The sequence below is a fragment of the Achroia grisella genome, unplaced genomic scaffold, assembly GCF_030625045.1.
Source record: "Achroia grisella isolate CSIRO2021 unplaced genomic scaffold, CSIRO_AGI_Agris_v1 utg241, whole genome shotgun sequence".
Lineage (NCBI taxonomy): Eukaryota > Metazoa > Arthropoda > Insecta > Lepidoptera > Pyralidae > Achroia > Achroia grisella.
In genome coordinates this window covers 626,655-758,412 of record NW_026712734.1, presented here as the reverse complement: position 1 = coordinate 758,412, position 131,758 = coordinate 626,655, and the positions used below count along the sequence as shown (strand labels likewise).

Here is a 131,758-nt window from a genome sequence, read left to right as displayed (position 1 = left end):
TCATACCTAGATTATGTTGATATTCCTTATATACCGTTTTCATAAGAATTATAAAAAGCGCAGACGCTCGGAAACCTTTTTATTAACAACATAAATTACGCTCGTGGTCGCTTTCAACCGAGGAAAATTTTTCGTCGCGTATTATGATGTCATTTAACTAATATATGTAGCACATACATGAAACAATATTCTTTGATGATAGAACAAAAAATACCACACGGGTTTCATATTTTCAGGAAAGTAATAGTAAATTAAAATATTTTTATGGACAATAAACCATAGTAGTAGGTATAATCCAGCTAGAAATTTGCTAGGAATACTTGTCTTGTCTATTACCTACTTGACTAAATTATTTTACGTGAAGGAACACTACAAAAACGTATTTTCGGTTCATTGTTGTATGTATCTATCATACCATACATACTACACACGTACATTGCGGAAATCTGTGTTTTACAAAAACATATACCTACTTTACTGTTTATTAACACCTATAGATATATAGATATCATAATTCTTCTATCAAAATAACCGAACTAAAAATACGTCTCTAAATTTTATTATAGGCTGGTATACGTCGTCCTTACAAGGGTGAAGTGAAATTGGCGACTGATAAGGGTAGGAGGGGAAGATAGACGCTGGACGTAGGTTGACGTCGGTAAACGCAGTAACTGAGATGTTATCATGTTTACCGCTCTTTGCCGTCAACGTTATGGTTCAACGGGCGCCAATTTTAAATACGATTAGGGTCTCAAATCCTAACTCGCAAATATATGTAATATGTTAGCTATCAACACACTTACCTGCGTATTATACACGCCTCACCGCCAGCTAGTGCTATAAATTTATTTTCTACTATGTTCCTATCTGTGAAAATCAGTAAATTGCTTTTCTGATTAAATATTATATAGTATTCTGTTTGTATATAGCCTTAGTTTTCCGAATAAAATAAAAAAATAAGCCAAAATTAGAAAACTATAAAGTAGATAGTCAATATTTACTTCATACGAGAATTTGTAAAAGACTAAAAACCTGTCTTTTATGGAATGATTTTAGGATTGCCGCTAGGTTCGTCTGCTCTAATGCTTTTGTAGTTTGAGAATTAAATCAGGTTAGTAATTAACCACAATGATTTCCATGGAAAACCGCATGGTTTTGCTCCCGACCTGGTAGAGAGGCCCCAATGTTAGCAATATAGCAACATTGCTAACATTGGGATCTCTACCAGTAATTACTATCAATGATTTCCACCATATCTCTGTCTCATCTGATATTCATTCTTTACCAAGGGACCTCCATAATGAGTCGATTTAAAGAAAGATAAATTCACTGAGTAATTGCTGTAAATATAGTAGAAGAGAATAAAAATAATATAAATAATGTTTATTCAAATAATCTTAATATAAGCACATATATGCAAGTACAGGCACAGGTATAAGAACTTTTAAATAGTATTATTATTATTATTCCCATCAGTTATAGTTAATCTACATTCCGAAGAATGTAGATTCAGCACAAGAAACTTACATGACAATTTTAAGGTTTTGTGTGAATAAATTATGCTATTAGTTAATTCATTCAATAGAGGTGCATATAGGAATCGATTGCGATGCTATTGAGATTCTACAGTGCTGTAGGTACTATGTAAGTGTTCATACTCGTAAATTGCGGTCGCAGCGTACGTGAAGCCAACCGTATGGTTGATTGCCATCTTTGTTATTCAGTTCATCATCCACTACGCCTTTTTTAAGAAACCTTTCACACATGCGCATGAGTTCTTAAAAAAAGGCGTAGTAGTTTCTAGATTAGGCGAGTAACTACTCATTTTGTTACATCCATGGTGCTGTTCATACATATAGGTGGTGTTAAACATTATCCAGTAACATAAAAAATACTCTTTCCCGAGGCATGGAGATTTTATATCGCTCCCGTCATGTTATTAGACCATTAGTTAATAATATTTTATTAAACGAAATTCCTGATATATCTGTAAATTGTCTAGACTATATTAAATAGGTAAATGTCCCTGGTGAATATTCAAATGCGCGGCTAACCCAGTGCAATTTACTTATCGTCCGGCAGACACCGATTTAGATAGCACCGGCAATGCTTTGTTGCTGGAAATCAGGACACATCCCCGAGGATACGGGCTTGGGAAATCGGTGCTTACCGTGTCGAAAATATTTCCATTATTGAGTAACTTTTCTTGTCTTCCATCTTACTTGATTTTATATTTCTGTGCCATGTGCTGATTTGTATTGACACGGAATAATAACTTCATAACTTTTTTAAGATATTCTTATAACATATTGTAGGTACCGTAAATAAATCAGTAACTAACCGATGGTTACCGCATCCATCAGATAAACCAATTCCAATACCTGCATATAAATGCAATGCAATATTAGAGTAGTGTATTCAGTATCACGCAAAATAATAAAATCGTTATTTAACATAATTATTGCTAAGAAGCGGTAACTGTCACTTATAAGCAATTAGAAGGCAATACATAGGTGACAAAAATGTATATTTTTATTCGAATTCTTTGCTTTCTTATACGTAATATCTAAGCACTTAAACCCTGTAGTAGGCACCTACATAATATAATTTTAGTTCTGCATTATCCACATCCAAAGAATATTTTGCTAGTTTCAAATTTCACCCTATTCAGAATCAAATTTGAATGTGAAATTTGAATCTCACTTAAAATAGTTTAATAAAAAAAACTCCATGAATACACACATACATTATATTATTGTACCTAATTTGAGTGGTGAATAGCTGGTCGAATATCAAAATTGCGTCGGAGGCATCCGTAAAAGCAGTAAATTCTCATTACCGCTTGCCCTCTGCTCGCAGCGCCCCGAGCACCGTCAAACTATGCTAATTTAACATACGCCTCCCTCGACGACTGGACCATCTACATATCTACATGGCGAGGAAATAGGTGATATACCTAAGAACTCAACTTATTTTCGGTTAACTATTTTAACTAGAGTAGGTACTTGAAGGATCGAACTTTGCTCATCGTAGTTTTTTACTATAAAATTATGTAACTGGAATAGCAAAGAAAAAGGACCTCCTTACGAAAAGTGGAACCCATCGCTTATAGTACATTTACTGTTATTAAGGAGATTGGCCTACAGCTTGGAAAAGTTAGCATGGCAGCTAGACGCAAGTGCTATTTACGAGGAGACTAAATACTATGGTGATTAGTTCTATGTAAATTGGTCACAAATATCATCAGTACCAAGCTCGTTTTATGTGAATAAAAGAACATTATTAGGTACATCATCAATAAACATGAGTTTAGAGTTTCTGCATATTTTTAATAATTTAATAGCTCCAACGCTGGATATTTTAAATCACTCACCTTTAAGTCTAATCTATAAGATATCTCAGATTCAGATAAGAACATATTTAACCAGTAAACAGATCCGTAGATGGATCCGTTTTAATTGTGTTATTAAATAACTAATAAAGTTTAAAAGTAGATCTTAGTTTCTCGCCTTCCAATAAATAATAGATAAATTAAATGGCAGAGAGAGCGCAGCCAAATGAAATTAAAACTTTCCGGTGGGTTCCACCTAAATCACACCAAACTGATTTATATTTCACGCACCATCCGCCGGTATCGCTACCCGAGCGAAATTCAGCCATCTCTAACCTCAGTTCGTTAACTTCGTATGACTGTGTGCAATACGTAAATCTACCTGTAAGTAAATCTACCTGTTTAATAATTTGTAAACAACCATTTGTATATAATTGTGACTATATTAATGTATCTGGGATTGACATGACAAGAGATTTAAAAAATCTTCATTAAAAAAGTATTATCATTTTTGTTTTCACGACTCTGTAAATCTACGCCAAAAAAGTAGGTTATCTTAATTCAATAATAAAGAATCACGTGCGTGGAAAAAATATATAGAAATAATAAGTAGAATATTAATATTATGTACCTACCCACAAGTCTTTTCTCTAATTTCACGCAACTGCAAAAAGGATTTGTAATGAATAACCTTTACTTCCGCAACACTGTAACGGTATTAGATGGGGTAGTCAGAGTCTCAAAACATCTGATATCTTTATTTATATTTGGTCAACTAGCAACTACGTCAATTGTATAATAATAAAGACATTTATTCACCATTACATATGTAATTATATAATAGGTTTATCATTTTACGGAATTCATTAAACGATTTGTACCAAGAAGAATGTGATTAAAATGCAACATTACATTTCGAATCCTCATTTAATTGAATCTCAATGTAGTTTCGTAACATTTCAGTTGATTTTATGGCACTTTACTGTCTTAATAGAAGTCAACCGTCTTTGAATGTAAAGCTACAGACTACAAATACACAAAGCGTGTTTGTTCCTCACAAACTACATGTAGAACAGCGAGAATTAATTGAAGTTAGGTTTAACTTCCGTTCTTACTATTGGTATTACGAACTGATTTGGAAATAATCTATATACTGTTGCCTTTCTAGATTAAATTACCTAATTATTGGATACCTAGTATTATGTAATATTAGTGTCGTAATGTATATTAATATTTATTCTCTTTACGAACTGATTCCGTCTACATTCAGTGCTATACCTTGTAACACGCAACAGCAAAGAAGCACTTATGTCCAGATTTCTGAAGTTCTAGAATGCTTAATTAGTCCTTTGTATTGTATCATATGAGACCAATTTTATAAAAACTTAGGAAATCTTAAATAACATAGAAAAACATAGGCTAGACATAGTCTATAATAAATATCTTAATAGATACATGAAACAAAACCTTTGTACGCCAAAAAACAAAAATTGCACGGACGGAGGAGTATGAATTTCGGACACTTATAGTTTATACATATAGAGAGACAATGCATACACAATGCATTCTTTTTAAATATTTATAAAAATACATTAAATAAATTAAATAATTACAGATTACGATTATATTACACGACTGACAACAAAACGTCAATGTTAAACAATGTCAATATTGTATATGTATGTATGGTTGTAGTTAAACAGCGGTTAAGATCAAATATGCCTAAAAAATGAAAATGTCATACTATATATACATAACTTAATTGTACAACAAAAAACCTTAAAAAATGTAATATAATAGCTAAAATATTAAAATGACTCCCTTTAGGTAAGGTTCCGAAGATACTGGCTAGATTAATTCCTTGTCCGAGGTAGCTGCCAGCTCTTCGGTGTTCTGTATATTGTTAATTGTCAAATCAGCGAATCGAGATTAGTTTAATATACTATACATATATTATTAATACGTCTTTCTAAGCAAATCTTTGATAACAGAACTGTAATAATGTTTGATCATTAATAATTGTGGTCGAATTGCGATGACTACTAGCAATAATAATTTTATAAGGTTCCCAATAGGGTCTGGTCTAGTTCATTTTATTATCTTGACACATAAGTCTAATTTATGTGAAAATAAAATGCATTCTAAGGCAAGACACTTTTGCAGTTGCAATGTAGAGTCGACTCGAACCCATTTCGCTATTCTAATTTAACGTGGTAAGAGCACGACTCTTACCACAATTCTGTTTATAGGATTAATTTATTTTTGTACGACTTAGAACAGCTACTATGCAGCAAGATGAAAGCCCTCCCGATAGAATGTGGTTATCACTCTCTAAGTACCAGCAACAAGTCATCCATCCTCATACTCTCCTAGGACATCACATTTTAATTTTAATACGAAAACACCAAATATTAACCATTGAAACTGACTGACTTTGATTTTTAATCCTAAGGATTATGTAATGGTTATGTCCCATTAATATGTGTAGGTACCTCTTATATTAGAGTATAAATAATGCAATAGAATATAGACTGGATCTTATCTTTGTGTGGAATGGCTAATAAAGTTAAGATCATGTTATTTGGTTAATTTTCGCACTATTAGCCCAAAATATAATAATATCTACTATTAGCGCAAATGGTATCACTATTTCTGCGTTCAAATTGAACTTTTCTGTTGTATGAAATCGTGTAAATGTATATAACTATATAATATGTATTCTTTAATCTGTGGTATTATCATAGAATAATTATCACGTAGTTGTATCTACAATATTAGTTGTTCAAGATTTTGTAAAATCGATGCATTTATATTCGTGCTTTGGATTTTTTTACTCAGAATTCCTATCTGTGTGTAAAAGTGAATTAGTTTGGTTAGTTTATATTGGATGTTGACTATGGAAGCCGCCTAAATAGTTGTTGTGTATAGCTAATTGATGTGAATAGGAGAAATATATTAAAGTACAACACATAAAACGGCGTGACTAAACATATCACCGTCCAGAATATTGTTCATGGCATTTGTTATTTCAACGTGTTTGTGTAGTAGATATAATTTTTGTGAGTGGATAAAGCAATTCACGGAAAATCTGAAAGGTTTGAATATAAAGAGAAGGTTAAGTCACTTATGTAAATGGGAAAACTTTCCAGCTCTAACCCATACCCCTTGAGCTATAAGTAGTAGATATTATACTAAAGATTTGGGGTGATATTAGTGTGATTTATATGTAGATATCGAGAAAACTTTTTATTTGTGGTGGGTCAGGTCATTGGCCTCCCTAATTGGGTAGGTAATTGGCCTAAAATATGGTCGAGCGCAGTATGGCTGGCTTATCCGTCGTACTCATGAACGAGTACTGTTTGTAGAGACTGGTCTTCTCTAATCACTATGACTGATTTAATCTTATTTCGTTTCTTAAGCAGTTGATTATGTATATAATACTTAGACTAATGAATATAGTGCCAACTGATTCATAATATTCACACATTTCAAATAAAAAGGTTACGTTAAAAATTTTTTTGTTTATTTACATGTATATTAAAATACTTGCTTATTTATCTTGAGACAGCTTTCCGAATGAGCTGTAAAATGTAAAAACTAGTTATGACTATTTAAAAGTCCTTTGAGTTTACTTGATTAAAGCATTTTTTATTCTAATCTTTTGTGCCTTGCAATTCCCATACAGATATCTTCAATCACTGGCTATAATATCTATCTGCCTTTCCATGCGACAAATCTGCATAATAGGTACTTACTTGGAGATTTCACGAGACACCACCATACTTAAAATAATGTAATCTGTCGGTGAACTGAAATAGTCGATGAAACTACAACTAACTTGGTGGCACAATGATCCGGTTGACGATGGTTAGATTGCGTGAAACTATTAGATATGTGAAACACCGTTGGCTGATAATTATAATCCCTATGAAATAAGTACTTACTAGATATGGCATACGGTAGCTTTACAAGCTCTCTAGAGACTAATGTATAACTATCGTATATAGATAAGCCATAAGAATAAAATTACTTGGATAACAACAAATTAGTTTATGTTTATGTTATTTTCTGCAATTACAACACTGCTCTCTTTGTGTGGCTATTGAAAATAAAATTGAGAAAGTAACGTATAAGGTACGTCAGAATATCAAATATTAGGTACCTATTTAAATAATATCTAGTGCATGCGAATTACATTTAATAATAGGCTAAAGATAATACATCATTTTTCATTTCTATTTATTAATGAAAATCACATTAATACATCAATTTATTTTTAATCTAAAGTTCTATTTTCAAATTCTCATCGTATAATTTGTTTTATTTGCTTTCGTTCATCGGAAACAAACAGCGCCAGCTCGCTTATACAGCGGCCATTAGCGGTTCCGTAGCAGAGTCAATAAATCATTTCTCGGCATCTCTTGTCGATTCCATTCAATAGCGATTTATTCACGTTGGTAAGCTCTTCAAGTATGAGTAGGCAATAATATAATGGACCCACAAAAACTGCCAGTAATTTTCCCTTGTAGATGGAGATATTATCAGTTCTTTGTAGGTACAATTTGATTCTGTATTGACCTATATAGTTTAATTCATGACACTAGGACTTTAATAAACTAAATTTGGAATCAGAATCCTCTTACCTATGCTTACTGAGTACTAGGGTATTATTTGTCTTAATACCTAACCAGAAATTTTAGGGCCACCCACCTCTTTAACTAACATAGATCCAATACCAATTGTTACATTGTAAGATTGACCAGCAAAAATTAACTTCAATTAAGTGACTTTGGTGAATTCACTTTATTTCAATTGAATTCAAATGTATGAAAGAAGTTCTCTTTGTTCATCCACACAAAGAAACTTCTTTCCACTAGTGATGTATAGTGTCATCATCATCATCATCTGTAAAACAAAATACTTAAAAGGGTTAAAATAGAGCCATCAAAATTGTCGTGATACAATCTTTAACTCTCAAAACACCAAGCTCTTTTGTACATTATAAAAAAATCTGTAAATATAGGATCGATTGAATATATGTAATAGTCACGTAGACGTATGTCCGGTATACCGTGATCTGTGAAATACTGGAATTAACGATTGGACGTCCACCTGCATACCTAATTTGAATATTCATATCCATTACAGTTAACTTGTACCTCCGTATTGCTTTACATTCCCCTGGCGCGATAGTAATACAAGGTTTTCAGTCATTAAGATACATATTAGATGTCTATAGAATATGTAATATAATACCGTCTACTACCACCGTCTCCTTAGGTATACTAATTACTTAGTACTAAAAGAGGTAAAAAAATCAGGACTAGAAGCAAATTGATCGATAGAATGAAATGCTAATTGACCAATTAGGTAGAATGTAGTTAGAAGAACTGATCAGTAATTAATATTATTATTTATTAATTTAATATCCATTCAAGCTATTTTAATGCTCTTGTTGAGTTGTAAGGAAAGTTTATATGTATAATATTTGCACACCCATGCGAAGCCGGAGCGAGTAGCCAGTTACATAGAATAAAATAAAGTCGCTGCTGCTGTCTATCCCTATGTATGCTTAAATATATGAAACTACGTAACGAAGAAATTTTGAAGCGGTTTTTTTAATAGATAGCGATTCAAGAGGCAGGTTTATCTATATATCTAATACATATACATCCGCGCGAAGCCGGGTCGATAGAAATTACAACTTTAATAATTAGATTTGTTATTGTTTTCTATAACCTGTATTATGTAAAAACAACACTATAATAAAAAAAATAGAATAAACTCCAAAGACATAATTCAATTTTATTGAAAAATAAAACTGTTTACGGGAAATACTCTCCAAATGTAATTGTACAAATCCGTCCCGTTCTAAATGTAAATCGAAGCCCTCGTGGATTCCAGAACAATGGTTCTCTGTAATTATATTGTAAAGCAATTCACTCCCAACGCTCCACAATGTTGCAAAATTGAAAATCGGACTGTAATAAAGAGCCCTGAGTAATATTCGTTGGACACAAAGCATCATACAATTTACCAAAATGTTGAATAAATTATTTTATTAGGATGTTTTTACGCAGACCTCATGTTTAAAAATGTACCTACGTAGTTTCTATTTATTTTTTGAGTAGCTACCTTCTGTTTCCTATCGGACAATACAAATAACTACCTAACCTAATCTAACTGTATAAATAAACACACGAGGGCGTACTTCTCCTAAATAATATTAACAATCGCGTGTCTTGGAGAGTACTGGTACTGGCGTATCTTCGTATATGTTGAATCTCTCTGGATAATCTTACATGTTTCTGAGTTGCAAAATAAGAAGGGCATCAGACCAAAATTAAGGTACGTGAAGTGAAAATATTGACCGCTAATCTGATACATTTCCACATATCTTGTACTTTTTCCAACACCCGACTTGATCTGTAGTATGAAAATTATATACCAGCAAATATTTATAACGTAAATTAATATCTTGATGCTTTGTGTCCATGTTTAGGGAATAAACTAGAGGTATTTTTAAATTACAAGGTAACGAATAGCAGACTCTCTTTTTGTTTGTTAATATTTGTAAACAGTTCCTGCCCTTAGCTACAATTAACTACATTCAAGTAGTAAGAGAAAACGTTATAGATACTTAAATACATTAAATACGGTGAACTGGACAACTGGTTAGCATTATATGAATCCTGTTGGCCCATTAGTACCATTAAATTTGTGTTATCACAAGTGCCGTTTATCTGTCATCACGTTGATGGTTTATGTATATTTAATAATATGTAAGAGTGTTTATATAATAGCTCTATACTTATGTTGGGCGGTTCGTTCGAACGTTTGATTACTATTTTTTTTTCTTTTCATCCATTATTACAGAATTAAAACTTTATTTTCAAATACTTGTAGTCGTCTTCTTTTAGTTCTTCTGATTTAAACATATATTATACGAAATACAATTACTTTCAAGTGCTCTTCGTAGCAACTCACGGTGGGTCCACTGGAACTCAATTAATTGCTTCCAAGAGAATGCCAATCCACTAAGTTTATTTTAGTTGACGTATAGAATCGTGAGGACTAAGGCTCGATTATTGATACGGGTGATTGATGTACGACCTACACCCATCTATTTTCCACTCAACCTTACACCCAACCGAACCTCAGGGTGTAACGATACGGGTATTGTTAGCTAAAGAGTAATTTATTGTGCTTGCGTATTTTTAATGGAATAATTTATACTATTTTATTTTTAAAATATATAGGAAAAACTCTGTATGCATCCATATCCATATCCAGCAAGACGAATTTTAGTTTTTATTTTTCACCCTTTGATGTCCGCTGTTTTAAACTCAAAAATCAATCGTTTAGGTATATAATGTATATATTCGGATAGTCCAGTATTGTTTCGCGTTTTCTTTGTAAGGACAGAGCTGCTTACACCTTTGCGTGTTCTATATACACGCTGGCTTACATTAAAACAATATTTTCAACTAAAACAATCTCTAGTGTCACCAATCAATCACCAAATGATTTACAACTTTTATTTAGACACGATAATATATTGATATTTTCTAAAACTGTGAATTCTTATATGATATAGATCGTAATGCAGAAGTAGGAGTATCGACTAAAATGAAGTCTAAATGTTAAGACACAATTTTACATACTTTATATGTGTATATGTATATATATATAAATCCTTTTACACTTATGCAATGACAATATTTGTCAACAGTGAAAGTATCAGACATTATTTTAGTGATCCACTGAATTTTTATGCAAACTAAATGTCTATGACCATTGACTTCTTCAAAGCGAAAGGAGACACACGTTACGAAATCTTTGTAGAAATTGGTAATCCGCATAAAAACAACACGAGAGTGGTTTCACTAATTTCTTTATTTATCTTATAATACAAATAACGTTATGTACAGTATATAATAATACACTATTGTTACATTCTATTAACAGTAACTTTATGTTACGATTGTTTAGGACACAATAACATAATAATCATGAGTATGATATTGTTCCGAGTTATTTTATATCAAAATAACAGCTAAATTTCAATATTTATTGGAAGTGGAAAATCATGATGTGTGAAACAATATTTTATATTAAATTAATGTTTAATAAACAAGTCATAAAAGTGCACTAAGTACATAGGATATTTACAAGCAATTTCTCTAAGTAGGTATAAGTTAAAAATCTTACCGTAAATATTTGCTTGAACCCATAAATAACATATCATACTTAGTTGAATTAAGAAAATAGTAAACAAATTAAAATGTTTAATGGAGTAAACGACTGAAGTGTAAAGTAATATCTGTAACTAAAATAAATTTAAGATTCCACAATGTGACGTGAAGTATTAAAATCCTGAGAAACAATAACTTAAAAGAAATCAAGAATCATATGAAAAACAGTTCAGTGTTATTTATACTCTCGAACTACTTATATACAGGATTATTAAACAATCATTGGCACTATCTATATAAATTAATAGCAACATAACATTATTAGTTTGTATATATAGGTACTTTACGGCCAAGGTTTTGGTTTAAATAACAAATCATTCGTTGCTCGCATTTCTCATAATAAACTCGTATTTATTGCTAAATTTGTATTAACGTATATACACGGCACATAGTTTGTTAATTTAATACTAAAGCAAATATAACTCATGCATCAGTGCTTTTTAATATTTACACAAACTTATCTACAATAAAACAAGGTACGTGAAACGATATTAATTTTAGAAAATAGAAATATACATGAAGCAAGATAAATTCAATTTTAAATGAAAGGAAAGTAAATAAATTCTTAAGAATAAGAAGAGAATTTATATTCGTTGTGAGACATCCAAATTTATGGATTCTTTTATCAAAATATAAAATATGATTTATAATATGTTACAGTGACTAAAAACATTACGGTTGACGTATTCAATCGTAGCCATAAACATTTTATTAACAATATGAATAACGGTTTTACCATTTATTTTATGTAGTTTTTAAGAGTCTATTACATCGTTTATTAGTCTTCTTGCCTCTTGTATATTAAATATTTTCCAATTGTATTTAAATGAGAATTAATATTTCTTAGTACAACTAGGTACCGCTATAATCACTTCATTTTTAATCACTATTCACCTGGACACATAGTCCCAAGTTGTTCCACGAATCACAGGGTTTTTACCGTTAAACGATCAAACTTATACTAGTCAAGACTTAATTTGTTATAAGTGCGCCAGTATATCAATTTCGGAGGGGGGTTGTATGTGTGTTTCGTTGAGAGCTGGTGACCCTGACACTGTGACTATGACTGGCTGAGCATCTGTGTGGACGATGGTCACTAAATGTTCATCTGGGTCTTTCTCTTGTTCTGTAGGTTTCGGTAATGATTGTATGCTATCATCAACGTACTTGAGGTCGAGGGGAGAGAGAGAAGGTAGGGTGTTAGTGACGGCGGCAGGTGGATCAGCACGAGGGGCTCGGTAGGACGGCGGACCGCTGTATTCGGAGCCACACCAGGCAATTCCCGATGCTCCTCTGTGAACAATAGACAAATATTCTTAATTTTTTAATCTTTTTATGATATAGATGAGATTTAACAACTCAATAATCGTATAATGCTTTGAAGATCAGCCATCTGATCGAATTAGTAGGAAGTTTCAGTATTATTTTTCTATTTAACTTTGTGGAGGTATCTCTGATTTATTAGTAATTATTGTTAATGCATTGGCTTGCAATGTCTATAACTCTCTCGATTAACTTGCATTTCTTCATCTTATGTATTTTTAATCATGACGATTATAATAATATTAAAAAAAATTGGTTAAATTTATATAAGTATCTCTATAATGTCAATTTATTAGAAATATTCGGTTTTTTTTAACTATAAATTACCTGACTAGACTGGCTGCGTTTGATCTGTACGTAGGAGGCGGGGATATCGCCGGCGCACTTCTGTCTAAAAGAAGTAACCTGTAAATCATAACAATAATAAGATATATTACCATCGTTGAACGAAAACATATTATACAATAATTGTAGGGTGTGTAAATCATTGTATTTTTTCCCATTTATATCTTTTTTTTACTTATAGGTACAAGTATTTTTTTCATATAGGACATTTGTCAGCAACTCATTCACATACCTACATTTTTATTAGTATTTTGGAAATTTAATTTAATTAAAAAATCACTAGGCATTACATTGCCTATTTCGAATAAAGCGAACATTAAAATAAAATTTAGAACTTCCCTTATGTATTACCGCCCCTAACAAGTCCAGTTGGCCAGTTTTTAATGACAATGACCATCATCACCATAAGGTAGTTAGAACTTTTAATTGACATAAAGTTTTGCGTATCTGAACGTATCTGAGCTCGCAATCGATAAATAATTCTACCTATAATACGGCAGTATGTGTGTAGAACTTTCAAAATAATATTGATTCAATGTGTACGAGACATTTTACATAAATTTAATATTCAGTCTATAAATATTTTTATTTATAATTGGGATATCTATACAAATAATGACATACAGACACCATTGTTATTCCGAATGAGGTAGTCAGGGGCATTGGCAATTATCGACGTTACAGTAAACGCAACACTTGACATGACCACATTTTGCTGGGTATTGGTATATTTGAATCTAACGTGGCAGAGAGATTGCCGTCTCTCAGGTTAATTTTTGGTTTTGTTATCGGCATTTGCTTTACCTAAGAGTCAGTCAGAAGCTGACAAGCAATATTTTTTTTTGCATCGATCATATTCGATTTCACGACATTGTATGTGTAAGTTGAAGTAGTTAACCTCTAGGCTACAACGCACTATCTATATTAAATCATGGAGGAATAAATAATTTTAAAGAAAATCATACCTGAGCCTATACTCTTGCATAGATGCCTGATATGTAGGCGGAGGTGGTCTGTAATGAAATTCTGGGTACAACATTGCCGCATATGGATGGTGGGGTCTGGCATAACTGGGCGGTAGCCGCGGCACAAGACGGCGACATGAGGCTCTCCTCAACCCGAGCAACGCACACGGAGCGTCTCGAGCACCCAACCGCCACGCTAGACCGGCTGCTGTTACCAGTACCACACCTATACCTGAAAACATTTATATGTTTATTGTATTAAAATTGTAACAGCTAAATAGGTATATACCTATAAATTGCATTTACACATTTTAGAGGTAGCTGTTTGCTCTTCTGATTACGTAATAAAAATGCTCGCCTTCTTTTTTGTCACCTTATGTGCCCATCCGTCCTCGAGATAGAAATCTATCTTCACGTAAAATTTTATTAAGATCTGTATTCTGATCGTGAAAACATAGCAAACAGGTACATTTATGAATTTACAATATTCGTATGAATCTTTTGAAAAAAAAAAGTATAATCTAATTTCAATTCTATTGTCTACTGACTGCTTTAAAATAACATATACTTAAAAAAATATAATATTTTATACAGATACTCATTTAGATAAAAAGAAGTAAGTAACAAACTTGTTGTTTATTAGAAATTTTATAAATATTTTAATGAATATTTCTACCTAGGTATATCTAGATGAAAATATTTCGAAAATACATTCTATTATAATATAACATGAACTACCAGAATGTTCTAATCACACACAATATCGCTAATTAAATGATTAGAAGTTACTGGAAATTTCTTAACTTTCAAATTTAGGTCAGCATACAAAACCCACGCATTAAATCCTAATTTTCCATCTTTCTTGACGAAGCAAAATGTGGGTGGAACAACATTATAATGATCACTAAACATTGGAAACATTATGAGATGGCCTTATACATAGCAGGTTTCGATACATGAAGTTTTTTTATATAATTGAAATAGTAAACAATCTGACGGACCACACTACAGTCTAATGCGTCGCCATTCCGGGGTTTTAAAATGACATCCTGTACATTCACTGCCTTTTCCGAAAGAACCACTTCACGAAGACGATTTTTTTTAAATCTAGTCCGATTTGCTACCTATCAGCCACCACTGACGTGTACAAATTATATCCACGTCTTTAAAACTATAGATCGCTGTCTGTAACAACAACATTATTTGTCCCTAACGCTAATGAAAATCCAATTAATTCTGCTCCAAAACTCATTTGAAGTTTAATTGAAAACTTCGAGGGCGGACGCGACTTTGTGAATGATGTAATGAAATTTTGGACAGACTTGTTATTGTCATATGCATAGCGAATACCCAATGAGCTACCCCGCAGTTTCACGGTTAATTATGGCCATCTGTTACGTCCAACAAAGTCGTTTCGGCTGGATTTATGAATATTAGAACGTAGATATAATTCTTTTTTTAAAATCGCACCATTCAGACAATGGAAAACATGCTTAACTTTGTTTTATAGTGTTTATTAAGTCGTTATCTGATTTAATCAGGTAGAAAAAAAATGTTTAAGCATGAAATGAGTTATAAAGTGTTGTGATCAAAATACTTCTTTACTCCATTTGACATTCAGTGAACACCAAGCGAAAGCGATTAATGTTGCAAACGAATTTTAATATGTGTAAGTTGTAACTGCGTTTTTTTTAAATCCTAATTATAAGTGATAAACTTATTTAAAATAACCTTAATGAGGCTCCATAATCTTAATAAGTTACCAACTACCTAATTGTAACAAATAAAACTCGATAGGAATTGATTTTATACAGATTCAGGAATAGGCTCCATTATCAGACTAGTTTATTGTCACCACATTGCACTGTCATTTTGTGTTAGTAAAATAAATTAATTTGAGAAAGAAACGAATGATTACGTATCATTCGTTTGTTTCTCAAATTCATTTATAATATTTTTTTAGACGTAAAAGGTAATTAAGTTAAATAAAGCTTATAATTAGATATTAATAGTAACTAAGCAAAACATTTTCATATCCGTCAAAATAATATTTATCATAATTATGCTTTTGTTAAAGCTACAATAAACCGCAGGTAAGGCATCAAAAAACAACAACTACTAAATTATATTGTAGATACATCGTAAGTGTTCAATTACTACGCACATATTTCCGATGTTAGTCGATTCTAGTCGAAGAACAATAGGCAATAACTCACCTATCATAAGAAGTAATAATGTGAGAGGTGCTCTCGGGTGTGGTCTGAGGGCCCCGAGTACAGCACCAGCGGCGACCAGACATGCTCCAACGACTCCCAGAAAGAGCACACATAGCCTGAGGGGTGGTCGACCGCAGCATGACTTCGGGGCGTTCCCTTCGCCCTCCGAACATGCGTAGGCTGCCCCTCGACCCGATCTGTAACAAACGTGAATATTATAGTCGATAAAAATATGTATTCATTACAAAATTAAGAAGTAATATAAAGGTTCGGATTAAAGTATAGAGTATAAAATTCTGAAGGCTCCGTCGCAGCTTAATTATTCGTTTATTTAATTCCTTGCAAGAGAAATAAAAAAAAAACATATGAAATTTTAATCTCAAGTAGACGAGTATGAGAAGTATATTACTAGCAAAATGCATATATATATTTAGATATAAGACTACTGAAAATTAGGTCATTAGATTATAAAGTTAATTTAACCTGACTAAATCCTAAAAAAGGATCGAAAAGTGAACTCTATAATAATTTTACAATATTATAAAAATAACGTTATTATCTATAACGTTATTACTCTAAAGGGAACGTCTAACCCAATTCAGAATTAACGTCCTACACATCATAGACTAGTACCTATTTAAAATTTTTACGATGCTGCTTTCTTCGCAGTTTGGGTTTAGAAAAACATTTATGAAAGAAAGCAATCGAGTATAACGTTCTACTTGTAATAATGTGATACTTGGCGCAAGTGGGTCGCCTCGTTTACTTCCGCGGCGCTTTCGGCGTAAACCTAATAATCTAAAGCCACCGACGAGCTTATTCAAAACGCATCTACATATTTACGGCATTGCGTCAAGATTTCCGAAGAATATGGTGATTAAAATTATAATTTGTGTAAAATATTTAATTCAGAAGATTTAATCTATAATAAATATTCTAAACAGAAAGAGAGCTCATTTTGTTATAAGTTTGTAATTATTGTTGTGAGTTGTGATTTTTTTTAACTGTTTTACACAAATTCATTCATTGAACAAATATATACACACATGTGCGTTTATAATGTTAGTAAGGATAAAATATGTAAGATAGATTTAACATAACAAATTTCGGTCTGAATTTGCTTAGCTACTACCATAATTGGGTTGAATAGCCCAGCAATGCTCTAAATCGCAAACGACCATCTCATTGCATTATGCATGCCGCTAACGCAACCGTGTTTCCACATGATATGAAGCTTACTCTCTAAATCGTATTATGAGAATGACAATTCATCTGTTAGGGATAGCTTATTCACCTAGATTAAATTCAGTCTTTGATCAATCTCTGTAATATACAATATAATCACTATTATACATTACAGTTTTATATTTACAATATGGCTCTATATTTCTTCTGTTTTTTTTATGTAAATTATATTAATATAGGGAGGAGGGAGAGGCTTTTGTCAAACAGTGGACGTCTTCCGGACTGAAATGATGATATTAAGATAAACACAATTCATGATTTTATCTATTTTTAGTTATATTATAGAAAAAACCTTGTATTGAAAATAATTAATCATCCTATATTACTACCATTTAGAGAGTTAAATTTACAGACTAGTTAACAAAATTTTAGACTAATTAAAAAGATTAGTTTGTTGACGTATTGAGTTAAAAAAACTTTACATTCGAAAATTTTACTTTAGAAAGGTAAAGTAGACATAAGAAGTGTATCTTAACTATATTAATCTATATGTAATAGCTAATCTGCTTATGAATCTGAGATGTTTTTGAATTATTAGTAACAAAAAATTTGAAGTATTTTTGCTCATTAAATGTCAGCTGGACTCAGTTGCCGTGATGCATGTGGGGGACAACATCATATTACCTTGTTACCCGCATAGCTTCCCTGCTAATGCTGTTTCTGTGTTCACCCACATATGAACTCGTCTGCCTACTTTTTTATTTGCTAGCCGTCTGATGTAGCAGTTTTAATTAATTCTGCTTGGACGAGCTTTTTGTGACCATACTGTGTACACTGTAAGTTTTTCCTTTCTCTTCTGTAGTTAAATATCAACTAAGTTTTATTCAATCAACTTTCTAATTTTTATTTATAAAATAATGTTAAAAAACTCAAATCATATTATGTGTAATATTGGGAGCTAAAGGATTGTTAGTAGCCTTATTGCTAGCAATATCAGGTCGATCTCCACGCGGTCACATCTAATAACCATTACTTTCACTATATTATATTCACTAACTGACCAGACTTTATGCTCATTCTACTATCCTTAAATGATTCTCCGCCAGTGTACATTGTAATCGCAGGTGAGTACAATATTATATTATCACTCATTAACAAAATATATTTCATATTGTTTAAGTATGGAATGACTCGGCATACCTAAACAATATTTACACCGTACATTTTCCTACACGATAAGGGTTAGGTCATCCGACAGCTGGATTAACTAGCCAGTTTAGGACAATGTTTGAGTGACATGGGATGTGGTCTGTACGGTTTATAAATGTAGTACTTACATGGATACGTATTTTTTCTGCAGACTAACATAGGTCCTTGGCAACTTCTATAAACAAATTTTACATATTTCACAAGCCAAGGACCTTGGCTTATGAAATATGTAAAATTTGTTTTGGTCGTAAAAGATACAACCAAGTCGAAAACAATCAGTAGTTTTTGTTATTGAAACTGAGCAACTTTTCTTAAAAAGTAAACAAAATTTGAATTGAAAATACTTTTAAAACCGAAAAGAAACTGCATCTCAAAAATTACAGACAAAGTCATCGGTAATAGCTATTTTTGTAATGTTCGAAATAATTAGTTTATCTGGTATAGTTCATAACTTTATTTATTTATCTCCAAAGTTACAATAAAGCTAATTTATTACTGTGATTAATACTATTCAATAAATCGAAAATAATCGCTGATTTATACGCGCATGTACGTATCAACGGTAGGATATGTGCCTGAATGCACTCCAGTTTGTCGACCCCATATCAACTGACCCCCAAAGGAAGAGGGTTCTTATGATGTTAATAGCTAATGGTCGACATCACACACACGGCCATACAAAACGTACACGCTTTTATCTCTGTCACGCTCCACGATCTTTTTTAACCATTCATTTCGTACATTACCGTTTCAATGTAGGCAGTGAGGGATCTCTGAGAAATACACATTAGATAAGTCGTCATTACTATTCAACAGACGTGATTTAATCATAACGTGCCGTATTACAAAACTCCATGTTGTTTTTGAATAAAATAACAAAGATTATACTACATATATACCTACTGAAAATGTTTGTATAAAAACCCAAGGAATGAATTTTGGTAATTAGATTCTGTATTTATTATGCCACTGATTATAGATATTATTTATTAGTAGAAAAAATAAAAATAGTTTTTGCAATGATATTTTGAATATATTTTCTGACGTTAAAACGGGATTGTTTTAATATATATTTACTTAATCATAGAGCTGATTACTTTTAACTTTTACCACAAAAATCCCTGGGAAGAAAACAAAAAAATAAATCCATAAACACTAGCTCATCTACATATCATAAATTCAAGAACAATTATACATAGCATACATAAAACATTTTTTGAAGAAATCTGTCTAGCGATAGATAGCTTAACCTGTCATATATTTTCTGTTACAACTGGATAAGAACAAGTCTTGTAGCTTTTAATTCTCATCGTAAAAGTTTCGCTCTTCGTTTATAACAGCCGCGTATGATAGCCGTCAGAACGGACAGACATTTTGATAAATTATTGTAGGTAACAATAACGTTTCATCTGCTCGGTTCCGTAGTGCTTTTAATTTGACGAGTCATCGCCGACCTCGCTTCGGTTTTGAAGAAAAACACGATTTTCGTTTCTACTTCACTGGAGACCTTTCATGAAGTTTTTGTCATTGAATGGCTTATAAAGTTTATTAATAGAGAAATTAAAATTCGGTGTTTAGTGACGTTAAACCACATCTATTATCTTTTTATTGTTACAAATCATACAACTGTAGTGTAGTTGATATTACTATGTTAATCTTAAACATCACAGATGTATCCTTGACACAGATAAATTGTATGAAAAATTTTCAAAATCCGCTAATATAAAATTAATAGTATTTGTAACACCCGTTTTGAATCTCTAAATTGCTAGACAACACATTAAGCCATTTTTAATAGTTACTAAAATCCGTCCAACATTAGTTTAGTAATGTAGGACTATACGATAAGATACAAAAAGAATTTGGTTGTTGTATAAGAAAGAAAAGTAGAAAGTGTAATGAGCTGGCAACCAATTTATGTTACAAACTCGATAAAATAAAGGACTGCGATAACAATTTATCAATTTATATAGTAGAATAATAATTCTACTATTTAAATTGATAAATTGTTATTGTTGTAATAATAATGTTAATGTTTGTAATAACAAACGACACGTTGTGGCACCCGTATTTAATTTCGAATCATTTACGAAATTACCGGTATATACCTCAGAAATCACCCTGTTTCTGGATGAAAACGGTATGAAAATCCGTAAAAAAAAAAGATTATCGCGAGTGTATAAACAGACGTTCTTTTACATAATATGTATAGTTTAATACTTAACGATATCGAAGCAATAAAATGCAATGAAAGCTATACAACGTAAGCGATGCCATCTGGTCCGGCGATGGCGCGATAAGCTGTAGGGATGGGATGCTACGAGTCACACGTTATGCCTCGATAATGATGCGAGGCACGCGATATGAAGCTGTTTCCGCGACATTTAGTTTAATATTATTAGCACTTGTGCACATTCAAGCCCGATCACATACCGAATCGGATGCATTCTAGTATAGATAGTTAATTAATATGACGTTGGAATGTTTGATAATCAAGTCGGTATTTTTAAGTAGATCCGGTTAATTTTTTAAGAATTTAAATTGTAACTGATTGTATAAAGACACAAAATATGCATTATAGTTATTGATATAAATCTCGATATAAACTTAGATTTAAATCCTTCTGATATTCTGACTGTCCTTATGATATTCATATTATAAAAGAAGTGCAACACAGAAAATATAAATTGTTACGAAAAGAAGAAATATTTTATTTTATTCAATAACGTTCTTAATATGTGTAAGCAAACTACGAGTATAAAAACAAATCGTTAGAAAAAAATTAAAACGTCTATATACTATATAACATTTTATAATGACAACACTATAATACTACCACAGTAGTTCATGATTCTACCACAGTTCTATGTGTGTAATTACCAAACCAAATAAACAGTGTTAATGAGTATTTCGCATTAAATTAAAACCACAGAATACCTAATTGTCCTACGATTATACTCACGGAAGTTGTTTAATGTGAAGAGGGCCTTGTTTCTAATTTAGACCTTACACACTAAGTAGGGCGGATAACATAGATTAACATCGTCTTGTCGCCACCACAATATCATCTCTCGACCCACACCGAAGCTTTTACCCGAGTATCAACCGAGTACGCGCATATTAAACCCACATCACATCTTGAAAGCCTCCAAGCGTGAAATTTATGTCATTAATAAGAGTTAGGAGGGTTAATTAGCTGATTTATATGGGCCATATTGCGCACTCCGGCGCACGCGTTATTACGTCCCTACCATTGACAGTTTAATAGGACATCGGTGGGGTTGTCTTATAATAGTATAAGCCTATTTCATCAAATACAGGCACCGATATCACTATATTTGAGTATGTGTGGACGCATGTGTGTTACGAGGTCAGATAAGTGTACAAAAGCAAAGCAAATTAGTGTAGGAGTGGTATTGGTTTTTCCGTCAGGGATTATTAATTCAATAAAATGACAAGACTAATTTGCTACGTTCAGTAAAATGATTTATTTCAAAATACGCGTACATAATAAGGTATATAGACTGCATAATAAGATGAGAATTAGAGTCAGAGAAATTTAGCCTACATCGATATAGTTACTGTTTGTGATTTAGTATACAAAAAGAAAAAATACAGGCCTAAATACAGGGTATTACGAGTTTGGGTTTAAACTAATCCATACTAATATTATAAATTATGCCTGTCTAGTACCTTTTCACGATTTAACCATTGAACACATATTTTTGATTATGATAAATAAATAAAGTAGGGGATATGAATTTGTGTAGAGGAAGTCACGAGTAACAACTAGTTAATTTACTAAAGCTTATCTACGTAGGTGGACCTTCCTGTCCTTAAATTGCAATGTACATAGTTAATGTGAAGTAAGTGATGGCATATCGTTTTAGTCAGACAGCCAGGCTACGATCTAACATCCGGTCGTGTGTGGGCGCGGCTTTGGTGAACAGTTTGTAATAGAGTAATAATTATAATCACGTATGTACCTTGTCACAATGACAATTTATTGGCAATATATTTTGAGCTTCCTTTAATGTGAATGTGACAAAGTACTCAAGTGATTACACATACTCGCATATACACAACTCTTAAGCTTCAACAGTGTCTTAAGGTCTTCAACATGATATTTATATTTGCTAACAGGTATAGGAGACCTATTCTTGGCAGCAAATATAAACATCTTTGTCTTGAATAATGGAACCCAATAGAGCACTACAATCAGAGTGGTACAGTGAATTTCGTAAAAACTTAATTTCTGTAAACACATGTATTATATATAGGTATATATAAAAAATATGTATACGTATATATTGTAAATATTTCTATACTCGGTAAATGGAATTCAATTCTGGTATAGTATCAATTCAAAGCGAACATTACAAAGAGAGTATCGATTTTTGACGCTTAGGCATATTGGCTTTGATAACTCGTAATACGTGCACAACTCGTACTCGATTACACCCATATTCGATAAGTCCTTTGTGGGGGAGCCGGCAAACGTCAAACGGTTTAATTCCTCTTAAATATAATATCTACATCAAGCATTTAATATCGAGTATCTGATCGAATTTGGCTCGGAATCCAAAGTGCTTTTCATTAACATTTCTAGAAAGCTAAATGCCAATCAAACTTCCTTGATAGCACATGAAGGAACACGTTTGAATATTTTATCAAGCTTAAGTAATTTCATGCCTGCGATCTACAGAAATGTGAGGGAGGAAAATTGATGATACCAATCAGAAAGTTCAATTATGTATATATGTTTCCTTTTCTCAATATCACATATTTGTAAGAAAAACCTGTAAATATTAATATTTTAGAGCCCTGTCTACCTGGCTCATTACTCGAAACTACCGAAGTACCTTTTTTGTTCCATTACTCTTTACAAAAATGTTCAACATGCATATAAGTTAAAGTTAAAGAGCTAGTACGTTTTATAGAATTTCATAGAATAAAAGATCTTTTCTGTATAGATATCCTCTGTGAAATATTTGCGTGGGCTTTTTAATGTCTAATAATTCAAATCATTGCGTAAAAGCTTATAATTAATAATACATTTCTAGTTGGGAAGGTGTAAAACCAAGCGTATATAACTATTAAGTTATGTATGAACAATTTGCGTGAATTTAATATGTATATAACACTAAGCATACTTTAAATATTTGCTTTATCTACTAGATTTTAGTACCATTTTTATTTATTATTTTGCAACCTTGGTATCGATTTGATATGCTGACTTACCTTCCAATGGTCACTGGTACAAACATCATATCCATGAGTATGTGTGCTCTTATTAGTCTTTACTTGTTAGGTGTAGTTATGTGTTTACGTATAATTCTGTTATGTCGTTACTTGTAAGTATTTAGTCTGTTAGATCTTATAACCTTAGTTCCAAATTAAACAGAACCTGTACTTCTGTTTAATTTGGGACTAAATGGGATTGATATGTCCATGAGATTATTATTGTTATATACATAATATATTTTATTATGTATTCATCTATTTATAATTTAAGAGCTACGCTCTTAGTCGCTATTGGTGGTGCTCTTTTCACATCCCGCGATTCCACCGCCACGATTTCAACTTTTTCGTTAATCCATCTGATATACTGTTTGTTGATCGTCCCCTTCTCTCGTTTCTCCTTTTTAATAATAAGTACTAGCCCCAATGTATTAGCTCCAATTTCCCAATATTATCCACCGTCCATTTTGAAGCAGTATTTATAACTTGTCTCTTTTTGTAAACCCTATGTAGTACTTCTTCAATTCGCGCTTTATTTTATATTATTCTCAAAAAACACATTTCAAAGCTTTTCGTTTAATTATGATGTATAACTGATTTATTTAACATTAGTAGGCGTACTAACAGTAATAAACAGCGTGACATTGTGATTGTCAACCAGAGTTTCGCACGGTTGAGGCCTTCAATAATGAAGGGCGTTTTTTGTTCTGTACACGCATATGTTGTGTTGTATAAATATATATGTACGTTGTGTGTGTATATGTGTTGTATCGATACTCATTCATAGAACTAGGAAGAGGAAACAAAGATCACGAGTGCAGAGCAACGCACTTTAGTTCGCATGCATGTTCACATTATTAGTGATGTATGACGAGGTATTCACTTTGGTCACACAATTTATAGATGCTAATTAAACAAGCAGCTCTTATGATGATTTCATCGTGTTATTATTTGTAACAACGTTAAAGGAAAAAACTGAAGTATCATTTTTAAAATTATGATTATCCAAAGCAAGCAGCGTCTAATATAACAAATAATAAAATATAAAAGTCATATATTCAAGTCATTATTAGCAATATAAGAAAGATGTCGATACAAACAATTAAAAGTAAAGCGTTTATTGAATCCCTCAAGACTCATTATGTAAAGCTAAATAAAATTTGCAATTAACAAAGGTAGTCAGTCTATTTAAGTTATGATTGTAAAATATTATGTCCTATTATATCATATATAGCCTAATTATGCATGCAAAGTTTAAAATGAAAATTAATTCCAATAAGTCATTTAGTCAGTCGGTAATGTCTTTTGATATTAATATAACATAACTTAACATCAATATCATAATATACTTACAGTAACAGTGAATATACACTTAAAAGCATTATTCACCTGCTGTCGGTAATATAATAATTAAAGTTTTAATTTAGTTCAAATCATCTCGTTCATGATACGTTTAAAATGACTAAATAAATATTATGAATGTCAACAAACTATCTGTTAAAACTTCCGTGATCTCGATAAAAACTCAGCCGAGATTGAAGTTTAATTAAAACTGTTTGGTTAGAAATAAGCAGTTAAAAATTTCTACTGCAATATAGTACCTCCTAACGGTATTATAAAGTGTTCATATTACCATTAGGTTAAATTATATGTATTTGTAGTAGTTGTCGTGAATAGGTAGATTTGGTCATTCTCTAAATACGCTTAATATGCAATTGTCTAATTATTGTATAATAGAATTCAGTCTGCCGTATGACTAAAGTCATCCAATGATGAGTTTGGTCATCATCAGAATCAGAGTTCAATTTTCAAATTGAATAAATATTATTATGAAAAAAATATCACATTTAAGGAAAATATATATAATTACTCCATGCATAATCGTTTTTTGACTATTAAGGTCTCCAATAAAGTAACCAATAATGGACCTTAATTGTTGTCATCAAGAAAATAATAAAAAAATTTCTACACTCTATTCTTATATAACTTCATTTTTCATACTATTTCTCATTCTGTTATTAGCTCATACTTATACAAAACATTGGTATAAGTAGTTTTATACAAATGAAAGCTAAATATACTAATAAAGCTCAAATTGCTTTACACTGTGTAATAAATGTTAATTATTGTTTTAGCACTGATTTTCCGGAAATGGCTGGAACACCAATATATGTAGCTATAGAAGCAACAACGTCCGCTTATTTCAGCGTTTCTGAAGCAAATAAATATCAATAACAATATTTATACTCATGATCCGGGGAAATTAAATTAAATAAACTCAAGATATTGATATTCTCGACGAAGCATCCCCTTTCTGTGGGTCTGTAAATAAAATATAGGAAGAGTATAGGTATCAGTATTATTGGAACGTGATACGTACTGTGTACATGGGATGAAACCATAATTTTCGTTGTTTATCGAACTTAGACCTGATAATTCATAGAAAAAATCAGGCAGCAAGGGAAGCTCTCTTAAGCGCTGCAAATACTTTAAATTTTACATTAATATCTAATGGACGAAGTCCTGAACAACATTTTCAGTGTTACCACATATTGATGCAAACCAATGTACATAATGTATCAGTATTGCTATATATTTAATTAGATTATCACAGATAAAAAGCGATATAACTTTTGATTCGCGCTTCCATATTTTTTATTAGTACGGTAATTAGTATGAACATTACATATTATGAAATATCCACAAAATACATGGATTTTGGTAATTAGTGTTAATACCGGTCTCTCTAGGCCTATACTATATAAAAGCATAGGCTACATACTTTCCCAATACCAAATGACTGGAATAAAGCCTCAATTCTCTTGTTTATTGATGCGTATACCTATAATTTGTCCGGGAAACATCGGTCGTGTGGCGGTGTAATGACACGTCTATGACAATGTCACGTGAAAATCCCGTGAAAATAAATTGGGAGAGGCGATAAGCGCCCCTTTGACGAGCCTTGTCTTCGGATTAGGGCGTGAAAAATGATAGCCTACACAGTCGCTGAAGGGTGCCGTGCGTTTTGTAAAATGGGATAATAAGACCATGTGAAGGTAAATTTCAAAGTCCGCGTTGCTAAAATAAATGCAACCTATAATTACATATTGTATTTAGTATTGAAAATTAAGCAAAGAGGTTTAATCGCTTTTATTGTTACTTTATTCTAAATTCGGTTAAGAAAGTAAAATAATTAAACACAACCTTCCAGTAAGTACTTTGTAAAAAACATACCAAAAGTCTTAGTGCTATGTTATCTAAAATTATTTCTGTGTTGTATCGATAGGAATCCAATATTATATAGATATATATAGCACTGGTGAGAAAACATGTGACTTTACGTGTATACCTGAACTAAAATATACAACATTACCAATAGGAATTTTTTTACACTAGTCATCAATAATATACTAATATTTGAAATGTTGTGTTCACTCATATTCCCTATTACCCTCTCGGTAGGTAGATATATAACTTTGTTACATGTTTTTCTACAAACGACGGACAGTGAGCGATAGAACAACAATAAAACGTACGGAACGCACAGTATTGTGCATGATTTTTTATTTTGCTTTTTGCGTTCGCCCGAATGGCGAGCCTAAATAAAAATACAAAGCTTGCTAAATCACATCGTACCGTGAATTTCGGACGAAATCCCACATAACATTGACAATATAGAGGCCCGTGACGCATGTCAAAATTCGCAGTTTACTTGCTTTAGTTATTGTTCTGAACATGACGTTTTCAGTACATAGACGAAGTGGAACAAATTTCTCTACATTAAAATAGACGAGTACCCATAAATACTACTAATACTTTAAATTTACAGAATGTTTTATTAAGGTTTAATACCTTAACTTACTATAGGTACTATTAAATATATATAAATAAAGATATAATTAAAAGTAAAAAATTAGAAAGTAAAAAAATATTAAAAGTACTTAACCTAGTTACAGAACGTCAGAATGTTGACATGTGTCATAAGTATTAGGTAAATATTAACTACTACAAATATTTCAAATTAATTAAATAGAACAAATTTTATTTCACTAACTAGCGACACACTGCAGCTGTTACACAAAAATCCAGTGACAATTTGACTATTAACAAAGTTATATCGTAGACATGTGGATATCTAATATTACAATACATAGAAGTGGCCTAAAATAATATAGTGATATTTGTCAATATGTTAGAATCAGCCTAAATTAATAATAAAATGATCTTTGTAAATATGAAAAAAATGTTTAGGTTAATATATTATTTTAGATAAAATAAGATAATTCACATTGGAAATGAAAATATATATCTAGCTACGATTTCATAATTTCATTCAGTATCAGATACTTAAGTTTCTTTTGAAACAATTATTAGTCCACTCAAATCTAAAAATACTTAATTAATCGAGTCAATACCAATAGACATTAACAACTAAACTTTACCTCATACGAGTATGTTTACATCAAATAATAGTTACGTAAGATTGTGTTGATATTTGTCTACAATGTAATCAGATTTTGGTATTTAACATAAGAGACAGCGCTGCGCCATCTATAATAATCACTAATACGCCACGAAGTAAACAATCACATGTAAACATCCTGTGACTAATAGAACTGAAACTTGCACTACAACACTGAAGGAAGCCAGATGTGCTACTTTATCTATTGTTTACAAGATATTTTACACCAACACGGATGGTTCGAATTCATTGGTCAAACTAAGTAGAAAACTATGTGGGCCGGTTTAGGTTGGCCTATTGATCGATTGCCTCTGTCTTACCCTTGTCCTTGGATTTCGTTCAATTTTGTAATGGATACTTAATATATTCTGAGCTTAATACATACATAATTTATCAATAGATATTAGTGAATGGTAGCCATTGGCCTTTGTGTTTTGATCAAAGGGCGTTAGATCAAAAACTATCAAACGAAATTTCTGACTGTACTCAGTGCAGGGAAACACCGATAGAAAACCTAATTCTGAGAGACGATACACTGAACACTACAATGAATAATAATACTCACTAATATTTGCCATGTTGTGTTTACTCGTTACTAATATTTGACTTGCAGCACAAGCGACGATTAATAATCTAACTAACCCATCTCGATTTACAATCGCATCTAAATAACTGAAAAAGTTTAATATTTATGTAATGATGATGTTTATAATGTATATATAAGTTAATAAATATAATAATAATTCAATAAAACACTGGCATAAGTAAACAAAGTCTTAATTTTATTTCCGGTTAAACCAACGGCAAAGAAATGCAATCTGTACGGATGTTTCAAAATCCAGAAAAGATCTATAGTAACGAAACGATAACAATGAAAAATAGCGGAGAGGTAGGTAGGAACCCAAGAATCGTTATCCCTGTTACCTACGCGATAATATCTTGAATGTCACAAGGTTAAATTCGTGGCAAAAGGGCAGTCTGTCATTTATATTTTTAGTATAGTAGAATAAGAATGCGTAAATCTACGTTATTTTTATCGAAGTAGAACTCATACAAAGTTGTCTGATTGTTGTACCTAAAATTGTATCTCTACAAGCTCTGTTTCGACTGAAGTTTGAGATATGACTGGAAAGGAAGCACCATACTTTAGTCTTATTGGATGGCAATGCGTGGGTAGGTACTACAGGGGTACATGATGGCATGTACCAATGGTGTCGTTCATTTCATTTTCACTTTCGTACACCACTTAGTAGGTCCTCAACTTGTTGGTTGTTTCAAATTCATCAAAAATGAGGAAAACTATTATATTATCTATTTACTCATGAAATTGCAACTTCATGGCAATGTTGTTTATTGAAATCGTTAATAAACTGAATTATTTGAAATGACCAGAATTATTAGAATGTCTCTTATTATTAACTTTTATTATTAGCTTATACTTAGCTTAGCTTAGCTTAGCTTTACTTACCCACACCTAATTGAACTAAATCAGCCATACTTCATTATCATCTCAGCTCGAAGACGTCCACTGCTGGACAAAGCCATACTTATACGTACGTAACTAGATAATTTATTCTTACTTTCTGAATGAAGTAGTAATTATAAGTGTCAGTTATGTATATCGAATATTGATGAAGTATGTTGCTGAATTAATTGGTAATTGAGAATATTTATTAAGTAAATGCTGACTTAATACCACGCGCCGCTACAAAATTGTTTTCTAAATGTCTATGTAAATTAAATATTCAAAGTTCTGTTAACAAAAAGCCGACAAAGCTTCATTTCTTATAGGAAACTTTATACGGACAAAGTCTGATTCTTTATTCATTCATAGCGATTTCCATAGGAAACAGGGTGAAACGCATTTGAATTTCTTATGGGAAATATTCTCTATTGATACGAATATTTGTTTTCTGCTCAATTCAGCGCACTGAAATCACTGGGGATACATTTACAAGCAACTGTTTGGTTTACGAGTTCACCTTACTTTTAGTAAAACGTACCGATACAGAGAAATATTAAGGATTTTCTTTTTGTATATATTATTTTATAGATAATAAAGTGAACAAGATGAGACCTAGAAACACAACAGCAACTTTTTAAAACTAATATTATAAAAATAAATTATTTTATTTATTTTCATAATAATAGTTTTAAATTTTAAAATTAAATTGATCAAATACTTATTCTGTGAGTACTTGTTATTATTTAAAAACTTATTCACTCACTACGTATAACATTGTACCCAAATAACACACTCCATTCCACGCGGGCTGTCATAAAGTATAACTATTTGTAGGCAATTCAGAGAAAAAATAACTTTTAATAATAACGTATATTTTAGGTCATCCTAAATGTATTATCATTTAGGATGACCTAAATTATACGTTATTTATTATGATATGCACTAAATATATGCTCGTTATTAATAACTTTAATATTTCTGGCTAGCAGTGCCTTCTTTGCTCCAGGATAGATATTTTGTTTGGCGGTATATTTGTGCATTTGAATAAATATAATCCGGCGCGGCGTCCAGTTTTGGTATGAGAAATAATATTTTTATGCATATCCATTATTTTTGTGTCGTCTCATGCTCCCGATATAAGATTTGTTTTAGCAAAACAGAGTAAAATATTATATTATTTTACTAAGACGAATAATACAGCTGTACACGTGACTTCGTGGAATTTAACTTTATTTTTCTAGAATAAAAGTAGCCTAAGTTACTCCTTATTACATTAGCTACCTGCCAAAAAAAGTCTCGTCAAAATCAGTCCAGCCATTATAGTGATTAAGTGATTAGCCGGAACAAACAGACAGACAGACAAAAATTGTAATAATAATAAATTGGTGTATGTATCGTATTACTTATATTCATATGCATGTAGTAAAAAACGGTTATTTTAATATTACAAACAGATACTCCAATTTTATTTATATGTATGTATAGATAAATTAATATATAAGTTTCATATATTTTGATATATATATATTCACTAAACAAACAAAAATTCAAAAAACGATTTCAATCACGCCAAAATTAATATCGATTTAATGTAAATTACATAAAAATAACACTAAATCTCATTTGGAATTGGAGACGACATGGCGACATCACAACACGAATAAAGATTAAAAATTTGCCTTTTTTGAAGGCTGTTGATTAGTGTTACATTTGCGCTATTTGTTGATCGGTACCAACATTCATGCCGCTCAGGTAAAATATCTTTAGAGAGCTTTCCTTTCAAAATGTAGATGTGTCGTACCCCAGGGTTATCTATTCAGCTTTACAATTTGATGTTTTTGTTAACACACAGCTGCTTTAGAAGTAAAGCAGATGTCCCACGCACTTACAAAAACCCTAAACTGGCATGTATTGTTTACCCTCCCGCTATATGACGACCATTAATATTGTAAGGTGAAACTTTCAATTATTACATCACATCCCGTCTCATCTTTTTGATTTCTGTTATGAATATCCATTACCTATTCATACAGTTTTAAAAATAGGTATAATTCAACTGTAAGTTACAAGTATTATATATGTCAGACTACTACAGCACTATATAAACAATTAATAAATTCCAATCGCAATAAACAAAATTATTACATGAATAAAAAAAAAATTAAAATCATTACTAATAATAGTAAATGCGATAGTATGTGTCTCTGTCTCTTCCGCTGTTGCCTTTTCACCAGTAAAGAGTTCAACTAATGTGATTATAGCACATGAAGAAAACTTTTATCCTGAAGATGACTACATGTCATCTTTTTACTCAAAAATAAGAAATCTGAAAAGGACTGAAATAAGTCACAAGAGTGATATTTTTTTGTATTGTGATGATAAAATATGAAGTTATTATGTTATATGTAATTATATATGCTACCGAGACAACAATGGACTGTAGTATAAGGCCGAAGTCAAGTCAGTTAGGCTATCAATAAGCGAATTCACTAACTATTTATTTTTAATTATTAACTATTACTTAGAATTTTTTTTCATTTTATCAGTATTACAAATTATAAATATATAACAACTTTGATGAGTTACCTATAGAATAAAATATATAACTTAACAAATCTCACAGCAAACCGTTGGATAAGACAATAAATCCATTTGAATCTCGAATTTCGACGTCTTCGAATTTCTCACCTGAAACGAATTTATTTGAGAAAACATCGCCCCAAGTAATTTCAGCAGAGCGAACGTTGGGCGTCGTCGACCTGTCCGGATATTCGTGGCTCTCAATTCAATTTGGCATAACGCTTGGGGTGATGAAAAATTTCCCTTTCAAATTATGAAGTTGATACCGTTGTCACGTGCCTCATCAATTTAATTACGTTGACATTTATATATTTTATTGTCTTTATAATTTATAATTCTAGTGGTATAATGTATAGAGTTGTTCATTAATTCATAACTTTTATATATTTATATATTACATACTTTATCACCCGCGCGACTGGGTTTGCTTCACACTTATCATTATATATCGCCCAATTAATATAATATAATATTTTTTTAAATTATGGGCTATATGTTATTATGATGTATAAGCTATGTTTCTATAAAGTTTCATCAAAATCCGTTCAGTAGTTTTTGCGTGTAAAAGTAACAAACATCCATCCATAGTCACAAACTTTCTCTTTTATAATGTTAGTAAGATAACGTACGATGATTGGTTTCAAAATGTGTTGTTAAATACGTTTGTTGTTCTCAAACCGTACCGCTCTATGATCACAATAGTTTAGGGACTCACATCATATTAATAATATTCCCACTGATCCTTAATTAACAGAGTTGCACACAATCTTTGACAGATTAAATGCTGAATCGTAGACTGTGTGAATGGGTACAGAAATTGCAAACCTCCAAAGCTTCGATGACGAGATTAATTGTCACGACTCAATTCAATAATCATTGTATCAAACGATCTTGATTACAGCACGAAAGTGTGATTTATAGGGTAGTTTTGGAGTGTAGTCTCCATTATAAGATGAATTTTTAAATATTGTATATATATAATTATATCTCGTTTATATTGTAAGATACTTTATACATACAAAAGCGTTAGTGTGGTCAATTTTACTTACTACTATGAAATAATTCATAACTAAATATCTATGTCGTATCTAGATAAGATATTACAATAAACGTATCTGACTATATAATCTGATACAAATCTATATCAGTTAGAACGGCCTCTTTTTAGAACTCCATTTAAAATACGAGCTTCGAGTGGAGAGCCTGAACAAAACGAAAACGGCGAACTGGGGATTATCGGTATGCTATTAATCATCCACTGGGTATCGACGTCTCGTGCGGCTTCGATCCTGTTATAGCGGGGATTACACGCCTATATCCATCTTCTAATTATTTTCAGAATTACTCCGATATTTTGTTTTGTAAAGAAAATACGACAGCACGGATATTTACGCCTTTTTTGTAGGGTATTACGGCATTTTTTTTTTAGTTCTCTTTTGTAGAACCTTGTAGAATTCTTTAGAATATTTTCTTACTAATACTTTTTATAATATAAATTATGTTTTTTTTTATTATTAGGATTAATTACTAAATTAACTATAGATTATAAATATGCATATGTAGTAGTAGCAGCTTTGTCCGCCCAATGATCCTATTATCCAAGTTCTAATATAATTATATTCGTGTAACCTGGGCTGTATTATAATTTATTTTCATAAAAATTTTATTTTTTAGCGGTCTTCAAAAAAGTCCACCTTTTTCTATTTCTGTTTATTCATTTTCACAAATTTTATACTTATTTTGATATTAAATAGACTTTGCTATGATGTTTATCCCACAATGTAGTTGTCGTTAACAATTGTCAATGTCGTTATGACTGAAGTAGTTATTTTAACATTTATAATTTTTATTATAATGTAAGTAAGACTATATTACTTAACCATGCAATAGCCATTTATAAGATGATATAAATTTCTTTGTGATAACGTTATGACATCATTACGAAGAACGTAAGAACATGCACACGCGGTTAAGAAGAATTAATTACTAATATACATACATAAGCAGTTGGTCATTAAACTGAACATTAAAAGTTATGTAGCACTCGGAACAAAACAAAACTCATATAAAAGTGGGCTGCCATTAGCCTCTATTATGGTTGTCACTTTAACTACGAATAAGTATTGCTAATTATTTTCATGTACTTCGTATATTTTTTACTTATCTCTGTATTTCTTTCTTCTTTCATTATTAATTAAGTAGATCAAATGGTTAAGGTATTGATAAAGACGAAACATAATGATTCTTTCTTCAAAATAAAACTGTCTGCGTATTTAAAAAATGACACTTTGTGAAAGGGCTTAATATTTGTTTTTTGTACTCTGTATTACCACGGTAAATACAAGTAATACTATACACTAAATTACCACTACTTAAATATCTGGTATTTTAAAAAAACTGCAATATAACACTCTAAACTTAATTAATACGTTATTAAGCAATAGATTACATTATAATTTCGTCTGCTGTTTTGAAATACACGACAGTAAACAACCGTCGTCGTCTTTTAATAAAATTAAAAAATACATTCAGCCATTTAGTCCTTTAAAAAACTAGATATATGTATGTACTTTGACATTTATACTATTAGAATACTAATAAGTATGGAGTATTACTAATTGAACATAAAATTTAACTATCGCAAGTAGACAACCCTTAAACAGTGGTAACAAGCCGCGACACTTCCATGGCTCCATTAGGAAACCAACGCGTTAGATTTAGAATGGTGGTAAATGGTACATGAATTTCACACTCATCCGAGCTTTGTGGTGACTTATATGTAGTTTTCTCTTAATTTGGATACAAGTGTAAGCTATTATATATTTTTTACAAAATATATAATATATTATCTAGAATATTTATAAAAAAGAACTAATACTTACTTCTTGTCTTAGATTAAAAAATTGCGAAATTGGCCATGTTAAAAATTATGTTTCCTTTTTCTCTACTGAATACCCACATTTTGTTGAGTATATCATTGGGATCAAATCTAACTTAGGACGAGCATATCGTCATCACTCGGATGAAGGTTAGTTTGTTATGGGTGTTTCCTTCACCAGAGTATCAGTTCGATATTTTTATTTAATTGTCACACCGGGTTTTTCTTTTCGAATAAAGCCTACCTTATGATATCTGCATCAGCGTCTATTAAAGATTTTTCTTCTTTTGTAGTTATTCCTCAAAAAAAACCATACGAATAGTTTCACATCCCTAACTCCTATAGTAAGGCAGTAATGAGGGTGACAACCCTTATCATGGACTTATTTTCTTCAGACTCATTGAAGATATCTTTATGTGAACCCACGACCTTTGGGTCTAAGTTGGACTAGTAAAGCACTGGTCTATAATGCTCCTATAATAATAATAATAAAATTATAATATACTAATGATTTTACTCAAAAAAGGAAATGACATTCTAATAATTATACAAATATACTCAAAGAAGAGGTAATGCGCGTACAACTCTCGAGGCCGGCAGAACATCCTGTATACTCAACAATGAGGGCATCACTTCCCGACACCAGGCCACGGATGTCCCCTGGCCACCTAATAATTATTCAAAAGATTTGAGTAATGAATAGAATATAAGTACTATTACAAATAAACAAATAATCTCGAAACTGCATGTCTGCAATTTATTAATTGACTATTGATACACAAGTACTATGCAAAAGTACTTTATATATATGTAGGTACAGCAAAAATGTTGTAATACAAAATTTGTATTAGCTTTGTAACATAACCAAAATAAATAAATGTGTCGTACTAAAACGTTGCAATATCTACGGATTCCTAGGCACCTAGTTATGTGTGTTGGCATTTTACTTAAAAATAAGTACATTATAATTTTTGTAAATAATTTCAAAACATCTGGTAAATCATATTTACTGAGCAAAATCTATTACTCACTAAACGAGCGTGATTGGCAATAGTGGCATGCACGGGATTAATTTCATTTACTTAATGTTAGAAATAGACAAAAAAAAGAGCAAATTTACTATGTATATACATAGTAAATTTGCTAGCTGGCTTTAAAAATAAATATATACAATTGAGTTTCTTGCTAGTTCGTCTCAATTGGATCCATATACTGAACTGGACGTTAGGGAAAAAAATAAAATTATAATGTAAATAATTTGAAGTTCTTAAGCGGCTAATATGTCCTACATGACTAAATGATTTTTGATTTTGAATTTGAATTTGTTTCTTAAAATATATTACGTGTATTTTTCGATCATTGATGAATATCTTAATAATATTATAAACGCGAAAGTTTGTAAGTATGGATGTTTGTTACTCTCTCAAGCATAAACTACGGAACGGATTTTGATGAAACTTTACAGTAATATATCTCGTCCTCATGCTCATTATTGGAAACTATTTTATTTACCTATCTTTAAGACAATATAGTGTTATAAAAAATATAAACAATAAACTATATTTTTTATAACACTATTTTGTGTTAATCCTAACATTAATCAAAATAACACATAGGCCATATTTTTTATTGAAATTTAACGTGAGTGAAACTATGGCCACAGCTAGTATGAAAGAAATATCTAACAAATAAATTTGGTACGTTTGTTCCTTATGATTTTAAAATACATCATACCATTGTCACTATTGATAAACATTTTATACAATTTTTACAAAAATATTTAGGCTTGTTTCTCATACATTATAAATAGGCGGTTCGGTTAAAGTAAACAATATTTTCTGTAACGCGTGCCATATGTTTGACACTTGGCCCTCGCAAAGACAAAAGCTGCCTCTGCTAGCTAGCGGGACGCCAGCGGAGGTAATGTTCTTGACACCGATATGCTATTATTGTTCATGTAATATAAGTAACATTGTCCACCATCGATTTATGACAGGGAACAGAGGCGTCACGCTGCTGAACCGTCTCGGTTTAATGGACAACGCGGGAAGTTCTAAGCTGCGATCTTGATAAATGGCGAGCATTTGTTACAGTTCTTTGTTACATTCAACATATTCTGTTCTTTTTTATCAGTGGAAATCTATTTGGGATAGCGTTACAAAAATTGGCATAGATAATGCAGTAATTTATAAATGCGTAACAATGTTATCCAAAAATAACAAAACATAACGTCATACGTAAAGAGGAGGAATTTATTTTTAACTGGAATTGTAAACAAAACAGACAGCTCATCAGATGATAAGTAGCAACTGTCATATATACATGAATAGATATGACGCCCGTGTTACCCCTCATGTATTGTCACTTCGGAAAACTCAGATGTATGTCTCTGTACTATGTAATTTCATCATCACTACCTATATATTTTCGCCTTTCAATCGGAACATAATTTACAAAGCTAGCTTGGCAATTTAAATTGGTGAAGCAGTAGTATCCATGGAGAAGATTTTGTAAAACTATCTCTGGTGTTACTATATTAAATAGTTTTTGACAAACTCTGTTGTCATAAAGATTAAAGTTAATGCAATATAGGATTGCTATACATATACGTAAAAAAATATATCGTCTACTAGATATATATAATGTATTGTTCGACTCTGACAGTTTGCAAGTCGTTATTGAAATGTTGATGTACCTAAGCAATTTATCACGTTGTAACTTTTGTGGAGGCCACAGATTCCACGCCCGCCATTGATAATGATCTTGATATTTTTTCTAAGACTTCTTGTTATACATTTTATTACACTAACTTTTTGTTCCAAAACAAAAACTTAAGTATATTCGATTATTTTCTCATAAGGAATAGCATTAATACTCATTTTATATTCTTATATATTTGCTTTCTTAAGTTCTATTATGTTATTTTATTTGTTATCTTTATTGCATGTAACAAATTAAGTGATAATTAAATTGTTTTAATGCTAAACTTTATCGACTACAGCAGTTATTATAAATATACAATAATTAGTTACTAATTATGTAGAAGGTAAACTTCTTGTTGTATAATTAACAGTTAATTAAATATTACATTGAGTTATATTTTAATATACGTCCACGATAAAACGTAAAAATATTCGTTCTTTTTATTTAGTTCAAACATACTACAATCCGTCAGTAACGTAAAATTAAACTATAATATCGAGCCAAATAAAATATTAATAGTCTAATACCTATAAGAACTTTACTTTATCTTTGAATGATTATTATCTAACATATTTCTGTATTTTATTAGAAATATATTAGAAATAAAGAAAACCAGGACAATAAAGTTATATTATAGGTATAATTATACTAAGTTATAGTGATGACTCTTTTATAAATATATTAGGTTTTACAAAATAAATTTACGAATTCGAATTCCTAGAAATGAGGTTAACTCATACTAAACTTGTATCCGTCAGATAGAAGATAGCCTTCAGCCAACCATAAGATCTTCAGAGGATTTGAAGTACCCTATACACACGCCTTCATTCTCGTTCGATGAAGCTATAAAAGGCAGTTGTAGCCAAATGCGTCACAATTGAACAAAAAGAACCCATACATTTGTATTAATTCGTTCCCGTAATTGCATATAACGGCATCCTGGAAATGTGTGTTCTTACTTAATAAAAATATAAACAATTTGTGATTTCAGGTGATTTCCCATTAACTAAATGATGTGACAGCTCGCTTGCTGTTTGTTAGGGATAACAATAAAACAAAAGAATACGCCGAGCATGTATTCTCTTGTATGAGAATTGATATGCCAAATTGCTTCCTTATGATATGATATAACATATGTGTATGGCACCTGTAAAATATGCGTGAAAGAATTCAGTGAATAATGATTCTGTATTATAATTTGGTAGGCAAATATGTTTTAGGTCTAATTAATGTTTTTTTGTTTGTTATTTGAAATTGAATGTTACAATACTTCTCACAAACAATTAGCTAATATATACCAACGGACCTAATGTTAGTGTTATTATTATTTTAATACATAATATTTACTAATTATTATATTTTAAATTAGTAGAAGCAATGATATGTTACTGTTTGCAATATAGGAGGAAATAAACAATGTTGTTATTAACGAGAATTGTTATCACAAAATAAGTATTTTTATGTGCATAATGTTTCTAATTATATAGTTCATGTATACAATTATATATTATATTTAGTGATATTTTAAATTATAAGGCCTCTAATGTCATAAGAGCGTGTGACTCGGTGTACAGGTTCAATTTTCTCATATCATTACTATGGCCAGCCAACAGTGAGTAGACAACTTGTATCGTAGGCCGTGCGAACGACGCGACCTTGCTTTTATGATCCAAGCCGAGGACTTTTTGTATCTACTACCTATTTTTCCTTGTAATCCCTTGTACATTTATACCTGTACGTGATACTTATTTGATTAGCCACTTAGTTGATTGATCCTTTACTCGCTGGATGTAGAAGATTCTGAAATCACCTATATATCTTTTATATTTATAAATATTTGATAGCTATGGGAAGTTATTAATTAAATATTATACTATGTCTTAGAAATTACTTAAACGTTGACATAATAAATTGTAGTATAATTATAGTATATTTATTGGGGTATCTCCCCAAATTCTTCTTTTTCGGGCATTCTTATAATAACTAAGAATAGGTAAACCGCCACACAATCTGTTCTGTAAAAATCCTGGCGAATTTAACGGAAATCTCATCTGACTTCATTGTCTTTATATCATCATCACCTAGTATACGACTGTATACCGTTAGCACGTACTATATCCATAATTAATCAATCAAAATTACTAGGTATTTTCAGCAATAGCAAGTCTGAACCTTTAATAAAATATAAATAAAATACATTAAGTAATCTTTTTCATGTGATAAAATAGTTTTTCTCATCAAACAATTGTAACAAAAATAAAAAAGTAAATATGCTCCCTCGTGATGAAGTAGAGACATTAGCATTAACGTCGACTGTATCATTGAGTTGATCGTCAGATGTCGTGACACCTAACATTTTTAACACGTAGAAGGGGGCGAGCCTACCGCAGGTCTCAGATTAATTCGGTTTGTTCACACTGTTTTGGAAACAATTCTATTATTAGTTAAAGAAATATCAGTTGCACACAATTTTTATATGTTTACAACCCGATAGCATTGTATACACATTGGAATCACATGTTTGTAGTTATATCTATTTGGAAAGTTTATTTTTATTTTATACTGGTACTTTGCCATTATGCCCATAAGTAGTCTCGGTCGTCCAGCTATTTATTGGAAAGACCAATTAAAGCCATTTAACATGCGTGTTGTGCAATTTTAACTTTGACCTAGCGAAGTCCAAAACCCGTGTAGGTAATGAATTCGCAAACGCACCTAAATTGACCTTGTCCCGGGATCTATTAGCACGCAATAAACACAAAACGTACTCGGACCACGAAACATGATTTCAATGCCTATAAATATTGCTAAACATGCTTCGTAATATCTGGAAAATCTCAAATTATTACATGTTCTCCGTTTAATTTGTGTGTTTATGTATTAGGCAGGTGTAGTTACCGTGTTGGTTGTATGCTTTTGTTATTCTCAAAACTATTTATAATGCGAAGCCGACTGACTGATCGATCTGCAGCAGACATTGCTTCACTAAAATCAGAAATATTCAATAAATGAAATAAACTCTTTATTATCTCCTCAGATTATAACTTTCAAGTACAGTAAAAACGTACAGTTAAGAATGTGAAACGTTGCATATGAAGTAAAACTAAAATAAATAAGCGAATATGATAATAAAACAAAAAATAAATGAAGCACAGTAAGGTTTTTCTCATAAATCCAAAAACTGAGATAGAGCGATAGAAGACAAAGTTGTAAGAAACAGGTAGTCTGCTATGTCGCCTACGCCTATTTACTACCAAGACTAAACGAATACATGAAAAAAAATCGTATGTGTATAAATAATGACGACTACTTGCATCTTTAATGCGGTGCAATGTGACTAAACTGAAGCACTGTCATTATGTTGCATTAATTTATTCATGTTCATAATATTTTTACTTTAAATCGCCATATGTTAGAGATAAGCGTCAAGAGCAAAGGGGGTTACATTATTTTTATATTTTAATAATAGGTATATTATGATAAATTAAAAATCATTCGTAAAATTTTCAATTAATTTACTTCACCTATGAATAATAAATTCCGTATACAATTATTACGGATCACAAAAAGGAGCGTATTGCATATCGCATATCAGGGAATGTAAGAACTTGATAAGGACGTTGCTAAAAACCTACATTTATTGGCTATTCAAAAAAAACGGTCAGTTTGTATCCCCAAACGCCATTAAATGCCAGTCCGAAATCTCATAAAATTTATGTTCGCACATGACGTCGTAAATGCAGTTTGTAGGTTAGGTAGGTATGTACGAAGAAATAAACCAACTCTATAAAATTCGGGTGAAAGGAAATTTCTCTGGCGCATTTTTATACGAAGCTGTGGAGTGTTCTTCGTGAATTCTATTTTATTCACTTTGATTTGTGAAATCTCCTAGGAAATACGATAAAAATCAAACGTATCTGACTCTTTGTTTACAATGCTTAATAGAATGAAATATTTAATATGAGACATTCAATTAAATCCCAAATATACTTTTTACAGCGGTATATTTTTATACAAGTAGGTATTTCTTATATATACACATATACTTTATTATTTCTACCGAAAAGTTCAGTTACACCAAGACAATTTTACGGAACGAGAAGAATCAATCAAGTTAGGTAATCAAGAGAAGATTTCAAGACAGTGGAAGTTATATTTTTCTGAGACTTTCAATTTTGAAACCCCTGAGAAATAAGATCTACATTTAGCAATGTTGTCTTAAATAAATGCCTTTATCTATTTTTACAATCACTCAATATAATACTGACATATTTTCATGATTTTTTTATATTATATGTTTCATAAAAAAATAAAATGTATAAATATTAAAACCATAAACATGTTATGTTATGAAAATTGTTTGTAGTCGAATTATAAATATCATATTCGGAAACAAATAAAATTTTTATTTTGCGTTTGCATTGGACGTGACTTCATATAAAATTAATAAAAGCAATGGCTCGATCCTATTGAGTTACTCAATCTGTACATATGGAACAAAGGTATCCGAACGTGGTTTACTATTATCACGAGAGTATATCCAAGTGTTGCGACAGGATCGTGACTCGAGCGCGTGCGCCCGCAGCGACGTTGCTACACAGATAGACCTAGGCTTTGTGTCTGGGGACTTTGGTTTCATTGAAATGTTTCATGTACAATCACAAAATTAATTCATTCGTTAACATATCAAATAATACACATTAATTTATTTTAGTTTTGGGTGTGTCAGTCAGACTGAACGTTTTAAAGATACGAATGTTTTGTATGTAAGCAATTTTATTTTTATGTATATTTGTATAGTCAAGTCAAATCAACAAAGTTAATTTAGTGAGATATTTAATTTAACCATATTATTAATAATAAATAGCCCTAGCATATAATAAATTCTAAACAAATTTTGTATAATATCCAACAAGAAAGAGAGTGCGCTCCATCTATTACAAAAATAATTACAAGTATCAGTCCAGAAAACAGAAATTTAAAAAAATATTACGTGTCAAATAAATTCATGATCGTTTTAAAAGTAGGTTAATAACTACAATGAACTATGCAGCAATTTATAAATGACTGTCTTAATAAGATAAGTGTTACATTTTCTTCCAAAACAACTGCTTATATTATTTCGTTATAAGTTCCGCAATTAGCATCGAAATAACCATGTAATAATGAACTCTATCTAAACAACTAACAGAATTGGAATACAAATCTCTATCTAGGAGTTCCTGTCATTTGGTGATTTGCTTAATGACAGCCATTTAACATGACCAATTACAACAAATAGTAGTGCCTAATACGTATTTTGTAAACACCATTGATGTGAATGTGATTACACTTGCCCAATATGTCTCATAGTGTATAGACGTTAAATACATGACATTATCTAGTACGCTAATTATAAAATAGGTAATATAGACGCAATAACTGTGCACATACCTTGTAAATTAATAATATTATAAAGATATATAATATTTATTTACACGGGAATTTATATAAAATAATATGATAATATATTTCAAGTAAAATATAAACATAGATGGCCTCGGTAGTTATAGCGGTTACCAAACTGCCTTACTTTCGAAAGTCCCGGGTTCGATTCCTCGCATAGTACAAACATTTGCATTCATGAATATAATTGTTTTTATCGGTCTGGATGATTTCTATGTGCATTATGTGTGTATCTTAAAATAATGTACTTATATGAGTTGTTACTAGACAACCCATAACACGAGTTCTGCATGGGACTAGGTGGCGCTGCGTCAATTGTCCTAAGATGATATTATTATTGTTATTATCATATAGCTGAAATAATAAAATACTCCCTTCTGAAGTAGATTGGAAACTACATACATAAATTATAGTCAAATGAAAAATGTTTGAAGTAGCATTTCATAGAAAAGGTCGGAAATCAAACAAAATTTATGCTCCGGCAAAATTACATGCTAATAGAAATATTGATAGAAATGCAGTATTTCTTAAGCCATAAATAATTCAATGTAATGGTTCCACAGATTAAAGATTATTTTATTTCTATAGAATAACGATGGTTATTAATATCTGATTTTTCGATTAACCTGTAGCAGTTCCAAAAAGAAACAGACGAAAATAGTTAATTTACATAATCAAATCCACAGAGCTTGAAGTTGTTATTTAACAATTCAGATAGTAGGTATTAGACAATTGAAATTGAACGATTTTGAAACAATATTGTATTGTTAAGAACGTTTACGGGTTTATGTAACACATTTCTAGCTTTCTAAAATCCTTATTTTATGTATAGGTGCCTTAAAATATATATCTGAGAAGTTAGTGAAAATTCCAACTGTATAAAATCATTTTAGAAAGAGCCACGGCCGTGGGCTGTGCATTACGTAACTGACAGACGGAACAAATCGGACTTAATGTTTCTTACACGCGTTTTCTGATAGTGCTATACGATTCTGATTACAAGTACATACGTCCGCAGATGAAAAGAAATTGTTATTTTTATTATCGATACGTGTTGATATGATTGTTGATACAAAACACGGATGGTATAGGATCGGTTGTTCATAATACTTTCATAAATATGAACACGTGGGCGATACAAATTGTACGGCCTTGAAACATTACATATTATAATAATATTCTCAATACAAAAAAACCGTACGACAAGAAAATAGTTATAATAAGTGATTATTACCATGTATATTACCAATGCAGCAAGAATTAAGAAGCATTGGTTCCAATGTACCCAGTCAGGGCAACGTTCAGTCGGTCCTCCATAATAGAAATAATTGTACTTCAATGCGTATGAATAAGCACCCATGAGTTTATACCTGATCTTATTCTTATTATTTCATCCTCCACTGATAGTGTACGCCATTAATGCTAATGTAAAAACTGTTGCACTGTCATTCAGGTAACGAAAAAATCGTAAATAATAATATGGTTACTAAACACATAATTCTGCAATATTTTTAGTTTCAATAAGTATAAGATAATAAAGAACAGAATTAATTGACATCTTCTTATTTTTATTTAAGCGACAGAAGATTACTTCAGAAATAATTCAGAATTACGAGTATATTATTAAAATAATGCTGCCTACCAAACAATGCCCAGCCATTATATACACATTGCTTCACATACAAATAAGTATCAACAAAGAATACAGATAATGTTATATTGTTTCTATAATAGATGGTACATAATTTAATCATATTGACAATTGACACGTTTTGTGCTAAAGAATAATAACCACACTACTCTGTCGACCTTAACCTATTACTAGCATGACCATATACATCTATCCATATCGGGATGGGAAACATCAGCTGCATTCTAATGTGATTGCAATGGTATGAGTACGTAAGTATAAATGCAGGGCAAGGTTCATAGACTTACGCTACGCATCACTTTGAAAATTGTTAATTGGATTTCTCGTAATTATTGTTTCATAATAACAAAGGCAATGAAATTATTTCACGTCAAATTCACATGTTGACATTGATTTATATCAACAAGGCCGGTGCAATGACCTTTTAATGATAATTGAAAATAAAAGTACTGTATCTTTGGGTAGGTCCGATATATCTACCTATATAGATGCCTCTATGTGTTCGTGATTTGATATTTAGATATATTTATAAATTGTTTATACAAAATATCGATATAATAGAACAACCGACTCAAAAGGAGATTTTACCAATCATGTATTTCTTTATTTTGGAAAAATAGAGTCTGTTCAATTAAATTTCTTTGAAAACAAATTCTTAAAATTTCTCCATTAAGAGAGTGTAATTCGATTTCACGTTTTTGTTGGCAATAAAATTATCAATAACGAAACAACAGTAATGGAAAATCATGTAAATGTTCAGGAAAGCAAATACGCAAATGAATTCGACATTAAACAGTATCATTCGATAATCAACCTTCAAATGTGGAAAATTTTGTAACGAACACAAAACTGAAATTAATATAGACACTGAAACTCATATGAGGTATATTTTATTTACTTTATTAGTTTATACTTTACTCTATGTTTACTGAGGATCCGATAGTAAAACATTAGTCGTCGATAATCCAAAATATAGACATAAAATAATTGGAAATGCTGAAGGCCAAATTCGGGGGCACTTAACATAATTTTAATAAGCAATCATGAACCTGTGTGGTACTGATACACACTTAGACATGAACTGCGATATAGACTTCAAATACGATTCGCCATTACCCTATGATTTTATATTACATCAAGAAGTCGTAGGCACTGTAACCAACAACTCTGCATGTCAATCCTTTAAAAATAATACCTATACATTTTAGATATGGTAAAATAATGTAGTATGATAAAAATAGAAATAATATCACAATGTAACATTTTTTGATAATATATCCATATTCTTTGGTAATACCCTTTATATTGCATGCGTTGTAAAAAAAACTGAATAAGAAATAGACGATACAGAGGTATCGAAATGCAGACGCCTTTGTACAAGGTTTCTAACAAGGAGTCCCACAAAGAATGATTAAGAGCGATATTTATTTATCTCTACCAGAATTCATAGCATATGTGTATGCAGAGAGCCTATATCAATTATTTTAATAATTACTTACACACCGCCAAACTTTGTAGAATAATAACAGCATTTATCAACTTGTTTTTTACCTGTAACAGAAATAAGAAAATTGTTACTTAGATTAACAGTAAAATTTAGGAATTAGATAATAATTACCAAGGGTAATATTACAATTAGTTTTATATTTATATATAGTTCAATAGAACAACAAAACTATTCTAATTGCAAATAATGACAAATCAGTGTCACAATTTGCACTGAAAAATGCAGTAAAAAGTATAAAACTATTACAAAGAATATTTTGTTAAGCTTAAAAAATACTAATAATCCTATGTGCGTACTATATAAAGTCAATGTATATATCGTATTTTATGTACATCTTCAATTTTATGTAATTTGAATATTTAAATTTCGTATGTTAGCAGCGCCCGCGACTTCGTACCTGTATAACGTTTTTGTTTGTAAACCAATTGTAATAAAACAAACACTACATCTTAAGTGAAGACTATCACAACACATTAGTGCAACCGCATCCAGATCTATTAAGCCATTTCTGAGATTAATGTGCACAAAATTCTGACAACCATTGTTTTTGGGTAATAATATTGTAGTATTTCTAATGAATCTACAAGTATTAACTATAGGCGAACAATTACATTTATCTTTTATATGTATGTAAATATTTTTAAATTCTCATCGAGAATTACACGCACATAACAACCCCATAACATATGTTACCATATTATGCATAGCACGTGCATCCTCAATGTGTTCGCACTACAACGGGCCAATTTGAATGATTAATTGATGTATTTAATTTGTGCGGGCTCGATTGACTTTGATACGTTTGTTACATGCAAACCATTACACGTCCTCGTTAATTAAAAAGATGTGATTATAGTATTTGATTTTCTTCATCTGTAATAAAAATTTGTTAATAGTAATGGTGAACTTTGCTAACAACATTGCTAACAATTTACCATATTATGTCGAGCATCACGTAGTAACCACTGTGGTTAATTTATTAATATTTAATAAATTACATAAGTTTTCAGGCATATCTATGTAAACGAGATATGTGGCTATCAAAACAGAATATTGTTTCCTCCATATAATGCTACGAGTATAATATAGACTTTATTATACTGAAGCAGTGTTTTCAACAATTTAATGAATTTGCAGATTTTCTTGCTTTATATATGAAGGCAATTTAATATATATTGAAACGGACATTGGGTAAAGCCCGCAACTATGTTGGATACTTGGTTCATTTTAAAATTTTGCTGTTATTTTTATAATGTTATTGATATGGACAGGGTATGTCTTTCACGTTAATCAGGATATTTACTGACAAATTTACCTGATAGACTAACTAACCTCATCTTAAACTCATTGTCATCCACTGGTGCCCCATCTGCTTATACCTATAGCGCTAGCGGGTGCACCTTTCCATTATCAATCACTTTGTGGTGATGGTATATTGAGGTCACTATCACAAATGGGCAATTTTATTGTATACCTATTGTCTAACTTTGTAATATTATATTATTTATGTAAAGTGTAAACCTATTTAATACCAAAAGTGTTTGTTAGAGCAGTTCATAATATTTATGACGTATAAACGACTAGGATTTTTGTATGAATGTACCATACTATTGTTTAAGTATATATTATGTGTAATCTTTGATTTTAAAAAAATTGGAACATAATATTTTTTTTGTTGTATATTAACCAAATACATAAATACAATATTTATGATTTCAAATATGCATGTTAATTTAAAACAGGGTCTTCACCTGATAGTCTTTGCGTTGTATTAAATAATATGTTCTACTAAATATGAGTAAGTCAAGGTATGAGATAAGGATCAAAACAATATGAAAAGGCAACAATTATTGTACTATTATAATTACATTCCCTGGGATTACAGGCAACATTTTTTTATACAACGATTATTTTATGTACAGTAGTTAAATTAAAACTTCATTGAGTAATTAGGTAATTTAAGTATAGGCATTACGAAAATCAAGAATGCGTAACTAAGACGCTTAGGAACTAATTTACGAATATAGTCTTCTTTACAGGTACCTTAGTTCATTAAATGGGACGTGGGCTGAATCACCAAGCAAATAATAACAATGTTTTATAATGAATGAGCTTTTCTTCTATTGCTTATTTTTTAAAATAGGTACTGATATTTAGAGACCTTTTTTTAATGTATTTCTAGTTTCTCATACGAATCGAATTATTTAAGCTGTCGGAAAAAGATACATGAATAAAAATAAAGCATTTTGAATCTGTTTGGTATCTTATATTTTGGGTTCTATTCTTTAATTTGTAACTACGTCTAATTTATTCTCGAAATCTGAAATAATATAATATAGTTTACCTTGTTACGATAAGTAGAGCATGCGTTCATATTACTTATATTAAAACATTATGCTTGCTTCTGCATATGAATTTAATTAAAACATACACGAAAATGCTAGTTCAAGGACGCGTACTGAATCCACCGCAGCGCGCTGGTTACTATACTAAAATTAAAATTAAACTGTGTAACACAGACTACAGGAAAATACCTGCTGATATAAATACATCTTTTGCATATAACAATCTATTACAAATTACTTAATGTATTTCGTGATGTAAATCCAGGTCAAGTATACACCAAATATAGAGGCACAGCACCCATATACACACACTCGAACAAATCTCATCTCTAATAACATAATGAACAACAACCATTTTATTAGTTGAATTGAATTTAAACGTCTTAATGCCAGATGGGGTAATAAAGGCATTATAATCTGTCAATGTTGTGGTCAGTGCAACACTAGACATACCCACATTTTGAGGCTTTATTGAATCCGACACGTCAAAGGATGAGCCTACAGTCGTCTCCCGTATTAATTTTGAGTATTATACCGGCTAACTTCAAGTTTTTCTTTTTATTTCATGATTTTGATTTTCCACAAAAAAATGTAAATATAAATAACTAGCTGCGTCTGCGATTTCACCCGCGTTAATTTTCAATAAAAAAATATAGCCTATATGTTATTCTGATGCATAAGCTATATATATATATATTACTGTAAAGTTTCATCAAAATCCGTTCAGCAGTTTTTGCGTGAAGGAGTAACACACATTCATACTTACAAACTTTCGCGTTTATAATATTATTAAGATAGTTAGGTGCATATTACAAATCGATATGTAACATAAATACAAATTACCTATATGCGAATTATAACATACAAACGTAATACAGGCTTTGGACAGTGATTTACTTTTTATAACCGAGTTATTAGAAATCGACCTAGTCGAATGACTATTATAAAATATAATAGAATTGTGACAGGCTTGCATTGCAATACGTATTTGAGAAAAGCTTGTTCAAGAGATCTTGGTATCGTGAGTCGTGACTATAAATCATACACACATTAGTAAGTAAGTATATATCTATTGTTAAAGCAATGTAGTTTCGTATATAAATTGTTTTTTATTTTTATACGTACCATAAACCTGCATTCATACTAGATTGAAATTGAGAACTATCTAAATATAGACAGACTTTCCAGATTTTGTAGAAGACTGAGTAAATTATTAGAACCTGGTGATAGGTATGCGAGTTTAAATAAATAAATATAATAATCCAAATAGTTAAAACCTATGTAATTAGATTGTCATAGCCGATTTTTATTATATTAATGTTAATTTACTAGAATTTTTTTTTATTAAATTCATATTAAAAATAAGTAAATAGAACAACCTGACACAAGAAACACAAGATGTAAAAAGAGAACCCTAATGGACAAAAGTAAATTCAAAATGTTGGGTGTTTATGATTTCAAGCAGTGTTCTGGAGTAAATAAATAGTAAATTCAGTCTTTTGCTTCATATGGTTGGGCCAATTACTGGTAGCAATATAGCTAATGTCATTACGACTACGCAGTGAAGTCGAGACTTTCTCGGGGGAAATCTTATGTCTCCTGCAACCCACAAATGTATAAGTCAAAAGAAATGAGACTATAGCAAATCAAAACATCTTATAGTGGAAAATAAAGTAATGTACATAGTACGAAACTTGCATATTAATTAGGTATATGTCAAAAAACAATGTATTATAAATAGTAATATATAAGCACCTATTATATTACTATATTTTACCACTATTATTATACTTTCAGAATTATCTTGTGTTTAACATTTTTCGTAACAGACATATACAACGACTTTTATATTATTTACATAGGAAATTATTCCCCTGTTCTATAAATTTTAATCACAATACTAAACACATTAGGTATCTCGGTAATAATAATAAAATGGCAATTTCCCACTTTGAACACATAAGCACAGAACACCCAATTTCATACAATAATCCTTATGTAGATGCCGTACAAGTTTACGTAAATCAAATCAACGACGCTACTGGCATCGTAATAGGCTGTAAAACTAGGTCGTGTTTCGCATTCGTGGCGAATCCACTTCGCTTCGGAGTGTACTGTCTCAATGTTTCGTGACCATCCAGGACCTTCCGCTTACATGAACCGATTGCTCGTTTTGGTTCCGTTTTCACTTGAATAGCAATTCACATTTCATCTTTACCATAACAATACTTTAACGCCTCTCTGTATGTAGGTATCTTCTCCTATTATAAGAGTATAATATCAACCTACTATTCACCGTGATCACACGTGTTATTCCGAGATTTTTAAAACCTTCTCTTATAATGTAATTAACTTCCTTAGTGTTATAAATATATCCTGGATAAAATAAGAGCTGTAAGTATATCTTATTCTGTATATCTTTACCACACGAAGAATACACTTTTATTAAATCTCAAATAATTACTTAGAATATTTATAAGTACTGTATCAATCGTGAAAGTCACTACATATCATGTCAAGTAACTTAATATAGCATTAACAACGAAGGCCTTGAAAAGTAAAAATAGATAATTAAGTAGCTAGAAATAACGAAAAAGATTTAATATTAAACGTAATAATAATATACCCCAGCCATACCACAAAATCAAATTATGGTATGGCTAACTACTATTTATTATTCTGCATAAGTGCCTAGATTCTATATATAGTACATATTGAAAAGATAAATAGTATTGTTTGTATTACCACAAATAACATAATATTACGTAAGTATTACTATAAATAAGAAATGTTAAACGTTATCTGTATATTCCTTTGTTTTAAATATTTACTCGTCGCACTATCAGCTAAGTAAACAATTTCAAAAGGACTATCGGTTTTAGATTGCACTGACCACTGTTTACTTAGGACGTGTCAAAGTTGTCACATCTGGGTCAAGACGTACCAATCCCAAATGGCACAAAAGAATTAATCTAACCCTGGCCACTACTCGTTTATCAAAGTAGTACCTATACCACACCTAAAAAAAAGTATCCCTTCCTTTTGTGGTAAACAGTTAGCAAAAAAACCAGGCCATAAGTTACGGAATAAGGAAATGAAACACGATTTTAATGTGACTTACCTTAGCATAACATACAAAAAATTGGTTCATCTTTTCAAATAATTCTTAAACAATAAATGTAATCAAAACTATATAACTTTTTTATTTTGTTGCATGATCATCATACAGTAATAGTATCTAGTAATCAAATTCAATTAAATATTATTCAATACAAAGTTATGAATTACAAAACCTAAAAAGTTTGAACAAATCTGACACAATTTGTACGATACATTACCGTTAGCGATATCAATAGTAATTTTTATTGATTACATGCTGTTGTAAAAAAGTATTGCAGCAATAAAGTTTATCGATTATGACTTTTGTAATGGTACAAATGTCATTAGTGTAAAGAGGATTCGAGGTGAAAATATGGAATAGATCGTTTGTGAACGCATCCGTAAGGTATAATTTAATATGATAGAAAGCATCGTGTGGGAACTAAGAATTATTGAGAACAATTGTGTGCTGTTGAAATATGAACGCACATTTAACAGAAGCGAATAAAAAGGGACGTACCTACTTACCTGTAATTGTACTATTAGAATTGTTTTCAATTACATTGACGTATTTACTTGATAAAATAATCTAAACGATAAAAAAAAGACTTCGAAGCGATAACAAAACAACTTTCGGTCGGGTCTACACGAATAATATAATATATGAGTCGTCAAAATGAGCTTTAACTGTTTGGCGTTGAGTTAAGTAGGTACTTTCAAGTATATTTAGCGTATTTATGTATTTATTCTGTATAATATATATATTTCAATATATATATATATATGTGTATATTTAAAGTATATATTATATTTATATAACATAAATTATATATGTACATAGACTTTGTTTGCCTAATTATTTAGTACAGTATTAATATCACAAATTTTTGCCATTACTGCCCTACAACGCTTTCTAGTTCTACCCAAAGGTTAGCTGGTAGAGAATGCCATATGGCATTAAGCTCGCCTCTTGTACACTCTTTTAAAGTGACTGTTCACACCTGGAAGAATCGAACCTGTGGACATCGGAATTGAAGCTGTGTGCTAAGCATTTAGACTACTGAGGCACTTATATTTCTAATATTTCCTATAAAGAAATAAAGCTGCACTATCAGGTTGCAATGCAGGTGCATGCATGCAGCATAGCGGGTAGCAGATACAATTAATTCATAATAAAATTATAATAGTTTACATAACTAAATTGTATCTATGACACAGTGAAACCGGTTGTTACAACCAAGATATGAGAGAAAAGATATATCTCAGGACAGCGACACAGCAATACCTGTCCAGTTGCACATTGCACGACTTTGTACGCGATACAACTGTTCCGTTGTTAAGCCGATGTTTTCTACTTTGGTATTGTTGAAAGACGTAGACAAGTGGATGAACTTTGCTTTGTTTTAGTATATTGTTCAGTTTAAGAAGAAAGATTCCGTTCTGCTGGGTAAGATGTTTGAATAGGGTAATCTAGTTCTTAATAATAAATAGCTTCTGTCTACTTAGAAAATTGTACCAGATCTTGCACTAAAATGCACTCTATAATGATATCCATATGTATGGACCGCATAGAATGAAGTGTTCAGTCTCACGGACGAAGAATAACTGCGAACCAAATTGAAGGAACTACAGGAACTTAGCCGATATAACGAGCACCAAAGTAAGGAAGCCAGCGAACCGACATTGAATTGATGCTTGCAGGTGCATACTAAATACTTGACCTGGATTCACTTATCTGCGCATTATTAACATTAAGTCAGGCTATGTAGATTATCGAAATATAAATATTACTGCCAATCTACCTATAATATTTTCATTAATTTCATTAATGAAAATATTATAGTTAGATTCCTTCCTAATTAAGTACCTTGAAATATACTATGTGATATCTACTAAATACATAGTTATATTACGGTGTTATTCACTAGCCCCAATTTTAGATTCATATAAATGCTTTTACAATTTTTGTATACGAAAAAAATTATATAATACATACGTGCACATAAACAAGGATTTTATATATATACACATTAATGTTCATAACCAAAACCAATAAAGATATTTCATTTATTTAATTATATTTTAATAATTATTTCATTACCATTAGTAACCAATTCTTAATTTCATGCCATAATTCATAGTTGCTATTTGAAGTAAGTATTTTTTTTAAATCTTCAGGGCTATAATTATAGGTGCGTTAATCAGAATCAACGTCAAATATATAACTAAATACACAATACAATACTCCCTAAAAATAATTAGAGATCTCAAAACAGCTGTTATGGCTTTAAATAATATCATATTTACATTACATCTATTAATTTCATTTGTTTTTATATGTTTAACTACAAAAGCAAACATGCACCACTAATAGATTCATTGAGTTAGCCTCGGACAATCGCCGTGACACATTTACCGAGTAGGGGCAAAGACTAGATCTATTGCAGTCTTGTTGACATAACTACTAGATATTTAAACAAATTAGTCCAAGTATTTAATTATAGGTATCTTTTACTCGACCCGTTTATAGTTTTATGTAATTGGATTAACAAACAAATGATGGTAAGTGGTAACCGTTGCCTATACACATGAACAGCACAACGGACATTATGTGCTCTTGTGACACCCATGATGCCTAATGCGATGTCAGAAGTCTTCCAGAAGACTAAGACGTTATGTATAGTGTAGTTTCGCCGCCTTATCTCGACCCTTCAATCGAAACACAGCTTACAAAGCAAACTACTTAACGACTCAAATAAGTAAAACTGGGGTAGAGGACTTTTTGGAAAGTAATAATAATTAGTGTTTTAGTAGAATAACTCGGGCTATTCAATAAATTTATAAACTAGTGACGGTGGGTCACTAGTTTATAAATTTATATATAAGTTTATAGCCGACAACATCATAAATAAATAAATCTTTGTGAGTTTTCTATACTATTATATTAACATTATATGCCTATGACACATAAGACCTTTCAAAGAGTGAAAGAAGTTCTCATTCTATTAATTAGTCATTGTTAATGATTTTCAGGGATGAAAAAAATGTATTCGTATGGTATCATACCACCTCTCACGCCTGCACTAACGATATACGCTGGCGAGGTGCAAGTGAAGAGTGATGGGATGAAGATTATGTCAGGTAGATACCCCAATGTGGTGAATTCACCAGGGATCAATGAATAATATATATTTAATTATATATAAATAATTTGATATATCAACTATAAAAAAACTTCCTCCACAACAACATTATCTATGTTGTACAATGTACCTATATATGCAATTTTGTACAAAATACCTTTTAACTATATGAAATATATTTATGTCTTCGAGAAAGAATTATAGTTATAAATTTCTCTAAGGAGTTTTCAGAACGACTTCGGACAGTAAAAGGAACCCGAGCTCCCTGTTAATTACTTTGTATCCAGTTAATGAAGTGCTAACTCGCAATATGTATGCAAGTCGTTCCAGTTCGTTTAATAAATTGACTTATAATATCTTCATCCTTATTCTACGCTTTACCTACTGCACGGAAATCTCTTGAGAGTTTTGAAACGAATAGACAATTCTTTAATGTAATTTTGTTCTGTTTCTTTTTATTAGTACTATACGCTTCTTGCATTTAAATCTTTACAGAATTTCAAGTACTATGTAAGCATACCTATATATCAATATACTCATTCTGATTAGTTAACCTTTTACCTACTGTAAAGGGCTGGCTGAAAATATCTGAAATTAAAATCAGATATGAAGTCAAAAACATAAGATTTTATTAAGTAGTTAGGAATTCCCTTCTTATGTCTTAGGTATAAGATGATAATTCCTAACAAAATCAGAAACAACTGTTTTACGCAAACGAAACTTAGTTAAAATATACATTGTTAAAAAAAATGTATCCTGTATGCATATACAGGTATAGTCACGTACACTGATAGTACGCATTTCAATGCCCGCACTTTATCGTAATGATATTTATTAATAATTTCAGTTTTAACAATTACCCACGTTTGTAGAGTGCTATTGTGACAAAGTACTAAATTGTTTATATGTCGTTACATGTTACATAGATACCTAAACATTGTTTGTATAGTGATTTTCATAATATTATAAATGGTTCATATTTCTGGGAAACGGCTTATCAAGTGCCATAGGTATTTAGTTGGTTAAGCTACAAGATCATAGCTATATTATTTAATTATGGTGGTTCTAAAATTTTTTTTTTTTAATTTCAACTCAAACACCACGGAACCTATCGGTATATTGATTAACAAACACTATTGCATCCAATAATAATATATAAAATAGACCGATACAATTTTATAACCTACAGTTGAACAGATAAGATTATTTTACGACTCATTGTTGGTAGAATGCATCAATTTTTCTAATTATCGAAGTGACGAAATCATTTAACTTTGATAGCCTATTTTAAACCCAGAATTGGTAATATAATATATAAAAATCTATTCATCTACCGAAGTAGTTTATATTAATTTAAACCATTACAAAGAAAACATAATCTGTCTGGACACTTAGCAATTTTTTTTTTGCTTTGGACAATTCACACAACGCATCCTAGTCCCAAACTATGCATACTAAACAAATGAAAGACTCGACTAATAGACACATATATAGAGAACAACCAGACAAATTTAAAGAATTATAATCATAAATACAAAGTATTGTCGGTTTGGAATTGAAAGAGCGACAATTTGAATTTGAAACTACACTTTATCCTTAGATAGGTAATAATTGATATCTATTGGCACATAATATATTACATAATAGGATGCTATTAGTTAAATAAAATCTAACATGATATTATAAAAGAACGTACAAATTAGGCGTAGCATTTGTATGAGAATTCTATTAACCAAATGAGTCCGGTGTCAAAAGTACGTAGGGCTGTCACTTGCGTGTTCAATTAAAATTCACGAGGAGTTGAAATTCGCCATTGTTCAAACGGCTAGCAATTTATTATACACGTTCATGGCAAAATTTTCGTACATTATACCCTATAGGGAATGTATGTATATAAAACAATGATACCATGCGTCCGGAAACGTACGTTATACTATTGTATTACTATTTTCTATATTAGCTCGTGTATCGATATGGACAATACATAATATACCAATATCGATGCTCGTTTTTATCCTCAGAATATAATAAGAAGAGATTAATTACGAAACCACAAAAAGGTAGGGGCAAGAGAAGGAAAGCTCTACATGAAATAATAAGCCTAGGTACTATAGCATAATAATAACATTAGGTTAAACAGTTATCCATACATTAAAAAAAATGCCATTTGAAAGCGTAATACTAGGTATATTCATTTTACAGAATTGGAATAACAATGAAGATGGAGACCCACCTAATGGTATAACAGATAACCGTCGCCGTTGCCTGTATGCAGGAATAACATTACAAATATGACGTTATTATATGACACCCGTGATCTCCTCCGATCGATCCCCCATCATTTCTAGCGGGGATCGTAATTACGACGACCTGAGCCGAAGTTCGAATCTTTAGCGATGCCCTTAGACTAAAGTTAAAAGGTTTGTTGTACCATCTGCATTCGATCTATCGTCCGGTGAAGCTGTAAAGGCTGCGGCTACCAGCATTAGAGTAGTCCGAAAAAAACCCGTGATACCACTCATGAGTTGCCATTCTAATGTACTAAGTTGTCAAATCTCCTGTATATTCACTGCGTAATTTGATTCTATGAGCAAGACACAGATAAAGCAAGTTGCTTGACGGCTTTTAGAGTCTGCCTCTGATGTTCAATATGAGCAAAGTCATATTTAACATAGAGTCGAGCTGCAAAGTATTATAGAACAGTAATTAGTATTATACTTATAACACCTACATAAATAAGTAAGAGGTCTGCTGAACTATCAAATAACCGTGCTAAGAAAATGAATCATAAAAGTAACAATGTACGTAATTAACACATTTCAGGAATTAATGTTCTGGTATGTTACGTAAATCCATAAAAGTTCCTAATGACCAATAAAATTGTGTGATACAGCGAAATCGGAACGTTTAGGAACGTTAGTGTTAATAATTTTATTTATTAATGTGTAATATTTAATACTGCACTTATAGCATATATAAATACAACTAACTATAGATTAATATTTTAAAAATTATTTTTATTTTAATTATAAACAGTAACAATGAAACTATGCGAATTAAACAATGACTTTAAATTTCTCTTTAATGTCTAGCAAAATATAGAAGAATATTGATTTGTTTCGAGTTTAATGAGATTATGGCTTTTAAATGTATGAACCATTTTAACAAAAACATACATACAGAGTAAAGACGTATATGTCTTTACTCTGTATGTACCTACCTAATTCAGATTCTTTGTAGTATACTAATTAAAAAAATAATTTATTCTATTTCGCTAAACATTAAAACGTTTCAACTTAATAAATAAGTACACCTTTATTACACGAGCATAAAAGAAAATAAAATATCAACTACGAGGTTAATAATTTAATTAAAACATAGTAAGAAGCGCTTATGATTGTTTTTATACTAGCACATATGTTACCAACATTAAATTATTTCACACCATACGCGTGCTCTTCAATCCATTCAAAAATAGGATTTAATTTAGAACAACATAATTTACCGACCTGATAAAGTAGAGTATCCATAAATTAAGAGAGTGGTGCGGACACGCTTACTGTATCTTTTTAGTGGCGCCATAACGGCGTCATCTAAAAATACTCGGTTCTTAGTCCACACGTTTCTGGATTATAATTTAGTAATAGTTTGTATTCAGTAACAACTTCCTGAATAAGCTTTATGTCGCAGGTCGAAAGTTCGGTGCACAACCATTAGGATCACCAGAACTCCATTTATTAAATTGAAACTTTACATTATTCATATGAAAAACAATGGCTACATTATAAGTTGGCTTTTGTGCTTAATATTAATTAATAATGTTCATAAATCCCGGAAAATTATGTTATGTCGCTGTTGGTAAAAGCTTATTTATTTATTAAATCTCAAAATAATAAAATTGTATAAAATTACATTAACTTTAATATGAACAGAGGAGTCATAGTTAGTTAATTACACGTTAATGAATACCTCCTACATAACTAAATACTAAATGAATATAGTTTTATATTTTAAATTCAGCCAGCCTTTATATCAAAGGATATATACGAATAGGTATTACAACAATCAATCGAGTATTATGTAGTAGTTGTAACAAAAATCATTACTAGCTTAAATATAGATTAAAAAACTTATTTCAAACCGTAATCATCATGTTAGTACGAGTACACTGTAACTGTACAGAAAATTTATTACTCCTCTTACTTAATACTTAATCTTTTACCACGAAGTTATTCAGATGTAATCAAAGAATTATCAAATCTACCGTAACCGTGGACAATGGGCCGCATTGTAATGGGCAATCGGACTTGTCATTACCTTCCTATTACAAACGTTTAACGATGCAATGAAGGCAATGAACCGTATACTGAGATAAGTGTTAGGGTAATGACAACCGAAATTATAATCAGCTTGATATCTACTACCAACTCAGTCAGTTCTTAGCCCTAGTCACAATAAACAAACAAACATTTAATAACATCCCATATATAACAAGAAAAGGAATGTAAATTTATTGCGTTGATATTATTTATCTATAGCTATATGTTTTTTTGTTTATTATTTAATTAAAATACACTATCTTCATTGAGTTTAATTCATTATTAATTTAATTATTATTAAGCTATTAGCTAGTAATTTGGTATATTAGTAATTACTAATTATCTAGCTAATAATAATTAGGTAATAAAGTGATTAATATGTACAAAGAAATATAAATGTATCGAATTTAACTACAGGCTAAATTATATTTTTAAAAAAGCAATAGCAAATAACTTACTCAGGTAACAAGAACTGAACAATTATGCAACGACTAATCATACTATATATGTAATAGAAACTTTGAAAGGATGGTTGATTATTCGGAAATGTGATACTTCATTACCTATTTATATGTTATTTAGCATACAGGTTTATCATAGCTTGAGGTAATAGATGGGATAATATTGTCCATTTCCATATTCATTACTCCATCACGACCAAACGAATTGAACGATTGAATAGATCGAAAATTTTGTATATAGAGAGACCATACAATGGTTCTACTACAATGGTAACTGTAACATGATCACGGATTATCCGTGGTTCTGTTTACATACATATATAGATCACGGTCAGGATTTACCAGCCTGACTTATCATCAAGTAGGCCGTTAACTTGTTTACTATTCCAATAACTTAAAATAATACTATATAACCTTATATATATTCATAATTAAAATTGCAACAGTTCATAACTTACAATCAACTGCTTACAATCCGGCATACTGTTTGATTGATTGCCAAAATTATTATATAAAAAAAGTAAACTAAAAATAAAAAGTAGCTAAACACGACAAATACAAAATACTAACCGGCGAAGTACTTGAAAACGTTTACGGTACGAGCTCTTAAAAAATCCATAAGAATGTCTGATTAAAATACGTAGCTCCAGGGTCGTGCGACTAGATTAGTTTCGGCGGTACGTTTTTTTTCTACTTCACACGGGCGCTAATCGAGTTTGGTATAGTATGGTGCATTCTTTACTTCTGACAGGTTGAAACGAGTTAAATAGATAGGTATCTTTAAAGATATAATAAGCACAAAATAGGTTTTTCTAGAATATTATTTCTTAATAACACAAATCAATGCCGCGCTTACAAGGTCCACTGTTTCTATGTCGCAAATAAATTTTAGCATTTTATTTATTTGTATACTTGAATGTTTTCTTTAATCTTAACTTATTTGTTCAGTTTTATATTGGTTGCGAAAATATACAACTCTAGTTTCTATTATTAAAAAAAAAACAAACTGAGTATGAAAGCATTTCAATAGTTTGAAGCAAATATCAATTGAGATTTATTAATTATTATTACTATTATTAATTGATTATATTAATTTTATCTACATTATCTAACAGGTTTTATTTAAGTAACTTTAACTTAGACTTCTATAGTATATAAACAATATAAGTAGTATAATATCTTAAAAAGCTAACCTAAATAATAATTTAATTTTATCTAACGACCAGCACCGGCTTTTTGACGCACGGTTATTTCTATTAATTTACACAAATACCTTATCGGATTATACCAATGAAATTACTCTGTGACATATATACTAGGTTCAGATAAAAGCAAGCAACTTCTCAAAATAATTATATAAAAGCAAGTTGGTGTGCTTAAATGACAGACTTCCATTCTAGTTCACAAGGTACTTTAGTTCAGAGGTGCGAGGTAAATAGAGCATCCTTGCATTAGAGTGCACTCCATTAAAACCACATGTGCTAGACGTCACCGCCGGCCGTGGTTCTCAACATATTGATAAGTTGAGAATATTTCTTAACAATCTTTCATTCAATAAACTTACCGCTAACAACAAGTGAGATTGATTCATGTCAAATAACAAGATAACTACACGATAACAGACTAATCATAAAAACCTAAATACATACTTTTATCAACAACATTGAAAAATAAGCTAAACTTGTATATAATAATGATAATGTTTTAATGAAGAATAAAATGAATTCCAGAAAATTCTGCGCAAGTTAATTTTAAATCGAAATTGCTCAATTAACTCATAATCTGGTATCCACAAGCATGACGATATTAACTAAATTACTTTTCATAAATATATTTCTCGGAAGGTCTGACATTACAAAAATCTCAGTCATTTTCATTAAAAATATTGTGGACAGTCTGGTTATTTCATTAAAAAGATGGAATGCTATATTTCACTCTGTCTTAATGAATTCAGCTAGCGACCCGATTATGTCACAGTAAAGAATTTGCTATCATACGTCATCTTTTGTTAATATTATGATAGAATATTTGTAACTACATGATTTTAATATAATATGATGAAATATATAATTCATCATCATTATGTTTTCACCAGAATAATCCATTTCCATCCCACCGCTGCACATTGATCTCTTTCAGTTTTAAACTATTTGACAACAGTAACCACTGAGACTAGATATTTTTTTCGAGGTTTTTTTATTTTATGTTTTACTTCGCTTATCTAAACCTTCTTAGATACACCCTTATCATACGAGAAGTGTATCCTTATTATTTGAAGTGTCCATATAATTAATTTTTATAAAGAAAATTTACTTCATCACTATATGGTTCATCTCTATATAAACTACATCAAACATAAATACCTAAATAGTATACGTAATTACGTATTTAAATATAAAAAAGAGCATTATAGAAAGAGTAAAAAATTATGTAACCACGTTACAAAACTTCTAATGGAACAAAACATCTGACGGATGGACAACGTTGTCACTCAGTTAAAGATTAATATACAGCCTTAAGGCAGACACGATAAATGACTCTCGAGTCACGACGGATAGATCCGTGAAAATGTATAATACATATATGTACCTATAAAAACTTAATACAATATTGACTACAATTTCACCTTCACTTCGACGTGAGTTGGCGGTTTTGTAAACCCAAGAGCTATACCTAGTCACTGGCATACGTCAGTTTACTAGTCGTATTTGGAATGCTAAAACAAACACGTTTTAGGCAAATATGCGATCTGAACTTTGAGATGCGGTGGCAGTGATAATTTGTTTGCGCTGTAGAACCGCTCTTGTTTATACGGCGTTCCATAATATTTATACTGGGGGATCAACTCACGATTTATCCCGCAGCTATGTGCTTCTCAAAATGTCATTAGTATAAATCAGAATTGGATGTAGTTGTGCAACATGATAAACAGCTAAATTGGTTTGAAGGAAAATAGAATTAATCTTGATCTGTTTGGATGAAACGCTTATAAATTGTGATAACTATATTACCTTAAATATGTGTGCATATGCATTATTTGTTATAATAAACTAAAACAAAACAGTTATACCGGATGGGATAGACAGAGGCATTGTCATTTGACGTCGTGGTCAACGCAACATGCCCACATTCTCCTGGGTATGCTTGAATCTAACATGGCAGGGGGCGAGCCTTTTGCGCTGTTTCAATTTTTAAAATTGTTATCAGTGTTTTCTTTACCGGAGAGTTAGTCTGGAATATACATTGACATAAGAAGTTTTTATCGGCTCTATTCGATCTCACGACCTTGTTAGTTTGGGTAAAGACCTACTAGGACATGACTTTATTTATATTAATAATTTATAATTATAGTATACCTAACTATTTAATATAAAATCTTATTATAGAGCCGAAGGGAAAAAATAACAATTAATTATTTTCGCTTACAACTTTATAGATCATAAATACGAGAAAACTGCTTTCGGAAGACATCAAAGGGTGTCAGTTATAACAGTTGCTAAGGCGGAACACATCTGTTTGTAATAAAATAGTCAGAAATAAACATGATTTGTCGTCATCTATCATTTTAAGTGTTAGTGTATATTTTATTCTGTTGGTTGATAAACCAACATGTAATAAGTACATAACGCATTACAAATAAACTCGAGCTTCCTTATACATTGTATAACAAGCTGAGTCCGCGCCTTCATAACCGTATAACTTTTTGATCATTAACAGATTAGTATAAAATATACACTATAATTAAAGTATAAAGTACTAGCTGTACCCGCGACTTCGTCCGCGTAAAATAGTGACCTTGAGCAAATAATAAAAAATATATATTAATAATCTAACCCAATAAAAAAGTTTCATCGTTCTAGCTTCAAAAATGAAATTTTCATACATAATTCCATACAATTCAATCAACAGCCAAAAACTAAGTTTCAAACTACTATCTTTAAAATGAAGATACTTCCATACATACCATACATACATTACATCTCCCCTTTCAACCCCTTAGAACCCTTTTTCTTGTTTTTTTTTAATGCTACTTATATTAGTGTCATCATGTACCAATGATAAGATGTCGCTATACTGTAACCATTTATGGCTGAGTCCTGTGGCGGTAGGTACTGATATTTTCTCAACAGCCTAAAAAATGGGTTTCAAGTTTCTAGCTTTAAAAAATGACAATACATGCATACAACATTTTAACTCCCCTTTTGACCCTTACAACCCATTTTCGTTAATTATATGTATTTAATCAATACGCAAAAAAATAAGATTGAAGCTTAAACTTTTAAAAAATTCCTCTTTCAGTCTCTTATAACCCTTTTTAGCGTTAAAAAGTAACCTATGTCCTATCTCAAGATCTAGACTTTAAATTTCATTTAAATCAGTTCAGAAGTTTTGGCTTTTAAGACAGACAGACAGAGTCACTTTCACTTTCATAATATTAGTAAGGTATTTATTAAATAAACTGACCCAAAAAGCGTAAGAAAAAAGCTTCATCGTTCTAGCTTCAAATATGACGAATTTCCATAAAAACTTTTATCTGCTCTTTTATTTTACCCCTTGAATGGTGACAATGTGATATTTACAAATTTAAATGTCATATTTATTTATATATAATAAACAGTTTAAACATTTCTTTAAATTCTTTTGAAAATTGGTGGTCCAGTTGGCCAATAACATAATAAAATTTTGTTAAATCAAAATAATAGATGTGATATTCTAAATTGCAAACTATCCCTCTACTTGCGCGAACCATATCTCTGACTCTACTGGCCAGAATGGAGAAACGCGTATTCCGAACCTGAATAGCTCGGATGGAACGGTAGATGTTGTTTCTTCCAAGGAAATGTTGTTCATATGTATTGACAACATTTTTAATATTATATGTTGTTTTATTCTTCAAAAATATTAATAATATGTTCTTACGCTCCTGTCCAAGAGCAGGGTCATCAGTTATAGGCTATACCAGGATTATATTTATGTATTTATAAAATAAAATTGTAGAGTAAACGTTTATTCATTTAAATTCATAAGGAGACAACGGATTGACAATAATCAGTTGCGCGCGCAACTTATACAAATGACATATATGTTTATTTATGACATATGAGCGTTAATAAGTCGCATATCTAGTACAATACAGGTGTAATTCAGAAATTAAAAATTTTTGAAAATAGACTTAATAACACAATTATAAAGTAGACTTTCCAAAATATCTAATTTTTTATTTAAGCCATTATTATAATAAGTGTGTATTCAACCGCATAAAGATAACCTTGCATTACCATTTTCAACCCCTTACAACCCTTTTTTCGCATTAAAAAGTAGCCTATGTCCTTCCTCGGCGTCTAGACTATATGGGTACCAAATTTCATTTAAATCAGTTCAGTAGTTTTGGCGTGAAAGCGAGACAGACAGACAGACAGACAGAGTTACTTTCGCATTTATAATATTAGTAAGGAAGTAAGGATAAGTAAAGTATCACAAAATCGCATCTAAACTGGTCAAGCCATATCAAAAAGACTCATTGCGCACAATCACAAAGAGACAATTACTAAAAATCATTGTTTTAGTGTTTTTTATGTTGATGAGAATGCCCGACAAGAGTTTTTCTAATATATATTAATTTGATTTTTTATAAGATAGATAGATTTTTACAGAATAGTAGATAATGAAACGTCATTGATCTAAAATTATAGGTAGGTACGGAAAGCACTATCTATATATTTTATATATCCATTGATATATGTCATTGGATATACAAAATATATAAATAGTGCTTTGTGGATATACAAAACGACCTACATACGGCACCAAAATCAAAAATCAATATTGGAGTAGTTATTATAACAGTAAAATTGGCTCAGCAGCCATACTATGAGGAATTGATCTTTACTTTACCGACACGAAGCTATGTAGGATGCGATCCAGGGCGCTCCACATCACTCCTCCAATATCACTCCTGTTTTAAGAGTCGTATCTATACCTCTTAAGATAAATCATTCACTGTCTTGAAATTATTAAAAATAACTGTTAATATTGTTATCTAAGTTACATTACTTAGTGACATGGACATAAGCAAACTTATTTATATTCTATGAAATAGAAGTATATATATGCTATAGCATATACTTATGGTATAGCAGAAACGGACATGACATCTCAGTACATCTAATCTAAAATTTTAATCGTGTCAATCTTATGTCGTGACCAGCAGAACCATCATCCTGGCTGGATAAAAGACACAAAATATTGGTATCCTGTTTAAAACTATTCTTCTCTTAAAGCAGCTAAGAGCAAGCCTTTGCCACATGCAATTGCAAGTGCAAACATGAGAGCTCCATTAATTTGCAACGCGAGCGAGTATGGCTTATAATTGGATTTAAAGTCATGAATAGAAGACAGGGTCATGGATAGGACGTAGTATTGAAAGTTAAACAAACTTGTGTATAGTCTCTACGTGTATCTTGCTAGCAACCGACATTTAACTGTTTTATTTACAACATAGTTTCTTAGATCAAATGTCATATAATCAACAATCATCAATTGTCTTCTTACATTACCTAGAGACGAGCGCATTCAATCGCTCGGATTAATTGTTGTTAAGGTCAAGAAAAACAATCATGTTGAGATATGAAATTGCAAAATAGTAATAAAATTCACATTTCCGGCAACTATTAAAAAAAAATTACCATTAGTAATGAAGCTAACTACATAGATTATTTTCACCGAATATCGCATCTATTTTAAAAACTACGATTATTCTGTATTATTCTAATAATAAAATACCTTTTGACACTTAACGGTCTACGGCCTCGGCGGTCTAGCGGTTTAGTACACCGTTTTATTTCCGATAGTCACGGGTTCGATTCCTCGCACGATGCAAACATTTGTATTCTTGAGAACGATTGTTGTTAGATCAAATATTCTGGATATTTTGAAAAAATACAAATATATTTAAATGCCTATGACACAAGCTCTGCTTAGGTTGCTCTGTATGAATTGTCCAGGGATATTATGTATTACTAGCTATTCCCGCGACTTCGTCCGCGTGGAATAAAACTTTATTTGTCTAAAATAAAAGAATTTTTCTAAATTAAAAGTGGCTTAAGTTATTCCTTATTACATCAGCTACTTGCCAAAAAACAGTCCTGTCAATATCGGTTCAGCCATTTTAGAGATTAGCCGGAACAAAATACAGACAGACAGAAAAAAAGGTAAAAAATGTTATTTTGGTGTATGTACCATATTTATATTCATAAGCATGTAGTAAAAAACGGTTATTTCAATATTACAAACAGACACTCCAATTTTATTTATGTGTATACATTATTATTGTATTATTAAAACGTCTTGGTCAATTCATCTATGAGAAAATTTACGAAGATATATATAAATGTTATTTCCGTTTATTATTATGTGCTTTGTGATTCAATCCAATTTATTCAGCAGACCGATGTGATGAGAAGCCGAATTCATGGCGGCTAGGTAAAATATTAACGAGCCACTTGAACCTCGCAGGCATCGGCCTAACTGCCGATAAAAGATTTAACAGGTTCTCCGGTAAAGACATCAAAAACGAACCCGCCACTCATCAATTTAGGTTAAGGACTTCACCATTATGACCACTTTTACATAAATGAAATTACCTAAATAAATTACACAGGGAAAATTGAGCATAGTGAATATTTAACAACCACGCTAGAAACGTTTCAGATAAAGATAAAGAAATAATTCTTTTTAAACTGAAACATCACAATACATAAGAAACACATTACACGTCGACATTACAAAGTCGATAGTTTTTTCATAGTCCGACATTCTACTCGATGCTTATCCAGCGCATAAAAAAGAAAAATATTTTTATACTAAGTATTTCTGCCTACAATGTTTTTCTACCGCTGACACAAAATTTTATCTTGAGTAAATGGCCAAGAGCCTGGATAAAACGACTAATAAACAAAAAGAATCGAGTCCCTAAAAGCGAAATTCCAAAAAGCACTCTGAAAAAAATAAGTTCGAACGGCACCCTTCTATTGCATAAATCTAAAAGCAGTCTCTAATTGAATATTCTCTTTGCGTAATGCCATCTTATTTCACCCTTTAAAATAAAATAAATCCTGAAAGCGAAACATGTAAATTTTGCCGTGTCTGGGCACAAGACCGCCCGGCGGGACTAGCGCAGATTTTTTTACCAGTCAAGGTAAAGGAGGAAACTTGGCTCGTATTTTCCGCTAAAAGTTCCCTATTGCAATGCCCGTCGGAAAATACTTTTGTGACTTACGGAGCGAGTTATAAAAGAATGGCGTATTGTGTGGACTCGGCCGGGCACCAACAAATCATTACAATTGCTGCCCGAACAATTGGGTCGGCAAATGTTATACACTGTAATGGACCGTATTAATATCCCGATGATTTCTTGAACGTAAAAAGTACATGCGCACGAAATTATTTTCAGGCGTTACGTGATACGGATAGTTTCACTAAAGTAAGGAAAATATTCAGACAAATTCGTCTCATCAGAGCGTCGTCTCAAGACAGTTACCTGCCTTGCCTGTTATAGATGCCTGGGACGTTTTTCTTCCTTTTAACTCCGTGCGACTGTTAATATTACAATTTCACGGTTTATGGCAACAGATTGTTTCGCGTGATCGAGCCCCGATTAGATGACGACTATGAGATCTATCGGTTGTAACTTATATCACTGTAAAATACCGCAATTAGAAATCAATAAAGTTCGTGTCATTCATTCGTTCAGATTTAATAAAATGTTAGCTATTTCATTCAACTACATATCATGTTTTTTTTTTTGTGTAATCTTTTTTCAATGTTGACTTGGGAACCAATGAATAAAATGTCGTGATTTTGTAGACCCAATAGTTTCATCTTAGCATACAATTAACAGAGACTTCCATTTTCTATGTTACATAAATATAGCGTAATACTTTTACCTACCTACATCATACTTTGGTAGACTACCTACTTATTATAATAAAATATATTATAAAAGATTAATTAATAAAATAACATGTTACTGTATGTATATAAAAATTATGGTATATAGATAATAATAAACTGAAATTATATTTCAGTGTAATAAAAAAATGTCGTTATATTCAAGCACAATAATACATAAACGTATACATATACCCACTAGCTGCGTAGGTTGTAGTGATGTAGTTAACCTTTCACTGCATTTACAGATTTATCCATGGATAGGTACTGCGCAGTTTATGAGTCACGTCATTCTTTAAAATAACTCTATTATAAATAGTATCATTGATTTCTAATTATTTTTAATTTATTCTAATTTAATAATTAGAAGTAGTTATTGTCAAATTATATATATGATAAAATTACTACGCTTGCCAGAAACAGATACACATCTCTAAATAATAATTTAGGATAATTTAAGAGAAAAGACAGAACTCAACGTTCGTACGTTATTATATAGTTGATATAATAGCCTAATATATTCTAATACAATAATAATACTGAACATTTGCTCATGTAATGGACTCAACCTATCAAACGCAGCCGGAAACATTATGGCAGCTTATTGAATAGTTTCTGCAAGCAATATTGCCTCACTTACGCAAACGTATGGATTATGAAATTAATCTGTAATTATAAAGTGAAATGAAAAGAGAATGTTACGTGGTGCGATGAACCATATCTTAATAAAACCAAGCGCAGGCGAGAACTCAATGCCATTTCAATATTTAGCGAACTACGCTGTAACTGTAATAAAATTATATCAATGGAACAATCAAACAGGAAAAACGCTCGTTGCTCAACAAAATCATAGAGGTTTAGATTTCAATCATCACACAGCACAGTAATTTGATACAGTTGCAACAATGAAGTTGGCTTCCGATGTTATTTAAACAGCTGTCGATTTTAAAACATTGTAAGCATGCTTACAATCCCAGCAAATAGAAATAAAATCCCATTCTCTGCTGTATTAAGACTGGCTCAAAAAATATTATCATTAATATAACGCATAAGCAAGTAAGATAGACATAAAGTTTGTTTGTATTACAGTAACATTTACATTTCACATATAATTGTTTGAGTTCCACGTAAATAATACGTTTTCCTTCATATCATCTAACAAATCTGTCAAAAGTCAGAATACTTCGAAATAAGACATGGCGAAACTTTTCACGCACCGATTTCGCACGCAATCTGTTGAACTTTCTCGTATCGATCTCAAATGGAAATAAACCACAACTCTTTGATAAATTGCGTACGATTGCGTGTCATCAAAGACTTTTCTTCGCTTTTTCTTCATCGCTTTCAAAGGTATAAAATGTATGGTGTACAAGCGTGGTGAAGGTAGGCGCACCATTTACAAGTCGGCGGGGCAAATTGGATCCCTCGGGATTTACTGACGCCTTAACGCAAACGTTTCCGTGCACTGAGCCATTCATGCTGACGGATAAAATATTCAACGTCTGCACTGAATTTATTTATAAGACGCTACGATAGTTATTTTAAGAAAATATTTGTTATTAAGGAGGTAGTTCGTGCTAAGTGCTAACTACTCTGATTTGCTTCGAAGGTAATTTTATTATATCTAGTCTAATATTCATATATCTATTCCGGGATATCTCAATACATCCTGATAGTTTTCCTTTATTTAAAATATCCCTCAATTTCCTCTATGTATATAATATTAATAACTACTGTTAATGATGCATAGATAATAACAAAAATAAAACAGACATAGCCAGTAACCCGCGAAGGACTAGTTCTTCTACTTATAACACCAAGCAAATAGATTGCCAAGAATCACGCAAAAACTAAGGTAACGGTACCTATTAGCATAGACTAAGTGATAACAATCTAAAACAGTACTAGTAGGAACTGTAGCAAGTTTAAACGTAGGTAATTATTCTCTCAACATTTTCTACTTTAGGTATACAAAATTAAAATACTCTAGGACTGACCGAGAGCATACTACGAGTACAATTGGTTGAAATGGGGAGAATGAGTTTAACTAGAAATTTAAATTAAGCTGAGGATAGCACGCTGTGAAGTATCCCTCAGGACTTCCCTGAACTGTGACTGAGTATAAAGTTTGTAGTTAATTTCAACAAACTAACATAACTTGACCAAATTAGTTACGTAATTTTATATATGTATAGTGTCTTCCTCAAATATGACAAAATAATCGATACATTTGATTTTTACCAAAATTATGTGCCTATAGAGGACAATAAATATAAAAAAAATAGGTTTTTTATACTTATTGATACAAATATAAAACTTTCCTATAGGTGATAAAAAAATAGTTTTTACCAACACGTTACCTTGGAAAATGAAACCCGTAACTATTTTTTTGAACGCAATTGTATCTAAGGATAGTTCATAAAATAATAATGGCCGGTAATTGTACGACAGCTGTCTTGACCCCGCTTCGCATATAATTAAAAAAAAAAACAAACTCATACTGACAGCAGCAACAGATTATTAGTATCCTTATCTAATGAGTGAAATAAATATTTCTGAGTTAAAGGATATTTAAACAATCCGTTGTTAGCCACAAAAGCGCTTGGATGGTATCGCAGGTATACGGCAAGTAATTGGTCCCACCTCCCGCAGGGCACGCATTTCGAATCCCCAACGCGAGTCAGGATTGCTTTAATGACGCACATGTGGGAGGCTTTTTGTGCCATCCTCGGCTCCTAACTGATTAGGTACCGTAAAAAATAAAGGGATTCACAGTTTTAACGGTTTTTATCGATAAACTCTCAGCGGGGACTAAAACTTTTCTATCGCATGAAAAGCGTTCTTTACCATAGAGCCCGCATTTCCAAACGATTTGCCCGTGACATGGAGCCGCGGAGAGTCAGTAAAATGGAATACATCTTGTGCTCTGTAAAAGCAAAATGTTATTTATTATTCACTCGATGAAACTGGAAAGTGGAATAAACCATCACCTCAAACGTGACTCGAGTAGTACGCGGCACATATCTGTTTATGGAAATGACTTATGTTTCCTTGTTTCGATTACTGTTTTTGACATTTCGATATACTTAGGTACGATTGCACATACAGTAGCAGTTCTATTTTAATGTAATACATAAAGATTATTATTCCCTATACTGAGTATGTAAAATGAAACATTTTAAATAACTTCATGACAACAACCTATGTGCATTTAGCTTTCAATAGAAGAAAGTTCTTAGATTCTGACTATATTTTTTTGTGTATGTAACACCAACTTTACGTGTTGTTCTCACGTAAATTAAGCAAATTTAAGACCACTAATATTTTTAAGATTATTGACTACATGGCCCAAGATGCAACAAGTCTTATAATTATCTAATAATTATACCGATTTTGTAACCTTTTTTAAAGGATTATATGAACACTTAAAAGTAAAATTTAGACATTAATATCTACGCATAAATTTACAATCCAGAATGACCTGTCATAATTGAATGGGAATCAAATCGAAATTTTAAATGGTAATTCCTTCATCACCTTCATAAATTTATTATTTACTGTATCGCGTAACTACTAGTTATTATTACTAATATGGTATTAGTTATTTAATATACAAATAGGTACTTCACTACTTCATATTACTAGTAAATATTTAAATAAACATTATTGTTAGATATATAAAGACCCATAAAGAATACTAATAGCTACATTAACCGTTAATGAGTAGTAAATATGCTTTATACTGATGACCAATCAAGTTACATCCATGAAATTGGTGTTCATTAATATGTTCCCCTTAGTTAATTTTGATAACATTATATCAACAATATTACGTATCTGTACAAAGTAAATAAAATATGCATATTTACTATCTATTAAAGTTAATCATTGAAACCAACAATGCAGGCTACCTATTGAAATGCGTTATACAAAAACAAACCAAATTTAGATTTTTATGAAAAAACAGATGTTATTGCTCATATATCACATTACTCAATTCGTGAAGTTTATAATATATGTTTGAATTCTGTTGGATTGAAAAATATAGTATAGCAACTATACTACTAGTAACTACACAATTATTGATGAAATCCCAGAATATTTTTATGAACCGCAAACAAAGTAACTATTTGCTATCGAAATCGAATCCAAATGGGATATTACATTAGAATTTATATTTTTTAAATCTATTCTGTAATAAAATGTTTCGAATAATATATAATATTAAATATGCACATACCTATACATGTAATCAATATATTTATTTGAATATACATGTAAATACTTACATAAACAATTGAATATTTACGTTACAGACCTGAAACAAAAAAAAAGTAATCTTTAATTTTCCACTTCCATAGCTTCTGGTACATAATATGTGTAAATAATAAAACTCGTGTACTTAAGCTATAAGTTTATTTAACTGTTTCGTAGCATTTTACCAATGATGCCATAGTTTTTAGAATTAAACTAAAAATAATAAACACTTTTTTATAGTTGATTTAACGCTAGTGATAAATGTGCATCATCCCTGCTCAGTGATTTATTTAATACATGTAGTTTTTGTACAAGTTCGTTAACATAATAACTATTTATATGTTTCGATTGAAGGCCGAGATAAAGCAGTACGGAGGAATAATAGTCCTTCACTATGGCTAAGAAGGAAGGTTATTACGGGTGCCGAATGATGACGTGATATCCGTGATGTTCATAATATAAGCAATGAAAGCCACTTAACATTAGGTGGGCAGTCAGGTTATTTCATTTCCATTTAAATTTGCGAGAAAGATTGAGTGCGTAGTGGTTTCTATGTTGACTGCCGCATGCCTAATTCTTGTTAATGTGTATCTACTTAAAACAACCTTTATTTAAACACACAAGTTTCTACCTCATTATTCTTGTGATGAGTCTGCGTTCCGAATGAGTGATAGAATAAAAAAATGTGACTATTCAAAAGTGCTTACATTAAGTTTATTTGATTGAAGATTATTTCTATTTCTATTTATCGTATGGGTATTTAATTTTTTACTGTATTGAAAAAACTGTTATCTCTTACTGAGTACCTAACTAAAACTTGACGTTCACTTCACTTTAACGTTCGCGAACAAGTTTTACATTATTAGAATGTACTGTACACTATGATTTTATTAAAATCTAATAATTTCTGAAGGATTGTGGGAAATGAGAAAGTTTAATATTATTTTTTTTAGAAAAATAGACCGTTGCTTTTTAAGGCAAAGTTTAAGATCCTTTAGGATCCTATGTTAAAGTATGCGTTAAAATATTATAGAATCGATTGGATAAAAAATAATCAACATCTCCAATTTCTTCTTAGCCTCTTAATCGCTCTAGTGAACAAGTGCGACATCTGGTTGGTGTACAACGACCTCAGTACCGGTTCGGTTGAGTCTCAATGCAGTCCATGCTCCGGCACATTATCTTCTCAGCCCGCAATGTAATGTTATGCACGCTCTGATTCTATTGTTTACCTGAGCAATGCAGAATTCACAACATAGCGGTAAATAATAGTTTTTCTAAATAAAAATACCGAATTTAGGTGTCACAAAATCAATAAAGTATTATTACGGATATTTATAACTTTTAAAGTGAATTTGCAAACTTTTGAATAACACACATTTTTTTAAATTAAATCATTTAACTAAATATACTGTTTTGAGCAATAAATGAAGATTTAGACACCTATTTACAATACCAGTTATTTTCATGGGAACAGTCATTTAAACGTACAATTAGAAAAAATCAGGGAATGTTACCACGTTTTATACACTTATTTATAAAATCCGGTGATTATTCCTAATTGTACGTATACATAATGAATGGGTAAAAATAATGTTTCAAATTTGATTGAAACATTATTTTTACGATAAAATAGCTATTTTAAACAATTATTTCCCCAATATTTTCTTTATCATACAATATACAGCACTTACTCTCTTCTCTTCTCTCTCCAGAATATAAAGCCAGGTATAGTAAATGTAAGAGGCATAGTATTTGGTGGTACCGGTGTATTCGAAATGGTCTGTCTAGCGACGCGTGATCGTTCCACAGACTTGTTCCATGCTATTCACCGCTGTTACGAAATCAGTTGAGAAAAGTATTTACATAATATTACAAAATACATTTCTTGTTATATCACGTATATGTAATTAGGGATGAATATGTAGTTCGTAGTATTAATATGCGAAACAATGGTTATTTAAAGTAACATCAAGCCCTCAAAACTTACTAAACTACTTATTTTATTTAACTATTTAGTTGTATATTGTGTTTATATTTTTGATACTACAAAATAAAAATAGTTATATGGAAACATTATAGCAGGAAGGAAGTTATTTAAATAGATTTAGTAGGGAGATTTTTTCAATAAAATCAAGAAAATGTTGATCAATGATCTAAGTAGGTACTGGTCCAAATACATTACAATAATGTTTCAAGTTACACTCATGTTTTAGTTTAAACTTCTTGCCTAAAATAATAAAAGCAAAATGTTACGCATCGGTTGCGAACAAAGGCCAATCATTTAGGTAGCCATTATTAAAGCGAAAGGCAACACCAGAAACCTTGTTTTCATCGGTTTCACACGACTGCGAGACTACGACACATGGAACAAAGTTAAAACTTTCTGTCCTTTTCCGTACTACATTTATTGATATGCGTGACAAAGAAAGATGCATCATGCTTTGATATTTTTATGCAGGATAATATGAACTTATTATATTAGAACAGTTTATATTATAACACCAGAAGAACCGTCAAAATTGTTGCTTTTTAAACTTTTAGTTATGATTTTCTGGACTCTAAATATTGTTTTCTTAAGCATTTACAACTAACAATAAAACTAAAACTGCAGAAAACAGTTACTAACGATAAGTAATTTAGCCTTGTCCCAAAAGAGCCTTGAGTTTACTATAATAAAGCTCAAGTACCTTAACAATAAACTATGGGAATTCGACCGTCCGTAAGCCTTGCGAAGACTGTAAAATCATTTGAACATTGCTTGTGTCAGGTAGAGGAACATTGTGTGGACACAATAACCTTCGAGGGTTATTTGGGATAATGCATATCGACAAAACTGATACAAATCGAATTTTGTGGAGGGTCCGTCCGACCTAAATATTATTTACACTATAGATATATAACGCTAGTGTAAAATAAGGGACTACACTAGGGCGCAATTTACCCAAATATTTTTCTTATATTTTATAGTCTAATTTTATACAAAATATATTAGCTGGTGTGTACTGAAAGTAATGTAATAAATAATAGAAGGACTTTTAACTAGAAGTAAATTTCTACAAAAATATCTACATATATAAAGAAAGAAAAAAATAATAAAAAAGAAAGAAAGAACTAATAACATACATTTATTCAATTACGCTAGAATATATAATACATGGTTTGTATATACATGTAGGTATTTATAAGTTATGATTAATTTAAATGAAATACGTCACTGCCATTGTATCTAGAGCAATAACCTCAACAGGCCAAACCCAGTAGGTACTGATAGTGAAATTAAATTGTATATGTATAATAAATAATCAGTCTATTAAAATGTATGGATTCGATACAAAATTTTCCCTTGAACAACGTTATTGTTCCAATGTACGAGTATATTCATGGCTTGAAGAGGACGCATTTCAAAAGCAGGTAGAGGTTTGAATATCTAACCACACACGTGTTCGTAAAAGCGATAAATCAGAGCTGCAGACATACAATGTCACTCAGTAACTAGGTAGTGTTCGTATTTATGTCCCTACCTACACAATAGAGTAGAAAGTTTGGCTATGTAACTATGGAATCGAGGTATAAATTACATTTTATTTGGGATGTAGGTAAGTAACTACAAAGTATTAGAATTACTATATCTGTCTACGTATTTAAATAATATCTATTAACCTACTAACATAATTATATATCGATGGAGTTTACTACAGGGTCAGTGTTGTTTTTGTAATTTAAATAATGTGACAACTACAAACGACAACTCCACCATTGGATCGTATACTTGAACATTAAATATCTTTGTACTGTTTGTTATTTGTTGAAATAAGAATTGGTTTTTAACTAATTCTAATGTAATTTTGTTTTAGTATAATCGGGTTTCGCACATATTCTTACTTCCGATGGTCGCGGGTTCGATTCCTTGCACGGTACAAACACTTTTATTCAGTAGTATGAGTGTATTTAAGTGTTAGCATATTATGTTATCTGTAGTATTACTATATAGTATACTAGTACCCATAACACAAGCTCTGCTTAACTTGGGACTAGACGGCGCTGTGTACATTATTCTGGGTAATTATTATTAAATGTTAAACATAAAGGTTGTTAGAAAACAATATCATTATGCAAGTACTACCATTTAATCTTTACCCAACATCAATACTGAGTCATCGTTAAGGCCCTTTGTTATCGTTTCACAAACCAGTTCTACTCAAAAAAAAAATGATGCGCCAAGCTGACCTGCGCTGGCGCAAGTTCACATAGACGTATTTCCGATACATTAGTGTGAGTGAATGCTTTGCTTGTGTATGTTATTTTGTAGGCATTATAGGCTATACCGTAGTTTTGTATGAGTGTATAAGAACCTGTATGTGAAACGAGTATTAACCTGTTCTATGTAGTTGAATGAAGAGTGGCTCAAGAGGTAAACTACTTTCTACCGGTCGATCCACAAGACACGTGATTTTACTATGTTTACAGAACACTACTATAAAAATTTTAATTTTGGCGTCATCTGTTTGCATAGAGGTCACTGGCACAGTTCCTATTTAATAACTTTTATAAACCGTAGGCCCAAAGGAAGCGAAGTATTCTCAATTCGTCATTGTATATTTCGCTAAAATTGTAATTTTTATTATTCGGTTTGATATGCTTTATCAAATCCAGTATTACTCACATATCAATTTTCGTCAAATTGTTTATTTCATTTTTAAACTTTTAGCAATGAATTTATTCACCTAGAATTTAAAATGAATCAGAGAAAACATAAATCAATCTTTAGAATGATCGTCATGTCGAATTCTACTACTTCTTACCGGTACTATGTTCAAACTGGCTTACTTGGCTCTATCTATACACACAACTTTGTACAAAATATTTCTTTGGTAATAAGTTTCTATATAGTAAAATTGATTTGTGCAATATTTTAATTGTATAGCATATTATAACATCAACATTTTCTAATTCTAATAAACATTGGTGTAAGTAAAGCTAAATCCACGTAAAAATAGTCGCGACGCAGGTATAAAATTCATTCTTTACAAAATTCAAGTTTGTTGAGTGGATAAATGTATTAACGTATTTCCTGTCCCGGAAATTTGTCCCTTGGATCGTAACAAGGTTTGATCACATTCAACCTGGAAAAATGACGGTACGCGAACCCTATCCTTCGAGGCAAAGGCACAATTTGTACCTACTTGCCTCTTTTTAATGGACCTTTTTAGATCCCTGAGGGTTACGTAATACAAATAAAGCAGAAAAGTTAAAACATAATTAATACAAGTCATTACAAATAAAGATGTAATAAACGCAATTATTGTAATTTAGTTAATAGAACAAATTATTTATTAATATATTCAGTATACGTACAGTATCTGTTCATAAAAAATAAATTTAAAAAATTTAATCCAACCTGATATAATTTAAAGAACTGTATAAAACTCTAACCCAATTAATATTACACAAGGCCATAGTGAAAGTATTGTAAAATCGTCTGCAACAAATAATAAAGAACAATGGTTACTCCAAAGCAAGGATCAAAACTAATGTGCTAAGAATACAATATTAGATGTCAGATTTCTCATTGTTTTGATTCATTTTCTCTTTCTTTGTGTAATATTATTATTATGGGATACAAAATAACTGTAGGTACTTCATATAATACTGCAATAGTCGATAGGTGGAATATCTCTATATGTGTGACGTCATTAGAATTTAATTGTTAATTCGGCAATATGGTATTTTAAAATTAATTTCTTATCTCATCCAAAAAGCATTTTTTGTTCTTACATCTGTGTATAATACAAGTAATATTTTATTCTTTGATCCGTTATCGAGGATACTCTGAAGGCACCTATTTATTATACAATAATTGATTTGTGTGAATTCGTATAATAAATTAGTATATTTTTACTTATTATTATTATTATTTACAATGTTCAACAAAATCTAATTGTTGTAAAAAATGTTATTTTAATTACATTAATATAGGTATATACAACTCTACATTCTTACCTTTAACATTATTCGATTGAAGTATTTACAAAAAAATATACAAAATATTTATATTAGTTGTCTTGTACCCATAAGACAAGCTTGCTTTCCTTAGGACTAGATGGCGTTATGTGAATTGTACGACGATATTATTATTATATCTAATATTACTCTTAATATTAAATTACAGATACTTAACAACTCGAACAATTACGTCTAAATTGTAATGAACCAGACATTACTTTAACCCAAGTCTACGTCAACTGATGGCTAACGTTACAGGTACCTATATTCATAAACTATTATAAATATAAACATTAAACTGTCTGCAGACTCTATTCTAATGTCTCGCAAGAACCATATTTAAATGAGATTTGATTAATTCGGACATTCGTATTTCGGATTGGGTGGAAGGGTGGCAGAACAACAGTGGCAGACCCGCGCTATTATGAGCTATAGAAACATTTGGAGTATAATAGCTCGGCATAATGTAAAGGACGAGAACGCGTGTGCAAATATACTGTAATATTCCGTTATATACAAATATACTTTTATTTACTTTCTAGACCAACGGGCTTAGAATAATTATTTTTTTATCCTAATTTTTACGTTTAGTGTTAAAAATAAATAACTTTTATTTTAATACATTTCGGGTATTGTTTCTGCGCAAATATACTGCGTTCATGTCCGTGTTTTTTTAAGAATATTTCTCAATACTGCTTTTGTAGTAAACAACGTTATAACTCCGTTTGATATTTTTATTGGTCTCTAAATATGTAAAATAAAGAATATATTGTTTATAATTTAAAAAAGTATTTGTAAGTATATTATAAACGATTTACTCATAGAATTCCTCTATTAAAGTCGTCTAACGTGCTTATATGTACACTTGGCCCATGTTCAATTATTTACTGGAAACGTAGTGCTTTCTCTTAAAGGAAAGCATAATATGAATGTTATTGATACCAATTTATTGACCATAGTAAGTATATTATAGAAATTCAATAGACAGATGAGCTATATTATGATTTTATTTTATAAATACTGCGCTGAGAGTCCTCTGTGTATTTGAATTAGTGTATAAAAATAAAGCTTTATGAACAATATAAAAATGCCTAATTATTTCACTATTCAAAATTCAATAAAAAAATATGATATTGGCAATAATAGGAAGCACTACTGTAAAGAAGACATATAAATAGCTCTGATCTTGTGACATCTCTAGCCTAAGGCGGAAAAGTTCTTTGTGTTTTGTGTAATTAATTAAAGATTTGTTATAATTTTAGTCAAATTTCTTTTTTTCATAGCTAAATAACTACAGTACAATCTACACTAATAATAGTATTACAGCCTTTAACCAAAGCATTACATGACTCATAATTACGTGTATCAACATACGAGTAATATTATCATATCTAATATAGTATATCATGCTTATGTTACACGAATGATTGAAAAGATTTATATCAAAAAAATCTATTGCATGTGATACTTCACTTCACAATATTGAACGTAAACGTAATTAATTAAAAGGTGCATGATATCATTTACATTGAAATAATATTCAGTAACGAAGCCAATGCTGCGGAATTAGAGTTTGGTTAAACTGTCTTATTAAAGCCGTTAATTGAATTCTAAATTTGAATATACGTGACCTCATTTAGGGTACACAAAAGTTAATTAATACGAAACGACAGCATGTAGCTGGTGTACCGAATAATAGAAAGTTAAATCGGCGTCGCTAAGGTGGATTTGGACTAAAAAACAAATAACAAAAGATAAAAAAAACCTTATATTAAAGCACCGCAATATGCACGTATGCAGTTTACCCGAAGAAATTAACGGCCTCGGTGGTCTAGGATTCTATTCGCGGCACGGTAGTAACATATTTATTTCGGAGTATGTGTATTTACTGTATTAGTCTGGCTATTTTCTAAAGTTATGTGCGTTTTAATAAAATGTTTGATAGAAATTTTATGAGTCGTGTAGTACCCACAATGCAAGATCTATTTATCTTAGGACTACATGGCAGTGTGTCATTTGTCATGAGTTATTATTAGTCTATTAAAATAGCCTATGGTCTCATGATTTTTGGCACAATATATGATAACTTAAAAATAATAAATACCTCCTTCAAAAAGATTATTTTTTATTTATACTATGTTATAATATCCAATTTATATATCTTAAATAAATAGAACGTGCCGATTGGATCACGCTGGCATAATTTATATAATTTATAAAATAATTATTACACATATATTTTAATTACAACTTGAATAGTAGCTGAGTGACGAAATTCACTTGATAGGTACTGTCGCATGTCATTATACATGCGACAGTATAACATATAAAGTAATAATAGATATTATATTACAATAACATTGAGAAATTCACCCGTAGACAGCAAATGTCCGTTCTGTTTAAATAATGGTCGCGTAGACAATAGATGTAATTTAGAATTCCCGATCATCCCCTCAAATAATGCGCACACAATTAATATGGACGTAAATCACATAATCGACGTTACCATATTCTATAAGGGTGGTATTGTATAATGTTTTCTATTGCGATCACTACTAGGTTAGTAGCACACGGTACTATTTACAATCATTGTTAACTTCCATACAGAGTTAGCATTATTTTGAATTCAAAAGATATAAATAATAATTAATTAAAATTAAATACAATTAAAATAATAGTCAACCACTTCTGTTAATTATAGAAAAACCTGTATGTCCCTTGAATGATTAAAGATAATGATCCAGTCTTCAATAGCAATATTTTATATAAAAAGATGGTATTTAGTTATCCAGTAAAAGAAACTAATTTTATGACTTTAAAAATATTTATATAAGTACATATTACGTACGTAACTATGTATATAAATAGTATGATATGATGTATAGTATGCACGATTCTTTAATATAAAAAACAAAAACCATCTCGTATATATTCTAAGGTACATAATTTCGTATTTTATTTGTTCATCAATCAATAATTTTACTACTTATTGCACTCAAGTTTGTTAACTCATGCTATTCTAAATGTCTCAGACATACAATCCGCTAATTAAAAACCCTAACAGAATATAGATAATAGAAATAAATTAGATTTATGATAACTGTCGCCACGCATCCCCTTTATTATCTGTATCCGGAGGGTTGATATACACAATTTAGATGGGTACGCGACCCCACAATCCCTGAGGACTGTTAAAAATCACGTACTGGACCTAGTTCACTACCCATCTTTCCCACACTAAAACATAGCGTGCATCGTCTGTTATTACTTAATAATATTTTAATTAAACAAATGTCGTTCCTTTATTACTATAAAATTCTGACCATTTATACGCTAATTAAACAATACATAGCATTATTGCTTATTATAATCCTTTTCAATCCTTGTTTTCGATCTTCCAACTGACAAATAATATGAATAATCTAAGAAAATGTCATAAAATTACAGAATATATTCTACATAGTTTATTTACTGTATTATACATAATTACTATGAGTGGCGATATCTAAAAGAACACAATGGAAGTCACCTAAGTATATCATCAATGGCCTATATGACGACCACCCATTAAACAAAGCGGTCGTTCTTCCATTGAATTGCATTGCGATGAATGCAGCCTGCAAACCCGATTATAGTAGTCAGAAACCTCCCTTTCGTTTTTATATTTTATATTACATACATAATTAAAATCGTATCGAGCTGAAATAGTCTATTATGCATTAAGTTTAATGTTAAAAGCGATAGAGGAATTCAGAAGATATTTTCACTAATAATATTTTAAAATGTAGGGCCATAGTACATGCTGAAGTAGACTGAAAAAAATTAGATGAGCTCTCACGCGTACGAACTCACGGGCACAATTAGTTAGCTTGTAACGTCACAAGTAATATTAATTCATAAATAATGAATAGAGATTATATATTTCTATTCCAAGTGATCCAAAGTGACGGCATTGTACGAAGGCATTATCTGTATAGCCGCGCCTAGAGGCCATTCTCTATAGCTAGTGGATTATGTCGGGGTCAGCGACGTAACATGGATACAAATGCAAGCAGTTACAATATTGGGAAATGAGATATATAAACCACATAACAATATACATATATATATATATATACCTTAACGGTAAACACCTGCAATCTAAACTCAATAAAGTCGGCCACTTGTGTTATAAATAAATTATACTAATACACCATTATATATCATATTTTTTGCAATAAGTGTAAGAATTTTTAATATTAAATATTAAAGAGGGACTACAACTATTATTATTTTAATTATCATACACAATATTTTTTGATCTCGAGATATATATACGTACAAAGCAATAGATATATATTTAATTTGAGAAAAATCTATATTTTCAAAACGATAGAAAATAGAAACACAATTATACTTTAATAAGAAACCCACTCGAGAACAGAATTAATTCATAGAAATGAAATACATAATTTTATTTGATTACTCAATGGAACTTAACAAAAAAATACGGAAATTTTAACATAAGAACAATAGATACAAATACTAATTGAATAAGAAGTAAATGATTTCATAGTGTCTATAGTTCGCATATGCATAAGTTTGATCCTGTTCGGTCACTACAAAATGTCAGCTACCCGGATTAAGTTCATTGTCATATTGTAAGGTAGATCTTATGTCGAACTTTTAAAAGATATCAAATTGTTTTATACATCAACGATACTTATATATATCTTATTATTGTGATGTTACGACTACTCGTAACAATACATCTACATGACATCTACATGTTATATTAAACAAACAAACACTCTGTTTAATGTCGGTATTTAGGTCACAATGTTCTGCATACTTTTGATCTCTTCGGTGAATCTGTATTTGTAGCTACCTATATCTACATTTAGAAACCTATACCAACAACTGCATATTCTAGACATACCTTTGAATATCTTATAACATGCGAGGTATAATTGTTTCTTACCGTTTCTTCTTTACTAAATTTGCCATCGCGTTTGGGGGACAGAGGTAAATACAAAAATCGTTTATATCAACTGACTACCATCATACAATCAAGCCACGGAATCCCAAAAATCTAAAATTTGCTGAAATTTCTGTACGTAGAGTCCCGTAGAGATAATTCTGTTTACATAATTGAAATATTTTTCCACGAACCTTTCAAACAATATCTACAATTAAAAACATGAACTTCTCTATAATATATTTTGCAAAAGATCTTAAAAAGTCAAAGTTCATAGCCATTAGAGCAAGACAATTTGTACGGTGATGCGTGATTTCATGACCCATAATTATAGTCAATTTCCATAATGGTCTTAGTAAATGACGGCGAAAGATACACAGTTTTGTCGCATTAATAACAATACATGGAAAGAAGACTCTTAAAACGATAGCCATATCGTATTGTTTCCAACAAGTTTGTATACGTACTTATAATTCGTGTCACAGACCCTTTAAGGTTTTGTTAACTTAGATAACGTTGATGAAAGTGTTTTAATGTAATATTGTGCAATGTGTATATGACAGTTGTTTGTAAAAGAGTGAATGACACCAAAAAATTTGCTTACGTAAAATACCTATCATCGCTATTCAGATCAGCTCCCCGCTTGTATAACCGACATGCCTTTGTCTGTAGTAATGACCAAACTTTAACAACAAAATTATTATAGCATGATCATAAGTTCTATTATTTGCAATAATTCAAGTTATAGAAATCAAATGTTAGTAATATTTATGATATAATACATTTTAAGGCTAAAGAAATCGAAGTTGAATTTTAAGGTTAAAAAACGAAATTATAATTTACTTGTATAAACCGGACCAACATTTACATATTTTAAATAACTTTCATTTGCAAACCTAGTTCTAAATACTGAAAGCTGCAAATCAAGATTCCTACTTGTTTTCATACATTTTAATTACATTTATTATACAAAATGATGGGAAATAACGAAATACGAGTGTACTTTTAAATAAAATTAGGTATATAGGTATTACTAGAAATAAGTACCTAATAATTGATTAATTGTATAAAATTTGTTATTTATATTTAATACTGACTATATACAATGCAGTAGTATCTTTTTCAATATGCGTATAAGTACTGTGATATGTAATGACATATTGTAAATTAAATAATGTAAATTTTATATTATAATGGGTGAAAACTGTGATCGGTACAGCCTATGCTGTAAATAATATAATTGACGTAGTAGAGTAACCTGAAACAGTCATGCTCGCTATAAAGTTAAAACTTGTGGCGGCGTGGTGGGCCGGGTCGATGTGCTCCCTCAAATATGGTTGAATGCAATGATGGCTGGCTCATCCGTCATACTCGTGAACGGGTGCTGCTTGTGGGGACTGGTCTGTTCAGGTTGTGGACACTGATTAAATTTTTTGTTCTTTGCGATAGCATATGCTGGTGGTCACTCTATTCTCCCAAATTTGAATTTTAATGACTATGTATTATTATAAACATGTTCCACTATTATTTGAAAAAAATACGAGCTGAATTTCTTGTCCGTTCTTCTCATCTCGATATTATTTCGAACTGACGGTAGATTTGACATATCATAAGAGTCTGTAATAGACCTACAGGAATAAAGATATTTTGAATTTGAATTGAATTAAAGTATTTATTTATTTGTGTAATAACTATCATAATTTTAATATTATTATTATTAGATACAAATTATTTATATGGAATATTTGCATAAGTAATTAATATTAATTATATTTTAATAAGACAATAACAAATATACCAATTTACATTAAATTGGTAGTATAGCGGTTTAACACACTGCTTCAGCAGTACAACACACTACTGCACTTGCCAATGGTGGCGGGTTTCACAAGCTAACTGTATTATTCAAAAGTAATTTCATTTGTGGTTTGAATCGGATATTTTTTATATATCGATCGATGCATAAAAATATCCGTATATATTTAAAAACAAGGTATTTATAGAACTACATTGTACACTAATTTGAAGAACTTTCTATATTGTTCATAAACAAAATAGTTACCAACACAAACTATTCCATTAGTAGAATCGATATATAGACACAATCACAAAGCAGTGACTAAGCATAGTAACTCGCCTTGGACATTGAAGGCGGTAAGCTACATTTCGACACCTGACACTTTCACTCGACTACAATAGTTGGAATTTACCTTCCTACATTGAATCCTAAGGACCCATTAGTGTTCATTTTTAACATTTCAAGGTTAATTGCTATAATGATAACCAGTGGCCTCTTTGTTAACAATATAGAGTAGAGGTCGACATACAGGCAGTCCCTCCTAGAAATCAGTTAATTACTGGTAGATTTCCCACGATGGACTAACTGGCCCTTCTTCATCCTATACTGTAATAAGTAATCACCTTTACGGGTGCCCAGAGTATACCACTGGCCCGGTGGTTACACGGTTTATATTCATCCCACAAAACATTATTTAAAAGAAATACTTATTATACACCATGCTATGCTTCTCGTTAATACGGATGCTTGTGTATACCCCCTACCATTTCGGTTATAATATTCTTCATGTGGGTGGCCTTAACCAGTGAAGCGTTTAAATGAAATCTCATACTTGTACAGGGACAGTATAGTGTAATAAATAAATGTGCTAGTTTCTCTACAAACATTCTATAAAAGAGTAGTTTTGTGTAAAAATTTGTTTATAAATAGTAAGCGTATTTGACACTGTATATAAGATGAATTATAAAATAACTTTTAAGTAGTACAGGGTTGATAAACATAGTAAAAGGTCGTCTAAGTAATAGAAAATATAATATAAGAAATAGGATATAAAATATATTTTATAATAGTACAACACTTATATTATTAGTTAAAATATAGATACATTAAATTATGAAGCGATTAATAATTCTCAATTATTAAATCTATCTATATTCTACGTAATAATATTAAGGTTATACCAAATTTGTATATACCATTAGAACGTATATTAATGTATACCTACACTTGTAAGTTCTAACTACTCAAAAGACCTGTCAAGTTTCACATTCATGATTTACCCACCCAACATAAAGCCCTAAAACATTGCTATTTTAGGATTGCGGAAACACATTAGGTACTCATATATCACAATAAAAAATAAACCCATAGAGCCCTTTAACACATGTTAATGCTAGTTGATGATCCCTTTAAAGAATTTTTCATTAATGAGGAATACAATTACCATTACAATTCTAACCTGACATTAGGTTTTGTTTCTTCATCTGGACAACTAAAACAAAATGGTATCATATTTATATTTAGATAAGGATAGTCGTATTATTTAATTACAACAATAATATAATATTAAAACAGTATAAAAACAATTATTAGTGTACTATAAAGACTGTACAAGTGTATTCTAATGTAGTAACTATAGGAAATAATAATATATAACCCAGATGACGACGTCACTGACGAGAAACTGTCAACTGTCGAAGTTCTTGTAAAGGTAACCTACATACATACTCTCCAAGAAAACTAAGATTATTTTTTATTACTTTATGGGCACAGTTTTTGTATATATACATAATCTGATTCTTGTTACTCTATTATGCAAAAAATACTGGACAGATTTTAATAAAACAATAATTTTGCTTTATACATCAGAATAACAAATCAAATAAAAAAAAATAAAGTCTTGTCGCTGTCTGTACATCCCTATGTATGCTGAATCTTTAAAACTACGCAATGGATTTTGAAGCGGTTTTTTAATAGATAGAGTGATTCAAGAGGAAGGTTTATATATATTATATAATACATGTACAACCGTGCGAAGCCGGAGCAAGTAGCCAGTAAGCTATAATTTAAAAAGTAATTATGAAAATTGGGCAAAAAATAATGATAAATGTCAAGTAAACGAAGTTGCGAGGATCAGCTGGTACGGTTATATATAATAAAATTAATATAAAGTATATCCAGTCACTTCCATTGAATATTTCCACCTATATCAATAGGGACCCATACAAAATATACACAGTGAATATTTCTCTTTTTCCAACATTAAAATTTCAAGCAACGGAATATTATTACGTACGAGGCTTATACATTTTTTATTAGTAGGGTCTTTTGTGATTGGCAACGCTCGCCGCATTTGTAAAACTTATCAACATTGTAGGTAATTTAAAAAAAAAAACAAAATGTATGGAAACCAAATCCAATTTCTGATTCTGATATAGATTCACTTTTTCAGCTATTATTATCTTATTAAATACTCGACACTAGCTGTGTCCACGGTTTCACCCGCCTGAAATTTATAGCCTATGTGTTATTCTGATGTATATATGTATATGTACATGTATCTATATTACTGTAAAGTTTCATCAAAACCCTTTCAGTAGTATTAGCATCCATCAATCCATACATACTCACAAACGCGTTTATAATATTAGTAAGATAGTAGTAGAGATACATTAGAACCAAATTACAAAGACTTTCTTGCTTCCGACTCGCTCCTCATCATAAAATTAATATACTTTAATTTTTTTTCTTCTATAAGGTAATATCCATAACTGACTAGTCCATCATTATTATTACATTACATATAATTTTTAGAAGAATTTATAGTTAATCAAACTAACTAATTCGAAGTTTAATAGAAACAACCATCATATATTAATTTTTAAATCGGACAGTATAATTCAGTCTTACCTACTTCAGCCGTCAAGCAGTTCCTTTGTGAAGCAAATGACATAGGTGACATCAAATGGTAACATGATATAATTTTTAGATCAGTTACATAAGTTTAAAATGACTAAATTATATCCCCTAATCAAGAGCTAACCTTTTCTGGTATATACTTCATTTTGACTAACTCTAGTTTAACTGATTTCTGTCATAGTTTCGTAACAGTAGATAGTCGTACCTAACCGCAATGCCACAATACGATGTAACGTTACATTTTTACACAACTTCAAGTCGACCAGATATGTATGGTAGTTTTTTCTACGGATAATAATGAAATGATGCACACCCACTTACGTTAACGGTATACGCTGGCTGTACCAATATGTGGTGATTAGCGTGTTAATGATAGACGGAGAGATTAATGAAAGAATTTATACAGAATGACGATAATAGTAACGGTAATGTACAGAGCATAATTAAAGGGTTTGGTACACGTCAAATGTCTATGATTTGTATTTGAATAATCTAAAAACTGAAAATTGAACACATCTAAGATAGTTTAGATAATTTTGACATTAATTTATCAATCTTATAGAATATTTTAAATTATCATTATGACATTTTATAATAGAAAAATAACTTCCTTAATGTTTTCTTTTATCCTTGTATCCTTGTTGTTTTATCCTGTTATCCTTGTTGTATTACGTGATTAAGTACATGTATATAAATATGCATATTCATTTATATTTAATTAATATTAATATAAATTACAGTTTCATATATAACAATTAAGTAACGAGTCAAACATTGCAATATTGGCTTAGTGTAGACGTCAGTAAACACACATCTAGTAAATTGGATTGCTTAGTTCCAAGCAACGTCCCAAATAGAAACGATTACTACTTTTAGTTATAAACGAAACTTCAAAGTATCCATCACTATATTATAAAAATAATGTTACTTATACATTAACATACAAAATTTATATTAATATGTAGGTATATTGAGAATAAATGGAGATTACTTTTATACATTCCAACAAATCTCGATTTATCGAGTAACTCGACTTACTTCATCGACTATGTAAAATATTGATATTACTGTTTGTACTACGACTATGCTGAGGGACCTCATTATAAGGAAATAAAATATAATTTAATATATAGGTACTAGTATATTAATCTGTGGTGTTTAATTTAAGAACTGGTGAATGATTTAAACGGATCTGTCAAACGAATCATAAGATATAGAGCAGATGAGTTTCTGATAATCTGGCTGAGCAATCAACATATTGCTACAATTGGAAATATGAAAATTTCAATTCAAATATCAAATACTTAAGGAAGCACTAGAAATCAGAAATAGAAAAGTCAATGAAACATAACTCTTGAACTAGGTAGTAGTATAAGAGCTATTTAAAAAAGTAATTACAAATAAAAAGCTAATAATAATACACTTAAGGTAATATGCAAACAAATTTTATTGAAACGTTCAAAGCGAAGCGAAGTCTAAGTCAATCCACTTCCAGATACGAGTTTAGTTTCCAATATAGAAGATTTTCTGGCGGCTTTGGCGCTAGTCCCGAGCCATTAGGATGTTGGCACTACGCCAACAACGATTGAGGTGCAGGTATATTTGTAAGCAACATTCAAGGAAGTGTGGAATCTTGGAATAGATCAGAATGACTGCTCTTTATAATTAACGGCAGTGATTATCTCTCATCAAAATATACTATTCAAAGTAGAGACTAATTCCCCGGATATACACGTAGCATTTCCCGTCCATAAGCGTATTTTAAATGAAATAGTCAATTGTATTATATTGACACTATAAAACAATATAAAAACCATTTTATGTATGCAAAGTTTCACGTCTCTACATTTTTATAACTAAATTTTTTCATAAATACATTTATATTGATGAAAAAATTAAGTTAAATAAAACGTAAATACCTAAAAAACTACTTCTCTTGTATGTTACTATAGTACTATACATATACATACCTTTTATTTCGCATTCATTACTTCGAAACTCATTCTGCGATCTATAGATACGAGTACTGTAGCAATAAAACAGTGAAAGTCGCCAAATTTCAATGTTATTCTTACTATAAAACCGGCCTAGACATGGTTGTTTATGTAATATTTCCTAGCGCCAATAAAATATATCTAATAATAATAATTCTTTAGCATAATAACGGATGGTGGTGATTGTTTACCAAAACATATTTTAGCTGCATCCTAATTGACAACGATCACTTAAAAATATTTTAGTTATAAATATATTATTGAGATTGAAGAGAGACTGAAAGAAGATAGAACAACATTTATTGTGATAGTTTAGAAAACTATTATAAAGACACATTACTGGTTTGTCCATTTAATCTTAGTAGAACACTAGAGCGTTAGCACAATGTACACGGATGCGACAACGTCAGAGGCATAGTTCTCACTGTGGGTGCGCGTACGTTTATTTCGCAAACCAGTGATATTGACCGACAAACCACCTTTAGAGGACACCACTGTTTAATGCTCAACAGTGAATGCTTCTTGCGCCATATAATGTCAAATGTGAAACTAACTTCAGTATATCAAAAACTCACTATGTTAGACGTCGAACATGATCGTGTATAAGTGTAACTTTGGAATATAAAGTCACAATATGTTTTGTTTTATTCCTATTGTTGATCGTACTTAGTCGATGGGTCAACACATAACATCATGTGTGCCGTTAACTGTTTGCTATTCCAATCATATAAACTAGTTAAATAATCCTACGCAAATACATGCAAATAGAATATTGTTCACCTAAATTCTATCCTCAATCAGCTCCAAATTATATCATTAATAAATATTGATAGTTTCTTTAGAAAATGGCATTACATTACTTAGTCTTAATTTCAACGCTATTTTGCCAACAACTTAAAATTTTGGTTTAACATAAATATTCTTTGAATAAAGTAAGTTTGAACATATTACCGATAATCCTAGCAGTAGCGGCCTGATCTTGACAGCTAATGTCAATCATCAGAATAATAACGTTTTAGTCATTGTTTTGAATGTAAAACAATTCAATTTACTACTATTAACTCTGTATCTTTGTGTAGATCGGTAGAAAGAATTGCTTTGGATTTGTCTGTTCTGGCAGTGGATTATAATATACATAGTATATTAATTTTAGAAGTACCAATAACTTTAATATATAAAATTAATCTGACATTTATTAATTTATTTAATTTTTTAATAATAGATACTTTCATAAAATATAATGTTAAGTTTGATATTACATTGGATACATAAATCTTAGAAGTATTACTTAGTGTACATCAACATTTAACATTAGTTGAAATGGCTATATACTTAACTATAGTACAAAACCGTACGAGTTGATATTGTGAGTCTATTTCGTCATTTTTTCTTAATTAATATATAGATCTAATAAATAAATTACTAGATCTATCTACTTTAATAGTTATATTTCAATCTTCGCAAATTGTCACATATTAAAACTATCCCAGTGTACCTCTACCAGTAAAAAACTATTTTAAACAAATTACAGGTCATTTCATCATTTCATAAATTATTAGATTATATGTGTTATTTAGGGATCGATAATACTATATTTATATTAAAATTTTAGATTATTTATAGTGGTAAATACTTTCATTTAGGTAAAATACGAAATAAACCGGTAATACATTGAATTTTACTTTCATATGTAACCTAGACTATTCATTAGTAATCTTAGCGAAATACAAATTGAATACTACCCACACATAATTAACGTATCGTAAGAAATTCAATATATTGTAAACCGTGAGCACTGCAATTAAAACAGGTTTCTAGTTACCACATGGTGGAAAGTGGTTAGTAGGCTGTTCAACTTAGATAGTTGCAAGTAAAAAATTTCTATATACCTTGTTTCTCTTCTAGTACTAGATTAATGCACGTGCAATCTTAAATCTAATAAAAACCCATATCGCAACAGCAGTCGAGGAGAAAATTCATTAACTCCTAACATTGTGCTCGTCCACGTGACTAAAAATTATTGTCTTACTATTGACTTGAGTATTACAACAATTTGGACTATACACCCACTGTTTTTCGTGAGTCATCTAAATAAATATTTATTTGTTTTCTTCCATTCCCGTGAAAATTTTCAACAAATCTTTCTCACGGCCCGTTCAGACATTGCACATTGGTCATTAACAAATCGTGCGGAAAATTCTAAGGAATCTATCTGCCTGCCAAATTTCAATCTTTCAGTTTGGTTTACCGCTTATTCTATACTGTGACACTAATGGCGTCCATCATGCGTTGCGTCCCCATTTCTGAGGTCTACGGCGTGACTGAATAAAGTACATTTAGCTTTCTTACCCTTCATTGCTTATAATATTTTTTTATTTTCATTTTTATGAAGCGACATCATTGCGGTAACGACCTTGCTGTATAAATATGTAAGACAATCAACTTATATAACGAGGCCATCCGATGTAACTGTAGCGTGACCAAAATAATTTCAATTACAACTGATATATTACGCGTCTATTATATACTCGTATAATAATCTACATAAACGACCTTCCTTCGTTTGTCTAATAAATCCTTGCTTACTGTTTTTATCTTACCCGCTTATTTTTCCTGAATTCCTGGATATGAGTACATGCCGTAATATTTGGGGTCTTAGATATATTAATTGTGTGGTGCCCGTAACAAAAGTTTTGCTTAGTTTGGCACTAAATAGCTTTGTGTGAATTGTCCAGAAATATTATTATTTGTTATTTTATTCATAAATGTTAATCAAGTATTCTTTAAAAATCTAAATTATATTAACTTTATTACAATTTCCGTACGAATTATTATAGTTCAAGTGTTTGGAATTAGATTGAGCTATGATTATTTCTTTATAATGATAATATCAAAATAATAATCAATAAAATAAGGAGTTAAGAAGTTAATAATTTATTATCAGTTATTTTATATTCAACAGAAATTTTGAGATATAGTCGTATACATTCTGCATATTTCGACCGCAAATAGAAGCAAGATAATATTACAAGTTGGTTCATAATAATGCAGTATAATTCATTGGGTAATCAATGCAGTGACGATATCTACTGTACTTTTAAATTTTAAATCGTATTGACGTTTCAAGAAATCTGCCAGCATATTAAAGATAGCATATCACACACTTGTGTACACATGTCTAAGATCATAGATTTTCTTAAATTATATTAAATCAATAGATAATATATATATATCTTCAGTGACGATGGTGGTTGGACGATGAAGGTGGACCAAATGCTGTGGCATTACTACCGATGAATGGGTTCAATTCCTCGCATGATGCATTTATATTCTTGAGTATGATTGTTTGTCTGGGTGTTTCTATGTACATTATGTATGTATTTAGATAAATAAGATATTTCTATCAATTGTTTAGTACCCGTAATATAAACTCTACTTAGCTTGGCACTCGATAGCGTTGTGTGATTATTTATTATTAGATATCATTTACTTCTTTATGAGAGTGTTATCCGATCGTAATTTAACACTCGAATCGCCGTTTGTCATGTTAATAAGTGGATTTAGAGATCGGAGATTCAAGATCCGTCCAGTTCGCAATAGTATTCCGCAGCCGGAGAATGCGATAAACCACACATAGACTGTCAATTGTTTCGAAATTTGATCAACTTGTAAGGAATTTATCGATATTTATAAAAAATTTTGCTCTTTTGTCGTTAATTCAAAATATAATTATCATTGTTTCAGGTATTGCAGGACTTACTAACTTTTTAATTTCTTTTAGATACCAATATCATTCACAAATTTTTGCATCTGAATACGTATATTAAGGAGTCGTAGCAACTAATGTTTTAAATTGTCTAAATGTAGGAGGATCATTATAGCATGGGAATCTTACGTATTAACTCTGCTACATTTTGTACAATTTGAATGATTACAAAGCAACCACACAAAAGATTTCAACGAATAATGATTATATAGCCCATGACAACATGTACTTACTCATCTACCAAGCACATTAGAAGATGTTTCTTTATGCTTGTACTTACTCGTATGTTATGAGTAGATATAGATACAATACAAGTTTGTGTTGTTCAATGTTGGTAAATAGACATCTTATTAAAGTATAGTTCGAGACGCCTTTCTCCTAATTCGCGAATGGTGGTGTGACCGACTTACAGAACGGCGTAGCCGTTTAAACGTCAACTGGTGCATAAACTGTAAGTAGTACTTCTTAAAACGATAATATAATTACGTTGACCTTAGTAAAACACAACAAAAACGCACCTGAGTGGAATCGGCTGAAAAGGGAAGCGATGTGTGGACGGGTGTGGTGCTATGATGGGTCCCGGAGGCGGATGCACCGGCACTGGCACCGGTAAGGCTACAGGCACCGGGTGCGCCTGAGGGGGTAACGTGCTGTACGGCGGCGGTGGTATACTCTCAAGCAGCTCGGGCACTCGCGGCGCCCGCGCACGCCGAGTGCGCCGCCGCCGCGTCGGCTCCTCCGTCTGACACTCTGCGGTAGCAACACTCCTTTCTCTCTCCGTCTGCACGGCACTGTTCACATTACAACCGGACGAGGCATCCTGCACCTGCACTATGTTGACGTTCACACTTGACACATTTTGGCGGCTCGGCTCGCCCGGAACGCGCACAGAGACCGAGTCCGATTTACGCAGCGGGGCGGGCGCCGGCACTGGCAACCGCATCTCGTGGCGGAGAGTAATCGCGCGAAACGACGCGCGCGCATGACGACCGCCGCTTGGCGACTGGGGAGCGCATGGTGCCGCCGCCCCCCCGCCGAAGCTGTCGCTCGCCAGGGCACCATCAGTTCGAGAGCGCGAGAGGGGCGGCGAGCGGCACTCATACGGCTGCCATAATAGCGAAGAGAGGGCTTCGGCAGCGGATAGCGGCGGCGGAGGCGCGGTCGGCCAGCCTGCGCCGCTCATCTCGTGACCGCGCTCCGCTGTCGAGCCAGCGCCGTCACCCGCCACCCGCCACCGCTAGCGCCTGTAAATTCCACCATACATAAATTTAATAAATTGTATGTAATACATAATACAAATAGGAATCTAATGTTAGCCTAGAACCAGGAAAATATATGTAATATAAATCATAAGGAATTATAATAAATTTGTATTTATAACTTTTGAACAGTAAAAAGCTAATAAAAAGTAAAAATAATGTTTTCTCAAGCGCTTACAGCTCAATATTTTTTTATTGTTTTATTTCTATACGTATTATAATAATAGGTAAAAATGACTAGGTAAATTTATTTAATATTCACTAACAGGAGTGGATAATAAAATTATACATATAGTATATATGTACCTATATATACCCTATAATTTTACACATTATATTGTTTTAAAGTTTTATAACACAGTATACAATTTGTTAAGCCATTTGTCCAATTAGCCAATATAGTTTTTCTCATACATATTCTAAGAAATCACAGCGTTCAGTTAATGTTAAAATAAATGTTCATTGCTATTCCTTTAGTTAAGAATTAATCTTAATTACCTACTACTCCTTCAATAGAATACTACTTCAATTATAGTCCTCATGCCTTCGGTACATTCATTCATAACAAACCATTACGGAACAATATAAAAGAACAATCTTGGAAATTTCGTAATTCCGTATGCTTTTTGGTTACGTAACTTTGGATGTTCACTATAATTATAAAAGCCACATCTTCCCTTCGTTTTTTCTTTCACGTTCATGTTACAACCTACAACTCAACGGCCTAGCGGTTTAGCACACCGCATAACTCTCCACGGTTGGGAGTTCCATTCTTCGCATGTGTATTCATGAGTATGATTGTTTGTTTTGGTCTGGGTATTTCTGGGTATATTATAGATGTATTAACAAAAAAAATATGGTTTTAAATATTTAAGTTCTGTAGTACCATAAACATAACACAAATTTGCTTAGCTTGGGACGAGATGGCGCCGTGTGAACTGTCTAAGGTCATTATTATTAATATGTTAAAGTTAACAATTCTATTAGTTTTTTTATAGATACTATTATGGCGGCAAACACTTATTTTATAACCGCTGATATTAAATTATTTTATATTTTGTAATCAAATATAGGTACCCACCCAATATCTTAATTTAAACTTCGTTTCATACAGGGTAAACACTATAGGATAAGTAGCCTAGCCTAGCGACAACGATGGTATTCAAGAAACTTCAACAACCCAGTTCAACTTCCCAGAAAGAAGCAAAGTAGAACATTAAAAACAATTTTAATTCCTTACGATACAAGCAATGCAAGCTATGTCACATCATCAATTTAAAATTTCTAAAACATAGTATTATTATTTTACCAATTATTTATTTTTTACCAATTATTTTTTTTGATAATAGTTTTCAGTTTTATAAATACTTATTTTACATTTTTTGGGTTGATATATATACTTTATACATTTCTCTGAATAATAAAACGTAACGTGTTGTACGTTATAAATATATATATACAAGTATTAAAAACGTAGTAAAGCAAAGTCTAAATTTATATAAATCTTTTTTTGATGTCAATAACAAAAACGTTATATCTAACAAGTTTTTTATTGTAACCTTAAATCACAACTAATAATATTTAAAAAGAAAAAAAATATTCAGTGCTATGCTTTATAAAACGATAAATAATCCATAATGATGTAAGGAGTCTGTGCAGCTATTTTCAAGATTAGCATCAATTTCATATTGTTCAGCCAAAAATTGTATATTAAAAATTTTCAATGGATTACTTAATAAGTAGTTATTACGTAAACTGTGTTTGAAAGTCAACGAAAAGATGCATACCGGACCATACCATAAGTACAGAATATGAAAGATCTAGACTGGCTAATTTAATATAATATAAGCTGCCATGTTTTCTTATAAGTTTGTTTTATTAACGAATTAAATGTAGGTTGTCACTACTATAATAGGAAAGTTAATGGGGGCGCCACTGTATTACGCTCGGGAATCAGCAGCGCCATCTATCACACTTTTTCTTTTCAGAAATAAATTCAGGCGAGAATGGCAGAAAAGAAAAGATAGGTGACCGCACCGAATGTTCTGAGGGGACCTGGACCAGATGCGCCGCAGACCTTAGAAGGTGAAAAATTATGTAAGAGCAGTGGTTAAATACATGTTAAAGAAAAAGAAAAAGATCACACCTGCCTCTATAGGTAATAAAATTACCAGATACGGAGGCATGCATGCATATCATTCTAATTACATGCATTAATAAAAAACTATTCCTACTTTTATATAGACTAATATAGAAGCAATATGATTACACTCTTAGAAACTCTTACTAAGGTAAACTGTACATGGATATATCCGTCGCACAAAATAATGTTTTATGTGTAACTTTTTTTTGGAGTTAGGATTAAGGTGCCTTAATCATAGCATCATATCATGAATATCATAGCATAAGGGGTCATTATGATGACGTAATCTCCGTGATGCTGTTTATGTATACAAACCAACGATGCCACTTTCTATTAATTCAACCGTCAGCTTGTTTGCACTTCAGTTACACAAAAAAATCGTAATAGCTTCTAAAGCAAAAACAAAAGTTAAAACGTAAATTTCACAAGCCTATTGGGCTAATCTACAAGTCGATGTCACGGCCCTTATTTGAGTGTACCAACGCGTTACTAAACCGATTACAGTTCACTTGCTTCTTTGGTAGGTGTCAATCAACAATTTTTATGAATATTCGAGCTTTGTAATAAAGTTACTCCGTATTTAAATTTACTATTCTAAATATCGTAATCAAATATATACCTACAAGTGTTTTTACAAAATGTCTTATTTTTAAAGTCTATGAAATATGTATCTATATAAATACAATGAAAATTTAAAATTTGTTTTAACGTCTAATAATAAAAAATGTCATCTCTATTGGGTAATAATTATATTTTTTATTATATTCAAAACGTATACAAACGAGATTATAGTTAGATTAATTACATTCCTACAGTACAATAGTTTAAAACTTCATCCTCTTCAAATTCAAAGATTTTTAATACCGTGACATCAATTTTATAATAATTGTGATTTATATCCTGCGATGTCATAGTATTTAAGTGAGATTTCTCTCCTTTAATTTATAAAGGTCGGGAATACTGTCTATTAAGTAAACCTGCCAAGGATAACATTCATTGCAAAGTTTGTGTAGAACTTTTTACTTCAACGTATTTAACTTACAGCTGTTTTTCTAAATTACACAATTAATTATTTAATCAAGAGCAAAATAGAGCTGTTCCCAGCATAACTTTCCCCGTTTATCATTTGCATAGGGCTATATAGACTGTATATTTTTTTACCTTTTTTAAAAAAAAATAGATCCAAGTGTAATGTATAAATTCTCTTATTTTGTGTATAACTACTAACGGTAAAACTTTTGGAGTACATCCACTGCAAAATTTTCCATGTGTTGTTTAGGTAACTGTACTGTAGTATGGATGTTATTGGAAATAATTGTAATTAGTATTAGAATATAATTATTGTTTGTCTCAAATGAGAATTATTTATAAATCACTTTTCCCTCAAAAATACAATACATTACTCTTATTGTTATCTATAACAAAACTGTTTATTATATTCACTGGCTATTCTGTAATTGATGACGAAAACATTAAGTACCTATATAGATTACATTATTATAATATATTTTATTATTTAATAATATATTAGTATTAACTTCATCTTTATTACAATATTAATTAACGTAAATCTCAATAAAAGCATATGAAATAAAACTAAGTGCCTCATGTATTTTGAGTATTAAGTAGTAGGTATATAAAACTTTTCTAACTTTGATTTCATGCATTAAAAACGTATACATTTTCAAAATAGTATGATTCATTTTGCGCTCATATCATATTTCAATTTGTACAAAAACAGGTTTCAGTATTAACAAGCTTTGATGAATGTGAATATTCACCGACCAAACTTAATATTCTGGACCAAATCCCGCAGCGGTAAGCTTTAGACAGCATGAAAATTTTATGAAATTTTAATAAAGGCGTCCTTACAAAAGTACAAGTCGACACGGTAGTCCTTTAGTCAAATCTAGTTACTCTATTAGTACAAACCTGTTATACACCTATCTTTAAAGATATTAATGTGCTACATTTACATTAACAAAAATGTGTAATTAGAGAACATAGTAATACAAAAAGCGAATGTTTTTCAAGTATAACTTCTACTTTATTTTTTAATGTTTATATACATCATTGGGGAAGGTTAAAACTCGAATTCTAATTAAAAATTGTAGGTATATAAAATAATAATATCCGTTTCAAAATCACTACTTGAAATCACTCTGCTGGCGAACGTAAACGTTCATCGTTATAACCTATAACAGTACCATTAAATGTATAACTGGAGTTTTAGACAAAAGTATGTAGTAATTACATATATAATTCCAATACAAGATATAAAATAGACGCCAATGCATATGGTCATCATTCAAATAGAAAGCCACTTGTTAAATGTCTAATTATTCAAATATTTACAATTGTTTCTGAAATTTGACTGTAATGCAGATATAGCAGTTTTTCGACGTGTTTACACTAATATCCTGTCTATATAATTATGTATCTATTTTATGCCAACGGTTTTTAAAAGTATTTTATTTTTTTCAGAACATAATATGTTAATCTGAAATTTATAAGTAGAAACCTGCCGTAATGATTCTTTTTATAGTTAATACAATGAAATTAAACACTCTACTTCTATGTTGGACCCATATTAATATTACCGAATAATACGAAATTTCGAGCATACTATGGAATGTAATTGTTTTCGTAAAATATACTGATGTTTTATCAATACATATGACTCGACGTATATACCGCTATTAGACATACCTTTTGTATAATCCAAATAATAGTTAGTCTTTATCTGATCAAATACATACATATAAGTTTTAGTTATTACGAAATGAGAAATCAAACGCTATAAAGTCAAATTAACATTCATTTGTAACCTTTAGATCAAAGGTTACAAATGAATGTTAATTTGACCACACAAATATTAAAACGTGAAGTAGTAGTAGTTTCACCAAAGTCGGTTATCGTAAAAACAATAGGAAATCAACTCAGATTTCTGATACTGTTATTCACACTCCTCAGCGTAACCGTAATCAAAATGCATAAACATTGTAAGTCCAACCTCGAGTCACATAAAAGGAGATATCGCGGTTACGTCAGCCAATATCTCAGGGAGATCAGCCGCTAGGAGGCGCCAGCGACTGATCTGCGGTGAAACTGTTCTCAAGAGTCAAGACACTTTCTCCAAGGCCGCGCCGGCGCCACGGCTTCCCGCGTCGACCTCAACACTAAGTATAATGATACGCAAACAAACACGGATATTGTTATATCATGTTCTATTATGATGTGCCTTAATAAACGTAACTTTCGTTGTAAGTGACACTTGAAATTGCAATGATAAATCATACCACATAATATTATACAGAACGCAACTCCTTGCATTATAGAGATGTATAAAATTATAATTATACTTGCATGATTATGATGACAACTTAATGTTTCGTAGTAAATTCGTTAATTAGGAATTTACTATAACTTTGAAATTAACTATTTTATTTACTACATATAGTCAATCCAGTTCACCTGTATTTCTCATTCTAATGTAGGTATTTATTGCAGTCAGAGAGATTTCAGGCCCGTTAAAGGTACGAGTAAGTAATGACTTATTATTGACTCAGATTGATACTTCGAGAATGACAATTTATTGCATTTATTTGGAGATGAAGAAAACACGTTTTTCTCTTTTATTCATCTCTGTTAGCAGTTATCTTGTTAATCATTTTCTTGCTATATCGTTTTTCACACAGCAGCCTTTCTCTGCCTTTATAACCATTCCAATTCATATAAAGTGCATAATATTTATTAGTATAATATAAGAACATATTGCATATAGAGACCAGATATTATTATTTGAAGCTTCAGCCTTTTTGTCCCAGGCGCTCCAATATGTATCCCTCGCAGGCTTCTATTCGATCTGTACCATATATAATCGAAAATTCGTTTTACACACAATGGTTCGGTACTTTAGGTTCAAGTTTCTAAAATATCACCACAAAGTACCAGCCATCAGTGACCACGATTCGGTCAGACGCTACGCTTTCTCCGAAGGTCGATCGGCCTCTGTGACCGTAAACCGCCGCTAAAGTTGCCCTATGACTCGCTACAATAAATAGTAGATACATTTCACTTTAATTGAAATTGGCGACTGACATGGCGCCAAACTTAGTAAAGCTAAAATTGGAAATTATCAATATACTATGAATACATAACTATAGTGTACTTATGATTTTTAATTAATACTTAATTGTACACTAACTCGATACTATAACAAAAATCCAATAACAGTGTTAGGAATTTTTTAAATTTTATTTAAGGAATTAATAGATACTTAATTCTTAAGTGCAATTATAAAGTATTTTTAAAAAATATTGACATGTTTTGTAATAAATATACATAAAATATCTGAGTTGAACATATAAAACAACAATTTATTACATTTTTTGTATTGATTAATTTCGTACTATATAAAGTCAAGCATGAGATAACTGAATGGACAGTCGTGCACACACTGTACCGTCGGAAATTTTATACCAAAATAGAAAATTGCTACGTACCTTTGAAGTACTAACCAATTTAACAGACAATCACATTCAATTCCATCAATTTTCAATAGTCAATTTGTCAATCGGATTGTATTTCTAATTTTGTTTCTTATTTTAAATGTGAGAAATTATCACAACATTATTCAATCGTTTTCTGTCATCCACCATTAAATCTCGGATAATTAAATCGAATTTCATATTAATTGCAAATAGTTGACTAACCAAGTGATGGGTTGATTTGCAATAATTAATCTTCGTTTGATCACCGATGGGTTCACGGTAACGCATTATCGAGCAATTTATCAAGCTACCGCGACTGTCGTTTGCCAATCTATTTTCATATGTAAACTTAAGTCTACCCACCATTCAACACTTTAATCCCAACGATTTTTCAGAAACTTCCTACTGTTACTATATATACTGGCCTTATTGGTGATAATACCCACTGATTGCAATAGTTGCGATGGATATATAAACTTATAATAAGTATCCAATAGCATTTCATTTCCAGATTTTATTTTAATACTTTAAAGGATTATATTAAATAACGAATGTCAGAATTTACGTTCATATAGATGACGATATCTGTAATTTTATTGAACATTGATACTCATTAAAATAGCACTCTAACGAAATATATCAGATGCTAGACGGAGACTACAAAGTCAGCTTGCTAACTATTCCTATGGCAGACTCCTTGTTTTTTTAAACTATACGTATTCTTATTAGCAAACAGAGATATAATAGTAAAATTAGGAACAGAATAAGAAGGCATTTTTAGTCCTTTAGCATGGCAACTCATGGGATGGGATATCATAGATAATGAATTTCGTGATATAAGTCGCACCAGATAATAACCTGGGTTTTAAGCTTATTTGTCATTCTAGTAACATAATAGTAAAAAAATATGGGTGAAGTTCATTAAAAATCGAACGCTTACCTTTTGGAGATAGCTACGCGTTTAAATGATATAGTCATGATTTACAAACAATCCGGCAAATTGCTTTGACCTGATTGCCATAGAACTTGTACAAAGCAGTCCATCGTCAAGTTAACTTAAACGTATTTTTAGATGACATAGAAAATGCGCTCCCTTTGTAATACCAAATAACAATGGCAATGCGGCGGAACTCGAAATAAAAATGAAAGTGGATTCGCTTGTTATTTTTATAAACCCGACAATCTTGTTTCATTCTGTTCCGTTCTCATTAGCATACGGTGTCAGGCTCGTACTGGGCTCTTGCCCAGTACGAGTCACTCCACGACTCTACAACGGAACTCTTAACGCGATTTACGAGAATAAGCCGTCGTGAAAGAACTCGTAAAGCTTCTGAAAACTAAATTAAGTTATACTTCTTCGATCCTTAACTTTGCCGAGTTTATTTCTCATTATTATTTCCTTCGCTCAGAGTTACCATTTACTTTGTGATATTTAGTGAATATGAGCCTAGTCTATCATTGTATTAAATTTGTCTATATTATTATTAGGCTATAAATATACTAATGCTTAATAAATTTATTATTTTGAAATATAATTGCAATAAAGACTTCGTTAAAATTGAATAATCTCATGTAAGTATGATGATGACTTATATATTACAGAAATATAAAAGTTCATTTCATATTGTCAATATATTGGGGAACATAATAACATGTTTAATAATTTTGCAAGCGCTCTAGTATTATTACACTGCTAAAACTGCTTCATTTTTATATAACAACCTACATTTGAGAAATGATAGTTCAATAAAACCACAACACGTTTTAGAACATCTCTGTAATGAGTAAGAAAATAGTGAAATGACCGCGAGCGGATTACTTGATCCAATAGACCATTCGATTTATTATGTTTTTCTAGTTTCTGCCTTCTAACGAGCCCTTATTTGAGATAAAAGATAAATCTGCGGATCTCGGATAAACCGATTTACGAAAACTTCAGCCTTAGTTACGCTAAGTACCTAAAATAATCTATAGAAATATGCCAGAAGTACAAATACATCCAATGTATGAATTTTAATATTAAATACTTTCTTAGGTACATATGTATATAATATTGAAATAGTTGACGTAATTATGTTATCTGTTTGTAACATATTTCCATTTAACGTTCTTAATACATATAATTCTTTTGTACATGTGATTGTTACCTAACTCCTCCTAAACGGCTGGAACCATTTAAATGGCAATTGAACCCAGTACGGTGCTTTTCAGGTCAATACAACATCTGCCAGGTCTTCCAGTATATTTATAAAATCGCTGTTGTTACTAATTTTGTTGCATTGCCATCTCTGTTATTAAATTTATTTAAAGAAGTAATAATAACCTATTGTCTATATTACACTTTAATGACATCGTATTGTAAAATGCATATGCAAACTAACAAAACTAATTTTGATCCAAATTAGTTAATGAATTAAGTGATAAACTAAATTAATCGTTTAGTAGACTGATTAAATAAACAAACAGATGAGGATTGCGGCTTTGTTATAGACTATATAATAATGTCCCTTACATTATACAACAAAGCCGCAAACCCCATGCACTCATACTGAACCATATTATATGTATATGAATGTATGTAGGTAGGCAGTGTGGCAACTTTCTACTTATGACACTACTACATTCAATTATGTATAACCCCAACATGCCACATGTAAAGTGACGTCACAGATGTACCTAATAAAAATAATATATCTTCACGATTGCTACCTCAATTGGGGTGGTCACTGATAATTATCGCGTCGTGGTGAACGCGGCGCTTCAGCACTTTCAATCCAACATTGTAGGATACGACTCTACCGCTGTGCATTTGTTTTTTATTCGGCGTAGAATAAGCCAGAAATATAATATTTAATATGAGTAAGATTTGAACTTGATGACCTTTAGGTCTAAATCAAATTGTAGACCACCAGGCCACGACGATCTTACTATGTATGCCTACACTAACATATGTAGGTATGGACAATCAAATTTGGGTAAGCATTATTTCATTAGTAGAAGTAAGCTGTGCCATACGGATTCAGGATGATGCATGGTCGCGTGACCAGATTCAATTATTATAAATTGATTATCATCTGCCTGAGCCGTGAACTAATTTGCTAGACCTGATAATAGATCCAATGATTAATAACGTATATAATGTATGTTCAAATCGATTATGTAATTAAATGAACGTTAATAACATTATAGAAATTAGTAAAACGTGCTGATACGTAAAAATAAAAGCGATAGTCGGATTTAACCTGTACTTTTAGTGCCTTCTTTTTCAATAACAAATAATGATATAAATATCGCTGCAATTTCAAACGTAAGTACAATATTATAAATCGCAAAAAGACAATAAGCATATTGCTTACTCTATCTTAATCATACTTACTGTGACGAGTGTTATCCTGGAAAAGGTAGTCAAAGACTATGTCAATTGACATATTCACATTTCGCATATACTTGAATCCGACATGGCAGAGGAATCCCTCTGCCATATCGGTCGCACACTAGTATTTAATCTATTCATTATATAATTATATGCTGCCGAATAGAAATTACTGCTTATTGAATACAATCTGTCTTAGACTAAAAACTTATACATAATGTAGAGTAACTGACAAAAAGGGAATTTCCAATTACCATTATTTTCACCTACATTTACGCAAGTTTCTTTCCGACCCGGATTGGCAAAACATAGACTTTAGTTACATGATTCATTCATGGATTTGTTGAAAAAATCTGTATTACCTGTCCACCTAAAACTCGGGGGCTCAATAAAACCCCGGTCGCCAACAAGTGAAGCCATCAAGCACAGGCCGGGGTGCATAAATAATTTAGCCGGGCCATCCGCCGCTTGTTTGCATGCGGATTATCATATTAAAAGGATATCAGGGTCGACGAACAGCGCCGATAGCAATGCAAACAATATCATACAACATTTATAAAGACAAACAGTTGCCGAAGTGACTATAGTAGTCGGATACGCTTCGGCTAGTTAATACCGATTTATGAGCACAATTACCATTACATTTTCAGTTCTGTGTTGTTCACTGCAAATACGAAATCTAACGCACTGATTTACACAATTTCAGCTGAAATAATGACGCACGTAGAATTTTCTCAACTGAATAAAATGACTCAATTAGGGAAACATTAATAATCAAAATGTCTATGGAGAGTAGATTAGCAACTTAAGATATATATAAAAAAAATACTCAATTTGTTCCAAACTAAAGATGTATTTTTTAAACCGTCCATATTTTTCTCAAAAAATAAATTGTAATTTCATTGACAATGTAAATTCCACTTTGATTCGAATATATTAGATAACTTAATTTAAATTACTATTATAATTTACGGAAAATTTATAAATTTTACTTTAAAACAGGCAAATTGCTCATTTATATTTATAACTTGCAATTTCCCAAACTGTTGCCCACACCAAACTATTTAATTCCCTTGGGAAATTTTATACACATTCCTCAAGTTCTAAATAAGGTTGTATTATAAGGAATTCCTGTATTATACAGAAGTATTATATTTCTATGATTTAATGCAATATAGGTGTCAAACTGTAATACTACGCGTTTCTGATAATACATACCTACTTATTGGTCTTAAAATTTTATTGATATCCTATATACAATCACAAGAAGGAGTTAATTTAATGACTGATTAATGAATGATGAATGATACTTCTTATATACTTAAAATGAGCATATTGTTAAAATATTCGCAGTACAATATAGTCTGCAAATATATTAAATACTCAAAAGATCTTGTGGCTAAAATCCTTTGAGGATACAAAAATATTTTCTTATACAAGAAATACAGTTAAAAATAAGTGGTAAACTTTAGAGCTTTTAAAAATTTTGCTTTGACAAAACACTAGATACCTCAAAGTATAGTAGACAACACTTCAGGGTTTCACATAAAAGCCCTTATAAAACTAATTATAACTTTACTTTATAGACATAATAAAAAAGCTTTCCTAAGTGTAAAATCTAAACACATTACTTAAAACTTTCTAACTCAACTAACAAAAATATACGATTTGAACATCGAACGCAATGTGAAAATGGAAGCGCTTTCCTTCATACTAATGAAGAGTTCAGCTCGCTTACAAAATTTATTTGTTGGTGAAGTCAAAACAAAGTTCGCGCACAGAATCCTGAAATGACTGTCATTCATGTAAACGAGCTACTGTTCTCATTTTCGCAAATACTACGTGGAAATGTATTGTTTAATGTGAATGTCTGAATATTTGTTATTTATTTTCACATGAACATCTGAATGAATATTATAAGACTGTATGTATTATTTAAACTCGTCGATACAGTGTACTAGTAGTAGGAAACATCTACACTATTATATTATCTGTGCCGTAATGTAACTTATCTGTGAATAAACCAACGCAGCGATATCCGTCCGGAATTCCATAGGGATTCATATCTCCGCCCCTTATCAGTAGCATTTCTCACAAAAACTACTGAAACTCGAGTTGGAAGAGTATGATGTGGGTTAAAAGGATCCATAACAAGAAAGTCACTCATTACATTTAATATTTTTACTATAAATATACTTGTGTATAAATATATTTATAGTATTTCAACCATATTACTCGATAACCTAATTTCAAATCGATATAATATGCTTTATGATAGTAAAATATACATAGATATGTGAGTATAAGATTAAATATAAAACATCTAATAACATTAACTAAATATACTCTAAATAGACAAAAAATACTAACAAAAATGCTTCTTTTTCAATTTTATATGTTTTTTTTATAAAAGTACGAGTACCTTCATGCCAAGATTCTTAATCAAATATGGCAAATTACAAAAATAATTACTGTTAAAATGCTTTTATAATCTTTTCCGACGGGATCGCCGCAGTAATTATATCTATTTCTCTTTCATTGACCTGTATTGGTAATGATAGCAGGTTCGTGTTTTATACACCTGTAATATTTCATACAGCCCACATATCTCTTCTTTATTCATCCAAGTACATATTTAATATATTATTTAAAACATGCTTTCGTTTTTCCAAGACTTACCCATGCCAAGATAATTATATTTTATCCGAAGATGAAGGAGTCTCAAACGCTTCGGTAGCATCAATCTTTTCTAAAGAAATATTTCAAACCGTTACCGATCTGATATCTCGTGATTTTATCCATAGCCTTTGTAGTAAACGATACGAATCATTCTCTTTGTCGACCTAAATTTGAAGCAGTCGTAATACATACCTAAGTATATTGGTAATATTAAGTAGATATATAATATAACTCTAACAACTACTAATAACTAACAAAACCTGTGTGGTATCAATTTTATTCATTCAAAATATTTACTTGATCTGTATATTAATAATAATCACATGTACCTCTTATTCATAAAAAACAATATATTTTATGTTTTAATATTTATTAAACATTTTTTAACTATCTGCCTTGACTTTATCTGTCGAGGTATTTAAAAAAGTCAGGGAAAATTGTAATAAATAAAATTAATATGAAGGCAGTTTTAGTATTTAGTATAATCAATCTATAAGTCTGTCTACTAGATCCCAAGATATATTAAAATATCTTAACGTGAAAGTAACGAGTTACTATTGTACTAAATATAAAGTATAGAAAATATTAAGAACTATTATTTGTTATTTCTTTCGTCCAATACTTTAATAAAATACTAGCAAAACGTGCATTGCATCTGATGCGAGAAAAAATATTGCTTGGAGTAATAGCCCAGGCGTTTCGCAAACCGTACAGTTAAAGAACTCTTCTCTGGAAGCCTGTATTATTACGTACTGTTAATTATAGAATTGTGAAAATGAGAATTATTGTGAAATCATATTTAGTGAGAAAAGCCTATATACACACTAAACAATTCCTTGAATATCAAACATGCATGGCAGTAGTAGTTTGTGCACGAGATTTTCCCTTAAAGTTAGACATAGACATAAGTATACCATGTAAATAAACTGGCTTTTAAAAACATGAGATTCAGAGAGCATTTCATTTTTTTTCTCGATTTCTTCCCAATTGATTGTGTATACCGAACTGGACTCCAAAAAATAGTCATACTCGCTTCAACACTCATCAACACCACTCATTATGACCCACATATAATCTCTTCTTGATATAAGTTTTCATAAAGCCGATTCATACGGGCCTATACACTTTATTACACTATCGTTACCGGAAACCTAACTAATCTATTACAAATAAGACGGCATCGATGGTCTAGATGGTTTAGCACATTAACTTAACATTTTTATTCATGAGTAGGATTATTTATATTGGTTTGAGTATATTCTATGCACTAATATTATGTATGTAAATACATAATATATAACAATAAATTAATTTTTTTTTTGGGTAAATACCAAAAAAATATTTAATTATTAATATTAGTTGTTTAGTGTCCATAATGCAAGCTCTGCTTAGCTTTGGACAAGATCGTGCTCTATATATCTCTACTATATTATGGACAATTCACGATATTTCACTATCGTGAATTGTCCCTAATATAGAGGACGAAACATGCTGATTGGCCACTTTGCATAAAGTATCTCAGTTTCCAATACACAGCGCTTTCCCTTGAACTCTACGTATTTTACAAATATATTATATATAAAATGTACACACACATAAGAGTAAAACTGTGACACTATCTGTACGGTAATACTTGTAATTAAGTTCAACACAAATGCAACTCAAGCAGTGTAGTTGAATAGGCAAAAGTTCGACCGCATTCAATTTGTTCAGAACTTCTATCTAGGTGTTTCGTGCAGTGGTGCAATTTTTAGTTACCTGACGTAGATTTTAATTTTATACATTTTAGATAAATAAATTACAACAATGCTACACGAATAAATTAAATTTTATTTATACCAATTCGTTTATTGCATTGATACAAATAAAGTTTAATTACCTATGTAATAAAATAACCATAACCGTACTCCACATAGATTTAAAAAAAACACATGCCAAGTTTTGACAAAAAACATATGGGTATTACAGTAACTTGTAATAAACAACATTTTTTTTTTTTTTTAGATAATCTATGCATGATTCTGCATGGAACGAAGTTTACAAATATATATATATTGCTAAAGGGCTGTATTAAAATAGAGGCTCCAATTTACCACAAGAAAATGTCTTATTCCATACGAATCAAGAGCTGGTTACTAGTTTAATAATATAATCCTAAAGCGTCATTCTATAATAGCATAGAATAGAATAGAATAAATTCCCATATATCATTTTAGGCAATCGAAAATAGGCTTACAAACTTTAACATTCAATGAATTTATCTGCTTAAAATAATTCTGTTATATTAGAATACGGCCGTGCTAATAATGAAATACCTAGACCTAGATGTGAAGATGTTGGAGTGCTAACTCAGCAAACTGTGATCAAGTGGTCCGCAGTCCATACATACTGGAAACGAAGCTCGCTGCATTCTCGATTGCTTCCACAAGTTTCGAACTATCGACATCTCGTAGAGGAATATTGTACTGAGATGAATCAACTAGAACAGTCAATTCTTACAATAATTATAAATTGAAACAAAATGCCTACAAAGAACAATTATAATATATGAATAATTAATTAACCATTTAATGACTATCACACGTCCTCAAAGTGATGAAGAGATGAGAGAAGTAAGAACTCTGATATTTCAATTGGAAGGTTTAAGGGTTTCGAATTGTATACGTAATCTATATGTACTCAAGGTTTGTCATGGGGTATCCAGAGGGACTCAACAACCTGTTTTCATTCATATCTAGTCATCATTATCCGCATGACTGATACAAAAAGTAGCTTATATATTTCTCCATGATAATACTTGTGATTAAGTAAATTTCATGACGATTAGTTACATAGACTGTATGCGAATGATATTCAAAAAGCTATATCATGACATTATTTTAGTCCAGTGCTCAATCTTTTGTACAGATGTATCTTAACTAAATATATAAATACTACAAAATTATTAAGTCCAAAACTAAATATTCATGATAAAATAAGACACAAGACAACTCTACTCTACGTTTCTTGTCACTTCCAACTGTTACCCTCATTCTACGTCACCCTTATTCGGAATGAACACGCTCGAACTACACTTTAACCAAGTTACCGGACTAAAGTATTGTTTTTCACTTGCATGTATATGCAACAGTAATATATTCTATAAATTACTCATTGAATTTTATTGTTTTTTTATTTTGGTGTAGTTTTTAAAGATTAATTATTACTTCTTATAATTTGCAATTCATAATGCAGGTAATTCTTTCATAAAGGTACGTGGTAGATAGTGATACCAAGTAACATATATATTATATTGTAGAAGTATTAAATTCAAGAATTTTATTAATTCTTATACCTATGTATATACTCATAGATTTTCACTTAGACCACAAAGTAGATGTATATTAGGTGCTTCTATGCCTATGAAAATATTATTCAATGTATCTTACCCTTTGTCTGTATAAAATTAGGAAGCACCTTATTCTATGTTATATAACTTCGACTTAAGAAATTCCGATTCCCAGACAAGCATTCATCCCGTTTAAGTTTTAATTATTATTGTAGTTAATATTAGTACGTATAAGTATATTAGTACATATAAGCGTACGCATAAAAAATAACTATGGATGATTGGGGATTATAAGTACGTAGAGTACTAGAGTACATGTAGTATAAGGAATAGCATAATTTACAACACTATCGGCTGAACAGTCTGCCGTTGACTATGTAGTCGGCACAGCACAATTTAGCTAATTTATTCCCGTGTACTTCGGGCACAAAAAGTTTCCCTCGTTAAGCGAAGAGACAACTGTACTAAATCACGGAGGAACTCCACTCGTATCTACAACGCGATTACTATCTCCAAATTACGGGCAAGGGTACTTCGAAATTGTAGCACATCTTCGTAATATATTAACTCATATACTACCTACCTATAGAACCATATCTATTCACACCCATTTAAATAATACAAGTATGTGAGTAAACAGGAAGTTTAGTTATTAAATTCACAAATAGTATCTATAAGAAAATATGCATATTATATCCGAGGTTAAAGTATATTTAGGTAATTTATATTATGAGGACATAAATAAAGTCTCGAAACTTTAATTTCATCGACAATTTTACGTCTAAATGTATATTATCGTAAACTTAATGCTTATGAGTATCACGCAACATTATTGTTTTAATAAAGTTAACTGACGCATAGTTACATCGCATAAACATCCTAAACAGAAGTCATGTAGTACCCGCGTACTTGTCACTAAACAGTACTTCAGTCGAACATTGCCACTATTTGGACAAAATTGATAACTATGAATTTACAATTAGATACAGGAAATTAATGCATCTACAATTTGTAATAAAACGCTTAAGATCTGTATAATTTCGTGTTATCTAAAATTAAAATATGCTTTCTTTTGAAATTACTGCATAGAGCTCATGACAACTTTGTCCTCTGGAATGAGCGGAATCGTTGGTGTCACATAATAACGTGAGGTCCGTAAAGTTGTTTTTGTTAAGGCTTACCACCATATATATGTATATATGTAATTATTTAACCACATAGCCATTTTATGGTCCAAAATTTTAAAGATATCGTAAATTATTTAACATTTTTTATAATACATAATTAACAATACATAACATTTTTCAATATTTATATCTTCTTACTTCACATTAAATGTAACAATTGACTGAACTCACTATGACTGCATCCCAAATTTCGTAAATTTGGGATGCAGTCATAGTCATGCATCATGTTCAAGCCAAAGAAATCTATGAGATTTAAAAATCTGGCTGCAGTTCAAATGCCTTAGGTAAGTGCCGAACGGGCAACTTAATTTTTTTGTAGTACAGTAAGTCAATAGAATTTAATGAAGGAATGTCCAATCATTGAATTGTCGTTATGCTTCCTTATGTTGACTTATTGAATACAAGCAGACGTTCAGTGGTCAGCTTATTTTTTTAAGAAATATTATTAGCAGATCACAGATTAAAAACTAATGGTTGAAGTGTGCAAATAAAAGTACATATATTTTTAGTACAACAATGATGATTGTAAATGGAACCTATACATTCCGTTACAAAGTATATTTTCTTTAAAGATTCTATTGCCAGTAGAAAAGATTAAACGAATCATATGTCAATTCTGTACAATTGACATATGATTGGCGTGAAACATAGAATCTAATTTAAATATTACTTTTTTATTCATTGAATGGCAAATAATATACCATCGGGCCACACGGAAAACGAAAAAAATTGCTTGAAGAAACCATCGTAAAAAAAAAAAACAATAACACCGTAGTATTTCATTTTGTAGTCTATGTACATTACGATAGCCTTCGCTTTGCTTGATAATGGATTCCGATATAAGAAAATTTTATCAATTTTTACTTAGCTTTCTACTCAATTGTAGGACATTTTAACTTCAGCTATAAGATAACTATTGCCATAAAACACCTATTGATTTTTATAAATGATGATGAATGATTAGGAATTGTAATTTTGTCTTTACACTACCAATGTTGATGCTTATAAATTCTATTAGCGACATCGCTAATTTAAATAAGTCTAGGTAGTATTTTAAACGAGGTTATTTTTTTTAATGTTCTCCACAATCTGAATGTTGGCGAGTATATTTTTATTATTTTTAAATTTATATTTTTGAAGAGTTCTTTTTTATATGTCAGTTATTTGACATTATTTTTTAATATATTATTATGTTTTTCATCATTTATACAGTCCACCGATCCGTTAACTGAATCCCTTTAGGTTATAATAAAAAGTAAATACTCAGTACTCTACTTAGATCCCTTAGCTGAATACCTTTATATTCTAACAATAGACTGTTCCTCTGGGATTCTTAGTCGATTTGAAAACCATCTGTTCATTCTCGTTTACTTTGTTATTATGTCTTACCAGGAAATCTGGATACTCTTCACTCAGCACAAAAGGGAAATCTTTTAAGGCAACATTCTCTAGTCTATTTAACATTCGCTGCATATCATGCCGTTGTCTGCATGAATTCATATAAGAATTATCCTATATCAGTCCTCATGATACGATCTATCTTTAAGTTAAATTTCTTAAAAATCGTTCCGGTATTTGATAAGATAACAAACTAACAGTTTGACCCACGTTACAAATTACTTCATTAGTATGATCAAAAATTGTGCCGTTCGTTGACTATTATAATAATTTGATTCTCATAACGTGAAAACCCGTATTTTATTGATCAGTGTACAAAACGAATAATTTCTGAAATTAAAACTTAACACAAACTGTCTTATCGTATATATTTTTTTATGGATAGAATAGAAACACAGAAGAGATTTTTTTAGTCTAATAAACTTACATTTACATTAAAAATAAAGTTCTTAATAATATAAAGTTGAAGCTTATAGGCATTTAGAAGTTCTTAAAGTGTATTAATTATAAAGGTATTGATTCATTAAAATTTCTGTTGTAACAATTTTATATACTTTTATTCTCTACGAAATAATCCCGCGACTTTGTACTAATATACCTATTTCATATTGTACTAAAATTTAAATGAAGCTCATCACAATATTTTAATAAATGCAAGTCAAAACCAAATTTAAGCCATTCAGATTAAAGCACAAATGCACAGATAAACAGACAAAAAATTATTCCTATAATGCTTTTGGGTTTTATTCGTTGATAAAATTTTCTCTCATATATTTCTCATATTTAGGTAGCAGTTAGTAACACAAGAAATATATATGCTATATACATTTTGTATGGATTTATAAAAAAAATGTATCTAAGTAGTCTATTACACAATCTCTGCTTGGCTTGGGACTAGATGGCACTGTGTGAATTGTCTAAAGGTATTATTATACATTATTATATATACATTGTTGTATAATTATTCCCTATAATGTAACAAAGAATAAATAGCTAAGGAATAATATGATTCTAAATTTGTTAATATTTCAAAATAATAAGATCAGCAAAACAAAAGTAATCACAACAAAGGAAACATACAATGTAGAGTCGCTGTATCCAAAAGGGACAGATATTGAATGAATAGTAAATTGTAGCAGACGTAAGTCACTGATTAATTCCACAACACGACCAGCGTTGCTTTCATTTTTATTTTCTTTTTAATAATGTCTGATAAACATTCACCGACCCTTCTTTATCTCCGAATAATGATATACATATAGTAGATATCCGAAAAAAATGTATATATTGTAAAACGCCATGAAAACGAATTAGAAACACATGTATTCTAACATATTGAACTGTTATACCAAATTCACTAAAGCAAAGAACTTTACTATCTATGAAGATCCAGAGACCTCCAGGTATAACTACTATATACTTATATATATTAAAATTGTGTATATTTTTTATATTTACTATTGTTATTATATAGTATATTAGATTCCTTGCATATCATCAACTATGATTCTATGATAAATAGCTATATTTGAGCTATTTCTATGAAATATTTGTTATACTTTGTGCATTTCTATTTTATCACTCTTGATAGTAGTGGTCCAAAGTCATAAGATTACGTTCTATACTTACGACTTTCTGCTAGATTTTGTTTCGCATTCTAAATAATGTATTATTTAGTGATTTTTCGTCTGTTGTAAATTTTATAAGGTACCTACAAATATTTGTTGCTTTTGCATATTTAGACTTTATTTCAAAAACATTTTATAAGTGTAAGTCTTAAACCCTTTTGTGTGGAATATGTATAAAATATTGGATATAATTTCCATATTATAAACGTAGGTACTTAATGAATGAATATTACAGATTAATTAAATGAAGGATATGTTATCTGTGTAAGGATATATATATATATATATATATGTTCAAATCTAATTCCTAGACTTTGTAGTTATAACTAGGTAATTACAATTAGTCTGGCTAGAATATTCAGTTATTCGTAAATAAATGGAATACCGATTCTTCTGTATATAAGAGTATTAATGACATATGAAAATGTTGGTTTTGCCCAATACGAACTAAACTTCAGTACGTGTTCTCGTTGCATAGGTATAAGTATAGTATTTTCTTAGACAGGTTTTTCACAACGGCCATTTCTGGTACATTATTTCGCTTATATTTGGCCGTATTCTGTTTTTTTTGTCCGCATTAATTAAAATTAATAGTATCCCATATCATAAAGTATGTTACATGCATAGAGATATAGAACTAAGGTATGATTCATCTGTACATTAAATTGAATTCTAATCTTCCCAAGCAATTCAGCATCCCCAGCATCTTTACAAAATAGTTTTGGGGATATTACGCAGTGCCATCTAATAAAAACTACGAAGGTATACTTTGTACAAAGTCATCACATCCTTACTCTTATTTTAGCTGCCAAAAAACATGCTATGCAAGTGTGGGTAGAATCACGGACATTATATTATAACGAGAATTTCTTGGTTCTATTTCTGTATATAAGAAATGGTTGCCCTCACCAGCCGGGTGGACCATCTGTTTGTTGCCATTCCAATTACATACGTCATTTTTAACAATTAAAAACTCAAAAACACTACGTAGCTACTTAAAAGTAATATTCTTTAGAGTTTTTAACATAAAACGTAACTAATATGGAACGTGGACCGCTATTTTTCCGCACCAAGTGTTTCAAAGAAACCGAGTAAGCAACGAAACACAATACAATTAATTGGCTTTGGGCGGTCAGACTACTAGTAGCTTGATGAATGAACACAGTTGATAAATTAAAGGAGGAAATTCCCTTGTATTTGATGCTATATTTTAAAAAAATAGTCTTGAATAACAACTGCACTGTTATTTACACATTAGATTTAGATTTTTTTCCGTATATTTATGTATCCGTAAGATTGTTCTGATTATGTATCTACCGAGATTGAAGAAATTTTCCTAAATTTCTATTATTTCATCCGTTTTCTGTCATTCCCGCGAGAGATTACTGCACCAGGGATCTCTGTGTGACTCTTCAAGTAAGCTGTATAGTTCTAAAATTATGAAACAAGTAGACAAGTCAGTTTTCACCTAAAATATTACTATTATATATATAACTTTTTTTTGTTGAGTTTCAGTTAGTAGATTTATATAGTATATGGTATGTATACCTACCTACCTATTTGGGAACTTTACTTCTTGAAATTATATTACAAAATCATTGATATCAAAGGGTACCTACTGCCTACCACGCTCTAATTCACCCGGGTTCCTACGAAGCTAATTAATGCATAAAAATAATTCAAACATTACGAAAATATGAAGCCGGCTCATGTAAGACCTTCAATTCTCATATTTTACGAAATAAAACTTATATTGTATATCATAATGCAATGTCGATGACGAAGATGTAGAAAATACTAAACGACATATCATACTCGTAAATGTATTTTATGGTAGGTACAAATGTTATTCATAAATAATTTAGATTTTTATTCAAACATAAGTAAATATATTTTATGTACCTATGTATAAAGTTCTTATCATACTACAAATTGGAGTCAGACTGACAAACTTATTAGTGTGCCGTTATAATATTGGAGTCACTTTAAATTATGCGATCTTCAGCAGGAAGCCCGCTTAGGAAATAAAGCGATGTCCCACTAAACCACCGACCCCATAAAATAATAAATATCAGTCAGTAATTGACAGCTTAATAAAATTTGCAATTTGCTACATTACCAAAAAAGTTACAAAGAAAAAATTGAGACAGTGGCTAACAATCAAGTCTAAATTAGAGACTGTTAACGTTTGAATGCGAGCGAGCCTACAAATCCCTACAAACGCGGCTTTATTTCGTCCCGTCGCACCAATCAGAGCAATTAAAGGACAATAAATAGAAAAAAACGTTCCCCATCCCCAACCACGTGAGGGGAGAAAGGGAGGCAGTCGAGGGAGCGGTAATTGTTCGTCAATTGAGGAAAAATTGTATAAAAATCTATAAACACTTCTGGACTGAGTTAATAAAGGTAATGTTGTGTATTGTAAATGATTGTTTTGTATTGGCATGGAGGTACCTTTTTTATTGAAAATTTGAATCTACATGAATGACGTCAATTACGTGGATTCTCGTTTGAGTCGATCCCGATCTGTCTGATCTTTCTAATTGGATACTTAAAAGAACAATCAAAGTTTAAACAAAGAAATTAACACAACTCATCTGATGTCAATTTGGGTGGGAAATATGTATTTATAGATGTTTTAGCTCTGCTTAGAAAGAAAATAAATTCTATTAATTTTTTAATTACACAACATCAACACGTAATTCATTTTTTTTATAAACCCTGGAATTTTTATTCTCTTACCTCTCTCTTATAAGAATAAATATACTAATAACTAATATTATAAATGCTAAAATACATCTGTTCGTTTATTATGATTTCATAATAAAGCTGACGAATCTTAATGATTTTGATGTGTGAATAAATGATATTATGAACACGATCATAGGACTAGGATAGAAGGATAGAAGGATATCCTATCCTTTATCACAAAACTGACGAAGAAAAAAGTCGCGGGTAGCAAGTAGTTATGTTGTAGCAAACAATGCATTCATTATTATTGACAGAACGTTCAAGTAAGAGTAATAAAAGACAAACATTTCGCGAACTACTCTACATGGTTACTTCGTATTTGGTTATTAAATGTATGTACATTAGAGTTATTGGAAATACCTCAACCTCGGCGAAGTAAACACTTATATATAATAACCAAATACTTTTGTGTACACAAAAAATACAAGAAGAAATTACTTTTATGTCTCTAAATTATATAAATATATAATCATCAAATTAATATCAGGCTACACCGCAGGATTCAATGAGTCTACTATGAGTAAGAAATGTAATTGAACCAAATGCAAGGTAGCTGAAGGTATGCACTGTAAAATGTAAGTAAACTGTAACATACCGCATTGATAACATCTGGTTTCGAACGTGCCCCTGAATAAAAAAGAAAAGACTAATCGAGCGTAGGATGGTGCTCCGAAAAAACAAAGCATTTCCCCTTTGCCTGAGCAGTCGGAGAGAAAATAAACTCCGGCCCCAAGACACTTTAGCTCGGGCTTGCTTTTTGGTACAAATGAAGTGGAGCCTCTGAATTACGCCGAAAATGTTACTGCAGGATTAAATAGCTACAAAATGTTGTGTTTGGCAAACTCTTATATATACAGAAACTATACTAATACCACTGCCACTGCTTGAAACTACATGCAATAAGTATATTATTTTCCTTGATTTTATCATGGGTACATAAAGCCACTTTTTACTTTAATTTGATATGTTACTTATATATACCAAAAACATGCATATATTCTAGGTTTCTATAATAGTAATATAGGTATACATATTTTTCAAAAATGTTTTTATTTATGATTTATATACTATATAGGTAATATTACATTTCTTATCAGTTTTGTTATCATATTATTGATTTTATTATAATTTATGGCTTTTAATATTATTCTGTAACATTATTCAATATCTCCTAGACGCAGTTTATGAAGCAAAATATTGAACGAGCAAACAAGTATGGTTTATTAATTACTTAGTATGTATACAATGATTAGTCCCGTTTCACAAAATGCTTTTACTAATACAACCTCTAACACAGGAATGTTTAGTGAGCGAAATCATTTACTAGCGGCGAGTGGAATACTTTGTTATTGTCAGATCATAACACCATCTCGCTTTTGGCCGGAAACTGTCAATCCCAGGAAATTATTGGCGTTTTTCAGGTGAGTGTGTGATATTTAATTTCTGCCTAGCAACAACGTTTTTTCGAAGTTTTAACATACGCTGACTGGATTTTGTTTTGAATGATTTTGATATCTAAAACAAAATTGTATAGGTACTTAATACAGTATTTTATAAATAAGATTTGACTGTAACTGACGCTAAGCTTAACTAATATTCTAAATTAAACATAATGGTGTAAACTACCATCAATTGATGTAAATACAAAGGCTCCTCCTCGCTTACACTACGCACCGCATCGCTTTCAAGATGTTAATCGTTGCCTTTCAAACATACGCAGACAAATTTAATTAAACACGCTTTTACACTCTATAGAATGTTTCATTATTAATTAGACGGGCGCTCAAAGCAAAATAAGTGTAGAAGCCTACATGATAGCTACCTTTTATTAAACAATATTAAACTGTAAAAGTCAATTTATCAACTGAATAAATGTATATAAAATATGCAATAGCAATCGTATTACTGTAATAAACTATCAATCATGAGAACCCTAGATTTTATAATAGCCTGCTTCCTTGGATATTCTCCAAAATTTACGATTTTATTTCTATAACCAGCTAACAGTAATTATATTCATGTAAGGTAATTTGTAATTGGATTAACTTTTAGTAATTTAAAAACTAGTTGACTGGAACAAATCCCTTTAGCGATAAGTCCGTCATTGTACCTAAATTTATCTTTGTTATTTGTGTTGTACTCTCTTTGCTATATTCATGAAGTGCAGAATATTTAAAAATATCCTTAAGCAAGTAATTGAAATGTCACTCTTGTATTATGAGAGGCAGACGAACCATTCAGAATACATGAAAAACGCCAAACTGTCGGAAACGTTGTTTTTGGGCGAGTGTCAATTACGCATGGGGAATCTATCTGAAATCGATATAGGTATCGCCCAAAATTTTTTTATAGATATAGATATTACATCTGCATAATAACCTCATCAAAACGTATTTACTTTTTTTACAAACGGTAACTTTTCTCTTATATAGTTCTCCTCTTTTTTTTAATTAAAAAGCGTACACCAATTTAGTTTCGTATTTTTTAACAAAAACGATAGATTAATTTTAGTAGTGACTATAAATAAAAAAATGACGTAATATAAATGTTTCACACAAATTTTAAATTACATTTCTTTGTCATTCTTTGGTTGCATCAGTTTAACATGTTTATAGTATACTCACGAATTCTGTGAATGTAGGTAATAATGAACTTACCTACTCTATTTCTAAGCATCAAATGAAAAAATAAAGCAATAAAATTCCGCTTGGTATTTAGCTATTCATCGCCATTTATAACAGTTTTTATAACAAATGAAAAAATACATTTTTAAAATTAAAAAAAACTTGCAACATATATATTTATTTATATTTAAAAAATGATAATTCTACAAAAAAAACCAATGAAAATAGTTTCATCTAGTATTTAGCTTTAGCTATTCATCGCCATTTATAACAGTTTATAACTTCCTACATTTTTGTGGAATACTATACATATTAATAAAATAGGAACTTACCGGTGCCTATAACAAAAGTGACATAATTTTTAGGACCCTAACAATTTTCTTACGCATTTATTAATTACATAATAATAATCTTTTTTATTAAGCCACAATTATATACAGGTCTTAAATCATTTACATAATCAATTTGTGATTGTAAAACATATTGTGATTATTATTATGAATTAAGTACCTACATGAAAAATTCACGCCAATACAATATTTCAAACAACTATTATAGATTTTATAGATTAACTAAGAACATAAAATCCCATTGCAGAAAATTTCAAGGCTCATTTAACAGACCCGTGCGCAGGACAGAGATTAACGTGCTCTCTGCTTCGTTAATAAATTTTCGACTTATCAAATCCAAAAGCCTGACATAGCACTCTATCGCCTTCTAACCAAAATCGTAATATAAATAAATCGAACCTATTCATTGTTAATAAAGATCATAGTAAAAAAACCTATTATTATAATATATACTAAAATAATACCACTTTCTTGTTCAATAGTGTTTTATATTAAGTAATTTTAAAAAATAAAAATGTTAAAAATACCTTTTTATTTTGTAATATTACTTAATATACGCCATTTTACGGTATCTAACTTGTGTAATTAAAAAAATTCAAATTTCGAATCATTATACAAATAAAAAGTAAAATATAATTAGATGGCCATGAAGGTTTTACATTCATACTTGATCAATTATATCAAGAAAATATTCGAAGTGAAGAGAAAGTAAATTTCTAAATTTAATCAGTATTTGACATTCTATTATCCCATATGATCTACAAACAATATGCTACGAAATAGAAACTAATAATAAAACAAAAAATATCACAATAGAAAAAAATTGGAATTAATCTTAATAAATAGGTAATAGTGTATTTCAACCAGCCCATAATATCATTCAGTATTTAATATATTTTACAACAATATTAAATACTGCATGAAGCTGAATCTTGTCGTACAAAGCACTTTCCTGCCTACACCCTTAAACGAATTACGTTCCTATAGCACTTGCCTCATGATATAGGGACATATTGTAGGAAAAAGAAAAAACGATTTCTTTGTTCTGCTGATTCGTTTGTCTTTTGAATTTTCGCCGACTTGGTATCCCTTGATCATTAAGTGCGCTTGTTATATGGCGTTTTCGTATCCTTTGTGACGTAGATTGACACACATTGTATATCCAATGTGAGTCTAAATAGTAAGTATGTTCTTATATTTTATATTCTGCTATTTAATAAATGTGATTAAAGAATCGGGATATTTTGTATAGTGTTAGATCTATCTATATAAATATACATAATCCTATTTCTCTTGGTCACGGCACGCATGAACGGCTGGACCTATTTCACTAAATCTTTTTTGTTGTGTTTGTTATTGTCAGGAGAAGGTTCTTTTGAAAGAAAAAATTAAGAAAGTTGCGGTGAATTTTATTAAAACATTATACGTGTATATTTAATGCGAATTCATTATTCATAGTTCAAACAGGACAACGTTTGTCGGGTCAGCTAGTTTAAAATACTTTTAAATATAATATATGTAATATACATAATTAAAAAGTATTTGTAATTTAGGTATTTGTTTGTACCACCTGTAAGCATCTATATACTTGTCCACAATTTTGAGTCCACGTTTATTGATTGATAACAAGATATTTGTATCTACATGTCTATATCTATTAATTACTTATTATTGACTATTTCTTTGGATATAAACTAAAAGGAAATTATAATTACTTTCCATAAGAATTATATTATGACCATTTTACGAATATTTTATGTTATCTACAAATATTCTTATATTTGTGAATAATAGCGACACATCTGTTCTGTTTTTACATTATGAGAATTTCACGCACCGATAAAGAAACTATTTTACTCTTATTGTGCTCTCGCTTTGACATCATAGTCGTAGACAGAAATAATATTAAAAACATTTCATAACAGTTCTTTCAAGTAACTCAGGTATACAAATATAACTTGATTAAATTGTAAATATACCATACTTTAAACTAATGTGAATTGACAATGACATCTTTTACTTTACAGCAATAATGAATTCCTTAATGCTATACAATTAATAAAAACTATACTTAATAAAACCAACAATATATTATTATTAGGTATATAATAACAAATTAGTCGAATACATCTTGGCAGAATTCTTTCAGATGGTCAACTAAAGACTACATACAAAATTATTTGTAGAAAATCAAACACTTACCTAAAATATTTTAAACGTCTTACTTTTTATATCAGTAGAATTAAAATTTGAAAAATAAAATAATATGAACTGGGAGGTTTTAGATCCCTAAATCTGATTCATTATTGATTAAATATTTTTAAATAAGTACCGGTGGATTTATTTACAGAACCTTATTTTAATAGTCAAATATTTCATTATTCATTTCATCCGCATCCAGTACTGTTTATTTCCTAATTACGAATCAAAGCTAGAAGTGTATCGGAGAACAATACATAATCAGTGCAAAATTTGGGATCAAAGTGATATTAAGTAATAAATTCGGTGCGGCGAACGCTCTAAACGCTTTCGAATTACCAAGCGTCGTAATGGGCAAACTTAATATTCAGGAAAGGACCGCCCGCCCTGGCCTCGCTCATGCGGGTACGCGGCTACGCAGCTTTGCTACGTTTTATCTTTCTGTCACGAACTGTTTCTGTTTTTAACTATTGCTATTATATGGTCAATGACTTGATTTATGAGAAACAAACACTGTGCTATTGTTTTAAAAACAAATATAATATGCTTTTTTTCTATATTTTCTGAAACGGCAAACTTATGATGGAACAACTATCAGTCGCTTGGTGGTAAATGGTTTCGTGCCTGGTAGTGTAACTGTTATACTTATCCTTATTATATTACCTACTGCACATTAATGTACCCTCACAGTTGGCAATAAAATTGTATTCTTTTTAGATGACCTGTTACGTGAAATAAGTAAAAGTAAAAACAATACTTAAAATTTTTTACCCATCCAATTGATATAAATTCTCAACATATTATTAATAGTTAATTTACGTAATTAACTATATAATAATTCACTTGCACACACACACATTCACAAATTAAGTAAATAATTCACTTACGTATATTTATTCTTTTTTTTCTTTTTAAGATCTTAATGTGTCTAGATAGAAAAACAAATTAAAAAGTCATTAAAAAGCTTTTATCGTATTATAAACTGAACATCATTAGGAACATTGTAAACAAATCTCCTTACATAAAGTTCAAGATGAAAGGATATTCTCTACGATTAACATTTAAAACATTAAATATTTTAGCAGAGTTAAATTCCTAAGTGGAATTAAATTTGTTAAATCAGGCTGTTTAATAAATTTGTACAGTTTCAAAGATTTATTTATATTTGTTTGGCATACTACAACACTAAAATAGATATTCAATGCTTATATTTATAACAGATGCATATTTTTTACATTTTGGACATGTGACTATGGGAAATATTTAAGAATGGTAGTTATTTGAACTACCATTGTGTTCTACTAATTATTTTGTTCGTAGTCATCTTCGTCTCAACTATTTCTGCCGCCATGCACGATTTGTAAGTTATCTCACCATTTGAAGTTAAGATATGTTAGTGAAATTATAGAATACGGAGGAATGAGGAATTTTCCGTAATAGTGTAAAGTTTATATCATCTGTGGTAATAGCAACGCATGAGAGTGACCACCCTATTTAGTCGACGATTACCAGTTTCTACCATTTATTTGTTATTGCATATTAGAATATATTACGCATATGGCATACGCAATATACAAGTTTAATAAATAAAATACAGCAATAAAACAAAATAACGTGAACCTACTCTACGCCAAGGACTACTACGAGCAGCTACGATCATCAGGCGAACGATATTTCCATTGTATTTCGTTTATTCGTCTATAGAACCATTCTCTTTTTCCAATCCTCCGCTATTTTACATTATTTCCTTTTTCTGACTAACGAATCGATTGTTTCGTCCCATTTCTTTTCCTCGAACAAACGACAATATGCGGTATTAAATATGAATAATAAGATAAATGGTACACTAGTTTTAGAAATGGCTCTTTTTAAAATTACATCCATTTTTCAAAATTAACTTCTGTTATTTTATATTTGATACATGATATCCCAGTTAATATTTATATACAACAAAAGAACACCACGTAATATAAATAAATGTAACCGGAAACTACCTATTTAGAAGATACTTATGTCCGTACGAAGCTGCAGATCACTGATATTAATATTGGACATAGCTCATTGTTGTTGTTTTTACTGTGGTCACTGTCATCTGCCTTAAGAAGATTAGATTATTATATTATTTACCGATTTCATTTCATTAATGAATTATTATCGTTTAGGTATTTTATTATCAGTTTAATGAAACAGATTTGAATAAAAAGAATCGCTGTACATATTTTGAAATTAAAAGAAGTAATGTTCACCGGGTTTTTCAGAAATACAAATATTTAAAATTCAATATAATTAATAAATGTAACAATGAGCGCAGGTTACTTCCGCATCTGCGTCTCCGTTTCATTTCCGCGTAAGTTCACAATATTAATGTTAATTATTAATTACAACGCAAACAATTATCCCACCCCTTAATTTGGAGACCACGAGGCGGCAGTCTCAAATTATTGCGCTAAATACGCGGCCCAATTTATCTTGAATCTCGTCAGGATCGGCGAATTTAAATTTAAATGTAAATGTTGTTGGGAGGGCGCCCTCTCTAATTGCGATTTGCGTCCGTCCGTTGTCAAACTTGTCCTATTTGAAGTCCAATGCGGGATTTGCACGTCACTGTACATTTCAATGTTGTTTTTACTATAATACATAAGAAATATCTATTAAATATTGTGGTTAACTTTTTTTAGATATATTTATATTCGACCGTCTACCAAATTGTTCACTATTAGGACAGTGGCACTATTTTACGGCAATATCTTCGCCTAAGTTAATCAGATGATCAACATATTTTTTTAATTGACAGTGCAATATAACCTAATTACTCCTCACAAAATTTTGATAAGTATACATACGTACCTATACTTATCAAAATTTTAGATCCCACAGTATGTGCTATTAAGATATTGCTTAAAATGAGCTTTGGTATATTGTTACGTTATTATTACTATTTTGCATCATATCCAAGCGATTTCACCCCCATTGTCATTTAAAAGAAATATTAACCACCCTCAACCCTCCCCCATGACATTGCAGCGCATTACTGCATTATTACTATGCGTTAATTTTTACATTGTCATTTAAAAGAAATATTAACCACCCTCAACCCTCCCCCATGACATTGCAGCGCATTACTGCATTATTACTATGCGTTAATTTTTACTGGATCCCTAAACGCCGTAGCGTGTTAGGTGTACATCAATCATTGGTATAATACCTCAAGAATTGGCCTATTAAATACGAAAAGTTTTTTTTTAATCTACCTGGATTATCCAGAGAATAGAGTATAAAAAAACTTTTCAGATTTATACGTTGGTATGTGTAAGTACAGTATTATAAAAACAATTCTGTTTTTCTACTATTCTCGTACACATGTACCTAAACTGCTATCATCATTGCCTATTTTTTATAAACTTTCAATTTCAGAAATACATCGGAACTTGATATAATAAATTGTTCAAAATGAAAGCCAGCAACAGTACTAATGAAACTCAATCATTTTCCCCAAGAAACACAATCGAGATATTAAAACAATTTTCGGTCCTTTCGTACAAAATGGATCACGTGACGTACGGTTCAGTCATTAATTTCCTTTTCATTTGTACCAACTCCTTCAATGCTTCAGTTTCATGAACGTAGATATATATTTCTATTACTCTTCTTTTTATATTGCGTTATATAATACATTTTAAAGAACAAATTATGCAAGTTTAAGCAATATTGTGATGTAAACTATAGATTTTAATAAGAATAAATAATAGCAATGATTGCGATTATTTATAGTATGTCGATAGTATTGATTCGTTATTAACTAATTATATATAATTATTTTAAGATACACTCCTAAAAAGGTATAATTATATAAAAAACTGTTTTCGAATTATCAAATATCTATATAGTTTTTGAATTATCAAATATATAAATAGCTGCTATCCTAAGGAGGTAACTACATACAAAAATAGAAGTAATTAAATGCTGCATATAAAGCTACTGTTCTCTAACTATTTCTGTATTATAAATGTACAGTAATCCAAAAGACAGTCGTATCAAGTACCAAAGTACTAGTTATAAAAGCTTACTTCTAGTTAAAATTCGTTGTAAACTTCGAAGCGAAGCAATCCAAGCGGCAAATCTGCTTAATTGCTGCCGGAACTCTGTAGACCCTTGTAACTGACACTGCAGAATTCGGATCATCTTATATTCAAGTCAGTATACCTATAGAGTAACACAAAACTTGTCGTGTTTATATTTAGCATTTTATTTTTGAATTACCTTTCGGCCGACAAAAGTAGGAGATTCTGTATTCTCTGTGGTCAGCATTTAACATATATAATTTAACTATGAGTGACTACAGAGTCTAGTACTCATATAAAAAAGTATTAAAACCATTATTTTCAGGAATCATATTACGATAAAATGTTAGATACTAGGACTATTTATCGCACTTTCATATTTAATTTCATTTTCTCGTGATATCTATGATTTCATTTGCATGCACCTATATCTATTCTAAAAGTTATCTACATATAACGTAATTCGTATATCATAATAAATTATCTTTCTATATGATTTAATCTTTCTTTATTTGTTTTATCTGTATTATCAAAACATCTAAAATCTTAAATTCGGTATATGTTTAATACCCATTACCCTCTTGTTATATTTAGCAACAGCTATATTCTATTACCATTTCTGTATATACTATACGATATTGTAAATAATTGTTTTAAAGGTTATTTATTTATTATTACGTATAGGTACTAATTAAACAAGGTATATTAATCGTTTTATTTATTAGATCGCACATTTGCAAATTGTACAATAAAAGTTTTTAAAAAAATACTTAATATTTAAAAATCGGAGCGAGTTAATGACACGGAGGAGAAAAGCTGTCAGAGATATGAGAAAAAAATAAACTGAATCTAAATGGATGTACCTAGAAAGTACCTAGGTACTTTCTTAACTATTGACACAAAATCAGGCACACGCGCCTATTACTATACATATAATCTCTTTATAACTCACAGTAGGTAAATTCCTATTTCGAATTTCTAGATAATATTATTTTATGTAGAGAAAAGTTCAAAAACTCCATAAATAAAACTTTACACATAATACTTTAGTGAATTCATAAACTACTTTTGCAACATCGAGGCAAATAGTTCAGTAATACGAGTAATACTGAGGTAAATAAATAATATTTAATTGGTTTATCTATTTGTTGAATGCAGTCGAACCTGAAGTAATTAGTAATTAAAAACTCCAATCTTTCCATCTGAAGTCATTTTTTTCCTTGCAACTTTTGTAACGAACTCCCGAATTTAATTACAACGTCAAACGCCTCGGGACAATTAACAAATCACACTGTGCTCCCTTATTATTTCCTATGTTCGTATAAGAATATTAATTAATATAATACTTACTTATTTCAGTCATTCCAATATTCAGCAATCCATAGTATTCCATTCAACTTCGGCGTTAATTATTAAAAAACTTTTGCAACCTCACTTATAACTCAGTGGCTGCAATAATAGCCGTCACGATTCATTTATTTTTTCATAAATAATCTCACCCGCGTTCTTGTTCAACCAACTACATAAGCGGGTTTGACATTTCCCGATCGTACTTCGATTAAGCTCACGTAACGCGGGTCACCCTCGCGACGCGCCGACCTGAACTGCCTACTTTTCTAGCGAGCAACACATGATTTTCTGAAACAACCCCCTCGCGTATCTCGGTCGAGAGTGCAAAACCTTCACACAGTGACATAGGGCGCAACATAATAGCAGTTCGTTAGCATAACTCAGCTTGAGGCATCCGGTTTACGGTAAGTAAATAATTGAGGTTATTAAATATTTTGCTGTCGTTTATACGAAATGCCAGGAAACGTTGACGACGTTTGTTTATGAAGAAAAGAATTTTCGTTCCATTTAATTAGTACCTATAATGTAATTTCGTGAATTTCATGAACATGAAATATAATGCCGTTTGAAATTATTTTTGTTTTCCTATAATGTTAAAAACGTAAAGTAGGTGTGTTTTGTTAATGCTGATATCTGATGTCTGCGCTAATGGTATAAGCATATGACGTACTTATGAAATATAAAGGAATATAATTAAATATGATCCTGTGACGCAGATATTTAATGCGAAATATACAATATGGTCTTTTACAAATAATAATTCAAGAAAAATCCAGGGCCGACGAAGACCAGGCAGGCGTTGTAGAACTTAAGACAGTGATTCGGGATTAGCCATATAGATTACCATGATAGTCGCCATTTTTAAATCAATGCCAACATTCACTTTTATAGCTACGATATCTGGAATTGCAATCGTGGGTGATATTATACACCACTATAATTCCAGTATCTGGATACCGCAATCACAGACCTTATTTGCATTCCAGCGAATATGCAAACAACTGACCTAATTTTTATTTTTAAAATCTACAAAGTAAAAATTTAATTATATTTGAACTAGTTTAAAGAGCCAGCAGAAGAATGATAATTACATGTTTGAATAATTAAGTATATTTACCTACTATCTCTTAAAAAACCTTTTACTAAAATTCTTAATTAAGGAAACGAACGAACTAAATTAAGGTCGGTACATTATCTCTCAAAATGAAATAAAATAAATAAAAAATAGCTAATTATAGAATGAAAGAAATTTTATCTAATACTTTATTCATATAATGATATACTAGCATAATTTGTGGTGTTAATTGTTATATAATATAGTGAAAGATCAGTGGCAAGGTTTTATCTTGATTTTAACAGCTACCAGAATGTACAGTAGCACCTATATACATACAATAGATGTAGTATAGGTACGAATGTAGTAAATAAGTAAGTATAGTTTCAGCAGGCTCGGTGGACAACTGTGCTCGGCTCGGTGGTTTAGCACACTTCTTTAATTCTGATGGTTGCAGGTTAGATTTCTCGCACGGTAGCATTTGTATTCATAAATAGATTGGTCGCATTGGTATGGGTTATTTGGATATAAAAGGTATATAAAAATATAAATATTTTAGTGTCAGTTGTCTAATACCCATAAGACAATTTCTGCTTATCTGGGAGCGAGATTCATACAGCGATAAATTGTCCTATTTTATTATTATTATTAATTTGTACTTCGAATTAAAGAATATATTCAAATCACGAGGTAGATAGTACCACAGCTAAGTAAATTGTGTACGTGCTTGGCGCAGCGCCGAATGGGTCGACCACAAACTGTGCATACCACAGGCTAACCTATCTTACAGCAGTATAAATTACACATATTCATTGACATCAACAAAAATAAAACTCTTTATGATTAGCCTGGTTATAGAAATCGTTTAAAACACAACAAAAGACTCAAGTTCAAAAAATATTTTGTTGTATGTGTTATGATCTATGTTTATCTATTATAAACCGATTACTAGGTAGGAACTTCCGTATTTGTATATAGAAAATTATAATGACGGGAAAAAATCTTCAATCTTAAACAAAGTAACAGTACAGAGGGTATTATTATAACTACGTTTATGATTTAGTATTTTCTAATGACGTTTATCGACCGCACCTAAATACGAGTAAT

At 30.8% G+C, this 131,758-nt stretch overlaps 1 protein-coding gene across 1 annotated transcript; it reads right to left on the bottom strand.

The window, feature by feature from the left end:
• Positions 1 to 11,209: 11,209 nt before the first annotated feature.
• Positions 11,210 to 96,088, bottom strand: LOC131842494 (uncharacterized). The gene is made up of 5 exons (XM_059191032.1): positions 95,293 to 96,088; positions 16,436 to 16,632; positions 14,220 to 14,451; positions 13,237 to 13,314; positions 11,210 to 12,879 (listed from the first exon to the last, which is right to left on the bottom strand). Exons 1-5 carry the CDS (start codon positions 95,955 to 95,957, stop codon positions 12,567 to 12,569), a joined length of 1,485 nt encoding a protein of 494 aa, XP_059047015.1. The 5' UTR covers positions 95,958 to 96,088; the 3' UTR covers positions 11,210 to 12,566.
• Positions 96,089 to 131,758: the final 35,670 nt, after the last annotated feature.

Excerpts from the sequence above, each read along its gene's own strand:
- LOC131842494 (XM_059191032.1), bottom strand. The coding sequence starts at position 95,957 with ATGAGCGGCGCAGGCTGGCCGACCGCGCCTCCGCCGCCGCTATCCGCT. Across the intron at positions 16,633-95,292 it reads TTTCAGCCGATTCCACTCAG|ATCGGGTCGAGGGGCAGCCT; the intron begins GTGCGTTTTTGT and ends CGTTTGTTACAG. Across the intron at positions 13,315-14,219 it reads ATGCAAGAGTATAGGCTCAG|GTTACTTCTTTTAGACAGAA; the intron begins GTATGATTTTCT and ends TATGATTTACAG.